We start from the raw sequence: 144,179 nt of genomic DNA, 5'->3' as shown, positions 1-144,179 counted from the left end.
CTTTGGTCAATGAGATACTTCCAAGTGGTACAGAAGCAGAGTCGTGCTTGCACATAGGGGTTTGTCCTATTGGGGCACTTGCCCTGAGCCATCATATGAAGTTAGCCTATTCAATTGCACAGAACCCATGGAGAGAGAAAGAGAGAGAGGGGGAGAGGGAGGGAGAGAAAAGCCCTATCAAACCTTCACTATTCCAACTGAGGCTCCAGACAGCCATCTTGGACATTCCAGTCCCAGCAGATGCTATGTGGACCAGAAGAACCACCCAACAGAACTCAGCCAACCCATAAAACCCTAAGAAACAATAAAGTATTGTCTTAAGCCACTATATTTTGTTGTGGTTTGCTATATAGCAGCTGATAACTGAGGTAAAGTTCATTCAATAAATGTCATCTACTTTTTCAAGTGGTCATCATTATTGATAGATTTTATTTCCTCCAAAATAATTAAGACAGGGGGGTGCCTGGGTGGCTCAGTGGGTTAAGCTGCTGCCTTCAGCTCGGGTCATGATCTCGGGGTCCTGGGATCGAGTCCCACATCCGGCTCTCTGCTCAGCAGGGAGCCTGCTTCCTCCTCTCTCTCTCTGCCTGCCTCTCTGCCTACTTGTGATCTCCCTCTGTCAAATAAATAAATAAAATCTTTTAAAAAAATAATAATTAAGACAGGGAAAGTTGTGTTCCTCAATAACTCATTCACTCAACAAAAATGTGCTGTTTTGACTACAGGCAAAACAACAAGGATGTGTTCCCCATTAAAAAAGAAAAATGGTATCCTGCTCCCACTGCCCCCCAAGCATGTCTTCATAGGACTTCTTCTTCTTCTTTCTTTAAAAGGCTTTTTAAAAAGATTTAATTATTATTATTATTTTTTTTTTTGGAGAGAGAGAGAGCCAATGAGTGTGAGTGGGGGAAAGAGTGGAAGAGAATCTTCAAGCCAACTCCCTACTGAGTGCAGAACTCAATAATCGCAGGCCCCCGAGATTGTGACCTGAGCCGAAATCAAGCGTCGGATGCTTAACCGACTGAGCCAACCAGGCACCCCATGGAATTTTTTAACTCCTAAATTTGCAAAATAAAAAATACAAAATTCTGATCCTCTTAGAATTATTATTTATTGCATGGCCACACTATTTATCCATTTTTTAACCTTTTAAAAATGCATGAGGGAATTAGTGCAGAACCAGACTTTATTTTTCATATATTCACTGACTCTTCTTGATAGGAAGTTGAAAAATATTCAACCCTACATCAAAACCATAGACTCTCAAGGATAAAAGGGCCTTTGAAAGGTCAGCCAGTCCGCTCTACTCTAGGTAGACTTTCATCTCAGCTTCCCGGAGAGCTGCCAAGGCTCCTGTTTTTAAAGTTCTGCAAGCTACATTCCCTGGGTAGCAGCCACAAAGCCCTTCATGCACAGCATTGGTATTTCCAAGGGAAATCATGCTGCAGTATTAACTTTGCCTCCCTCTTCAGGCTCCTGCATTATGGGCTGCTGTAATTTAGGGTCATGTTTGTAGGCATGAAGTGTCATTTGGTTGAAAATCATCCACTCTTTGCTGGTGTTACACACAGCTTAAAACAAAATTGTGCAGTTCAGGGAGAACTGCCCGCCCTCCCCATGCTTTGCCTTTGACCAGGACCTCTAGGCCTTCGTCTCCTAAATGCTGTTCTGACTTCAGTTGTTTCCAGGACAAATGAGATTCAGCCTGGCGTTATTTCTCCTTCTCCAGTTGCATCTTAAGCATCTTATATATAAATATATATATAATATATATAATATATATATATGTGTGTGTGTGTGTGTACACACACACACACACACACACACACACTAACATGTATGAATCACCCAATTATGGAATCGAATGCTTAGGACTCTGTTAGTTTAATAGTGAAATCAGAGAGCTAGGAAGTGGAGTTTATTTCAACTCCCCACTTTTATCTGCCCTGGTCATCTTAAGATATGAATGTGGGAGGGAATGGGGGGCATTTGGCATGGAGACAAACATTCATGAAGGAGCTCAAATTTAGAATTTGGACACTGTTTGCAAAGAGGTCCTACATGCAGTCATGGATGCAGGTGTTTCTTATCCAACTCCTAACTCGTGTCCCATGATTGGACCATACCACCTCCCGGTGGTATTAATTAAATTATTTTTATTAATTAAATTAATTCAGGTGCTATGGATTAATTAAAAGTGAGCAAACTCTTGTGGTCACCTGTGACTAGCACAGTTCTATGATGTGTGTTTTGAATTAGAATTAGAATTTGTTAATATAAATATTAAAACATACCACAATTTGGGAACCCTGTTTCAACCATTCTTTCATATAATAACAGCTCGGCATATATGGAGTCTTTATCATAGACTGGGCATTCAGCAGGAAAGTTTACAGCAATCTGGTGAAGGAGGAACTACCCCCACCCCAATTTACATGTGTGGAAACTGAGGCACAGGCACATGAAGAAATAGGTACAGGTTGCCCAGGTGATTATGTAGACAGCTGGGATTTGAGCCCAGGTAGTGTGACTTCAGAGTTAACATGTTCAATTCCCCAATCTGCTGTCTCAGTTTCAAAAGTCTCTACACATGGGGAAGATACCTTGCTACTCCAAGATGTGCTGGACCTACAGAGATAGAAAAGAAGGTGGGTGGACAGGCATGGGATGATGCCAGAAAGTATGAAGCAGGGTGACCTGTGTGGCCGCTGAAACAAAGCCCCAGCAGCAGCAGAGGTAGATGAGGCCGCCTTGGTGGCATCTGCCCAGCCCAGGCTGGTCTTCCCAGGAACTTCCTCACTGTGCTCCTTCCCTACCCCTTCCTCCCTGTTGTTCCCAGCTTCATCCCCATCTCTTCCTGCCCATGCCACACTAGCTGCCGCACTAGTGGACAGCACTTCCATGGGGTCATGGAGACGACGTCACTGGTTAGAATGCTGGTGAGCCTGGGCCGTGCCATAGGCCTGATCACTGCCATGTGAATCAGGAAATTCCACAGGCACCGAGGTTGCGAGCTTTGTAGTGGCCTATCAAATGGTAGAGGCCTACCAAAAATCACAATGGGCAATGGAAAAACAAATCATAAAATAAAACTAAGCATCTAATTAAAGGTCTGCAAACCATAATAGCCCATCACCTAGCCAACCGCAAGTCAGCTCACATGTAAATAATAATGAATGTGGAATGGGGTGGCTTCCACATGATTTAATATGTCTGCCATGATCTTAAGCTGGTATCGAGCAAGTCATTGCTCTTGTCTTCTCTTGCAGAGTCTCCCTCCCTTTATAGAATGTCAACCAGAGAGGGCCCTCTTTCTCTCTCAGCCTTCTCTTTAGTTAGCCAGCACCCCCTCATCTCCTCCCAAGGCATGTCTGTGACCTTTGGTAGCTCTTTACAGCGCCACATGGAACCCTATATTTTGCACACAGCCAACGACGTTTAGCTTTGTTTATGGTATTTGATGCTGTAAATGAAAATACATATGGTTCTTTATAAAGCAAGAAAAAAAGTTTCTGAGGATGTTGGCCATGGGGAAGGGATTGCGTGTGTCAGAGAAACTGCATAGAAAGGAGGGTCACAGGTGGGCACCATGGACCCTGAAAAGGGCAGTGAGATGGAGGGGGGACCTTTCAAAGATGTGTGCAAGCTCCCCAGCGTGAACTCCCTCTTCTGGTCCCACAAATTGAAGTAATATTCTAAGACTCACAATCTTTGTGCAATTGGATTTCTTGCGGAAATCAGTGAGGAGATCAGTTGGGGGGACTGTGGTGGGAGACAGGCTTCTCTCTCAGCATCACCAAAACCAACACTGCCTCCACCTGCTCCCACCTGCATGTCTAACACCCCATCCTGGTTCCAGTAAGCCCCTAAAGGGTCTCCTGCTTCCGTACCATCTTCTCCCCACAATACAGAAACAGTGGTGGTGTACAATCATAAAGCAAATCCCTTCACAGCCCCACTAAGAATAAACACTCATCTCTCTCTCTTGGTTTTTATGAAGCCCTTATAATCCAGCTCCTGTTCCTCCCTCATCACAGCCCTTCTCTTCCAGGTATAGCTGACCCCACTGCAGTGGCCTCCCTGACCTTTCTACAATGTGTCAAGGTCAAGCCCAGCCTCAAACATGGCCCTGGTGGCTCCACTGGCCCAGAAACCCTCCTGCAGATCTTCAGGCCACCAACCAGCCATTCAGGTCCCAGTCAGTGGTCACCTTTTCAGGGAGGCCTTCCCTGACCCCCCGGGGAAATTAAATATCCCCCTTACCCGCACATCACAGGACCTCACACTACCCTGTTTCATTTTCTTCATCAAACTTTTTGCTCTCTGAAACCATCTTTTCACGCACATTATTCTCTTACTTTTGCTTGTTTGTGTGTCTGCCTCCTGCCACAGTACCCTACCTGATAGATCCCCCACCTGCTAGAACGTAAGTTCCACCAGGACAGGAATTTGCCTTGCCTTTGGTTTTCACCAAACTGAAGGCCTTAGTGTGTTGCGATCATTTATAATAATGCCCAGGAGGTAGCAGCTGGTCAGTAAATAGTTGTTGAAAGCATGAACGAAAAAACAAATAGACGGACTTGCACTGACACGGCCCACAGGAGTGAAGAAGTCATGGGGATACTTTGAGGTTCTTGGGTTGGGGGTGAACTAATTTTGACTAAGTCTCTAAGGGGTCTTCAAGCCACATCTGGTTTATGTATGTATTTAATTGTACCTTACCTCATTGCAAAAGAATGTGCGGTCATTTTCAAAGATACATATAGCACAATAAAATCTTTAAAAAGGAAAAAGTGGATATGGAGAGGAAATATGCGTTGAAAAAAATAAGATAACATGAGAGCAAGATTGGCAATTAAAATACATACCACAGAGTTCTTTCTTCCTTGCCGGAAGTGGACTTGACTTTGAACTTTTAATAGTGAGGGACAGCTCATCTACACTAAAGTCCTGAAAAAAGAGAAGAGAGAATGGCTTTTACTTTACTTTTTACCTGTTGGCCATGAATCAAAACAACCATGCTAATATTAAATGTGTTTCCAATTAAGTTTACTAATCTTAGTTATAGCAGTAAATATGAGTTGTTATCAGTCAATATTTATTGAACATCTGTACCCAAAGGGCTGATGCAGTCCAACAGACTCACACGCGTTTCTCATGCTGCCCTAGTAACCTGACAGGATCCTGACCAGTCAGACATTTACATGCAGCACAGCCCGCAGGAAGGATGGTTGACAAGGCCGTGGGCGATGCAGGTCTAACAGGGCTTCCTTCTAATCAGTACAAAATTCTTACTTGCATTTAATTAATAGGCTCTTTAATAATATTGAGGATCATTTTCTTCATACAGCCTGCCTTCTCAACCCACTTCTCCAGAATAAAGCCCCTCAATGGGTTTAATTTTTTTTCCCAAAATTTACATGTTTTCCCCCAATTTGCTCATCTGTGCTTCTCTCTTTAGAAACTTTCTATGTCTCCTCCCCCTCTTTCTCCCACTTCCTCCCTGCCCTCCTCTTCTTCTCTCTCCCCACTTCCTCCCCCACAAACAGTTTTGAAAGGCAGTTGTAGAAAGTATCAAAAGCCATTAGAAATTCTATGGGCCATGGAATACTGGCCAAGTTGCTTAATATTTTTGTACCTCAGTTGCCCGTTTGCAAAATTAGGGCTGATAACTGCACCTATCTCCCAGGGTGGTATGAGCATTAAATGCGTTTCTTCATGTGCGTGTTAGAACCACGCTGGCAAGCTGCAGGAAAGCATCAGCTATCATTACAATTACATGCCATTCCTTTTTAAAATGATCTCCTCTCTTTTTCCTGTGTTCCTCAACAGAGACTATTTTTTCCTGTTGTTTTGTATCCCCATGTCTCTGAAAGTCACCAGAATTCGCATCCCCTCTTCTTTACTTAGAGAATTCTCACACATCCTTCAAAATCTTAGATGTGGGGGAGCCTGGGTGGCTCAATAGATAAAGACTCTGCCTTTTGGGCACCTGGGTGGCTCAGTGGGTTAAGCCGCTGCCTTTGGCTCAGATCATGATCTCAGGGACCTGGGATCAAATCCCACATCAGGCTCTCTGCTCAGCGGGAAGCCTGCTTCCCTTTCTCTCTCTCTCTGCCTGCCTCTCTGCCTACTTGTGATCTCTGTCTGTCAAATAAATAAATAAAATCTTAAAACAACAACTAATCGTAGATGTGTCCTTCTGCAGAAAAACTTTCTGAACTGGCACACCCAGCTCCTCCTGTGGGCTTCTCTGACAACCTGTGCAACTTCCTTTATCACAGCATTTAATACACTGTGGGTTATTATCTGTTTGCTTGCCTCTCTCCATAAGGATTGTCAGGACAAGGGCTGGAACTTGAATCTTTATGTCTTCAATGTCTAGCACGTTGCTTGCTACATAGTGGTTGTTCAGTTCAAGACTGGTTGAACTAGAATAAGTACAAAACTAATCCCATGGGGGAAAACATGGCGGCATCATATTTCTTATATATTCCGTACATAAGCAATCTGGTATCATGCTTGCTACAGACTAAAAGACTAAAAGAAACTTATTTTTACTACTTATCATTTCAAGAATTAACACACCTTTGTAGGAGACAGAGCTTTTTCTCCCTTGCGAAACATAGTTCAGGAAAGCAGCATAAAGTACTGGGCACCAGGTTTGAACTCCTCTTCTGTGCTTCCTGGTTGTGAGATCTGGGCTAAAGTAGCTCATCTCCCTGGACTTCAGAGTCTGCACCAATTAAATGGGCATTGTAACACTCGCCTCTCTCATTTCTTGTGAAGATCAGATGGGATAGTATCTGTGAATACACTTTTTAAAATAGCATATCGTCCCTCTGTAGATGGAAGATAGTATGTAATTTGGGGAGAAAGCTTGGTGTCTAGCTTTAGGCACCTATCCAACTAAGGGGTGGGAAACTATTCTGGCTGTGAGGTTAACTGGAGATAATATTCTTTTTTAAAAAGAATTTTATTATATTTTAAGTAGGCTCCACATCCAATGTGGGGCTCGAACTCAAGACTCTGAGACTAAATGTCACATGGTCTACTGACGAAGTCAGTCAGGTGCTCCAGCAATATTCCTTTGGCATCAAGATTTAACTGTAAGGTAATTTGCACCTCTACATTTTCAGTTACCCCATTTCATTAGCTATTAAGAGACTTTCGTTATAGTTTCTGTAAATGACACTGCTTTGGGAGGCAGAGTAGTAGTGCAAGCCAAATCCATAGTCTTCACAGGGTGTGTTGCGTGTTCCCTGGGCAGAGGATGACTATGTAATTTCACCAAAGAAAAGTGGGGGCAAGGCTGGACAGTCTGGGCAAAGCCAGCGCACCCCCTACAAACACGGGGCTGCGTGAATTATGATTATTTTTACATGGCAGTTGAACCATGATACCTCACACACATAATGATTCGTTGGCTAGAAGATGTCTACATGCCAGTCCTTTAATTTTTCTTTGCTGCTTTCTAATTTTACTGTGATGATAACAAACGGAACCGTGGCACTTCTATCAGAAACCAGAGCATGTCCGTGAATAACTAACAGACTGCATACAGTTTTCCCAGTGAATTTTCAAAGCCAAACGTGGGCTGGCTTTTGTATATAAATTGCCAGTGCGCCTTTTCCATTCCGGTGGGAGCTCTCTGAAGGGAACGTTCCAGCTGTGATGAATAACAGTCCCTCCAAAGAAGCTGGCATGAGGCACGCATTTCATCCCACTGAGTGGAACACTGCGCCTGTCGCCAAATGTGCCGGGTCTCCCACCATTAAATAAATATATACATATGTCGCTTGGCATTGTTCCCAAGTCCTAGGCTCTGTAGAAACCAAGCATTTTATTACTATTAATAATGCTATAGTTATAATAGACGCAAAGCCACGGAGTGGGAGCTTTGTCCTTAATATCTTTGATTCAATTTCCCAATGTCCGTCACTTAATTTTACTTACAGCATCCCTTAACTCCTCATTTACCACTCTAACAGATAGCAGTATTCTTTCCAATATAAACTGGCTCTATGCAGCTGATATTTTGATTAATGCATTTATAAATATAATAAGATAATAACATCTACTTCACAGACCAGGATAATAGTAAACATTTATTTTGTGGCAGGTATTTTTCTAATTATTGTTGGCCCTGGTTTACAGGTGAGGAAACAACTTTAGAGAGGTGCGGTGACTTCTCTCACACCGCATTGCTGAGATTTGAACTCTGACCCCTATGTTCTGATGCTTGTCTATGGAAGTGAAGCATAAAAGCACTGTTCAATAAGTCTTACTTTCTTTTTTTCCAGGAAGGGATAGACTCATAACTATTCTTGTGTATAGAAAAGTTGATTAGAGAGAACACTCGTTAGTGATGTCTCAATTATTGTGAAGATACTTTCTTTTTTTTCGAAATGACATCGAAAAAATTAACTCAGGTTAATAGTTAGACAAGAGACCATGGAGGCAAATATCCAGTTTTCTGTTTCTCTTCCAACTTGTAAAAGCTGTTTATTCTTATTTTAAGACAATATCAACTGGTCCTTGGATTATTCCTATAGACTTCAATCCGTCCTTCTGACTCGACTCTCCCCACCCAACCACTAACCTGAAGAAACTTAATGAAACTGCAATTTGGTGGCCTGGCTCCCAACTGCATACCCATCTCATTTCCTCCCCACCCCCAACCCCTGCCCCCCTAGCTACAGTGGAATTGCCAATGGAATCAAATCCCAAATCTGCGTGTCAGCGCTCTCAACAGCTCACGGGTTCATCCTAATGATCCGACTTACTTCTTACAATGAATCAACATTTAATCTTACTTTCAATCTAGAGTGACGCCCCTGTCATTCAGACACACACTGCTTGTTCCTGATTCCGCATCTTTGACTATGCACTGTGGAATGCTCACCGCCCCCATGTGAAGAAGATTCAAGACTCATTTCTTCCCCAACGCCAACTACTGTAGCCTATCCTCATGTGGCTTTCCCCCTCCCCCTCCTTCCTACTCCATCTATAGTTAGTAACTGTTGAGCTATCAACTATTCCTTAATTGCTAAACAGGTGAAGTGTCTGGCCACCAAATACATTGTCAGCTCCTTAGGGACAAGTCTCCTCTCATGTTTTCTTTTGTATCCTCTAAAATAATGCTGAAGTAACATTAGGTCTCCATATGCACTCTTTGGGTAATGAAGATTGGAAGTAGTCAAACTTGGATTTAAAATCTCTAGTTTCTAATTTGTAATGTACTCATTGACTTTATAATTTTATTTAAATAATGTTCTAAATCAATCTAAATATCCAAGAGTAAATGTTGAGTTCCATAAGGAATGCTATATCCATACAGTGGAATATTATATAGTCATCTTAAATAGTGCTCTGGAAGAAACATTATGATATCAAATGCTTTGTTATGTATTGGTAAACTTTAAAAATGCTATAAAAAGTACATACAGAATAATCCCAATTTGGGATGAAAACTCCAAAATCAACAGGACATTGAAAAGTACTAATCTTAAAGGAAAAGACTGATAAATTGCACTGTATAAATAGCTTTTATTCATCAAAAGATACCTTTAAAATTGAGAGGCAAAGTGGGGGGGTTGGGAGTTATGGAAGGAAAAAAATGAAACAAGATGGGATCAGGAGGGAGACAAACTGTAAGAGACTCTTAATCTCACAAAACAAACTGAGGGTTGCTGGGGGAGGAGGGTAGGGAAAGGGTGGTTGGGTTATGGACATTGGGGGAGGGTATGTGCTATGGTGAGTGCTGTGAAGTGTGTAAACCTGGCGATTCACAGACCTGTACCCCTGGGGCTAATAATACATTATAAGTTAATAAAAAAAATTTTTTTTAAAAAGATACCTTTAACAGAGTATAAAGGCAAACCTGACAGAGGACTCATAAGAGAACTCGTATAGATTAAGAAAAAAAAAAAAAAAAGAAAAGAAAAAAAAAGAAAACACCATTTAAAAGAGGCAAAAGATTTAACAGGCAAAAAGAAGATATCTAAATGATTGATAACCAAATGAAAAGGCATCAAATATCATCAATCATCAGAGAAATTAAAATAAAAGCCATAATGAGATATCAGTACACACTCCCCCAGTTGGCTAAAAAACAAAACAAAACACCCCCACAAAACTGATAATATCAAGTGTTAGCAGGGGTATGGAACAACTAGAACTCTCAAACATTATTCAGGGGAATGTCAGTTGGAACCTCAGTTTGGGAATTCTTTTTTTTTTTTTTTTTAAAGATTTTTTATTTATTTGTTAGAGAGAGAGAGAGAGATACAGAGCGCAAGCACAGGCAGACAGAGTGGCAGGCTAGAGGCAGAGGGAGAAGCAGGCTCTCTGCCGAGCAAGGAGCCCGATGTGGGACTCGATCCCAGGACGCTGGGATCATGACCTGAGCCGAAGGCAGCCGTTTAACCAACTGAGCCACCCAGGCGTCCCGGGAATTCTTTTTTATGTTTTTTTTTGTTTGTTTGTTTTCTGGAGAACTTCCAGAGACCTATGACCACTCCAATCTGACACTGATGCTGACTTCGGACTCCCCTTCTCCCTCTTTCTGGGACTTCCTATCACCATTCTCTTACGTCCCCTGCTTCTTTTATTCAGTGATTTCTCTTACTGCTTTGCATCAGAGCAGTTCTTTTTTTTTTTTTTTTAAGATTTTATTTATTTATTTGACAGATGGAGATCACAAGTAGGCAGAGAGGCAGGCAGAGTGAGAGAGGAGGGGAGAGCAGATAGCCCGATGTTCGGGGCTCAATCCCAGGACCCTGGGACCATGACCTGAGCCAAAGGCAGAGGTTTTAACCTACGGAGCCACCAGGTGCCGATTCAGTGACTTCCTATTTCTTAGTTCATTTCCTATTTCTGCTGGTATATGTATTTTTTTTATATACTTTCCTAAGGAAGTGTGGATAAAAGTTAAGTATTTGAGTCTTCTTAGAATGTTGATGGCAGGGTGCCTAGGTGGCTCAGTTGATTAAGTGACTGCCTTCGGGTCAGGTCATGATCCTGGAGTCCTGGGATCGAGTCCTGCATTGGGCTCCCTGCTTCACAGGGAGTCTGCTTCTCCCTCTGACCCTCCCGCTTCTCATACTCTCTCTCTCTCTCAAATAAATACATAAATAAAAATGAAGTTTCATCCCTTCAAAAAAAAAAAAAAAAAAAAGAATGTTGTTGGCATTTCATTGTCTCCCAGTATCTAACATTGCTGTTGATAAACCTGGAGCCATTTTCATTCTTGTTCTACTGAATGTGAACTTGAGAGAAATAATTACTGGAAGCTTGAAGATGTTTTCTTAATCCTGGTGCTAAAATTTTTTAATGATTTGCTTTGCTTTGTTTCCCCACCCCATCACTATGATTGACTTCCTGGAGTCCATCCCTTTTCTTTAAAAAAAAAATTTTTTTTAAAGATTCTAGTTATTGATTTGACAGAGAGAGAAAGAGAGAGCGCACAAGCAGGCAGAGCACCAATAAGAGGGAGAGGGAGAATCAGGCTCCCCCAAGAGCAGAGAGCCCTGATGCGATGCAGAACTCGAACCCAGGACCGTGGGATCATGACCTGAGCCAAAGGTAGATGGTTAACCCACTGAGCCACCCAGGTGTCCCCATTCCTTTTTATATAAAACCCATATCCATCAGTTCTGAATAATTTCTGTATAATTTTCTCCTTTCTCCACCACACACCCCTTGTTTTCCCTTTCTGGATTAGAGGTGGCTGTTGGACCTTCAGGGCCATTTCTTATCTTTTTCTCTTCTTGCTCGTTTCTTTCTGTTCTACTTGTAGTAGGTTTCTGTGATGTTACCATCCCATCCTTCACTGAAATTTTCACTTGGGCTATTATATATTTTATTTATATGAGCTCTTTCTTGTTATTTGATCGTATCCTTTTCCCCAGGTTTGATTTGTTTTAATGGACAGAGTAGCTTTTCTTTTCTCCCGAGGGTTATTTGTTCTAATTGTTTCAACTTTTTTTTTTCTCCTGCTCTCTTCATTACCTTTCACTGAGCTACATTCCTTACTCTGTATATTTCATATTGGAGGCTTTCTCAATTTCGGTGATCCTTGGCTTCTGTTCATATTTTAGAGGGAGGAATTAAAAAGTGTGAAAACTCTGGGTGTGTGAGCAGCGTGTGTCACCTAGTAGGCTACCCTGTAAAAGAAAAAAAGGAAATTTTTTTTTTTTAAAGATTTTATTTATTTATTTGACAGAGAGAGATCACAAGTAGGCAGAGAGGCAGGCAGAGAGAGAGAGAGAGGAGGAAGCAGGCTCCCTGCTGAGCAGAGAGCCCGATATGGGACTCGATCCCAGGATCCTGAGATCATGACCTGAGCCGAAGGCAGCGGCTTAACCCACTGAGCCACCCAGGCGCCCCAAAAAAGGAAATTTTGATAGAAATAATGTTGCAAAATGATTTCCAAAAAAAAAAAAAAAAAAGTAACCCATTCAATGCCAGAGATTCATGTAATGAAAACTGTGCTTATGAAAGAGTGATTGGGTAGATGCAGAAGGAAATTATTAAATTCTAGAATCCAGTTAAACTGCATTGTAGAGAGAAAGTTGAAGTAATCAGTAAAGCAGCTCCACAGCTTATAACAAAGTACAATAGCTCTCCTGGTTCTAAATAGGCAAACAGAGCTCCTTTTAAAGCACTTACTTAGAAAATGAATCTGATGGGTATTTAAAAACTTACTGGTGCCTGATGGATAATTTTGAAAAAAAATAATTTAGAGACAACCCCTTAATATAATGTGTACTTCCTTAGGGTTTCCTTTTCTTCTTCCTTTTAACCTTCTTATGAAATTTACATTTAAAAGCACTTTCCCTGCTTAAGAGTTCTGTGGGTTTTTGGTTTTTTCCCTTTTCACCCCATGGTTTTATTTCAGCAGTAATTAAAATTGCAGTAAGCCAGAAAGAGGTGAATGAGAAAAAATATTCCTCGAGGCTGCTTTTCCTGTCTTGTTAGCAGAAATTCTTCAAAACAAAATATTCTTAAAAGTTTTCCAGGAGATACAGGATTCACTGAGATACTCAAGGGAAATGAAACTTGGACATGCCATCAAAGCCTCATTAATTCATTTTCACGTATTTGCCATTAAATCATTTTGTCATAATAGCCTCATTAATTCATCATCCCTGTTTTTTCTCCTTTTTCTGTTCGCTTATCATTACTTACTGGCGACCTCAATACGTAAAAGCACCTTTATTCTTTTTTGTTTGCCAGCTCCCCCGTCTGATTTATTTGGGGGAAGGAAGTAGGATGTCAAGAATGGTGACCGCCTGGCTTCATGCAGGTGCTTGGACGATGGCTCACTGATTAATGAGCGGCTCATGTTGAGGGAACTGGCTGGTTTTTTACAGCCTGTCTTGCTCCCCAGTGAGGTAATGGCAGAAAGTTTTCACTTGCCTAAAGACGATTCCATGTAGGTTGTATCAGAAAGGAGCTGAGGGTGGCGATTTAACTTGTAAGATATAATTTGAAATACAGAGAAAGTGCAGCCAGAAGACAAACGGACTGGCATGGGGAATTGCCAGCTGACGGCCAAGTCATCCGCTTCATAGAGTGCCCTGGTGCTCACTCTTAGCTGTACATCGGAATCTCTGGCGGAGCTTTCAAACAGAGACCCCAAAGCCAGCTCCATTCCAGGCCAACTGAAACGGAATCTCTAGGAGTAGGGCCTGGGAATCTGCATATTTTAAAGTTCCCCCGCTGATTCCAGTTCACTGTGAAGGTTGAGGAAAACTCACATCATGGGATAAGAGGCATTAAACGGCTAACAGGAATAATTATGCTCTCTCTGACGTCTCCAGTCTGGCTCAGATGCCCTGTGGGAGAAGGTGCAAAGATGGGAGGCAGAGGCGTCAGGAGATTTTCTCACCTATTTGAGAGACAAGATAGGCACAAGTGAAGATAACTGAGGGCAGCATAAAGCTAAATATAAATCAGGTGGGTGCTCGACCTACAGGTACTCTAGAAAGACAAGACATCGTGGCTAGAGATCATCAAGTCTTCACAGGGAAAGTGCTGAGTTTGAGCTTTGTGGGGAGCAGGGGAGGACATTCACCCCAGGTGAGACCAAAAGTACGGGAAAGAATGTACTCGAGGGGGTGAGAAACAGAATTCAAGTGAAGCATCCAGGTCACTAAGGAGGACCACGAAGAGAAATAGGAACACCTGTTATGGGGAGTTTGCAGGGTTAAGGGGGGAGAGGCAGGAGCAAACTGGTGTTTAATGCAAGAGAACCTGATGCTCTTGTCAGGAGCCCAGGTGAGGGTTCAGGGGTTCAGAAACCAGGGTCACCAGAACCAGGGCAGGAGGTCAAAAGTTGCCCAGACCCAACATTGGAGAGAGGAGCTCTGCCTCCACCCAGGCATCCCCAGGCTCTTGGCTTGTGTGCAAATCAGGAAGTTGACGTGGCCCTCTGAATGCTGCAAATATTTTGTAACCTCTTAAAAATATAGCATTCAGGTTTTTTCTTGTTATGAGGTAAAAATATTACACAGTATTATTTTTCAGCAGAAGGCACCTTAGTCTGCTCACCCTGTACCTGACCCCCAGAGATAGAAGGAGCCATTTTAGCACCTGGGGCAAACAGCAGGAGATGTTCTCCTCCAAATCAATTTTATAATTCATGATATGGCTCACAGATGGGCATTATTAACAGAGCATACCATCTGGCAGTTTCCCACTTTCAACCATTACTCTTGCTAAATAGATGTTAAGCTTTCAAAATCATTATTTACAATTTTCATGTCCTCTAAAGCTCAGTGCCTTCGGTTCAGCCCCTTTCCCATGCTTGACCCCTGGGCCATCTCTAGGCCTGCCAGGGAGGGGGTGCGACTCAGGCACAGGGTAAGGGTACGTTCGTCGGGCACAAGCTGGACTGAAAACAGTTAAGAATTTAATGGCTTACCTCTTAAGCTCACGACAGAATGTAGAAGTATTAAGGTTTATGGCATCCAAGAGACCACACCGAAATTGTGCAAACTCACGGTGGGATGTGGTGAGTCTCCTTAAGGGAACCAGCGATGACAGGAGATCCACGGAATCAAAGAAACCAAGTGGTGTAGATGTGATTTGAATTTAGTGTGTGTGACTCCAAAGTTCAAAGTGTCTTCCCACCATATTCTACCCTGACAACCCAGACACCATGTGCATTGCAAAAAGGCATCAGGTCTGGACCTTGTCCCCCAGGAATGTTCACCTTAACTGCATCAACAGTGCTGGAAGAGAAGATAAACAACAATGCCCTTGTTAAGCGTCAGATTAAAGCCAAACGTGAAAAAGGGACATTAGGTGCGAAAGTAGACTCATTCTCCAGTAATTCTCTTTGGAAACTTACTGTGTGAGATGATTTAAGATTGAATTTCTACTCCTATAATGCATTTTTAAAAAACCCTTTATTTGTTTGTCAGAAAGAGAAAGGAGGAGAGAATACAAGGAGGGAGAGCCACAGGCAGAGGGAGAAGCAGGCTTCCCACTGAGCAAGGAACCTGATGTGGGGCTCGACCCGAGGACCCTAGGAACATGACTGGGGCTGAAAACAGATGCTCAACTGCCTGAGTCACCCAGGTGTCCTCCTAAAGTGTATTTTTTTAATATTTGCATTTTTGAACACATATTATAGACATGTAGCAAAATATTTAAATGACGTAGAAGGAAGCACGGTGAATAGTAAGTTTCCTCACTTTCTCAGTCAGGATCCTGGCAGAAAGCAAAATGCACCTCTAGAATGTCCGGATTCAGGGACTCTAAGGAAGGGACCACTTACAGAGGTCAGGGGAGGGTTCAGGGGATAAACGAGGACTTGAGGGCCTGGGGAACTAGCAACAGCTGAAGAAGAAAAGAATGTCACTGGGATCCTGGGAGAGCTGGAGCTAGCTGTGGACAGAGCAGCTGTTCCACAGCCGGACACTGAAGTGGGGAGAGCATGTGGCAGAAAGGTCAGGCTTCCTCCTCACCCACCCTCAGATCTCCTCCTGCTGCCTCCCACTGGCCAAATCCAGGAGGATGTCAACCCCGGAAGGAAACGGGGTGATGGAGGCCATGGAGGACAGACGCTTTGCAGGGAACAGAGCAGAGAAAGGGAAATGATCTGGGGTGGTGTTGGAGTTAGGGAGAGACCCAGGAAACAGCATAGCACCCCAGACCCTCAGTCCCGAGGCAACAATTATTAGCATTTTTTCAGGTAACCATCCAAAAATAGTCTATGCATATACAAGCTTTAAGTGTATATGTCCACCCATTTTCTATGCAAATAGTGGTAAACTCTTCCCCTGCCTCCTCCACACCCCTGCCCTTGCTTTTTAGACACTCAACAGTCTATCTCGGATTTGGCTCCTTCTAGCATTTATGGAGCTACCTTGTTATTGGAGACCAGAGGTTCTAAAAGCATGGTCCCCAGAGAGGAGCATCTGTATCACCTGGGAACTTGTTAGAAAGGCAAACAAGGGGCACGTAGGTGGCTCAGTCCTTAAGTGTGTGTGTGCCTTCCCCTCAGGTCATGATCCCAGAGTCCTGGGGTGGAAGCTTGCTTCTCCCTCTCCCGCTCCTCCTGTTTGTGTCCCTCTCTCGCTGTCTCTTTCTCTCTGTCAAATAAGTAAGTAAGTAAATAAATAAATAAAATAATCTTTTGGGGGGAGTGGTGAGGGAAGGCAAACAAGTTAGAAACCCTGGGAATGAAACCCAGAAATGTGTGTCTTAACAAGGTCTCTGGATCATTTGACGCCCACCAGAGTTCAAGAGCCAGAGTTCCAGAATGAGGCCGGGCCCCCACGTGATCAAGGCTGTGGCTATTCACGGGTCGATGTACCTCAGGAACAGGTGAAGAGAGAACATGGTGAGGCTATCTTGTTTGCGTCTGCCCACTGTACCTACCAGTTAGAAAAACAAAAAACAGTATATATAGTATATATTGATGCATATCTGATATCAGCTCTCAGTGCAAATTGGAATCCTGAAAGAGCAAAGGAAAGACTCCCTCACTTCCTCCAGACACATCTCCCTTTCTCTCTTTTTGTGTATTAGTTCTTTGGACACAGATACTGTGTTTTAATATGTTTGCTTGAGTGTGTGAAGTAATGCAAGCTAAATATAACTATGAAGACTCATAGTCACCACAGGCTTGAGATTGGCATTTGCTTGAAACCCACGACGGTGAGGCTTACAACTGTCCCAGTCCCTCAGGGCAGGGACTCCCTCAGGAGGGCAATGGCGGGCGTTGCTCTGCCATTGTTTCACTTGGCTCGAGTACCCACTACAGAGAAGGCCGCTGCCTTCTATGCCACACAGAAGATGGGCACCTTGTCCTCTGGAACCTTGCCAAACAGCCTGAGGCGTGGGAAGCACTTACCCGCTTTGTGACCCTAGGACCCTCTCTGTGCCTTGGTTCCCCCACCTACAAAATGGTTCCCCAGCAAACAGAAATGGCAGAGCTGCGGCTTGCATGGCTCTAGGGAGCATCACTCAGGCAGAAGACCACGGAGTAGCGCTCCCTGGAGGGAGAGGGCTGAATGAATGATTAAGGAGAAATCCCCTTCTGGCACCTGCTGCTGGGCTCAATGGTTCTGCTGGGTGGCCACGAGCCATGGGAGAGAGTGCACTGTGAGTCAGACAGTCTGGGATTGAATCCAGGCTCCCTTCCTTCCTAAAAATTCTGTGACTTGGACAAGTCATTCGCCTGGAGCAGTGGCTGGCATCTTAATAGCATGCAATAAATATTTGTTGAAAGAATAAATGCACATTTATGAGTCTCAGTTTCTTACTCTGTATAATGGGAACAAGAATATAATTTACTTCGTAGGGTTAAATTAGTATTAATTGAGAAACATATTTCAGAAGCTTTGGCACGATGAAAGGAACTAAATATGTGGCAATTACAATACATAGGTACCAGGAGATAACCTGAATACACTGCAATGTTTTTGGACCTGGGGTGGCATGTCTGAATCAGACGCCGGGCATGGAGTCAGTTTAGGAGCAGAACTCAGTCTCTAGAAGGATTGGACAAAAGCAAGGGACAGGTAGCCAGGACAAGACCCCTGGGTATAGTTTAGATTCTCATTGGAGCTTTTAGAAATTTATAATTAAGTCGAATCCCTAGGTCACAGGTCTTGAGCATGGATATTTTAAAAACGGAGCCCAGGTGATTCTAAGGTATAATGAGAAGCGAGAACACTGATTAATGGATGCCTATTACCTCCTAGTGTTATGCTAGATGTTAGACGAATATTATTTCCTTCCACAGCAACTCAACATGTTAGATATTTTGTCTCCAGTTCACACGTGAGAAAATCAAGGATCAGGGGCTAAAAAAACATCTAGAAGTTCACAAACCCGTGTGATGGAGACCTAACTAACCTAGGCCATCTGACTTTGAAGCCAGTGCTCTTTTCCTGTGTTTTACCACATTCCCGAAGGATCCTCAAAGGAAAAAGTCCAGAGCGCACTATATTCTTTCGGACTTGTCTCCCGAGGGGCTGAGGCTAGGCCTGTGGTGGGCTCAGTGGCTTCCCTGGTGCGAGTAGGGCTCCTCGGGGTCGAACAGTATATGCCTGTGTTTTCTCATAAGGTAACGAGCCATTTTTCATCAGGAAAGTACGGGAGTTGTTTCACTTTCCAAAGAAGTGATATTTCTTGGTCGAATGGCCAGGAAATTCCTGAAAGTGTCAGAGATGGAGTTTCTAAGTCTATTTCTAGCTAAGAAAGATTGGTTGTATGGCCGTGATCGACAGCTTCCGAAGTGGACCAAATCCAAAATGCTTACAAAATATCAGAATTTGACCCTTTAGGTCAAAAATTTAAAGAAATTTAAAACAAAGTTTCCTAAACTAAGGACTGGGCTCCCAAGTAGGGCTCAAAATGCAATAGTGTATATTAGAAACAGAAGACTTCAGAGCCAGACAGAACCTGCATTCGAGTCCTAGAATGTTCTGCACACTCCCCATCTGTATCATCCCTTTGAGCCTCAGTTTCTTCCTTAATAAAATGGGAATAGGTGATATTTCTCTCATAGAATTATTGTGAGGATTAAAAGAAAGATGCATAAACAGTAGAGTAGTGCATAGTATATGTCATTATTGTTTTTATGATTAATGATATGGTCTGACTTCCTCAAGCACCTGGATCCCCCTCTACTAGACAGAACTTGGAGTTTGAAGATCAACAATCATGTTGAGAACGAGAGACCAGAGTTAGGGTGTATCAGATGTTTCTTCTATTGGTGGTTTCATGGGGAAGTGAGAGCTGGGAAAATGCTGACAGATCATGAGAAATTAATTTAGAATAACTTATACCTTTATCGAATGTATGCTCCTTGTGCAAGATGAGTGAGCTAATAACACCTCTTCCTTCTTCCTCCAAATTTGGAGCCAATTAAAAGGTAGATGCACAAATGGAGACCCAAGTGGTGCTTTGCTACTGATGGAGGTGGCTCAGAGGACACAGCTTAAGCGTGGGGCACAGGGATCCCAATACTCACCTAGTTTCAGACTCCGCACAGCTTCTTTGGAGGAGGCACCCCACTTCCCTAAGCTCCTGTGGGAAATTGTGGAAGCAGCCTCCCCTTGGAACTGGGAGATAACCCTGGTTCAGCTGAGAATGTCCCGCTCCTTCTCTTAAATGTGCCATTCTGGTAAGACTGCTTCCCCTGGAGGAGAGATTGAGGGGACAGAAAGAAGTCCTGGGAAGGAGACTCAGGCTTCTTTTTTTTTTTCCTCTCTCCTCCTGGTAAATGGAGTGGTTAATCCATTCCTTCTACGGAGGATGGGGGGAGCAAGTCTCCCCTTTGTTAACACTTCTTATCTTAGATCTGCACACTTTATGCTTGTCTGAAACTGTTGGAATGCTTTATCAAAAGAGACTGAAAGAGAATTTTATTCTCTTCATTGCTTTCTACTGATCTTAGATAGGAGAATTTTATTGGGAAAGACTATGCTCACACACTGGAGAGAAATATTTAGCTACTATAGTGGATGTATTTGTTATCTATCATTGCATAACAAATTGCCACAATATGATGACTTAAGACAACACTAAAGATTTATTGTCTTACATAGTGTCTGCTGGTCAAGAATTCAGCAATGGGGTTCCTGGGTGGCTCAGTCGTTAAGCATTTGCCTTCGGCTCAGGTTGTGTTCCCAGGATCCTGGGATGGAGCCCCACATCGGGCTCTTTGCTCAGCAGGGAATCTGCTTCTTCTCTCCCACTTGCCCTGCTTGTGTTCTCTCTCTTGCTGTGTCTCTCTCTCTGTCAAATAAATAAATAAAATTAAAAAAAAAAAAGAATTCAGCAATGGTTTAGCTGGGTGGTTCTGTCTGAAAATCTCTTCAGAGGTTGGAGTTAAAATACTGTCTGGGGCTGTGGGGCTGCAGTCATTTGAAGCTTGACAGCAGCCGGAGGACCCACTTCTGAGAGGACGCACTCCCGGGACAGCAGGTGGGAGGCCTCATTTCTGCTGTGTGGACCTCTCCTTAGAGTCCTCATGACACAGCAGCTGGATTCCCCGAGAGTGAGTGATCCGAGAGAGAGCGTAGCAGAAGCTGCAGTGTCTTTTGTGACCTACCCCTGGAAGTCACACTTGAGTACTTTTTCTACAATATCTTCTTGGTTATACAGGCCAGCCTTCTCCTCCCTCCCTCCTCCCCCCCCCCTTTCTCCCTTTCTTTCTCTTTCTTTCTTTCTTTCTTGATCTTAATTATTTGTTTGAGAGAGTGAGCTAGAGAGCATGAACAGAGAGGCAGAGGGGCAGGGTGAAGCTGACTCACCGCTGAGCAGGCAGCCAGCCTAAGGGGCTGGAGGATGGATCCAGGACCCTGGGATCATGACCTGAGCTGAAGACAGATGCTTAACAGACAGAGCCACCCAGGCACCCCAAGTCAGCCTTTTTTGAGTGTGAGTGAGCCTCACAGGTGCATAAAGATGGAGGTCGGGGATAATTGGGACCATCTTGGAGGCTGGCTACCACAGTGAGGGATTTGCTGAAGACTGAACTTTGTCGTCTTCACTTCTTGCAGGAGAACAGTCAGTGAATCCCACTGGTGCTCTTCGAGAGGTATCAAAGCCACCTCTCACTGTCACCCTGAGCTAAAGGATGGTTCGTCAGCCTTTCAAGAATATAGGCTGAGCAAAGAAGATGCCAGGCAGATGGGGACACCCTTTAATATACAGTTGTGGCAGCGCTCGCTTTCCGTGTGTTGGGGGGTACGGCACTTTACTCTTTGATGTTATTTTCTGAGCTCTTACTTTATGTAGCTGTTAGAGTTCACATACAGGCGCATATTTGCTCCTTGCAACAGCCTGCAAGGTAACAGCCTGCAAGGTGGGACCTGTTTCTATTTCCATTTTCTAGATGGTGAAACTTAGGCTCAGAGAAGGGAAGTGACTTGCCTGTGAATGATGGGGCTGAGATGTGATCTCCAACCAGTTACCCTTTAGATCAGTGCTTCTCCAACGAAGGCACATCCAAATCACCTGGGGGCATGCAGTTGAAAATGCAGCTTTTGTTTCAGTAGGTTCAGGCCAGGGCTGGGATTCTGCGTTTCTAACAAGACCCCAGGCAATACCGCTGCTGCTGAGGCCGGGCCTCATTTGAGGAAGGAGGCTTTCGAACTCCTCTGGGCCACTCTAGTAAGGGGTGCGGATACCCCAGCACAGCACCAGGCACAGTTAGTTGTCAGACAAATGGCAAAGCTTCTCTTCGGAGAAGAGCTGGAGCCCACGACCCAGTCTGTCCTGCAAACACGTTATACTCGCGAAGGGGGAGGCAGAGAGGCAATAGGCTGGAAGGCTTCTGTCATTCACCTGGAAAAACAGTGAGGATTGGTTTGAGGGAATCGAGCAGGGGAGCCGGGAGTCCCCACCATGCCCTTTCTGAGACCTCTTCCTTGATGTGGGGCCACACTTTCCTGAAGTCCTGAAGGCTATCTGTTTTGGAGACCAGGCAAGAAGCTGTGTTTCCCAGCCTTACCACACACAACTTTCTCAGTGAAGGCTTCCAAGTTGGGAAAGGGGATGGGGGTGCTGAGTTCTGTGTGTGGATACGGGGGCACAGAATAGGCACCCGCAGCTAGGCTGGGGAGCTCTGGTTCTCCCCCTGCTTGTTTGTCCCCTACAACTGTGCAAGGGCAGAAAGCCTCTAAATATATGTAGTATTTCCCAGAGAGACAAGATAATGAGTATTTTTCTTAGCTCATCCATAAAGTCAACATATAATACAATCTTAATTGCATTTAGGAGCATTGATTCAACTGAGTGTAACTAGTAATTTCAGAGAATGCCCAATAATACTAATGTTACAGCACAGTTGGAACGCTTTGCTCCAAAAGCTCTGAGTCGTCCTGAGTCTGGCTTTGGGGACAATGCCGGCACTTTGCTCTGAGAGCAAATCTTCATTCACGTGGACTCTGTGTCCAGCCTTCACTGCTCTTTGGTTTTCTAAGGCTAGAATGTACTAGCCTTAGAAAGAATTTACTTTCTTTCATCTTCAGATCCCTCAGTCACCCACCAAGGTGATTTCTGAAAGTTCTGCATAGGAACTTGAGAATTATGTGCGAATCGCTCTCCATTTCGTGGTTGGCCCCCTTCCCCTCACTCGCACAAAGCCCAGACCTAAAGACAGAAGTGAAGGAGAACATGGCTTTGACCTCCCTCATGCCTTCCCAGCAAGCGCAGAGAAGGAAAACAGCAGTGCTTCCAAGCGTCTCCTAATCTCACTAGAGGTGAAACTGCTTCTCCCCTCACACTGCAAGGAAAACGTGTGAGGCTCTCAGTCTTCATGGCTGGACACCAGAATCTGAAACATTTTGAGGAAACTGAGTAAGATTGAGTAAGACTGGAGAACTGAGTCAGAAATGCCCAGCAGCAAACACGAAAATGCACGCACGTGCACCGTGAACCATGGTCCTGACGAACTGAAAGCTTTACAGCAGAAGGTTACAAACCTTTCTGATTGTGGCGTCCTAAAACTTGTATAATTATCCATTCAGAAACTGCACAAGCACTGTTCTGCTCATCTAGACACCAGAAAGCGTGCATATGACAGGAATGATAACGAAGAAGAGCTTAGGTCATCCCCAGTGAGAGTTCTGCTCTTCCCCCCACCCCATCCCCACCCCAGTACCTCCTCTTGGGTGAACTCCAGGAGTGTCTGGGAGAAATTAGAAATTAGAGCTGGTGAGACAGAGCCCTGCCTGGGCCTTGCCACTGTATCAGCTGTATAACCTTGGGGAAAGTTTGGAACTTTCTACACCTTAGGTTGTTTCTCTGTAAAATGCAGGAACAATAGTTCCTACTCTGCGGTTGTGAGAAAAAGACATGGCAACAAGAGCATGTCACACAGGCCTGGCCCACAGAACAGGTGTATTACGTGACAGTTATGATTGTCCAGTGACTTGAGACTCCCAGTTCAGGAAAATTATCAGACCTTCGGAGATAAGGCAAGAGGAAGGATGACTATGTTTCTTTCAAAGTCATATTGGAGAACTGTCTATCCAGCACTCCTGCGTCAAGGTCCCATGACCCTGGAAGGAAGGAACTCTGGCTCACAGTGGACCCTTGATTAGGGCCCCGCTTCCTAAACATTTGATGTTAACTAATTAAGTTCCATGTAATTTTTGTCTAATAGAAATGCAAATCATTTTTGTTCAGTGGAATGGATATCCATGGAGGCTCTAGTTGTATTACTTTGGGGGTTTTGGCATTTAATTTAGCAATTTGATTCTAGCATCCTGTCTTTTCCTGATCATGTATACATCAGTCTTGTGCATTCCAGCTTTCCCATCCTGCTAGTTCCCTCATTAATCCATTAAATAAATCTCTGACACAGGTACACTCTATCATTGGGTAGGAGACTAATGCTTTAGCTTTTTGGAAAATTATATTGACAATAATTAATTCATCTTTTTGCTTTGGTTGCCAGAGCTGGGTTCTTTTGACTGCAACCAAAATAATATTAACTAAAAGTGCTATATTTGTATTTTCATAGTTACACTGTCTTTTTGAATCCAACTTACCCATCAAGATCTTAGCTACCAGGTATCTCAATCTACCCTAGAATCTTCTCAAGTAAAACAATTCCCAAATTTACTTGAATATTAAACCCTTACCTTCCTTTTTAAGGCAGTTAGCATTTTATTTTTCCTCTATTTAATTCACAAAATGGTTAAAAAAAAAAAGCCAACAAATTAACATGCAATTGCTTTTAAGTGGTAGGACTTCGATAAATTTTTTTCCTGTCTCCTACATTGCTATTGTCAATATTCTCTAAAGCAATGATTTGCTATACCTATAATGGAAAGATTTAAAAAACAAAACAAGACAAACTAAACTTCACTTAAAAAAAAGCACCCTCTCTGTGCATGGCATGGGGTAGGACTCAGCAGGGAACACAGTGTTCTGTACTTCCAGGCTCCTGCCTTTGACAGAACAGAGGTGCAAGCAAAGCTATGAGAAAGGACAGAGTGCAAGTGCAGATGGAGAGAGAACATATGGTGCCTGTGAGAAAAGGGCGGGGGAAAGGTGGGGGGAATGAACCATGTTGGAGGACTGGCACTTGATGACCCTATGGAACACCAATGGCTAGTATTTACTGCACATTTGTTGCATGCCAAGCATCCATGCATCTCATTTAAGCCTTCACTTTTAAAATTGTGTAAAAAAAATAAGATTCACCAACGTAACCATTTTTAAGTGTACAGCTGAGTAGTGTGAAGTATATTCATTGTTGTGAAACAGATATATATATATATATATATATATATATATATTTTATTGTTATGAAACAGATCTCCAGAACTTTTGCATCTTGCAAGTCTGAAACTCTATAGCCATTAAATAATTCCTCCTTTCCCATTTCCCCCAGGTCCTAGCAGCCATCGTTGTCCCTTCCTTCCTCTCTCTCTCTCTGTCTCTCTCTCTCTTTCCTTTCTTTCCAGATTTTATTTATTTATTTGACACAGAGAGTGAGAGAGCACAAGTAGGGGAAACAGCTGGCAGAGGGACAGGGAGAAGCAGGCTCCCCACCAAGCAAGGAGCCTGACACAGGACCCTGAGATTCCAGGACCCTGAGATCATGACCTGAGCCAAAGGCTGATGCTTATCTGACTGAGCCAGGTGCCCCCATTCTGCTTTGTTTCTATGCGTCTGACTACTTTAGATACTTCATATAAGAGGAATTATATAGCATATAAGTATTTTTGTGACTGGTTTATTTCACTTAGCATAATATCCCTAAGGTTTATCCACGTTGTAGTTCACGACAGAATTTCCTTCCAGTAAGGCTGAGTAATATTCCATGTTATGTATATGCCACATTTGTTTACATGTTTATTTGTTGATGGATTTTTGAGTTGCTTCTACGTCTCGGCTATTTTAAATACTACTGCTAAGAACAGGGGTGTGCAAATATCTCTTTGAGACTCTGGTTTCAATTCTTTTGGATATCTATCCAGAAGTAGGATTGCTAAATCAGACAGTATTATTTTTAAGTAATACCCAGGGAATCAAAAAAGAAATTTACCTTTTCCCTAGTATGGTTCAGAGTTCTCCCTAGTGCAGTTCTCGGTAGAGGACTTACACCAAGAAAAGAGTAAAGCCCGGTGAAGAACCAAGTTCATTTATGCTAAAAGACAAAAATTTGGGCTTTATTCTGAGGTCTTATTTTAGTTCCTTTTTTTCCTCTTTGGAGGAGCTGCTCTTTTAAAATCATTAATCTGGGATTTATTTATTTGAGAGTGCGGGTTGGGAATAGAAGGAGAGGTAGAGAGAGAATCTTAAATAGGCTCCACAAAGGGCTTGATCCCTTGAGATCATATCTGAGCCAAAATAAAGAGTCAGACACTCAACCACTGAGCCACTCAGGTGCCCCTAAAATCATTAATCTTTAAAATGATACTCTCCCATTTATCTGCACACCCACTCCCCACCAATTTCTTGTATTAAAAAAACCCAAGTCTTCAATATTTCATAAGTATAATAATGCCAGACAGAGTGTAAGATTTCTTAATGAATTTTCCAATATGGTCACCCCAACCATGTATTGATCTATAATGTCATATAGCGTTGTGTGCTGTCATTATTTTATAGATGAGGAGATTGAGGCTTAGGGAAGTTCTGCATCTTACCCAAAGTCATAGCGCTTGTGAGTGATGGCACCAGAGCTTAAAACCACATGGCCCATGTCTTGAGCACCTGCTCCCCTGCACAACCCCGTATCTAGCCTCAGCTCTGCTCCTATGTTGTAAGCGATCCTAAAAATGAATTCCCAGAAGACATATCATCAGGATGGGGAGGTGGATGTTTAAGTTGTTGGGATTTCCTTCTGTCTGGTTCTTCAGAGAGGCACATTCAGATGTCTGGGAGTCAATTGGTGTTGAAATAAGAACAAGCCCCTTGATATCCATATGGAGATTTGCTATTCTGCCTACAGTTTAAATTAACCTTATTGATGGATTTCCTGCCAAGCTTAGTTCATTTATTATGCATGTTCCTTTTGGTAGGTGGAAGAAAAAAATATGTGAGAATTATCCTCTAAATAAAGCAATATATATAAACCAGACTCATAAATTTTCTAAAGTTTATTTTTGTTTGCCAAGCTCCTCTGTACTTTTGGGGGATAAATGTGTTTATTTAATACAAAGAAAAGCAATATCTTAAAATAAGGATATTTTCGTAGTAACAGCCAGGAGTGGATCTTTTTTTCCCTTTCATTTGTCATTGTCAGCTGAACACATTCCAAGCCAGCAGCCAGCGGTTGAAATTTATGGCATCAAGATAGGTAAGGCAATTCACGATTTCGTCCTGATCTTAAAGAAATTTCAGCCTCTGATTTTACCTCTCCTAGACTTTAAAATGTGGCATAAGATGAATGTATTACTATAGTTGGGACTGCAGGGCTACAAATCAGGATCAGAATCCTTGGAGGTGACCGGGAGAATGAGCACTCTTTGGGTTGTTCTCATCTTGGGATGAAAAAATATAGCTCAAGGAAGGGGGAAACTAAGAAAACGTGCTTCCATTTAGTCTTTTTTGACATTACCTATAATGACCAGACAATGCAGTTTTTCTGGAATATTCTTGGCTTTTAATGATCTAGAGAAGATAGTGAAAAATGGAATTTTTTGCATTAGTGGTACACATAAATTGCTACTTTGTAATATTACCCTCTAAAAGTATTTACTCGCCATACTAAGTCTAAACCAAGTTTGAGTTGAGAGGATGGAGAATGGTTTTCAAAACAATTCAAAGTTTAGCTCTAAATAGATTGGAACTCTAGAACTCTAAGTCTGGACTCAGAAAAATGATGACCCAGTTGATCAGTTATATATGTGTGCTTGTTCAGAGAATTTCCAATGGAATCTATAATTCCAACATTTTCAGACCCCATGTTTCCTTTTGTAACAAATTTTTAAAAAGATTTTATTTATTTACTTGAGAGAGAGAGAAAGAGAGCACAAGTAGGGGGAGAGGCAAGGGGAGAAGGAGAAGCAGACAGGGAGGCAGATTACTGGGCTCAATCCCAGAACCCTGGGGTCATTACCTGAGTCAAATGCAGATGCTTAATCAACTGAGCCAGATAGGCATTCCTATAACAAAAAACTTTTTTGAAGAGTTTATTGTTTAGTGATCTCTATACCCAACGTGGGGCTCAAACTCACAACCCTCAGATCAAGAGTTGCATGCTCTACTGACTGAGTCAGCCAGGCATCCCTATCATAAATTTAGGAACATCCTTTCTACTGTTCTGAAATGAAATTTATATATGACTCATTAAAAAAAAATATATATATATACACACACATATATATATATATAAACACCCTGTTATAAAAGGAGAACTGAAAGGAAAATAATTTCCAATAAGATGTATCTCAATTTGCAAATACCCAGACAAGATTACCATTAAAAGACAGTTTATAAAAACAAACAAGTAAAATCTTGACTCTCATCCAGATAGAAAAAGGAGCATATGCATATATTTTAATTAAGTCATAACGAGGAACCAGGCAAATATAACCTGTTCAGGGGAGAAACTAAAAATGAACAGAACATATTTATAAATCAGAAGTAATGAAATGAATGTATACAATAGAGGCAAAAGTAGTTTCTTCAATAGTGGAAGAGAGGCCAATTGTACCTTTATTAGACCAGACAGAATGTCCATGTCTACAGACAAAAATCCTTCTGCATTGTTATCAGTTATCTACCCTTTTCCTGAGTTGTAGAATAGCTACCATAAAATCAGAACCAGATAAACCAGAGGGGGGCACTGTAGGCAGTGCCTGGCTTTCCAATGAAGTACAAATTTTTGCTTATGCATCCTTAATGGATTAATCAGACATATGTCCTATAAGTAAAAACAAACAAACAAACAAACAAACAAAAAACAAAAACCCTAAATCAGGCATCTACCAGGGAGAATAACTCAGTTGGCAAAATTGTCAGCCCAAGTCCATCAAACAGTGGTGCCTTCAGGCACCACTCTGAAATGGAGTTCTGAAATGGTAAATTTCTGGACAGAGAAAGTATAAGCTTCCCTCAATGTACACAATACCTGAATAAGATTTTGTATGTATAACGGATTTGGGTTCTGGGTTTAAGTTATTATAAGTATGTTTTTCACCTATATGAATATCTGACAGGCTATTCAAAAGTTGTGGGGGATAAAACAGATCTGTTAATGGTAGGGGATTTTCCTGCATATTGCAGGTAATCCAACACCCTGGCCCTACTCCCTAAATGCAATGTTGCCCTCTAATCTTTATGACAACAGGGGGAAAAAAAAAGTCCCACAAGTTATCAACACACTCCGTAGGTATGGTATTGCCCAGATGAGAAACACTGTCGTAGCTGAAATATGCCCTGGGACCGACTGTTTCATCTCTACCTCCAGGAACCCCATTTGCTTAGCCAGGCAGCGAAGGCACCTGCTATTCAGGTGCCTTACTTGAACAGGGTTAGGTCAAAACCTATTTTTAATTTAAAAATTTTAATTTACCATACAGTTTGACTCCCCCTGTGATTTCATCTTGTTTTAAACCCTAAGAGACTCTTAATCCTTGGAAACCAACTGAGGCTTGCTAGAAGGGAGGTGGGTGGAGGGTGATGGACATTGGGGAGGGCATGTGATGTAATGGGCGCTGGGTATTTGATGAATCACTGGCCTCTACCTCTGAAACCAATAATATATTATATGTTAATTAATTGAATTTAAATTTTTAAAAAATGAAAAAAGCAAAGATTTTAGTTCAATTCATCTTCTCTGAATCCCTCTCTTTCAAGTTTAACTACCCAATAAGTTAAGAGATAAGGGAGGCCTCTCACTGAAAGCGAACGCCCACCTCCCCACCCCAGTCTATCTTCCCAAAGAGCTCCTGACTGGAGACCTGTGGTAGGGGTGGTGTGGGATAGGGGGACCCACAGAAAGTGGCACAGTCAGATGGCCAGGTTGAGCCCAGAATAATGAGGTGGTCCAGGAAGAGTGGGATTGTGCGCACTTGCTGTGACTCGAGGGATAGCCGCCACTCAGACTCAGCCCGGTGTTTTCAGATCTTCTGATTTTACTTTAAAAAGAAACAGGCAATCTGAGGTTTTTACATGCAATCATTCAGGTTTTAAATGTTGGCTCATGTATCTGTACAGGACACGCACACATATGTGCATACCACATGCTTACAGCGTTCATACGTATGGCCCCTTGCAGTTAGAGCCAGGAGTAGCAGCAACTACACCTTAGGTATTGAAGAGGTCCATCCCTTCAATTAAAATGAAACTGGGTATTATTACTACCCCCACTGCAGATCTGAGGGAAAGAGGACTTGGAGAAGTGACATGATTTGCCTAAAGTCACATGGCAGGGATTTGAATCAGAACAACTTTGCCCCTGATACCGAATTGCCATTCAGTCTATGAAGAGACCACAGGATGTTGTGCCCTTCATCTTTTTTTTTCCCCCTCATCCTGAATTCACTATTTTAAGTTTTTATTCTAATTCCATCACCTGGTACTCATCAGGTCAAGTGCACTCCTTGACCCCCATCACCTATTTCACTCAGGCCCCCTCTCATCCCCTCCTCTCTGGTAATGATCAGTTTGTTCTGTATAGTTACGTGTCTGTTTCTTGGTTTGTCTCTCTCGCTTTGTGCGTTTGTTTTGTTTCAATTCCACATGAGTGAAATCATATGGTATTTGTCTTTCTCTGACTTATTTCCCTTAAATTACACTCTCTAGCTCCATCTATGTTGTTGCAAATGGCAAAATTTCATTCTTTTTTATGGCCAGATAATGTTCCATTATCTATCTCTCTCTCTATCTATCTTCTTTATTTATTCATCAAACAATGGACACTTGGGCTGCTCTGTATCTTGACTATTGTAAATAATGCTGTTATAAACAGTGCGGGGCATGTATCCCTTTGAATTAGTGTTTTTGTCCCTTTTGGGTAAATACTAGGTAGTGTGATTGCTGGGTTGTGGGGTCGCTTTATCTTTAAATTTTTGAGGAATCTCCACACTATTTTCCATAGTGGCTGCAGCAGTCTGCATTCCACTAACAGTGCAAGAGGATTGCCCTTTCTCCACTCCACTCCTCCCTACATCTGTTGTTCCTTTTGTTGTTGATTTTAGCCATTCTGACAGGAGTGAGGAGATAACTCATTGTAGTTTTTTTGGATTTCCCTGATGTGAGTGATGTCGAACATCTTTTCATGTGTCTGTTAGCGGTTGGTATGTCTTCTTTGGAGAAATGCCTGTTATGTCTTCTGCCTATTTTTTAATTGGATTATTTGGTTTTGGGGTGTTGATTTATGTAAGTTCTTTATATGTTTTGGATATTAACCATTTATTAGACAGATATTTCATTTGCAAATATTTTCTCCCATTCTGTAGGTTGCCTTGTAGTTTTATTAATTGTATGTTCTCATCTTTAATGACTCATCAAAACAAGAAACAAGAACCATTTCTGCTGAAAACAGCATTTATGCATTTATTTAAGTAAAATCAACGTTTCTTCAAGTTTCTTGATCTATCTTCCTGTCAGCAGCACAGAGAGGTCTCTGGAGAAGGAGGGGTACCTGAGTTGTGATAGTGTTTGCAGTGAGCGGGGTTTGTCAGTTGCTGTGGTAGCCTACCATCCATAAAAACCGAGGCTGAGAATGACAGAATCCCTGGGGATTGCTTGCAAAAAAATGTTAAAGCTTTAATTGAAAAGATCTTCAACACAGGCCACAAATAACTTCCTCATTGTGAATTCCTGTCTTGCCCCCAGATGCCCTGGGGCCTAGCCAAATGCTAGGGCCAGGTCACTCTGATAGACTTAAGCCATATGCCACCCGCAGGGCCTTTGATGATGCTGGAGTCCTGCACAGCCCCCAGTGGGGAGGGACGCACTTGGAGCAATGTCATCTGTCAAGGGCTAACCTCTCTTTTGTGAATGCCTGCAAATTAAATCTGCCTTATGGAAAGTGGGGATGTTTAATATTTTAAATGTCGTGATTGAAATGCTCATATAATAAAGAAGGTGGGGCTTGGCCACCTAAATGGGGCATCTGTTGTAACAAAGCAGCAGGCATCTCATCAGACACTTTTCAGGAGCTTCCTGAAAATCCGATGAGTTTCCTTTTCTTTGTTTGTTTGTGTATTCCTTCCTCTGGTCACTGCCCTAACTCAGATCAGGGTGTGACCCGAGGCTTTTTCAAGCCTGTAGAGCATATTTACTTCTGGAAGGTGTCCCCTGGCTTCCTCAGATAGCCAGAGGGGATCATAGACAAAAGTGGTTAAGAATTCCTTACAGAAGCTTTTCTAACAAGCATCCTACCCCTTTAAACAGATTTTTCTTATATCCATAATGCGTGCTCATTAAAGACAAGATAGGGAGAACAAAGATAAAACCAAAACAAAATTCTTACTGATCTGACTTAAAAAAAAAAAATGTGCATATGATTCATGGTAAGTTGCTGGGGAAGGCAGCAGTATCAATGAAGTGTTCTCTGAAGCCAAGACAGGTGAGAGCCAGCCCCCAAATTCGCTACCTTCTCGTATTCTTCTAGAGTCTGGCTCAAGAGGATCATTCAGTTGCCTAATCTCCCTGAGGCTAAAATTTCTTCTGTTGACAGATAAGACTAGCAAAAGAGTTATCTGTAGTTAGAATAATAGTAAATAGTTGAACAATTACCCGTCAATATATGCTGGAGTTTAAAATCCAAAGCAATTTAGGTCTGTTCTTTCTCTGTGTGTTGCAAATCACGCACCCTTATGTGGAGCCCTTAGTGTACTTAGGAAGGGAGACAGAGAATACAAATGCAGGAATGAAATGCAGGGAAGCACAAATTGTGTAAATGAAATCTAGACTGTTTCTGGGAACATAATTTCATGAATAAAGATGATCTAGCATCTCTGAACTATGTATTTTAAGATTAATATTTCTCAATAGTACTTGTCAAAGTGAGTGGCAGTAGAATCCATAATAGGTACTTTATTGAATTATATTTAGTCTAAATATAAATGTAAAAAGGCACCATGAATTCTTACATCAAATTATGTCACCTAAAAGTTAATTAATTGTACCACGATTCAGAAAAAGTATTCTTTTTAATTTGGCAAATATTGGTTTGTGTTTCTAACAATTCAATCATTTTTTAACTGATAAACTTTATTTTTTTAGAGCAGTTTTAGGTTCACAGCAAAACTGAGCAGAAGGTACAGAGAGTTCCCACACACTCCCTGTCCCCACACATGTACAGCCTCCCCCACGATCAATATCCCACATGGGGACCCAGTTGTTGCAATCAGGGAACCTACACTGACACATGATTATCATCCAAAGTCCACAGTTTACATCAGGCTTCATTCTCAGTGCTGTGCCTTCTATGGGCTCTTTTTTTTTTTTTTTTTTTTTTTTTTGCTTTTATTGATTTGAGAGAAAGAGAGAGGAGAGCCCAGAAATAGAGTGAGAGGGAGAAGCAGACTTCCTGCTGAGCAGAGAGCCCCATGTGGAGCTCCATTCCAGAACCCTGAGATCATGACTTGAGCCAAAGACAGATGTTTTAAAAGAATGAGACACCCAGGCGCCCCCCATGCTATGGGTTTTGATGACTATCTAATGACATATACCTATTTCTGTCATTGTAGTATCATACTGAGTAGTTTCACTGCCCTAAAAATACTCTGTGCTCCACCTCTACATCCCTCCCTCCCCCCACAACCCCTGGTAACCGTTAGTTTTTTACTGTCTACATAATTTTGCCTTTACTGGAACGTCATATGGTTGGAATCCTATAGCTTGTAGCCTTTTCAGATCAGCTTCTTTCACTCAGTAATATGCTTTTGAGATTCCTCCATGTTGTTTCATGGCTTGATAGTTCATTTCATTTTAGTGCAGAATACCATCCCATCACCGGGATGTACTGTAGTTTACTAATCCATTCAACTACTGAAGGATGTTTCAGTTGCTTCCAAGTTTTGGCAATTATGAATAAAGTCGCTATAGACATCGTTGTGCAGGCTTTTGTGTGACATAATTTTTCAATTCATTTAGATGAATACCAAGCTCCTTACATGTTGGGTTGGAAATGGGAATTCCTCAAGGCATTATTTTTTAAAGTTCTAGAAAACCAAAGTACTATGGTCACAAGTTTCGGTGGTTATGTTGTTCAGCCTCTTCATCTCAAATTGAAATCAGTAATAGAGTAGTCCACTTTGAGGAAACATTTTTTCTTTTTCTTTTCTGAGCTTCTTTTTTTTAGCATTCCCCAAATAATTATTTATCAAGCAAGAGCAGAAAACACAGTTTTCCCTCTGGTTTCTGGAATCGAGAATCTACTTAGCTAATTTAACAGCTCATTTTTCAAGTAAAAAATGACAAAGAATCAGTAAGTAGTATTTCTACATTTCCATATCATTTCCATTTATGCTTATTTCAAATCCAGGTCCATCAACCCAGAATATGAAATCACCCCCCCCAAATTTTCATCAGTTATTTTCTGTCCCTACCCTCTGCAGGAGAAATAAACTCCCCCTTCTTAGAAGATAAAAATCTAATCTGTTGAGAATCAGGTGACAGGTTCTGTACCAATGCGTGACGAGTATATTGATGATGTCAGTCATACACTCATCTCCCACGTTGTATTATTTGTTTATTGCTTGTCTTTTCTTTGAGACAGTCAGCTCCCCCAAGGACAGCAACAAGGCCCATTTGATTTCTCTGTGGCACACAGCCAATATTTCAATATGCATTTGTTGATTTTATCATTGGTAGGTCAGATATCATGATAATCAACCCTGTTTACTCAGCAATGACTAAGCACTTCCTAGGCACAAAGGGGAATGTTGATTATTTGGGGTATATGAAGATGAGTAGAATTCATTCCCCATCTTCAAAAAGCTTACCCCGCTGTCAATCCTTATAGTATGCTGTTGTTGTAAAGCCCATGGTCCATGGAAGGCTATGACTTCCCACATCTCTTCATGAAAAAGTGTTCCTTAGCCTTGCAGCAGCTCAGCATCTTAGGGGCAGGATGGACGTGTTGGAAGATTATCTCCAGAACAACTCACAACCAATGAGGGTGGCAGGTCTTTGCTCTGCAGTAGGACATTTCTGAGCCTATGCCACCCAGACCCTCAGTAGATCTCCGATGGGGTGAAGCCCCAGTTGCTCATAGGAGTAACCTGTTCATTAAAACACACTTTATTGGCTTTTCTCCTTTCTTGGTCTTACTTCCTACTCACTCACAGTGCTTCCTAGGATCTCTTTCCAAATCAATTCTTACATACATTTGTATGTATGTACCCTTACTCTGGGTCTGATTTTAGAAGATGCCTGAGCACTAGAGTGATAAGTAACAGAGGCACATTCAAAGTGTTATGAGAATGCAGCCGAGGGAGGGTTAATTCTGGCTAGGAGAAGACTTGCATCTTTTGAATAGGCTCTTGGTGGGGGCTGTGAGTGTACCTGTAGGAAAAACTGCTTCCCACTGAGAAAAGAGAGGCATGGAAATGCGGAAGCATAAAAAGTGCTCAAGGAACTGTAGGCAATTGAGTCTGGAGAGTATGTGGGTAGAGGAGCATCTCGGAATTTCCTAGAAAGTAATCCAGAGCCTCTCACATTCCAGCAAGGAAGCAGGTCTTTCTTGTAACTTTAATCTGAAACTTCAGCTCCAGCCACTCACGCTTCTTCGACTGGTCCTCTGAAATGTCTAGACATTCTCCTTTTGGTAGGAATATCCAATGTAGAAACAAACGTGGCTACACGTGACCTGTAAAAGCAGCCATATGATAACCACTGACCAGCCCACTGTCTTTTGCAAACATGGATCTTTCTTTCTGCCTGTCAATTTTAATTCGTGTTTTCTGAGTTCCCATGACATTGATATTTTGCTCTTTCTGAGAGCGTATAGTCTAAACACAGTGTTTGTGCCTCAACCCAGAGAAATTTACTGCCTTCTGTTAGACGCTAATCTTGAACTAAAAAAAAAAAAAAAAAAAAGGAATTCTGTGTCATGGAGTCAAGGAAAATGACCCAACCTAACTCTACTTTGGAATCCACATTGTTAGTTTCTAAGCAAGTACAGCCTGTGTGTACGTTCCTGCTCATTCTCTCGTCTCATGTCCTGAAAATGGTTTCCTTCTAATAAAATGTTCTGACAAGTCATTCTGTCTTCCAGTACTCACTCAATTATAGCCTCTCACCATGATCAGCAACTGCGAAATTGGTTATAAACCCAAAATAGGAGCTGAAAACCAAAAAATAGAGGTGTGGCAGCAGGATGGAGCGGAATAATTTGGTCATTTTCCCAGCAGAGGAAAGCCAGTTTAAGAAAGACAAAATGAGTGCTTCTGCAAAAGGTATACAAGATTGGAAAATAACAGAGAAATTAAAGAAGTTATTAAAGCTCACAAGAGAATTTGGTGAGAGAACACTACTCATTTCAGCTCAGTAGGAGCCAGTTTGCATTATTATGTTTTGCTCTATACTTAGCTTTGAAGAAAGCCACAAATTACAATGGTTAAATAGAGCTTTTGAAAATAGAAAATAGCTACATTGCAAGTACAGAACAGCACTGGGCTAGAACACCCTCCAGACCATCCCCAAACCGGGATGACTGTAGAGCACTTCCGAAACTCCTCCCTCCCTCTCCCACCCCCAGGAGTTTCAGTCCTGTCCTTCGTGAATCCCCATTACTATAATAATATTTGTGTAATAAATACAGCTTTGTTTTGTTTTGAAACTAGGATCTTCAACCAAAGGTTGGGATGGAAAGAAAGCTGCCCGGGTAATTTGACCAGGTTGAATACTTGGGGAAGAGACTGAATTAAGACATATCCGGATCCAGAAAGGAATGATGATCATCACATTTGTTGCAGTCTTTGTATGTCAAAGGCACTGCTCTATAGACATAGTACATGTGTTACATAATTTATCCTCATCACAACCTTAAGAGATAGATACTGTTCCTAACCCTTGTTAGAGATGAGGACACTGGGACAAAGAAAGACTAAATAACTTGCCCAAGGTCACATGCTGTCAGGTGGCAAAACCAGGATTCGGTCTGGTGATCTGGCTTCTGAGCCTGCATTCTTTTTCTTTTTTCTTTTCCTTTTTTTAAACATATAATGTATTATTTGTTTCAGGGGCACAGGTATGTGATTCATCAGTCTTACACAATTCACAGCGCTCACCATAGCACATACTCTCCCCAGTGTCCATCACCCAGCTACCCCATCACCCACCTACCCACCTCCCCTCCAGCAACTCTCAGTTTGTTTCCTGAGATTAAGAGTCTCTTATGGTTTGCCTCCCTCTCTGGTTTCATCTTGTTTCATTTTTCCTTCCCTTCCCCTATGATCCTCTGTCTTGTTTCTTGAATTTATCATATCATATGATAATCATATGATAATTCACTTTCTCCGATTGACTTATTTCACTTAGCATAATACCATCTAGTTCCATCCATGTCATTGCAAGTGGCAAGATTTCATTTTTAATGGCTGCATAATATTCCATGGTGTGTGTGTGTGTGTGTGTGTGTGTGTGTGTGTGTGTGTTATATCACATCTTCTTTATCCATTCATCTGTGGTTGGACATCTAGGCTTTTTCCATAGTTTGGCTATTGTGGACATTGCTGCTATAAACATTCAGGTGCACATGCCCCTTCAGATCACTACATTTTTATCTTTGGGGTAAATACCCAGTAGTGCAATTATTGGGCCATAGAGTAGCTCTATATACAATTTTTGAGGAACTTCCATACTGTTTTCCAGAGGGGCTGCACCAGCTTGCATTACCACCAACAGCATAGGAGGGCTCCCCTTTCCCTGCATCCTCACCAACACCTGTTGTTTCCTGACTTGTCAATTTTAGCTATGCCCACTGGTGGGAGGTGGTATCTCATTGTGGTTTTGATTTGTATTTCCCTGATACCAAGTGATGTGGAGCATTGTTTCATGTGTCTTTTGGCCATTTGGATGTCTTCTTTACAGAAATTTCTGTTCATGTCTTCTGCCCATTTCTTGATTGGATTATTTATTCTTTGGGTGTTGAGTTTGATAAATTCTTTACAGATTTTGGATACTAGCCCTTTATCTGATATGTCATTTGCAAATATCTTTTCATCTGCTGGTTGTCTTTTGGTTTTGTTGACTGTTTCCTTGGCTGTGCAAAAGCTTTTTATCTTGATGAAGTCCCAAAAGTTCATTTTTGCCCTTGCTTCCCTTGCCTTTGGTGATGTTTCTAGGAGGAAGATGCTGCGGCTGAGGTCGAAGAGGTTGCTGCCTGTGTTCTGCTCAAGGATTTTGATTGATTCCTGTCTGACATTGAGGTCTTTTATCCATTTTGAGTATATTTGTGTTTGTATGTGTGTGGGAGGTGTAAGGAAATGGTCCAGTTTCATTCTTCTGCATGTGGCTGTCCAGTTTTCCCAACACCTTTTATTGAAGAGACTGTCTTTTTAAAATTGGACATTCTTTCCTGCTTTGTTGAAGATTAGTTAACCATAGACTTGAGGGTACATTTCTGGGCTCTCTATTCTGTTCCCTTGATCCATGTGTCTGTTTTTGTGCCAGTACCATATTGTCTTGATGACGACAGGTTTATAATAGAGCTTGAAGTCTGGAATTGTGATGCCACCAACTTTGGTTTTCTTTTTCAACATTCCTCTGGCTATTTAGGGGTCTTTTCTGGTTCCATACAAATTTTAGGATTATTTGTTCCATTTTGAAAAATGTTGGTGGCATTTTAAGAGATTGCATTAAATGTGTATATCGCTCTAGGTATGAGCCTGTGTTCTTGATAACCACACTGTAATGCCTCAGAGGTCACACTGTGGAGTGAATATTTGTGTCCCCCCCAATTTATATGTTCAAAGTCCTAACTCCCAGTGTTTGGAGGTGGGACCTTTGAAATGTAATTCAATTTGATGAGGTCATGTGGATAGAGCCCCATGATGGAATTACTACCCTTATAAAAAGAGAAGACACTAGAACTTTCTCTCCTTACCATGTGAGAGTACGCTGAGAAGGCAACCATTTGCCAGCCAAGAAGAGTGCCATCACCAGGAACTGAATCTGCTGGCTTCTTGGTTTTGGACTTCCCAGCAGCCAGACCATGAGAAAATAAATTTCTGTTGTTTAAACCAGCTAGTCTTTGGTATTTTGGAATAGCAGCCCAAGAAAACTATGACAGACTACTAAGCTGGCACAATCAAGCTGTTACCTAGGAGGTCAGGGAATGGTAGACAGAAGAGCTTCCACTAAGACCCAGGGATTTATTTTAAGTGCTTCCTTATGAGGGTCTTGCTTACTGTAGAATGGGATTGAGTTATATGGTTCACTCAAAGGTAATCCAGGGTATGTACAAGTCCCAGAATCAGATTTCTGTTGTAAGCTAGGTACCTTCCTGCTTATCAATGGCCACCTCATTTCTGAGTGAAGCAGCTGTTATGAGCCAAATATGCAGGAATCTGGATCTGGTTAGTGGTATTGAATTAGAAGGAGGAACAAGGCTGTTCATTCCCCTCTCATTCCCTGGGATATGGTACAAATCAAGATCTGTGCTAAATTTGAAGAGATTAGTATTTGAGGGGCCCCAGCTTGTCCCTCTCAGTCTTTCATAGAGTTTAAGTCCCAACTGGTTTGACTCTAATTCAGTTCTTTTTATTGCATATTTAATGGTATAAATGCATAATGGTATAAGTGCATGTAAATTGCATACTTAATGGTATAAATGCAGTATCTCTCAATTACATGAAACTCATACTGTTACCAAATTTTTGCCACAAAGAACAGTGCTACATACTATCCCTAGGAATATATGCTCTTATGTATGAATAATTTTACTTGTACAGAATAAATTACAAAAAGTGGGATTTTAAGGAAAAAGTATTTTTAATTTGAGAGATGTTATCAGGTTTGCATTCTAAATAGGCATTAACAGGGGTGGCTGAGTGGCTCAGTCAGTTAAGTGTCTGCCTTTGCTCAGATCAGGGTTTCAGGATCCTGGGATCGAGCCCCAGCCTGATGTTGGGCTCGTGCTCATCGGGGAGTCTGCTTGTTCTCCTTCCTCTCCCTTTGCCCCTCCCCCACCCCACCCCCATTTGTGTGTGTGCACATGTGCTCTCTCTCTCTCTCTCAAATAAATAAATAAATAAATAGAATCTTTAAAATATAAATAAATTTAAAAATAAATAGGTGCTAACAAATCACTCTCCACTGGTACTGTAGGGCATATTAGTCTGTCCTTCTTAATCATCTTCCTAAGTTTAGGATGTTCTTCCCAGGGAGAAGCCAGATTCTCACTTTCCCAGCACCCCTTGCAGTCTGCGTGTAAACCTGTGACCTAGGCCCTGCCAGTCAGGTACCACAAAGTGAAGTCACTTCACACTGATGAGACAAGGACACAGGCGCTGTACAGAATCCAGTCTGGTGCAGCGTCTGCCGATACTTCCAGCTTCTAAACATAGCTGTGGCAGTCATACTTTGTTCTGGGAACTTTGCAGCTCTAAAACAGGGATATCTTGTCAACCCATCAGTAGTAGGAATTGATCTGTTCTTAAAGGCTCACTTCAGTCTATCCCATTGCTTCTACTCCAGCTGAAGCCATAGTGACCCTTTCTTGGGTCAGCAGCAACAAACTCCCACCTGGTCTCCCAGGCCCTAGAGTAATTAGAATCCATTTTCCATCCTGTAGCCTGGATGATCTTTCTAGAACTCAAATTGGATCATATCACCCCTGTGCGTTCAAAAGCTTTCAATTTCTCCGCTCTGCCTTAGGCTAAAGTTTCTGTTCCTTAGCCTGGTCCATAAAACCCTCCAAGAGCTGCCCCCGACTTCCCTTCCCAGGCACACCTCCCTCTTCCCTTCTCACCACACACTCCAGTCATGCTGCCCACTTCTCGGGTCCTTCGTTGTCCCATGCCTTTTCCTACTTCTGGGCTTTTGCAGGCCCTCTAACCTCTGCTCTTTCCCCTTTTCTTCCTGTCTAACTTCTGGCTCTGCAGTTGTCCGCTTAGGTGGTGCTTCCCCTGACTGCCCGGGACTAGATTGTGTTCCCACAATACACTGTTTGTGTTTAGTAGGTAATGAAGAAAAATTTGATGAATTAATAAATAAACAGATAAGACAGATATTCATATCACTCATTTACTCATGAGGTAACTAAGGTTTGGAAAGTCTATTTTCACTCATTTACTCATGAGGTAACTAAGGTTTGGAAAGTCTATTTTCATAAAGCTGTAAGGCTAGTGAACAGTAGACCTGGGACCAAAACACAGATCTTCTGACTCTTGACATATTTTCAACTATCCCTCGTTGGCCCCTTCAAATGCAATTTATCACTCTTCTAGGCTTAATAAATACCATTATGATGTGCAAACACTGTGAGGCAGGTTTGTCAACCTCAGCACTATTGACATTTTGGGCTGGGTAGTTCTTTGTCGTAGGCTGTTCTGTGCATTGAAAGATGTTTAGCAGTCTCCCTGACCTCTACCCACTAGATTTTAGTAGTATTCTCCTCCTTTCAGTTGTCTCCAGACATTGTCAAATGTCCCATGGGGGGGGGGGCAAAATAGCCTGCCATTAAGGACCAGTGCTCTGGGGCGCCTGGGTGGCCCAGTGGGTTAAGCCTCTGCTTTCGGCTCAGGTCATGATCTCAGGGTCCTGGGATCGAGCCCCGCCATCGGGCTCTCTGCTCAGCAGGGAGCCTGCTTCCTCCTCTCTCTCTGCCTGGCTCTCTGCCTACTTGTGATCTCTCCCTCTGTCACATAAATAAATAAAATCTTAAAAAAAAAAAAAAAAGAACCAGTGCTCTAAGGAAACCATGTATGCTTTGTTGAATCTCTACAGCTCTGGGTTGAGAATATGAGTCTCAGCATAAGGGCGCCTGGGTGTCTCAGTCAGTTAAGCATCTGCTTTCAGCTCAGCTCATGATCCCAGGGTCCTGGGATGGAGCCCTGCAAAGAGCCCTGCATCACATTGGGCTCTTTGCTCAATGGGAATTCTGCTTCTGCCTCTCCATTTGCCCTTCCCCCTGCTGGGCTCTCTCTCTCCTTCTCTCAAATAAATTAAAAAATAATAAGTCTCAGCATAGGTATACCTCAGAAAAATGGAAAAATGGAAGGCAAGAGCAGACCTATGTCTAAATATTGACGTTGCACCATTTAAGCCACAGGTCTTAACCTCACCGAGCCTCAGTTTTCTTATCTACAATACAGGGATGATAAGGCTCAAAACTGTAGAGAGGATCAGAGAGAATGTTCATAAAGAACTCAATAAATTACATTAATGTAATGAAGCAACTGCTTTCTTTTGAACAATAACTAGTGGATTAACTCACTAAAACAGGCATAAAGAAAAACAGGACTAAAGAGAGGAGCTTGGAAATTCAGGAGAAATGGAATGGGTTTGATGAAAAAGGATTTTGAATTCTGAGAGGCCAAAATGAGCCCCACATTTCAGGAATGAAAACAAGTATGACATTTGAACTGGCAAGCTTATGGGTGTGCTGCCTCTTATTTATTACCTCCTTATTTCATGGTTTTGTGAAGAAAAGAGAAAAGAAAAAGCCATGCCTAAGGATCAGGTACCATTTTAAAAAATGATTGCATACCCCGTGGGAGTGGAGGACAGGGGGCATGGATTTCAACATTGCTCAAAACTGGAATCAGGTGAATTAGCAACTGCTCACACTCTTCATATCCCTTATGAATTTTAATGCAATTTTAATATTTGATATATTGTGTTTGTTTACAAGATTCCTTCAATTTTGAATAGCAAATCCAGAAAAAGATTTTCTTGTAAGTATCTACCATTTTTGCTGACTCCCTACCTTGACATAATAGAGCTGCTCCAGAAAGTGTTTCGAGGAAATTCTACAGGGTGTCCTTGCCTGAGGGTTCAAAGGAGTGAGCTAAAGGGACAATGACAATCCTGTCAGGAGTAGCAGAGCTCAACAGCAATCACTCCTCTAGCTCCCCAGAACTTATGTTCTCTCTTCCAGTCCCTCAGTCCCCTCTCTTCCTTCTCCCTCCCTGGAACATTCTCCCCTCTGTCCCTAGGGAGATGCTCCATCCAACCTAAGATCTTTTGCCACAGAGCTATCTCCTCTTACTTAGGTCTGAGGATATCTACCTCCTGAACCCTATACATGAAAATACAAGGAAATAACATCAACCAAAAGACATGCATTTAAATGCCCACCCGAACATCCATCACAATGGAATGGATGAATTGTGTAAATTCATACCGTTGAATACTACATAGCAAGGAGTATGAACAAAAGGCAACTTAGTGCAAAAACACAGATGAATCCATTGTTAAATGAAAGGAGAAAGCACAAAAAAGTACATTTGGTACTCTTCAATGAAGTCAAGAGCAGCAAACTAATCTCTGCTTTTATTTTTTTTATTTTTTAGTTTTTAAAGATTTTTATTTATTTATTTGACAGAGATACAGTGAGAGAAGGAACACAAGCAACGGGAGTAGGAGAGGAAGAAGCAGGCTTCTCACTGAACAGGAAGCCTGATGTGGGGTTCCAGCCCAGGACCCTGGGATCATGATCTGAGCAGATGCTTAACAACTGAACCACCCAGGCGCCCCTAATCTCTGCTTTTAGAAGTTAGACTAGTGGGATGCTTGGGTGGCTCAGCTGGTTAACTGCCTTTGGCTCAGGTCCCAGGATCCTGAGATCAAGTCCCCACATTGGGCTCCTTGCTCAGCAGGGAGCCTGCTTCCCTCTGCCTGCAGCTCCCCATGCTTGTGCACACTCTCTCTCTCTCTCTCTCTCTGTGTGTGTGTGTGTGTGTGTGTGTCCAAACAAATAAATAAATAAAATCTTGAAAAAAAAAAAAGTTACACTGGTCACGGAGTAGTGAAAAGAAGGGTTTCTGAATGCTGGTTACACGAGTGTGTTTTTGTGCAAATTCAGCATCTCCTCATTTATGGCTTGTGCATTTTTTCATATGTGGATTACACTTCAATCAGACATTCACTAAATAAAGCAAACATAAAAACAAAAATTTCCAACACTCGTATTTCTTTGAAAATCCTTTCTTTCATGGTAGTATTCTTTCATGAATATGACTATCTCTCTCAGATTATAGCCTTGTGATAAAAAAACTGCTTTGATAACACTTTTCAGAAACTGAAGCAGTAATAAAAGACCTGAGTTCTAGGTTCTGCTTAATTTTCCTGTTGACTTCTGCAAACTAAGCACAGAATGTTACTGCTATGAGAAATCACGGGAACGTCAAGTGACTTGAATTTCTCCCTTCTCCATAGTAGGGGAAGTTGAAGTCTAGAAAAGTGAAGTGACTTGCTCATGGCCACATGTTCTTTAGTAATAAAATGGGTATTAAAAAAAAAATCTCAAGGGTGCCTGGGTAGCTCAGTTGGTTACTCATCTACCTTTGGCTCAGGTCTTGATCCTGGGAACCTGGGATCAAAAACCCCCTCCCACCCTACCCCCATGCTCCCTGATCAGTGGGGATTCTGCTTCTCTCTCTGCCAGCACCTCCACCCCAGCTCATGCTCTTTTTCAAAAATAAAATCTTAACAAAAAAATCTAAAAAAAAATATGACAATGGGAGTTCACAGTACCCCCCCGCCCCAATCCCCATGATTTCACTTTCTATTTAAGAATAAAAATACTGCTGGAAGGGAGAAGGAACTGGATTGGTTGTTCTATAAATATAGAACTTTAATTAACTGACACCACTTAGGTAAGCGGTAACTCCTATGACTCCTAAGCAAAATTCCCTTTTAATCAACACCTGTAAGTTTCTCCTTGAGACTCCAAACAACAGATGTAATAGGAGAGAGTACAGGTTATGCTGCAATAACAAACAGCCCCCATACCTTGATGGCTTAAAACAACAAAGTTTTATAATTATGCTGCATGCCCATCAAATGTCAGCAGGAGTTTTGTTCTACCTCCTTATGATCCTTTCCCTGGGACCCACTGAAGAAGCCACTCTCTGGATCCTGGCTGGTCACCGTGGCTATGGGGAAATAGAATGTGGTAAAGCATGCAGCAGCTCTTAAAGCTCTGTCTAAAAGTGACATAGGTACTTCCAGATCCATCTCCACCAGAGCAAGTCTTGTGAGCACTCCTGACCTCCCATGGGCAAGGAGGTACGATCCCACCATGAATCCAGAAGCCAGGAGAGCAGGAATATATGGGAACAGCTCTAATGACTATCTAAAAAAATAAATAAATAAAAATAAAAAGTGAAACATCCACCGTGGGAGTCCCATATTTCCTCCTGAGTTTTACCATAATCACTATGACCTACCTACACTTTTTAAAGATATGATAGAGTGAAAATAAACTCTGGAGAAAGGAAAACATAGACATGAAAGGCAGCATTGGCAGGTGTAAATAAAACTCTTTCAACTATAATTGAAAGGATTTTTATGAAAGGCATGAAGTGGTTTCCTCTGCCTTTCTGCAAGTAGTTTAGTGGGCTGAATGATCAATATTCTTCTAAAGTGCCCAGAAACCATTTTGACCAAAGGCAACTAAATAAATTAATTGCCCTCCAGGATTGTAACATTGAACCCTTTAAATGAAGGCAGCTTTCATGGATGCAAACAAAATGTGTCCCTTGTGGTCACTGTAAGCTTTTAAGTAAGAAAGGAAAAAATCCATTTTGTTGGGGTTACAATCTCTGATGCTAAATTAAAAAGAAAAGAACATTAAATTAAAAAGAAAATGATTTTATAGGTAATAATTTGTTTTGGATGACTTTCTCCCTTTTTTTCTCTGCACACAAACATAACCATAAAAATCATTAATTGCTGATAAATTAAGGGGAGAATGTGTCAGGCCTCACCCTTCAGCACCATTCACTTTCTGTACTAAATTTCAAGGGATATTATCTTTGGTTGGTAGCAAATAAATATTTTATTTTCAAGAATCTAGTTAAAACATGCATTTGAATGGACACTGGTCAAAAAGCAAGGTTGGGTATAAGTAACAGTCTATGAAAATACACACGCAACACAACTTGGCTAGTTAGCAGCTGGCAATGCAATGGGTTCTCTCTGGAATTAAGTATCATGTTTATGTGCTATCACACTTCAAATGGTGCCAGATTCAGAGACTTGCTTTACAACTTGAAGTAATGTTATATAATATATCCTTCTGGGGCCTCTGTAACAGGAATACTGTTGATGTTCTACAGTCATATTTGTTAGTTTCAATGTCCAAGTGTTTGTAGGTATTATATGTAAGACCATATACAGACTTATGGTTGCATCAAGGAATACACATGATTTAGGTTCTGAATTACCCTACAGCTTTATAAATTCTTTGAGAAAAAAGGTCAGGTAAAAAATTTTTTCAATGTGGAATGTAAATGTGGAAAAAGGGAAATTCATATATGATTTGGGAATATTCACTCAAGTTTTAGTGTTAATGGCTTGTAATAAAGACACAAAGTTTGAGAACCATACCAGGGATGTGGGTTCCTGGAATAGGGGTCCAGGTGCAGATGGTGGTTTAGTGAGGGTAGGCAAAAATTGGGCCAGGAGATGGTGAGAAGAGTGGCGGTGGTCAGAATGGCAAGGAAAGGAAACAGTCGTGCCTGCTAGGTCAGATGCAGTCTAGATATATGAAAGCTCTCCAGAAACAAAAACAAAAACAAAAACAACAACCCTGACATCATCTGAAGGGATTTTATCTTTCCCATCTAAGGTTAACTTGCTTGTTATGATCTAAATAGGAGTTTAGTCCTTCTGGAACTGAATGTCAGCCTCTTTCTCCAAAGAGGACTTTAGCTGGAGATCAAGGTCTTACCTTCTGGCCTGACTTTGACCTCCAAGGAGGAATCTGTACTTGCATTTATTAAATCAGTGCCAGACCTTGGTACATATAAGTACTTGATAAATATTTGTTGAAAAATGAATGTTGAATAAAAAACATGAGCAGAATGGGAAGTGAGGCAAATGGTGGTGGTATGTTCTCTTCAAAAAATCATTTATTCCTGGTCCAGCACCAGGGCCATTACAGAAACCTCCTTAGCGAAGAAGGCACCTTTCAGGGTTGCAGAAATTTTATTCAATCCCGTGCCTGGGTTTCTTCCACGTTGTGGACCTTCACTGGCACTTCACCTTTAGCTGGAACATGTGAACTCAAAGCACCTTTGTTAACATTCATTTATGCTACAAGGCAGTTGAATTAAAAATGTCAACTGTCATGACACAGAAGGAAAACCAAAGGTACAAGTGTAATTTCATGAGGAAATGTGGAAATAGAAGATAAGCCACATCCTAAATGACATTGATCTCACTGGTGTTGAGTGAAGAGTGAAGTACTTAATATTGCAAATGTCATGAGCAACAGAAAAGCACTCATGTATAAATATATGACCTTTCATGTGAACTTGACAATGATTACATGTTGAAATTGTAATAATTCTGGTCTTTCACTGACTATACTTACTTTCAAACACCTAGCTAAAATCTGGAGCATATGGATATCTGAAGTTTAAAGCCGAACACATTTAGGTTAGTATTTTATATCACCAAGAATATAATTACAAAATGGACACTGATTTTTAAAAAACAGTTCTTGAACATGTCAAATCTCAATGTACACTTCTTTTCAAAGTACACAGTCAAGACCCCACAATCTAACCTTCCCAACTTGCATTTGTAACTATCCTTGCAAAGTTATCAGGAGAACACTGCTTGGGAAAGAGTATTTTCACAAAGTGTTGTGTTCACCCCTAATAAAGCTCTTGCCCTCCTTGCTCTCTGGCCAACAGTACACAACTTTATGTTCTTCTTGACTGGACTGACAGTAGACACAAACATAAAACAAGATATTTCTGGAATGGGACAGCCTGGCAAAGGCACCAAACCAAATTCCTGTTGCCCCCAAATTTCCGGTTTCAAAAGGATTTTCCAAAGTCCTCAGCAGTTCTTCTCATCTTGGCTGTCTATTAGAAGAGTCTGTGAAGTTTAAAAAAAAATACATATTTCCAGAAGCCCATGAGAGAACATCTTTGCAGGGTGAGGCCCAGGTACTTCCCTTCTCAAAACTCCTATGTGATTCTAATTCAGTGCTGTGGTCTGAATGTTTGTGTTCCCCTGAAACAAATACGTTGAAATCCTAATGCCCAGTGTGATAATATAGGGAGGTGGGGACTTCAGGAGGCAATTAGGCCATGAAGGTGGAACCCTCATGAATGAGATTAACATCCCTATGGGAGGTTCCCTTGCCCTTTCTCCCATGTGAGGATGTAACAGTGAAGTCTGTGACTAGAAGGGGGTCCCCACCTGGCCAAGCCTGCACCCTGATCTTGGATTTCCAGCCTTTAGAACTGGGAGAAATATATTTCTGTTGTTTATAAGCCACCCAATCCGTGGTATTTTGTTACAACAGCCCAGCGGACTAAGACATCCAGCATGGCTTGAGAACCCATCAGACTATAATCACAGCAACTGAGCAGTTGATGTTGTCCCTTTGACTTATTTAGAAGGTCCAAATATCTGTTAGCCAGGAAGTAATAGCTTAGTGATATTTCTCAAACTTCTCATTTTACCACCTTCATAATTTTTGCCACATTCATGTATCATGTTCCATCCTTTAATTAAAACTTTTTACTAAATTAAATAACACTTAAAACTGAAACATAAGGAATAAAAACAAAGTTCTTATTACAACTGTAATAATGAACTCAGTCCCCCTTGCCATTAATAGAAGGAAACAAACAAACAAAAAAAGGCAAAAACAAACACCCCACACATTATTCAAATCAAGTGAAACACTGTGGCTTGCCCAGAGGCATCCAGAGGCCTGCTCTCTTTTTGTTAACAAGGGAATGGAACGAGTCTTGCTTTAACTGGTCAGCATAGTCAGTCCCCTAACCAGGCCTAAGGCTCAAGGCTACTCTTGGCCATTGGAATTGTTCAGAAAAGGCCTTGTGAGTCAATCTGATGAAATAGGGCAGGGTGGGGGTGGTGAATCTTTCCTAGAGGTTTTTGGGGGGAAAAAAAGATTTTGTCTTTTGGGAGCCCCTAGAAGAGAATGCATCTCTTCCTTTGGATGTTGACTGGGGCTAATACTGGGGGCAAATTGCAAGGCTGGAAGTGGCCAGCTGAGCACACCAGCCAGAGCTCTTCCCCTCTCCTTCTCTAGGCTAGTTTGGTGACTGAGAACATTTTGAGTTGGGTTTTCTGTTAGCTACCCATCAAATCCCAATACAGGGAAAGAAGCAAGCATTCAAAAAATACCAGCACTCAACAGAGACTTTCTTCTTGATATAATCTGGAGGACTGAAAGAGAAGTGGAAGGGGAGTAATATCCTTCTTGACTCAAGGCCGTTGAATGCCGTGTCCATCTATCAGGCAAAATCACCTTAGGGGCACACAAGCCTCATTTGAGGAATATTGGTCTTAGGTTGGGAGACAGGGTAGCCTGATAGAGACAAAGCCGCAGGGGCTGTGACTACCATATGTTTACTTCTTGATAACTTTTCTCAATAAGAAAAGCCACAGTGCACATTGCCAGCTGCACTTGAACTCCCACAGGAATCTGAAAATGTGGACTGGGAATGGGGGAGAGAATAAGTTAACCTACATAGTGTCTGCACCTCTGGCATTATGCATTATGAACATCTCCTAAGTCACCAGAACTCAAAAGTGTAGCCCATGGACCAGCAGCATCCATGGCCTCCCCTAGGAGCTTGTCAAAAATGTGGAGTCCCAGGCCCTACCCAGACCAACTAAATTAGAACGTGTATTTTAACCAGATGCCCTTTGATACGTGCACAATAAACGTTGAGAAGAATTGCACTTGGAGCCCGGATCCAGTGCTTGGGGCCTGGTCATGCAGCTTAGACCACAAACAGCTGATGGGTGCAGAGTCTGGACTCGGAGATCCGCTTCCCCCTGTGGAATGCCGGCTGCACACTTTCAGCCAAGACTGAAAGTGTCTGCTGTGTTTCCCTTCAGCTTCTCTGCAACCGATAGGTCACCTGCACAAAAGAACCAGTTTCCCCAAATCCTTGGGTTTCACTTAATACTAGCGTATCTCCGTCCATCGCTGGCGCTCTCACCTTAGAGCTGTAGAGGTCATAGATACGGGAGCAATGAACACCTTTGGGGTTTTCTCCTTTGCTATTACATTTCCTGCATCCTATGTATCAATTCATTCATCAACTCAAACACAGATTAAATGCCTTCTTTGTGTCATTTGTAAGCCATAGCTCCTAGATTTTTTTAATCAAAGCTACGGTGACGATGAATAATGCCCTAAGGCCTTTTATAATCAGCAAATTCTGAGCTGTCCTGAGGAAATAGACCAGAGCTCTCCTGCCTCTATCAAGTTTTAGAAATTAACTATTAATATAACTGTCAAGAGTCAGGTAAGTTACATACCAAGGGACAGCTAAAGGTTAAATCAGTGCGGGCAAATAAAAAAGAAGAAGAAAGTGGTAACGTCTTCCTGCTAGGTGGGTCCTCTGTCCTTCATTTTGCACATGTTATTTGGGAATGATCTACATAGTACCTGAGTGACGTTGAATCTAACTTTCTGCATCTGTAAGATGGAGACCGTGGTTCTGAGGAGTCCATGTCAGAAGACAGAGAAAGCAGCTGGCTGCAAAGCTCCATACAGTGAGGGCCCAAGAGAGATAGAAGCAGGGAACATAGACCCAGAACTTCTACCCTTCCCACCCAATGGAAGTCTAAGTTTGACCCATTGGTAAGAAACGAAGAATTGGACAGAAGGGACTAAGGTTTAGGTGCTTATGACTGCTGGAGCCCAAGTTTCTGGGGAAGAGCTAGGAGCATATAGCAGGTGAGACCTTGAGGAGAGGCTGCCCATGAAAGATAAAAGGGGGAAGATGGGGTGGGGGGAGCTCAGACTACAATGCAAATCTCATTTATTTATTTATTTATTTGAGAGAAAGAAAGAGAGATCCATGGGAGAGAGGGAAAGGGGCAAGCAGATTTCCCACCAAGTGTGGAGCCTGAGGCGGGACGTGATCTCACCACCCTGAGATGAACTAAGTCGAAATCAAGAGTCAGTCACTTACCTGACTGTGCCACGCGGGAACCCCTATAATGCAAATCTGACAAAGTCTCTTCCAGCCCAAACAGGGCTCTGTTTGGAAGCATCCCAATGTTGGGCAGAAATGGCAAGACTGGAGTATCCCGCTACGTGCTCAGTTTTGGACAAGGCCCTGCGTCAGAAATGTGGGGCCTAGTAGCTAAAACCATTCTTGCATCTGAATACCAAGTTTCTTCCTTAAAGGGAGATCCAACCTGTACAGCTCCATGGCTGGACAAGATAGGATCATGGAAAACCTCCAGATAAGTTTAGAAGGATCCCACAGCAGAAGATGCACCATTGCCTGTCTTCCTCAGAGAGGCCATGACTATGACCATGACTGTGGCCCTTGAATATTGGAAAGGTAATGTGTGGGGAAGTGTTGGACCAGATGAACCTGGGGGTAGCTTCACAGCACCCTACCCACCCTGTCTGGTCCCGGGGAAAGAGTTAAGCGGTCCTGAGATCCCAGCATGGGGGGCAAAAGAGCCAATAAGGGTGGAAAGACTTGGAGAGACTTTGTGGTCAGACTAGGAGAAGGCAGAGTATGTGGACCAAGTGCCCCAGGCCACAGGAAGGAGGTGCAGCAGGGACAGAGTGATGCCTGAGAGCTGGGGGACCAGTCACATCTCAGGGGAGGTCACCGAGGCCAGCAGACAACTGTGGACCAGAACTGCACCTCCCAGGGGCCTTCACCTGGCTCAGTGGGAACCACGGGAGGAACAAGAATCCCAAATTGATGGAGAAGTTACTAAGAACAAATGGAATTTTAAATTGGAGGAACTAACTAACTTTGAAACAGTGGGATTATTTTCTACTTAGGAGACACAAGGGCATGGGGGCTATTTAAGTTCAATTCTCTAAAGAAATTCACAAACTGCATTTCTGAGTTTTGTAGTCTATTGAAGTTCATCTCTGCCACACATAGGTCCTTTAATCATGTCACTTTGGGGAATCTATTCTTAAAAGAAAAAATACTATGCAGAGATATGTTTTATTTCCATTTTTTAAAAAAAGATTTTATGATTTATCTGACAGAGAGCAAGTACACAAGCAGAGGGACTGGCAGGCAGAGGGAGAAGCAAGCTCCCTGCCAAGCAAGGACCCCGATGAGGGACTCCATCCCAAGATTATGGGATAATGACCTTAGCTGAAGGCAGACGCTTAACTGATTGAGCCACCATTTCCATAGTGTTATTAATATATTATTTTATTAATAAAGATAATTTTATTAATTAATAATTTAATAAGACAATTTACTAAAATAATAAAAATTAATTTATTAATTTATTATTATTATTATTATTTCCATATTATTTCTAGTAATGAAGTGATTTAAAGTAGAAGTATTTGGTAAATTACAGTATGTTTATTTGATGGCGTGTTAGACTAATTACAATGACATTATTGTTAATATGTAATAAATAGCATATAACCATTTTTCTGTTAAATTGGTCAGTGGAACAAACAGAAAGAAATATTCTATGGTGGTTTTCAAACCTTTTCATCACAGCCCACAGTAAACAGTTCATTTGACATCTCGACCCAGGATGCCCAGATGTATTTTTATCACTGACATGAAGGTTGCCTGAAACAATGCTTGCCTACCCTGCATGCCATGCATTTTGGCATTTTATATGCTCCTCCATCCTGTCTTTTTCAAGGCCAGGCTCACTACATGGGTTTCCTGGCCACTGATAACTCATGCCCCTGCTGAGACTGAGCATGACTCCACTGACAGAAAACACCAAACGACAAAAGTGTATGTCTAGGAAACGTGCCTGGGGAGCTGTGCCAAATATCAACAAGACCAACTCCCGGGGATTCATGTCTATGCCCCAATTGGTTCCTAATAAACATAATTATTTTCGCTAACGGAATTGATAGCACCAGAGCAATTGCTAAATTGTTCCTGAGGCTTCCCTTCTCCAGGCTAAATAATCCCAGTTTCTGGCTGTGGGGCGAATTCACTGTAGACCGCCCGATAAACTCTAACACAGGAGCCCCAAAGCAGGGCTGGTGTCCAGAGCTAGAGGAAGTCGCGAAGCCGAAGCCCCACACAGAACCCCTCTGCAGCTCTGCGCCTCATGACTCACGGCCTCCACGCGGCCGCTGCTGAATTATGTGCATTCTAATGAGGAGACTGATGTCACAGTTCGCCTATCCTTGACCTCTCCTCCCCTTTTTGACCTCTCTCCGACACAATTTTATTGAGTCCCTGTTTTGTTCCAAATACTATTCTAAAAGCTACTTTTGAAAAGATCTTTTTTTGTATTTTCCTTTTCCTCTAATTAGCATGTATTTTTTTTCATAGTCAGAGAAAAACACATATTGTTTTGAAAGACTTGAAGACCTAGGTTTTGTCTTTAAGATGCCCACAGCTTAGGAAGGAGCAGTCATGTAAACAAATATGTCAGTGCGAGACTTCGCTGCGTCGCTTACCTGCCCCAGCCTGAAAGCGGTGGCTCTAAGAGCTCTTTTTTTTTTTTTTTTTTTTTTAAGATTTATTTATTTATTTGAGAGAATGAGGGAAAGAACATGCAGGGGGAGGGGTAGAGGAAGAGGGAAAATCTTGGAGCAGATTCTCTGTTGAACGGGGCTGGATCCCAGGGCCCTGAGATCATGATCTGAGCTGAAATCAAGAGTCGGCCGCTTAACACACTGAGCCACCCAGGCGCCACTACTCCAAGCAGCTTTTAACTGATGGGGCATAAGGTGTTTGTCTCTCCCCTTTCCCAGAACAGCACAGAATTTGTCTGACTCCCATCTCTGCCCCCTTAAGCCTTCACTTCCATTTGTTGGTTGAGAGAAATTAGAGAGAGAGCAAGAACAGAGAGAGAAAGAGGGGAGGGGGAGGAAAGACAAAAGAGAGAGGGAAAAAGGGAGGGAATGGGAGGAGGACAGAGGGAATCTGCATGGTATCTAGTCCGGGGTGGCCCACAGGTGCTTGGATCTAAGGTGGATCAGGTCCGTACATTGGCCATAAACATTTGACTGAGTCCAGTATTGGGGGACATGCTGTGATGCTCAGAATACCTTGTAGCTCTGCACCCTTCTGAGCTTCAACAGTACTCACCCAAGCCTGGTTGATCCACTGGTTTGGTTTATTGCCCATGCTGTCACGGATGGCCTGGCCTGTGACCTCCATGGGAATGAGACAGCCAGCTCCATATTTGTCTGGCATCAAGGCTGGAGCCAGATCTTTCTGATTACTTTCAGGTTTTCCAAGTTAATGAGTAATGTTCTCATGGTAGCTGCTACTCAGGACATTAACTTCTGATTCTGGTATTTCCCCAAAGAGTTGGCAGACAGCAAGCTGGATAAATCACCAGAGAATACAGCACAGCACTCCTTAGGTCTGAGCTTCAGGGGCCACTGGGCATGGAGAACAACTTGATTTATCACCGTCTTGTTGAAGGAAGTGTCTATTTGTTTTTCCATCTTGGGTAGCCTGTCAAAATTTAATATAATGCTGGGGGCGCCTAGAGTCAGTCAGGGGTGTTTTCCCTCAGCAATTCCATGACCTCCTGAACTCTTGTCTCCTGCTCTAATCAGAAAAATTTCCCCTCAGCATATTCTTTTAATAATCCTTTGGACACAGTTGTGGAGGATTCTGACATGCCAGCTACCCTGGACCTGCCAGCCCTAGTTTCCCTCAGCACCTGTCTTCCTTCGGGGCCCCTGTTCTGCTGAAAGGCACTCTGCTGATAGCAGAGGGGCTGAGTCAGCTAACAGGAGGTGTTGGGGAGGTCTGGGAGGTGTGTTTCCAGTTCTGAAAAGCCCACAGAAAAACATCCCTCTCCAGTGCCTCTTTTGTTTGCACCTCATGATAAATGTTCCTTTGGCAGTTTATAAACAGACTGCTAAAATGTCACCTTTTTAGAAGTGTGAGTCGCTTGTTGGAGAGGGATGCTGGGAGTCAGGAGGCCCAGGTGCCGTGGCCTCCTTGGCCTGATTGGGTGATTTGACTATGAGCAGGTTGTTTGTCTGCTGAGTTGGTTTCCCAGTTTGGAAAATTTCAAGATGCCATCCTTCACGCAGATTTAAAAAAAAAAAAAGTGACATCAGTGATCCTCTGAAAGTCGAACATGGGGCTTCTGTGTGCCTTTCGGTCTTCACGAATGCCTCTCAGTCCTGTCTGTGAATAGCATGGAAGATGAAAGAACAGGAAGCAAAGAGAGTCTTAGAACAAGAGAAGGCAGCTGGTCTAAAGTGGGAGCAACCCCCCCTTCTATCCCCAGCCCCCTCTTATAGGAGCAATAAGCTCTAGCTCATGGAATGAAGCAGTCTGATAAAACTGGGCATTTACCAGCCAAAACAACCAGCAACAACCAGCTTCAACCAGCCTGCAGAGCGAGAAGGAATTAGGTCATCTTGATAATGCATTTGGGATCCCGAGAAGCTAATGTATTGTGAGGCGAAGGAACACATTATTTGAATTCATGCTTGTTCAATTAATGTAGAAATTAGTTGTAATTGGGTTCAGTCCCATCCACCCCAGAGAGCAGATGGAGTCCATTCTGCTTTGCTCATCCATCACACATGGATGAAATTCCATCTGAATTCCAGAGATTCCCAAGAGGCTCATAAAATTATATCTTAGTCGCTATACAGAACACATTGGAAATCAGGAAAATAAAAGTCTTAATTGGTAAAGTGAGGAAGAATGCTGGATGCTTCAGGAAAGGAAAATGCTCACAACTTTATAGCTAGTGGGGCTGGTCCTTCAGATAGAAGCTGTCTCCATTCAATGGCCTCTAAGGCCTATGCCATTCAGGCCCAGAGTTTTCTCAGCTGAATGGTATAATTTTTTTTAAAGACTTTATTTATTTATTTGAGAGAGAGCAAGAGAGCACAAGCAGGATGAGGGGGGTGCAGAGGGAGAGGGAGGGAGAATCCCAAGCAGACGCCGTGCTGAGCATGGAACCAGACATAAGGCCTAATCTCACAACCCCTGAGATCACGACCAGAGAAAAATCAAGAGTCAGTCACATAACCAACTGAGGCACCCAGGTACCCCCAAATGGTATAATTCTTAATAGCAAAAAACCTGCTTTACATTTGAATGGTTCAAATAAACCAATTTTTGACCTCAAGCTCAGATTCTTATCACAACCCTTTTCTTCCCTTTAACAATAAAAGGTTTAAGAACTGTACCATCTGATACAGTAGCCCCTGGCCACCTTAAGCTCTAGAAATGTACTAGTCCCAACAGACATGTGCTGGAGGAGTACAATACACACTGTGTTTCAAAGACTTAGCACATTACCAAAAATGTGAAGTATCTCAATGATTTTTTTGCCATTGATTACATACTGAAACGATAATTTTGGGGATATAGTGATTTAAGTAAAGTATATTATTAGAATTAATTGTTTCTTTTTATCCTTTTTAATGAGTCTGCTTGAAAATTTCAAGTTACATAGGTGTATTTCTAACAGACAGCACTGTGTTAGTGGTTTCATTTCAAGTGTGAAAAGAATCTCCAACTTTCTTTCCCACACACACCTTCAAAAATCTTCTTTTGGTCTAATTTTAAAGTCTTTTTTATGAGACACCAAACTTTTTTGTTGTTGTTGCCACAATTAGGAACAATTTTCAAAATCCAATAATTTTTTTTAAATGGACAATGACTACTCAAGTAGCTTTGTACCTGGAAAGCCAGGCAAGAAACATGGATCAAAGGGATAGTCTCAGATGTTTTCAGGTGAAACATTACATTTTCTTCACCCCAACCTTGCACAAAATGGAGGTTTGTATGAGCCCCACTACACAGATTTGCCACAAGTAAGTCATTGCCTAAGAGTCAGGTTATCTAAGTTTTACATATCAGTGGGGCTGGATTCCTATTAGACATAAAAATACTGTAGACAAAAGGAACATCAGAATTAGCAAAGACACTTTAAAAGTGGAGGCAGTGGGAAGGACATGGACTCCATCATGTCAGTGTCCAGCCACTCAGAGCCATCTCTCTCTAAAGATATAGTGTCAGATCTCAAGAAAGGTCAGATTACAAAATTTCTGCCATATAAATTCATTTTAAAACTTTTGTTAAAAAAATTTATTTATTTGAGAAGTAATAAATAAAAAAATTTATTTATTGAGAAGGCAAAGGGAGAAGCAGATACCCTACTGAGCAGGGAGCCTGGCATGGGGCTCGATCCAGGACCCTGAGATCATGACCTGAGCCAAAACCAAGTCGGATGCTTAACTGACTGAACCACCAGGTACCCCAAAGTTCACTTTAATGTTCTTTATATATTAGACATAATTGATTAATAGGTTTGCAATGACACTAACTCTGCAATTCTAATTTGTTGATATTCTTCAACATTAACATCATTCCTTATAATGAGCTACACTAAGGTACAAATAACTGATAGTGGATCTTCCTTCCCTGATATCATCTATTTTAATAAATGGAATTCTTTCTCAGGCCCCTTATTCTTTTTTCCCTTGTCTACTAAATACAGGTAAATCCCAGTTATAGCAGATATATATTTATATGTAACTTTCTTTTATATATCTGCTCTATCTGGAGTTATTGCCTCTTTTTTTTTCCATCTGTTCACTGGCTTGTTCTTCCCACACCTTGAATAGCTCTATAAAACACTTAAGAGTATAATCTTCCATTTTGTCAAAACTGTTACATAGTTCATCCAGTCCATTTTTCTTCCAGGGATAGTTCTTTAAGTGTTTTTTCCTTCAGGATGCCCTGTTTCCTGGATCCTATGTCTTCTATTCTTGGTGTAGTCTCATTTTAATGAAACATTTCCTCCAGTAGCTTCTGAAAAACATCAGAAATAAATTTTTTGAAATTCAACATGTCTGAAATATCTTTATCCTCATATTAGAATGCTTCGAGTTGAAAATAATTTTCCATCATATTTTTGAACTTGTTTTATTGTCTTTTAGTTTTAAATGTTGTGGCTGAGAAGTTTGATGCCATTTTAATTTCTAATTCTTATGTATGATATGTTTTGTCTCTAAAAGATTCTGAACTCCCTGTTTAACATTGGAGATCTTAAATTTTGTGATGGACCTGATACATATCTTTGTTCTTTCATTTCTTAGATCCTTTCAATCTGAAAGCTCATGTTCTGAAGAAATGTCTATATTACTAGGTTTTAATATGGAATATTTTAATATATAATATTAAATTTAATAATTTTCCTTTAATATAAAATTTCCTTTTCCATTATTTTTTTCTCTCTCTCTTTCTGGTTCCAAAGTTTAACTTTGTTTTTTGGTCACCTTTTTTTCTATTGTTTTTCTAAGGAATTTTTATCATTCCCTTTCACAGTGGAGGCTGTTCTTAAAAGATCTTGAATATCATAATTCAGCTTAAGCTACTCAGTGTGTTTGGATGGAGTCTATTGGTGTGGACTTTACTGTAGGGCAATTGCATGACAATCTGGCTTTTTCAGAAGACTGTCAAACATCAATTTTTGGGTATCTTTGTTCTGCGGTTGTTCAGTTTCTCGAGAGGATCCTCTGATCCCCTGCTTGGGGGTCTTTAGGAAGCACATTTGTCTGTCTAATTTTGGACATGTTATGTTTGAGGTGCCCATGAGACATGCAGGTGGAGATGTTGAGCAGGTGGGGATCTATTGGATGTATGGGTTTGGGGCTCAGAAGAGAGCATTAGGCTGAGACATCTAATGGGGCTGGTGTGGGTAAATAGATAGTAAATGACAGGGCTGACGTTACCTATGGAAGGAATGTAATGTGAGGAAGAGGTCCTGGGCAGAATTTCTGAAGAGTCACAAAACATCAGGGTGAGAGAAAGAGAAAGCATGTGGCTAGGGAGATTGGAAAGGAGAGGTTAGAAAGGTGGAAAGAAAAGAGTATGAGAGTATGGCTTCATGGAAACCAGAAGTCTCCTGACCCAAGTGTTTTTTCCTAAAATGAGGTTAGAGCCCCCCTCATATGCTCTTCTCCAGGTTGCACTTTATATCATGTACTATAGTAAGCATTTACATAATTGATTCATTTGTTCACTGAATAAATATCTAATGAGCACCTACTATGTGCCAGAATTGTTTCAGGATACAGATACAGCAGGTACAAGACAGACAGGGTCCCTGTTTCCATGAAGTTTATCTTCTAGTGGGGATTAACAGGTAGGGCTAATAAGGAAGGAGGTAGAGCAAGAGAGAGGTCAAGTGTGGCAAATGCTTCTGGGAAGTCAGTGACAATGAGGACCGAAGAGCATCCAATGGATTTTTCCACATGGAGCTCACTGGAGACACTAGTATGGTGGGAACAGAAACCAGACCAGAGAGGGCTAAGGAACAAATGATGTACCAATCGAGAGAGGAAACACAGATGACTTTGGTGGGAAGAATGAGCAAAGGGGGTGGGAATAGAACAGCACCTGTAATATCTTCATATAGGAAAAAAAATTCAGTTAAGAATGATTGGAACATGTTTAACAGGTGATTGAAAGGATCAAATTGCTAGAATAAGATTGAAAAGCTAGCAGAGAACAAGGGCAGATACTGAGTAGCTTGAGGTTTCTTAGAAGAGGGGTAGAGAAAGGTACCGGAATGCATCTGGGGAGATTTGCCATGGATAGCAGAAGGGACTTGCTCCAAGGGTGGAGGCTGAACATGGGATGTTTAAATGAGTGAATTTAAAGATTTGTGAGCAGCAGTGGGTTTAGTATAGGGGAAACTCGCTGGAAATGACGTTCGGGAAGTACATGGCAGAGGAACCGATGGCCATCCTGGGTGATGTTTCTGTTGCCAGGAGGACGGAGTAGATGGAAGGCAGAGGAAGGCTGGGTCAATGTTCTCAGTGCAAAGCCTTTAGGTGATGGCCTGGCTCATGGGCTCCACCCAGGGACTGAAAGTCGGGGAGAGGTGGATCCCTAAACAAAGTCTCAGCCACAGTCCTAAGAAGGCATACCGTGTGCAGGGAGGCAAACCTCAAATGCTGGCTATGGGTCATGGACAATAGTCCCCAGTAGATGCTCCATATGGAATCAGCCTGCCGCATGGGACCAGCTCCAGAGTTGAGGCTGGGGACTTCTGTTGTTCCCTTCTATCTTAAAGCCCCAGTTTATGCACGGTCCTGCAAAGTTCAATTTAAACCCAGAAGCCTAGAAGTTGTGTCAATAGTGGCTTCTGTTGTTAGACAAAACAGTGTTTGGGGCAGGTAAGGCTTGTATTCCCTTAAGCTCCAGGTGGAGAGACATAGCATTTTTATTTAGAGCAGCACTGGTCAATAGTGCTGTAGCATATACCAAAATCATCTGGAGAGCTTGTGAAAAAAAAAAAAAAATGATTGTTAGGTCCTACTCTTGGAATTTCTGATTCAGAGGGGTTGGGGTGGGGTTTGGAAAATTTGCATTGCTAACAAGCTCACAGGTGCTGGTGATGCTGCTGGCCCAAGGACTACACTTTGAGAACCACGGATTCAGAGCACTGTTACAAATTCTGATAGCACATTGGAATCACCTGGGGAATTTTAACACTCACATGGTCTGGGGTAAGACGTGAACATCAGGAATTGTCCAAGCTCTGCTGGTGATTTGACAATGAGGACTGAGAGTCTTTGGTTTAGAGAATTGGCCCCACTTGAGAAAAGCACATTGAACAATTGATTTCTTCTGCTCTTGGAGCAGCCGTGGTTATTTACTTCATCTGTTCGGACAGTCAGTTTCTAAGAGATGGTTCATTATATACCTTATGCCCATGAGAGTTGTGAAATAGTCCCGTATTTGACTTTGTGTTGCTGCTGTTTTTACCCAGATCATCACAGAGTGTGATTTTTAATCCAGAAGGAATTATGGCATTTGTTTATCTGAAAAGACCCATTTTGATCAATTTGCAATTTAAGGGGATATTTGGAAATGTGGTATAGTTCATTTCTTTAATGGAAATGACTTGGCTCATTAAGCCCCACCAATAGGTTTCCACTTGAAAAGCTTTATAACTTCCTGGTCAGGCCTGGGCAGGGTACGTACTTGAATGTGGAACCCACAAAACTTGCTTCTAGGCTGTCTACATTAGGAACTAATAGAAACCAGGATAGGGGCGCCTGGGTGGCTCAGTGGGCTAAAGCCTCTTGCCTTCCGCCCAGGTCATGATCCCAGGGTCCTGGGATCAAGCCCCGCATGGGGCTCTCTGTTCAGCTCTCTGTTCAGGCTCTCTGCCTACTTGTGATCTCTGTCTGTCAAATAAATAAAATCTTCAAAAGAAAAAAAAAACAGGATAAAAGTACTATGTGGTGCTTTTGGTACTCAGCAAGTCATCATTTACTCCTTACTTCTCAGTTGATCTATACTTTGCTAATTATCTCCACTGTTGACTAGTTTAAAGCTCCTTCTCTAGGATCCATGATTCTAGTTTGTAGTTTTAGCCAAGTTATAATGAAGTCCTTCTATTATTCCTATGACCAAATTAAGTTAACAAATTTTAAGGGCAATCCCCAGATTTCACAAGTTAAAAAAAAAAAAAAAGCCTACAGTGTAACATAATAAAACCTGTTTGGGGGTGCCTGGGAGGCTCAGTTGATTAGGCATCTGCCTTCAGCTCAGGTCATGATCTGGTGTCCTAGAATTGAGCCCAGCCAGTCTCCTCTCTGGCTCCTGGCTCTGCGGGGAGTCTGCTTAGTCCGTTTCTCCTTCTTCCTTTGTCCCTCCCCCACATTGTGCTTGTGTAGGCACCCTTATTTCTCTCTTTCTCAAATAAATAAATAAATAAAATCTTTTAAAAAAAAAAAAAGCCTGTTTGTGGTGCTGTTTAAGAGTATGGATTTGGGGGGCATCTGGGAGGGTCAGTGGGTTGAGCCTCTGTCTTTGACCTTCTGAGGTCATGGTCTCAGGATTCTGGAATTGAGCTCTGTGTCAGGCTCTCTACTCAGCAGGGAGCCTGCTTCCCACCCACCCCCCTCTCTGCCTGCTTCTCTGCCTACTTGTGATCTCTGTCAAATGAATAAATAAAATCTTTTAAAAGAGTATGGATTTTGGAGTCTGAATGCTAGATTCAATTTCCTAAAAACTAAAGCACTTTACATAACTTATAAATTACATAACTTCCCTGAGTTTTCATTTCTTTATCTGTAAAATGGGAATATTAAATCACCTGGCAATAACTACTTCACAAGTTGTATCAAAAGACACAATGTGTGAATGCTTTCTGTAAACTGTTAAATAAAATACAAATGTTAATGATTTCTACCACAGGTACAGGGTTTACAACATGTGAAATTTTGGAATGAATTTTTAGGGATAATTGAGGTTTCTGTGCAAATGTTTTTATTTCAATGAAAGTGGAAACATTTTCCTCATGTTTAGCAATCCTGGGACCAGGCCAAATAACTTACCTACTTGCTCCAGAAAATACTTGTTCCCAGAGAGTAAGACTGAGGTTAAGATGACTTACCAAAAGTAACAGCTTGCTCAGTAAGCTCAACTTCAAGACTCTCTCCTCCCAGCCTGACAACCCAAAGCCATTGAGGTGTAATAGTCCCAGTCTCCTGCCTTCCAAGTCTTGCCTTCAAGTCATCCATCCCAGGCCCTAAAGTCCTATGAACATCCTCCCTTGACTTTCACTTTTTGAGACACATCCTGGAGTGTCAAGGTGGTTCTCTTCCAATACAATACAGACAAAAATCTTAGTTTTTCTTAATTAACAGGTTTTCCCGATGGTCTTTTAAGGAGCCGATGCAATTCTATTGAAAAATCTTTCCAACTTTCTTCATCTAAGTAGGGATGGCTGCCCATGAAGAACATAAGGGAATCTTATCTATTTCCAGATATTATTCAGTGCCTTAATTGATCTCTGAGTACTGATTTTTTATCCAAACGCATAGCCCACTAAACAATTTAAACCTCTGGATAGTTGAGCCTTGATGAGTGGAAATAAAGTGGAATAGTCTTCAAAACTGGCTACCTACCTTAGAATCTTTGGGGGTGGAGCCCAAGAACAGGGTAGGTTCCATGGGAGCCTCTGATTTAATGTTAATTAATTAGGGTTCATTAATTAGGTATTGGTTAGGTTCTCAAAACTCCACAGGCATCACAGTCTCCTGAGGAGCTTAGTAAGAATGCAGTTTCCTGAGCCTCATGTCCAGAGATTCTAATTCATAGACATTGGGTGGGAGCCCAGCATCCATATGTTAATCAAGCATCTGGAGTCTTCTACTGACCAATTTTGGGAAGGGTAGATTGATGTGGAAGAAGTAAGATTCTCACAACTGCAGGAAACTGATTATGATTAAAATCTTTAAATAATATCTAATAATGAGGTACCATTTCCTGAGATAATACTTTTTAAATTCTGAGCTTTAGTTTCCTCATTTGCAAAATGGAATTGCTACCATAAGAGATGTCCTATTTTTGTCTTTGTCAGTACCTTGACTGAAATCTGCATAGTGAAAGAACAATTGGCAATTTGGTTAAGATCCTGTTTTGAATTCTATTGTTAATGTTGCTAAGCTCCTTTAAATTTAATGTGTTGCCTTAAATAGAATATTCATTCTCTTGGAATAAGTCCAATTATATGTAAGTGTTTTAAATATATTTGATTTGTGCTCATCTTGGAATTTGAGCTTAATCAATATTGTCATATGATCACAAATATAATCAGTACAAAAATCTTAACAAGTAAACAGCTGAGGTCCTAAAAGTGCCAGGTACTATAGGACAGGAGTTGACGAGACGTGACAGGTACATATAATTATAAAACAAGACCAACTATAATAAATAAACAAGAAAGTTCTGGGTCCAAAGGATAAAAACAAATCTATGAGAAGGTGGCACTTTTAAACAGTGAAATTTATAGAATTTATATTATATCTGAGAATTATATCTCAACACATCTGTTATTAAAAAATACATATTTAGCAGCAGTCCCACTTTTGGGTATATATCCAAAATAATCAAAATCAAAATAAAGAGATATTTTCATTCCTGTGTTCATTGTAGCACTATTCACAATAACCAAGATATATAAATTACCCACATGTGTATCAACAAATAAGTGGATAAAGAAAAGGTATAATTCACACAATGGAATATTATTTAGCCTTTAAAAAGAAGGAAATGCTGTCATATATGACAACACCGATGAATCTGGAGGATATAGAGGATATAAGGCTAAGTGATAAGCCAGAAGGACAAATGACTCCCCTTATATGAGGGATCTAAAATAATGAAACTCATAGAAGCGGAGAACAGGATGGTAGTTGCCTGGAGCTGGTTGCAGGAGGCAGAGGGAAATGGGAGTTATTTAGTAAAAAGTCTTAGATATATGAGATGAATAAGGAGTAGAGATCTGCTGTACAACTTGGTGCCTCTAGTTAAAAATACTGAATCGTGTACTTAAAAATGTATTGACACTAGATCTCATGTTAAGTGTTCTTACAACAATAAGAGGCACAAGAAAACTTTTGGAAATGATGGACATGTCTATTACCTTGACTACAATGATGGATTCATGAGTATCACATTATGTCCAAACCCATGAAGTTATATACATTAAATATGTGCATTTTTTACACATCAATTATGATGTGGGAAACAAAGGCAAAAGAAAAAAAAGTGAATTTTCTTACTACTTATACCCCACTGGCAAGTCCTTGAAAAGGCAGAGTGAACTTCCTCTAAGAACTCAGCTTCTTTGATGTTGATCCTTTGCTGAAGGCAAAAGGCAATCTTAGGGGCTCCTGGGTGGCTCAGTCGTTAAGCACCCACTCTTGGATTTGGCTCAGGTCATGATCTCGTTGGGGAGCCCTGCATGGGGCTCTGTCCTCAGTGTGGAGTCTGCTTCTAATTCTCTCTCCCTCTCCCTCCTGCTCTCTCTCTCAAACAAATAAAAAATCTTTAAAAAAAAAAAAAAGGCAATTTTTTGTTAACATTGTCCCAACCTCCAGGATTCTACTTATCTCTACCCCTCAAGATACATACTAGAAGTCTTCCAAGCATATGGCCCATTGATATACACCTGAAGGGTCTCATGAGTAAGGTTTTACTAGACAGTAATAAGTGACCTTTTCCTAACAATGGCTAGCCCCCTCAAGATCCTGCAAACCTTGTTTCCAAAATTTGCTAGAGACTTGCACCATCCCTAAGCCTCTCCCAGCTTGAAAGTGAATAATGTGCCACTCCTCATGACCCCAGTGCTGCTCTTTCTGCCCACAGGTCCTGTCCCCATGCTTTAATAAAATCACTTTTTTGCACCAAAGTCATCTCAAGAATTCTTTCCTGTTTGCTCTGAACCCCAATATTTTCACATCAGATTATACCTCATAGAGCTGTAAAAAATGCATATTTGGAAATGTAAAATTAAGATAAACCTTTTTCTTCTCTATATAAAAGTAGTATCAAGACAGTCAATTCAGGAATGATGTGGTATTCCACAAGGTCAGGGAACCATGCTCTGTCATCTTCAGCATGTGGCTTCCCTCTATGATTCCAAATGGCTATTTGGGTTTCAGTGACCACGCTGGCATCTTAGGCAGCAGAAAGAAGTAAGGGAAGGATGAAAAGCATGGTCTTCCTCTACAATACTTCCTGGAAGTTGTGCATGTCACTTCTTATATCTCCTTGGCAGAAGTAAGTCATGTGACCATATCCAATTAAAGGGAGGCTGGAGGACGTAGTCCTTACTCAGAGCAGCCTGAAGTCTGGTACTAGCATTCAGTAGGAAAAGAATATTTCTTATTAATGAGGAGAGAGAGGACAAATTAGTAGGCTCTGATACATGAACATTCTGTAGATGGTCTTGAATACCACGTTAGCATAGTTTGTTCTTAATTCATCAAGCAACTTGGAGACAATAGATTATTTTGAGGCAAAATGTGACATTATTTAGAAATGTAATTTCTGGCAGTGATATGTAGGATGGTTTGAAATGAGGAGAAACCAGAAGCAGGGAGACCAAATAGGTGATCATAATATACGAAGCAAGAGATACTATGGACAGAGTTTAGGCAGGCAGCAGGAGGACTGAGAGGAGACACTCAGTTGAAAGAATACAAGGGCTCCAGTAGATAGGAACTGAGTAAAATGGGCTCCCACCTTCCCAGCAAGAAGGTGGGGTGTGTAGGGGGGGTCTTCTGCATGCCTATTCTTTTGGGAGGATAGCTACTTGGGCCCCTGGAGGGGTACAGCTCAAACTCTGAACACCACTGGGACTAACTGAGAGTAAAATAACACACCTTCTGGCATCTCCTACAGCAGGAGATAAAAATCATTATCAATATCTCACATTTTACAGATCACCAAATACCCTGTTAAGTAGGTATATAATCACTTCTACCTCAGGCCTCAAGATGGGTAATCATTATATAACAGAGCCAGTATTTGAAAATGCTCCAACAGTACATAAAAATTAGCATTTATGTACTGTTTTGTAGTTTGCAAAAAGTTTCTAAACCACTCAATCATTCCCTTAAATGAGATACCCATTCAATAGCTGAGAAGACTGAGAAATAGCCATGTTGAGTAAGAGCCTATGGGCTGTGATGGGAAGGGATGACACCGAGGTCTTAATTGAGATCTTCTTGTCTCCTAATCCAAAGGTCGCCTTTCTTTGCTGCTTGAATGAGCAGAAAATGGCCATTTCTGGACGTGTTTGTGTGTAATGTGTGCTGTGCATTTGGTTATTGGAAAAAATGGAGAATGCTCCGAATAACCTGAGAATCGTGATTATCTTGTCATCATCAAAAATTTCTCCTGGGTGAAAGGGCCAGTGTTCCCTGTGATAGGAATGGTTTCTCCAACCAGGACATTGAGACTGGGTAGTATTTCCAGCCTTCCTAAATTACTTGTACATATTCCCTTGGTTGGTGTGGCAACGTGCTTCTCTTGTCACTCCTGATTTATGCAGGCCTTTCATGGTGTTCATTGAACTTACTGAGACTTCTGGGTTGGCTCATGGCCCATCCACATCTCCTTAAACCCTTCCTACCTCAAGTCAACAAAGATATAAAGCATGCTTTTAGCCTACTTAAGAGAATTAAATGCCTGCTAACCCAGAATAAATTACATCTGGTTAGGAAAGAAAATAGGAAGTATACTGTAGTTATTGATAACACGAGGAGTTTGGGACCAGCCCAAACATCTCATCATCACTAGGGCTTTATGTGCCCTATTTATTTATCATCACGAGCAAATAATGATAGATCTATTCAATGAAATGTTATTTACTCATTGAAAAATGGTAGCAAAAAGACTTTAGCCACACATACAAAAATACATTATATAACAAGGGAGGGGAGAAAGCAGTTAAATGTGCCCCACAGTTTTTATTATGTGAAGGAAATCTAAATATGCCACCCCAAAATATGCCAACTTGGCATAAAAATTGCTTTGAGCTGATAACAATTAAGAAGCAACAAATACAGAAAGAGCTTTCTGGCTTCCCCCATCTGCCTAAAAGCAGGATATAAATCTTCCTTTGTGAAGGTGTCCCCCTCCCTGCTCCTGGACCAGAAGAGCAGTCATTATCATTGGAGACAGAAAGTTGGCCCTGCGATGGGTCTGCACAAACAAATCATACTGAAGTAACCCTTATCTTCCAGTAGTTTCCTCCATTTATTTACCTTCCCACAATTTACCACCCCCCTGAGCACGAATCCTTTTTCTTTCGTCTTGCACTTCTCCACAAATTTCTCATCCTTTATTAAGACGGTATATAAGCCCCAGATTCTGACAACTCCTTTGAGTGACTCATTACTGAGTCTGCCAGTGTATGTGCACATTGGATACATAAATAAGCTCTGGGGTTTTTCTTCTCCTGTTCACCTGTTCTTTGTCAGTTTAATTTGCAGGGCCCCAGAGCTAACCTAAGAGGATAGAGGAGAAAGTTCTTCTTCCTCTACACATGTTAAATAAAAAGGAAAATGGCAGGAAGAAAATATACCACCATGCTAATATTGGTTATGTAGTGTAGTACATTCAAACAGGAAAAAAAATCTTAAAGCAGTATTGCAGTATTTTGTAAGGACTGAAAATTACCTGAACATAGCATCTGAATGGTTACAAACAAATTTGGCTCAGGAGTTAATCAACAATAATACCTTGAGGGGTACTTTGATTTAGGCCTTCATAAAGAGAATAGAACTCAATGAGAGTGAGTAAACCCATGCTATGAGGCAAGAGATACACGACAACACAGTTAACAAAAGCATGACGAAGAGGCAGGCTCTGGAGTCAGACTGTTATTGGCAAGGGTTTGGGCAAGTTGCTTAAACTTTCTATGCCTCAGTTTCTTCTTCTTTGAAGTGGGGGTAACAGTAACTGCTTGGTGGCGTGGTTGAGGATGAAATAATACTGCCTATATACAGTAAGCACTCAATAAATGTTACTAGAGCCATTCTGAAAATGATTCTTTTCTTGCTAAAAAAATGTTCATAATCATCAGCTATGTGTAGCAAATGAATGACTTTATCAAATGTTTTGCAACTTTATTGGCCCTTCCAACTGTTTGATTACCGAAAACATCTCCCTGGGCCCTGGAAGTTTCTCTCTGGTCTGGGAGCTCTGTGGTCTCCTTTTTGGGTCGAGAAATAACTTCATATATGAAGTCCAAAATAAAATGATTTCCACAAGTGGTCGGAAATACAGATGCCATGATATGTCCTGAGAAATGCTGTCATATGTCCCGTTTCCCATTTGGCAGCACACAAGGGAGGGTCACAGTCTCCAACATGCAGCCCCCCTTATATTAGGCATGAATAGTGGGTAAAATGGAAGTGGCATGGGTGAGTCAGCTGTAGGAGGCAGAAAATGTCATTATGAGGATGACAGACTAGAAGCGATGTTTTGCCACAAATTAGCTTTGTGACCCTGGGCAAATGGATTCCCTCTGAAAGGAGAGGAGGAAAGAGGGAGCATAGCTGGATAGATTCCAACATGAAAATTCTATGTCTATGCACCTCTCCCAGGGACCACTTCCTCTGAAATGACAGAGGAAACAATGCAGGTCCTCATAGGCCTCTACTGACTCACAAGATCCCAAGCAGATTACAGTGGGCCCTCCACCCTTCTTCACCAGTAAAGTCTGACTCAAGCTGAATTTAGGTTGAGTTGAGGATAGAGGTTCTGAGCCCACTTAGGCGGGCTCTGGGTTTCCTGGCTGTCATCATTGCCATGGCCTATTGCTTCCTCGTCTTTGGAATTCCCTCATGCTGTATAGTCTGCTTCTCTTTTCTCCCAACACCCTTCTGAATCAGGCTGATCTCTTCCTTTCCTTCACAGAAGTTCAGTTTACTTCTGGCTTGAACTTGGAGCTTTGGTGATGAAAGGAAGGAGATTGTATTTCTTCTAGTCAGAGCTATATTTTCAGGGCAGAGCTGCCTAGACCCACTAGAAATAAAAACAAGAGGAGATATGAGGTAATGGGCAAATCCCACCTGGCTGTCTCCTGGTTGGAGAAGAGCCCAGTGAGAATTTAGTCTCTGGCAGGTTAAGCTCAAAGTCTTACGGGGTGGATGCCATGTACTGGTGTCTTATTAGCTGATGGGTTGCAGGGAGAGCTTTTTTCTGGGTGCTGGGTAGAACTGCCTCCAACCCTTACTCTACACCCATGACTTCATGACTCCCCGAGGTCTAGAAGAGCCTTGATCTTTGATACATACAACGCTGAAACCAGAGGGTCCCTAAAAGCTGTTCGGTAGTGCGATACCACAGCCCTATTTGGTGTGGCCCTGAAAAGCTATAACATACATGGCTGGTGCAGAACAACATTCTGGAGGACTTCCAGGTGGATTAGGAACCTTTTCATTTTTACACAACATGAGTAATGTTGTGTGACCACTACATACACAGACACAGACTCAAGCTCAAAGCAGGTGACTAAAGAATGAATGACCTGTTTGCCAAGGCATTTGAAATATTCACTCCAAGATGGCAAACTGCAGTAAGTACAAGTCTTATGATCTGGTAATAATAGCTGTGGGTAGGCAGTATTTACTGCACTCTTATGAAATGTCAGGTGCTTAATAAGGATTATATCATTTCATGGTTGCTATATGTTTATCAGAATGGGGTCACTTTTCTCCACATTGTATGGATGGGAAAATAGAGGCTTAGAAGACTGAAATAACTCTTCCAAACTCATAAAGCCACTAAGTGGTGAAAACAGAATTTAAATATAAGCAGTCAATCCGTGGAACTTGTGTAGCCATCAGAAAAACTGATCTACTTCCACACATGTGGTCTCTCTCCCCAGAATATGGTCAACACTGTTTATTCTGTAATGAATTTCATTCGCTGTAGGTTAAGAACTAGGATTTTAGAGAGTTACTGCCTGGGTTTGAATTTCATTTCTACCCTCTATTTATTGTTGTAATCTTGACTTGGCTTAACCTCTGTGCCTTAGTTTCCTCATCTGGGGATAATAATAGTACGAAGTTCATGGCCTATTGCAAGGATTAAGTGAGACAACACAAATAAATTCCTAAAAACATAGTAAGTGCTAGTCCTTCTTATCATATGTTAGTTATTATTAGTGACACGCATTTATTGATTGCCTACTATATGGCAGGTACTAGGTTCTTACATACAGACAGAAGAGAGGAACAGTATTTTGTGGTTAAAAAGATAAGTTATGGGGAGTGGAAGACAGATATTTAAAGCAATTGCGACACAAAGTATTGAGATCCATCATGTAACACTAAGAAAGAAGTGAAGAGGAGGAGAGAAAGCTGTAGGGAAAGGTTTGGGGCTAGACTCATAGGAATGAGTCTAAGGAATCCTATGTGTTAAGAGGTTAGGACTTCATCCTCTATACGCAATCAAGGGGTTGGGACTTTTTTCTTTTCCTTTCTTTTTCCCTTTCTTTTCTTTATTTTGGGGGAGTGCATTTTATTTTTTTATTTTTTTATTTTTTTTAAGATTTTATTTATTTATTTAACAGAGAGAGATCACAAGCAGGCAGAAAGGCAGGCAGAGAGAGAGGAGGAAGCAGGCTCCCTGCTGAGCAGAGAGCCAGATGCGGGGCTTGATCCCAGAACCCTGGGATCATGACCTGAGCCGAAGGCAGCGGCTTAACCCACTGAGCCACCCAGGCGCCCCGGGGGAGTGCATTTTAAAAAGAGGGAGTAGCACCATCATTTAAGGGCTTTACTCCCCTCTGTTTGAGCCCCATTTAACCAGAGGTGAGTGTAAGCAAAGAACTAACAGAAGAATAAAAGTTCTTATGAAACTTTTTGGCCAGATTTTTAAAAAATTATGTTTGGAAGCTGATCTGTAGATTTTATAGAAGAAGATTCATTGTACAAAAAAAGGACTTCAAGTCATTTTATATCCTGATCCCATATGCATCGTGCAAGTGACTCTCATTGACTTAATACACTTGGCACCTTCCAGCATGTATAAAACATGGTGTATAAATAGTAGCATAGCCCTCTTGACGAGGGCAAAGATGACACTGTATTCTCTTAAGAATATGAGGTAACCTATAAAGCAGTTTTCTCACTGTGTCTGCCAGAAATTTTGAGCTGGGGGCATAATCCCCAGGGAACAGCAATAATTTTAAGAGTCCTAGCTAGGGTTGGCTGGTTTTTACGGCAGTAAACTCAACCTGTTCCACTGGTTTCAGTCTGCATGGCTGATTAAATGACCAGCATAGCTAGCCAGCTCCAACACAGAGACACAAAGGAAGTGGAAAAACCCAGGCTATTAATGAAATAGCCAAGGGTGAGTGTAAAAATTTAGCATACAATGTTCATTTCTTCTTAGAGTTGATGATAGTAGTAAGAATGCCCAACAATTGGTGAAATGCTTAAAAAATACAGTATACCTGTAACACTCATTCACAATTGCATAGTTATGGAAAATGATATGGAAAGGGCGACTGAGTGGCTCAGTCATTAAGCATCTACCTTCAGCTCAGGTCATGATCCCTGCACTCTGGGATAGAGCCCTATATTGGGCTCCCTGCTCACCAGGGAGCCTGTTTCTCCCTCTCCAGCTCCCTCTTGCTTGTGTTCCCTCTCTCTCTCTCTCTCTGTCATAAATAAATAAAATCTTAAAAAGAAAAACAAGGATAATGATATGAAAGAGAACCCAATGACAACTCAAGCAGGTTATACTCTACCACCATGTCTAATAAAAAAAAGTTTCTAAGTTGATGTGTAAAATAAAATCTTTTTTTTAAAAGAAAAGACTCACATTTTAATAGTTATTATTTCTAAGTGGAGGATTACAGTTAATTTTTATTTTACTCTTTTGCTTATATGTACTAGATAATTTTTCTGTAACTGAACATCTATTAATTTTGTATCCAAAGTTATTTTTAATTAAAAAATTTTAAATGTAACTGGTGGGAATCCAGAGACATTTGACAACAGGATACAGAGAACATTCAAGGGCCAGATTGTGATGCTTAGCACTGGTTATGGATATAAGAAGAAAATGAGGTATGTGCAGCCCAGTGGCTTCCAGAAATTCCTGTTCCACAACACCATGGAGCTATAAGTGCTGCTGATGTGCAACAGACTTTACTATGCAGAGATTGCTGAAAAAATGGTTTCCTCCAAGAACCACAAAGTCATTGAGGAAAGAACTGCCCAGCTGGTTATCATAGTCACCAGTTCCACTGTGAGGCTGCACAGCAAAGTAAACGAATAGGCAGCTCATAGGCATGTTTTATTTGTGGTAAATAAAGCCATGAAAACTCTACCATCTGGCATTTTCCTCCTTTAGAGCAGAAACAGAAAAAAAAAAAAAAATGGAATGAGGGGCGCCTGGGTGGCTCAGTGGGTTAAGCCGCTGCCTTCAGCTCAGGTCATGATCTCAGGGTCCTGGGATCGAGTCCCACATCAGGCTCTCTGCTCAGCAGGGAGCTTGCTTCCTCCTCTCTCTCTCTCTCTCTCTCTGCCTGCCTCTCTGCCTACTTGTGATCTCTGTCAAATAATAAAAAAAAAATGGAATGAAAACAAATTTGTAGGTGTTTCATACATGTAGCCCATTTTGTCCTCATGATAATCCTATGAGATAATTGTAGTTGAAACCATTGGTGTTCTACCAAATCTGTGTGTTTCACAGCATTTCCCAGCCTACCTTTGCAGTTAGGTTGGTCACACCACAGACTTCTGACAGATTGAATACAGGCAAAAGGTAGGTGCCTCCTTTCAGCCTGGTCATGTAAGATCCCGATGTCCTTTTTGCTTTCTCTTCTTCATCTACAAAACTGCAAGCAATTGACTCCAAGTTGTGCCCAGTGAAAGGAGCCCACATGGTCAGAGAGAGCTGCCAGGGACAGCCATCCATCTGTACCTTCCTGTGAAACAAGAAAAAAACTTTGACTCCCTTAAGTCACTGAATCTTTGGATTTGTTTGTTACAACAGCATAGCTCGTCCTACTTTAACTAATATGGATTAATACTATTGTTATCCCATTTTATAGGCAAATCAACCAAGGCTCAGAGAGATAAATTAATTTTTGAAAAATTGCAGGGCTATACAGGGTAGAACTAGGATCCAAACTAACACCTATTACACTCCAAAGCTATACAGAGGACAACCTCCATAGAGTTATACTTTTTCTCTCAACTACCCCAGGTTGGAAGGCAACAATGCTTCCAACATATGTGGATTTTTAGAGTGAATATCAGGTTTGCTGTTGGGAGTATACATTAAAGCTTGAGGTACATAAAAATTACTAGGGATGCTGGTTAAAAACAATTACAGTTCCAGGACCCAATTCTCATAGACTCAGATTCAGTAGCTCAGAGGAAGGAACATGGAATCTGCATTTTTTAACAAGTACTAAAGAGGAAATCTGATGCCCAAAGGCAGGGCTTTTGAGGTAGCTGACCTCAGTGGTAGACAAGTCCCATCTTTCTGGTTTTCAGCCAATGACTCCCTCTAATGGAGAATTCTGGAAACATTCCTCCTCTTTCCGGGTTAAGGTATCAGAGAGAGTCCACCACCACCCTCCATGAAGCTGATAAAGACAATTATACACCTTCCAAGATCCCAGGTGCATGACCTGGACTTGACTCTCAGCCACACCTTGGAAACAAAGTTAGTGAAGGAAAGGAAAACTGAGATGAGCTATATGATAAAGCTTGTAAGACTCATGTTAAGGTTTCAGAATCATTCTAGATATATAGATCCAAGCCCAGTTCTCTACTGCCTTTCAGTTTCTGTGAGTTACCCAAAAACTTTTAAATAAATGACATTTAAGCTTAAATCCATGAGAATGTGTAGCTTGCTGTTGCTTACTAGTAAGAGCAATGAAACTTGCCACTCAAAAGAGTTATTATTGAGAATTGTGGCGGCTAGGTCACGGTGATTCTATTGAAACTGTAGCTAAAAGTGGTACAGTCTGAGCCATCTAAAAGTAATTTCAAAATATCTGACAAATTTACTACTCAAGCACAAAGCAAAGCAATACTAGTCTAGGGCAAATTTGTAAACATAATTTACTAGTCTAGGGCAAATTACAAACATAATTTGTAAGCTACCTTTTCTTCTCCATCCACTTGCTTCACACCTTGCAAACTTCCCCACTACTCAGCAAACTCCTTTCCCAGGATGCTAATGAGATTCTCACATTCTTCCACCTTTCCCTTTTGCCTTTCAGTTCCACAGACAAGCCTCCTGAAGAACCTCTCTGGCAAAGGCAGATCTCTCCCAGCAGGCACTAGAATGATTAAAGCTGGACGGGTTAAGGCAGAACCCACTGCAATGAACTTGGGAGAGGAAGGCTGAGAATTCTCATATATTGGTGCTTTTTTGTTGCCATATATCCCGCAAATGAGTGAGGCCACCTTGCCCATTCTACTGCTAGGCTTCTCGGTGCCTAGAACTGGCAGTGGTCATGGGAATTTGTGCAGGGAAACCCAGAGTCTCCAGACAAGTCTTGTTGTGCAGCTTAGGAGAGGCCAAGAAACAGGTAGGTAGAATACACCACAGACTAGAATACACCACAGACTAACAGCCTGCACTGTAGGAAATCATAACGTGGGCAACAAACCCCAGGCCATATACCCACCCATGCAAGAAGCAGAATTTTCTTTGTTATTTTTTAACTGTACTCATACTTCAGCTTTCATCCTACCTGCTGCTAGAAACTTAACATTCGTTCAGAGTTCCTCCTTCTCTGTGAGACTGGGTCTAAGTTCCAGGAGGCTAATACTGTGTCACGGCACTGGGAAGGGACAGCTACTAGGCTGACATCTGCTTAGATGTGTATTCCCTCCCCTTGGTCCACACGTGTATGTTTATCTCATCCCCATTTCTGACCTCTGGGGCTCTCGAAGTGTGGCTCTTTTTGCTTCTCTCAGTCCACTCTTGGGCCCACTTTTTAGTGCATCTTCCTTTTCTGTTTGGGAGCATGAGCAATTCTATGGGGCTCTTGCAGGTTCATCAACCCAGACACCCCACCTAACCATTTTCTTTCATTGCTCCTGCTTCCTGCCCAGTGCTGGATAAACGGGGGAGGCTTATCACCACTTGGATTCCACTTGGGCAATAAGAATACACACCTTCTGCACTTGGATCCCTCAGATCTGTATGGGGTTTCCAGCATTCCCCCAACAACAGACCCCAGGGAAGACAGGCACAGATCACCTCTTCAGGAACCCAGCTTTTTATACTCCCTTCTAGTCCTCTTCTCCTGGCAACCCAGGGGATTTGGGAAAGCTAGTTTGGAGGGTGGAAAAAACTGGCTCTGAGTCATTATTTATTCTTCTGGAATCTTTTGTCCTATGCCCTGTGCTCTTTCTGGTCCCTGCTGTGGGTTAGGCTTTTGGAAGTACAAAGGCTTCTTTTCCTCTCCCTATGTCATTCCTGCCCCGAGGCAAAGTGCATTGAGCTTGAGTGGGAGGAAGGGCCATGGGAAAATCCTGGGGCTGGGTGGGGCCCCTGTGGTTAATATCTTAAAATATTATTCCACCACAGGGGTCTGATATGTAATGTTTGGCAAGGGCTGTTTTTGGCTTTTTTATGAATGTCTAAGTATATCACGCTCCTACTCAGTCTCCCTGTTAGGTGGTGATTAGATTATAAGACCCTGCTCGCATACAGTCAATTAATTGATTCCTTTGATCATGTCTTTTTATTTAAAGAGTGGACATTATTATATTTTCCTGTACTATACAAGTGCACCTTTTGTGTGCATTTGGGATTAGTTGCTATAAAATGAAGTACAGCATTTTCCTCTTCTTGACATTTACATAAACGGAATTGTACACTGTACTTTCTTGTGTCTGGGTTCTCTTGCTCAGCTTAATATTTGTGAGATTCACTTATGTGGTTTTGTGTATTTTAAAAACTTATTGCATAGGACTCCATTGAATGAATAGGCCATGACTTATTGACCCATTCTCTTACTGATGGATATTTGGGTTGTTGCCAATTTTGGTTATCATTAAAGAAGCTGCTAAGAACATTCTGGCACATGTCAGTTGGTAGCATAGGCTTCACTCCTCTTGGGATATACCTAGAATGGGATTGTTGAGTCATAAGACAGTTGTGTGTTTACCTTTAATGTCTAATGCCAAATGGCTTTTTAGGAGTTGTACAAATCCCTACTCTCACCAGCAATGTATTAGAATTCCAGTTGCTTGACATCCTAATTAATAATGATTTGTATCATCAGACTTCTAATTCAGCCACTCTGTTGGATGGAATGGGTTACATCATTGTGTTTTAATTTGCATTTCTCTGAGGAGTAATGTTGTTGAGCACCTTTTCATATGCTTATTAGCTATTTGCATATCCTCCTTTGTGAAGTGTCTGTTCAAGTCTTTTGCCCATTTTGTATTTGGCTGTTTGTGTTTTTCTTATTGATTTATACGAATCTTTTATACATTTAGATACAAGTCTTTTGTTGGATATGTACATTTCAGATATTTTCTCCTAGGCTATAGCTTATCTTTTCTCTCCCCTACAAGTGTCTGACTTTTGGCAGGCAGAAGTTCTTAATTTTAACTATGCCAGATTTATCAGTTTCTTATGTTAGCAATTTCTGTGTCTTATTTAGTAAATCTTTCCCCTTAGTCCAAGTTCATGAAAATATTTTACATTTCTTCTAGAAGCTTTATTGTTTCACCCTTCACATATAGGTCTATTATCAATCTTAGATTAATAATTTGTGTTTGATGTCAGGTAAGAGACAATGTTTATTTTTTTATACATGGATATACAATTGCTGTAACACCACTATTAAAAGGGTGCTTGACTGGCTCAAGTTGGTGGAGTGTGTGACTCTTGAACATGGGGTTTTCAGTTAGAGCGCCACTTTGAGTATAGAGATTACTTAAAAATAAAATCTTTTAAAAAAAGATGATCCATTTGCCATTGTGTTAATTTGCACATCAAAGAATTGTATATATTTGGGTATACTTCTGGATTCTGTAGTTTATTTTAAACTTATTTTCAACTTATTTGCCTATCTTCAGGTCAATATCACATTTATTTCATAATACCTTGCTATTTCACAATAACAAGGTATTCTATAAATATCTTTATAAATTAAGGAAGCTCCCTTCTAATCCTAGGTTGCTAGGAGATTATATCAAGAATGATTATTGAATTTTGTCAAATGCTGTGTGTGTTTTGAGGTGATCTATGATTCTCCTTTTTAGTTTATTTGGTGAATTACATTGATTTCTGAGTATTAAATTATTCTTGCAACTACTTGGTCATATGTATGTCTATTTATCACTGGATTCAATTTATTAATATTATTTTGTTCAGGATTTTAGTATTTGTAATCTTAAAACATAATGGCCTATAACATTCCTTTCTTACAATATCCCTAGCAGTTTTTGGTATCAGGGTTATGCTGGTCTTATAAAACTAGTTTGGAATTATTTCTTCTTTCTCCTCTAAAAGTATATTAATTCTTTCTTGAATGTTCAGAAAAAAAATAATCAACAAAGCCATCTGGGTTGGGCTTGTAGGGATTTGTGGAGGAGAAGGGAGATTTTTAATTATAGATTCAATTCCTTTAATCAATGTAGGACAACTTATTTTTCCTATTTCTTTTGTATCAGTTTAAGTAATTTATGTTTCAATTTCAACTATAATATTAAATTTGTCAATTTCAACTATAATATTACATTTTTAGCATAAAGTTACATAGGTATATTACCCTTTTAAATTTTTTAAATATTTAGGATCTATAGTTATGTCATCTTTTTTATTCCTGATATTGCTAACTTATGTATTTGCTTCTTGATCCCATGCTAGGGGTTTATCAATTTTACTGATCACTTCAAAGAATACATTTTTAGTTTCTGTTTCATTAATTTCTGCTCTTGTCCTTTTTTTTTTGCTTCATTTGTTTTTCTTTGCCTACTTTCTTACAAAAGAAGCTCAGATCATTAATTGTCAACTTTTTCCTTTTAAAGTTAAAATTTTCCCTCCAGGCACTGCTTTGGCTGTGTTCCACAAATTTTGATGTGTCATATTGTTATTTCTTTGATTTATTATTTTTATATTTTGACTAGGTGATGCAAGCACATGAAAACACACATATAAATGCATACACAGTGGAAAGTAAGATTCTATCTGTATCACTTAGAATCTGGCAAGAAACAAAAATTTCTCCAACTCATTCATACAACGGTATTTTAATAAGAAATTATTATGGAAGTGTCACTAGGACAGAGGGCTCAAACAAGGAATGCTAAATCACTGCTGACTCATCATCAATAGGATGTCATTATCACCTCTAGATCTGATAGAGTAATGTGAGGAAATAGTTCATAGAAGCTAGTAATAGTTAGAACCATGGGGATAGGGCCTTCTTAGGGGTGTGCAGTTATGTAGGGGTGACGAGACTCCAGAACCACTTCATCAAGCAGGAAGCGAGTGGAATGACAAATATCCTGGCCACTCTTCTCTTGGGCATCCATCTTCTGCTGCTGCTGCTTTGTAGCTGAATCCAATCCAGTCTTTAGCAGGTAATCCCCAGGACAGAGAATAGGTCAAAGAAGGGGTGGGGAATGAGGGGGTGAGGAAACAAAGAATAACAAGCACAAGAGGATGTTCTTAGGGTGGAACATGAGGGTGACCCTATGACCTGATTCCATCCTGACTTAGCTAGGTTTGGTGCATGATGGGTGATTGTAAGGAAAGGCACTCTGGTAATTGGAAAGACCTGGACTCCATTCCAAAGAAAAGTAGGATTTGGAGGATCACAGAAGAAATTGCCAAGACAGTACATTGTACACTGCTAAACTCTATCCCCAGTGTGGAATGTATGTCATGGTGGTACACAAAATAGCGCTAGGACTTGGTATTATAGAATGCTGAATCACATGCTGAGAAATGTATTCCCTTTGAAATTACTCTTCAATCCTGGTTAAATCAGGAAGAAAGTTTTTCCACTTGAAAGTTTTGACAACTCTTTAATAAAAACAGGCCCAGGGTGCCTGGGTGGCTCAGTCAGTTAAGTATCTGCCTTTGGCTCAGGTCATGATCTCAGGGTCCTGGGATGGAGCCCCACATCGCGCTCCTTGTTCAGTGGGGAGCCTGCTTCTCCCTCTTCCTGCTGCTCCCCCTGCTTGTTTTCTCTAATAAATAAATAAAGTCTTAAAAAATAAATAAAACAAAACACATGAGAAAGCAGGCCCAGGTTCAGAGATTTTGTTAAGCACCAGTATCAAGATAGAAGTTAATAAAATTGTTTGGTTTTCATGGCACTTATTTTGAAGTTACTTTCAGTTTATGGTAAATAATACTGATTTTCCATTTATGGTAATGATATAAGGTTTCTTCTGAAAAAATATATATTTAGGTAAAAACCAATCTGTTTCAAAAAAATAAGTAAACCATAACACAGGAGGTAATCAGCTGTGGCAAACATACAGAAAGGATACTTGAAGACTAAGTTGGGATGAGATTGCTTTAAATGTAGATATATTACCAAAACTGAGACAGCACATAGTGAAGGGTAGGGTTCTCCAAGAGGGGGAAAAGAAGCACAAACCTCTATGGAGGCAGAGTGCTACCTCCTGCATGGAGGGTTTTCTTAAGACATGCTCCCCACTTCTCTGTCCCTACAAAATTATTATCAACTTTATTAATACACAATTCACACACTGTGAAACCCACCCATTTAACATGTAAAATTCAGTAGTTTTTATTTTCAGAGTTGTGCAATCTAATTTTAGAACATTCCCATCATCCCAAAAAGGAACACTATACCCAGTAGCAGTCACTCCCCACTATCCCTCTTCCTAGCTCTTGGCAACCATTAATCTATTTTCTGTCTATTGATTTGCCTGTTTTGGGTATTTCATATAAATGGGATCATACAACGAGTAACCTTTTGTGACTGGCTTTCAGTTAGCATAATGTTTTCAAGGTTTATCCATATTGTGGCATGTTATCAGTGTTTTCATTTTCATTGCTAAATAATATTCCTGCAACGGACTGAATATTTATACTCCTCCCCCAAATTCATATGTTGAAACCCTAACCCTCATTATGATGGTGTTAAAAGATGGAGACTTCACGTAATTAGGTAATGAGGATAAAGTCCTCATAAGTGGAATTAGTGCCCTCATAAAAGAACCTCAGAGAACTTCCTTGCCCCTTCTGCCATGTGAGGACAGTGAGAAGTTAGTTGTCTGTGAATCATGATCCCCAGATACTCAAATCCACCAATGCCTCGATCTTGGACTTCTTAGCCTCCAAAACTGTGGGAAACAAACGTTTACTGTTTAAGCCACCAATTCTATGGTATTTTGTGACAGTCACCTGAATGAACTAAGACAATTCCCTTGTGTGACTATTCCACATTTTCTAACCATTCATTGGTTGATGGACATTTGGGTTGTTTCCACTTTTTGGCTATTATGAATAATGCAGCTATGAACATTTGTACAGGCTTATTTGTGGACATATGCTTTCATTTCTCTTTAGTATATACCTAGTTGTAGAATTGCTGGGTTGTGTGGTAAACCTGATGTTTAAAATTTTGAGGAACTGACAGACTGTTTTACAAAGTGGCTACATCATTTTACATTATCATTACCAATGTAGAGAGTTACAACTTCTTCACATTCTTGCCAACACCTGATATTTTTTTAAAAATTATTATATAGCCATTCTACTGGAATGAAGAAGTGTCTCACTGTGGTTTTTATTTGTGTTTCCCTAATAATTACTAATGTTGAGCATCTTTTAATTTTATTATTGAGCTGTAAGAGTTCTTTATACATTCTGGGTACAAGGCTTTCCCATTCCTCCCCCTCCAAAGGATAGCCCTCACCAGCTAACTTAGCAATTACAAGAGATAGCAAGAAGCAGATGTAAATGCTAACCCACTAAAGAGTTACCTTGCCTTGTAGGAGGCAGCCTACCAAGTGGGGTAGCCTGGGCAAGTGTGTTCTCCAGAAGCATTCTGAGGTCTATGCAAGTGTTTGGAAAGGAATTTGATGTAAGCCTCAGATATCCACACCAGCAAGACTTTAAGAGACGACATCAACCAGGAAGATTTTGAATCCAAAGGTGTTTTTTATCGCCAATTGCTGCTGTAAATATTCTGCATATCTTTGCTGTTCATTGCTGTTCAAAGTGTGGACCTTAGACCAACAGCATTTACATCTCCTAGGAACTTGTTAAAATTACAGACTCTCATGCCCCACCCCAGACCTACTGAATCAGAATCATTTTAATAAGAATTACAGTGATCTGTACGTGCTTTATAGTTTGGGAATTGCTGCTATAGGACACTTAAAATAGATTCTAAAACTGCATTGCAGAAAGCCTGCCTGGGTACCTGTGCCAGATGGAGCTGGCTGGTACCTGAGACTGGATTGAGGAAAAACAATTATGCATGCAGATTTTTCTCCAGTATCCCTACACCAACCCCCTCAATTCCAATTCTTTCCTTTTATATTTGGGGTCCTCCTTTTTCTAATTACTTTTTTAGATTAACCAGTGCTTTCTCTTTATTTTACCTCTCTTCTATAGCACAAGCTCTGAGCAACACTCCAAATGGCATCACACTACAGAGAACAGAATTAAAGGTGTCTACAATTTATAATTTCCCTCCAATTAAGAAATGAGAAGAACTAAGCCTTTTGGAGAAAACTCAATAGACTGGGATGCCCAGGGATTTTTCAAGGTCCTGAAATGATATCAGAGATCATCTTTATTACTTATATCCTATATTTTACATTGTGCTAAAAAGAATTGAAGAACTGAAATAAGTGTAACAAAATATGAAAAAGCCCCCATGAGTAGGGTTTATGTGCCAAATCTATACCATATTGAAGAATGTCTTGCTAGAAATAGGTTGTAAATTTGGTTCTGAGCTTCCTAGCGGCCAATGAGAAGGGTAAAATACTGTGACTCACATGTTCTGTATGTAAGATAAAAAATCAATCAGCTGTTTTAGTCGCCTGGCCATTCTTGGTGCTGATGTGTAAGAGAATTTTCTTTTTCAGTCCGGAAATTTCCAGGTAAGAGTGGACACATCCAAACACATGGACACTCAGTGAGTTGATGTCCTCTTAGGAAAAGGACTCTAATGTGAGCACCTTGGATCAGCACAAGAAATAAACCAAAGAGAGTAACTCTGGCAGGACTTGGGACTGGGGGCCACTCTGACATACCAACAAGCAGTCAACTGAGGCAGAAAGGTTTATGTCATCAATAAATTGTACCTTGTAGGTGGTCACCTGGATAGGGACACTCTAGTGAACTACTTTTTTTTTCTTTCTCTTTTCTCCTTCCTCAGATATGATCCTACTGTAGAAAATCTTAAGGAGCCTTATCTTTAGTCCAGACAACAGAGTCAAAAGATTTATTCTCTTTTACCTAAGAGGAAAAACTGCCTTTGCTTTCTTAGCTTAAATCCTCTGAGAACATTGGGAATGACAGGGACCTTGGAAATGATCTAGGCTATACTCCAAATATCAACAAGCCAGAGAGCCATGGAAACTGGCTGTTTCCAAGGGACAGTCATTGCACATTTTGCCAATGGAACAGTGCTGATGCGACTCATGATACTAGCAGCTGGCTGCCAAGTGGTTATGATAAAAGGGAGCAAGCTAGTTGAAAGCATGTGGGAGGTGGAAGAGAGGGCACAATGTGACTCATAGGCAAGAGGAGTTCGTTGATATAATGGAAAGAGTGCTAGGCTAGCATCCGCTGTGTGACCTTGGGCATGTCCTTAACCTCCCTGGATTTTTCTCACCTATGATAAATAATCAAAGTAATTAACACCTACAGGGTCCTTAGTACTTTACATGAACCATTCATGTTGAATTTCCATAATAATGCATAAGCTAGATCCTACTATTTCCTCTATTTTCCAAATGGGGAAACTGAGATACACACACCCAGGGATCACTCAGTTGAACCCAGACCATCTGAATCCAGAGTCTGAGCTGTGTCATCTGGGGTGTCAGATTAGATGAATGCTAAAGACTCTACCTCTGCAATTAACTTCCTTTCTCACTAAGATAATAATAGCTTTGTGAAGATTATGAAGTAACACAGATGAAGTGCTTAGCACAGTGTCTGGATCATAAGTGCTCAATAGATGTCAGCTGTTACTATTGTTCATAATTTCACTTTTACTATTGCCATTTTATGGAACAAATCACTTCTGTCACCTCCTCAACAGCTGCCTCAGGGCACAGTTAGCCCAACTGAACCGATTAATAAGTTCGAACAGTGGATCAATTCAGCCATGAAATCAAGCAAGCCTGAATTGATGCCAAAGTAAATTGCCTAGTTAAATCGTCTGAAGCAGTGCTCCCCAATAGAACTTTCTGTGCTGGTGGAAATGCTCTTCATCTGTGCTAATATGTTAGGCACTAGCAACATGTGCCTACAGAGCACTGGAAATGCGGTTAGTGTGAGTGAGGGACTAAGTATCTCATTTAATTTCACTTTGAATTTTTATCTTGCTGCATGTATCTAGCGGCTACCATACTGGACAGCTCAGGCAAATGCCAATCTGGCAGCCAAGAACCCTTGGTGAGAGGACACTAAAGCATCAGGCACAAGAAAGAAAGTTGGGAGTCCCTCTGACCACAGCTGTTTTGTTACAGGTGCCTTAAAGAATGGTGGGTATTTGAATGGTCCTGATTTGGAGTACTTCCTCCACATAGTCCATAAAGTTGTGTATTCTAGGGGTGGGAGGCAGGAGGATGAGAAGAAAGAAGGCAACTGCACTTCCATCGCCAGGATGTCCCTAAGGGATTCTGGGTAGAATCAGATTCCTTATTGTTGTTAAAAATTATTTTTAGGGGGTGGGTGTTTTATACCTGTGCTATGTGACAGCACCATGACATGCCATTTTTCAAATGCTTGGTTTCACTACATGAAGAAACTCAAAAGTGATTTAAGGTCATGGCTTCAATATTTAATTAGGGAAAGATGATCACAATGGAGGCTCGAAAAATTGAAGACTTGGAAGGGGGCTGTCTTGCATGCATGTCCATTACAAACTGGCATTTTAGGGAAGCCATGCATACAACCCCAGGACACAAGTGCCTCGCTTTTTAGGCTCACCGACTTTGGATCAAGAGAGGAGGAGCAATCAGGCAGATGGTGACAGCACCTCCCTCAGCTCTTACCCTGGTCCTTCAGGATCTTGGCTTTTTTTTTTTTTAGTGGAAGAATTTCTTGATGATATGAAGAGATCAATAAGCTTATTTTGATCTAAGTATGCAAGCATGAGACTAGTGCCCTGGTACAAATTTCTATGCCTTGTATTATGTTCTGGTTCTAAAAATCTTTCAGCAATGAAGAATCCCTCTTCTACTTACTCCTCCCTACCACCAGGATTGGTTGGGTGACTAATTCAATGGCTGCCAAAATTTGCAGACAACGAAATTGAAATCTAATGAGGCTTGCTTGTGTTAAACCAATTTTTAAATGATAGTAATTAAGAGAGTTTTCATATAGGAAAGGCTTTGTTTAGATGGCAACATTAAAAGCTAAGACCAGAAGAAACACAAGGGTCTTATGCACAAAGGATTCTCTTTATGTTGTTTTGTAATCAGGCTGGTCAGTGTTTGAGCGGTGAATGCTAACACAGTGGCCCGCCCTGGCGTGTGCTCCACTTTACCGCTGTCCTAGTGAGTCTACCTCGGAGAATGTCTTGTACCAGGGCTGCTGCCTCTCAGGCTGTCTGCAAACAGACACCAGGCCATCTGCCCTCTTGCCTTCCACCCAAACACAGCTGCTGGGCTCCATCCCAGCTCCAGCCATCTGGAGGAGGAATAAAGGCCCCTCTCCTCACCCTCCTCCTGGCTGCCAAGAGGAGACTGGGGAATCTTGGCACTCTCTTAGCCCCAGTGAGGCAAGGAGAATGGAAGAAGCCGCCAGATCTTCTTCCAGTGACAGGCAGCTCCTTCTCTCTGGTTGTTGGGGTCAATGAAACCCTTTATTCATTCCCCAAACATGTATTGAGCTCTTGCACATGTCAAGCCCTGGACCGGACCAGTGTCTGAGGACTGGATGGGGGAAGACACAACTCCTGGGCTGTAGAAGCTCAGACTCTGGTGAGGGTGATGGACATGTGCACAGTTAAGTTCATTGTGGGCAGAAGCAAAGAATGGTAGGGGCCCAGCAGAGGGATATTTGACCCAGTGTGAGAGGATCAGAGAAGTCTTCCCACAGAAGGTGACACTGGGCCTGACATCTCAAAATGAGTCTGCAGTAGGTGCTAGCAAATCAGAATGTCAAAAGGCTGGCCCAGGTGGAAAGAGTATGGAGCCCTGCCTGGTGGGGTAAGGAGAATGAAGGGGGTAGGGTTCATGAAGGGAGGGGCTGGACAGAGACAGCCGGACTCTGGTGGGCCTCAATGCCCATCAGAGAATGCAAGGTAGGCAGTGGAGGGCTGGGTGACAGTCAATGTGGGAAGATGTTCAGGTGGTGGGAAAGAGGACAGCTCTAAGGCATTAAGACTAATTAAGAGCAGTCTCCATATATCCAGAAGAGAAATAATTGGGGCTAAATGAAGTAACGGTGAAAAGGAAATTGGAGGGAGATATCTTTACTAAAAATGTCTAAACCCTTCAAACTGGTTCCCAAATAATTTTGAAGTTCACAGGAAGCTCTGCAATGGAGGAACTTGAAACTACTCTGCAATGTGCCTGGACCTTTTCAAGGACAGGAAGAACTTAACTGCACAGGGCTTGCTAGTGCCTAATGACCCCAGGAGCCACCTGGCAACCACGGATGGCAAGAAATGGCATGCCAGGCTACTCTCAGAAAGGCTATTGACCAAGAGATACCTGAAGAAATGGCTCAAATCCCAACTATAGCATTCACCTATGATCCTCGTTCCAGTTCAGTCCCCAAAGCCACGACCAGAGGAGACCGGACGTAAGGCAGGTGGTTTGGCTAGTTGCAGTCATCTCTCGGGGGCTTTTGGCCTGATTGGGAGAACTTTCGGGCAATGTAGGGCAGCTCAAGGAAGAGAGGCAGGTCAGCCGCCACCACTTTCTCCTCTTGGCCTCTCTAGAAGGCCAGATGCTGCCCACCAGGCCCTGCAGGTCAGAGGCCACCGGGCCGTTTGCTTTCTTCTCCCTAATTAAAGGGAAAGGAGGTAAAGGTGCTTTCTGTTCCAATGCCCTTCATTCCTGGACTCCTGAAAGTGTGTGGAGTCCATCATTTCAAAAGCACTCATGAAAAAATCAGGAGCCAAAAAGGAGGGTTTGAGACTGGCTCCTCTTTGAAAGGCCAGGATGAAAAGCTACTGACAATCTGAATTAAAGATAGAAAAGGAAGCAACAGATACCACAGCCCCATCCCTGAGACCCAAGCAATAGTGTCCACGTGGGTCGAGAACCTAAGGCCCAGCTCAGTGCTTAAAACCTCAGTTTCTAACCATAAAAAAAAAAAAAAATACTTACAAAGCACTTTATTATTTTCAGATTTTTCCATTTTTGAAAATGTGAGGCATGGAGAACTGCAGTAGGTCATAAATCTAGTAGGTAGATTAAAACATCCTGTAAGTCTTGGAAAACGTGTATACCATTATTTTTCTTTCTCAGTGATGAATCTTAGTTTCTATTCTGAGGAATTCTTCTTTACTTTTAACACATAAAATTTAAAAATTACAACAGCTAAAAATAACCCTGGGTGGATCTTCTATCCTTTTCTCTAGTTTCTCAGGCCCTTGTATCCTTGCTGCTTTCCTCTAAGAAGGGTTTGGTAGGTTTTTAAAAAATGTATATTTCCTATTGCTTTAATTCTTGCATTGTAGAGCATCTTCTGTTATTAATGTTACCCTAAATGAGATAGTATAAGAACAGTAGATAAGCTTGCTAATTCAGTTGATTCATAATTTCTTACATTAAAAAAAAAAAACAAACCAACAAGTCAGCAGCTTTAGAAGACATGATAGATTAATGCCATACCTTTCAAAACAGATGGCTGAAGAGCCCAAGGATTACCACTTAGTGCCTTTGTTGGGAAAGTTTTTCCCCCCTCCTGGTGTCTTTTCCATATTTTAAGAAAGTAAAAGATTTCAAGCATCAATCTCATTTCTAAAATTCACGCTGTGAATCCTTAGCACGTGGATTCCCAGAGCACTGAGCTTTGTAATTCTCTTCACTTCCCTGGGCCTTGAGGTTTGCCCTCTTAGCTCCCGAATGCCTGCACTCTGAAATCTGCCTTCCCCCTTGCTGCGGGCTCTGTTATTACGGTCTTTGAATCACATGCTTTCAGTCAGAGAAGCCTCGCGACACAGTTTGCCCTCCAAGATCCTGCATACTTTTGTTGGACCAGAAGGGCAAGTCACATGACTTCCTTCACTTGTCTGGAAATTGCTCAGTCAAAAGATTTCTCAGCAATTCTTTCACTTCATTTATTCCAGATCCTTCAAATCCTACTTTGTTCTCATGCTCAGAATTTCAGCAGATGGTCTTCTAAAGGGAAAAACATGTTGTGGTGTTCAATTCCCCTCTCTTATATCCCTCACCTCTCCTTAAAGACTTTTTTTACAAGACACCTTCTTCTAAGCATACACACAAACATATATATGTATTTTTTTTCTTTTGAAGTAGTGATCCACACAACCACAATTTCTTATTTTTTTCTCACTTCCAAGACAAAATCTGCAGGCAATATCATTTTGCACCTTCAGACAAATGATGAGGTTTTCATTATAAATCCGTTTTTTTTAAAGCCACAGAAGATGTTTTAGCAATTCCAAAATCAAGTTTTCTAGGAACAAAATAGAGAAGCACACAGTCCTATCTTAGGGGAAGGGGACTCCTTCAAGAGGATGCGATGGAGCATCCACATGCTTCGGATGAGAAATTGACTGTCTGGAAGTGGCGGCCCAAGGTCACGCCATAAGCCCTGGCAGAGTCAGGGCCAGCGCAGAGCGGACAGCTGCCTTCCAGACCAGAGTCATCACCAAATCAGTTTCTTCAACTGTAAAGTACAAAGGATAATACAACTGTAAAGTGATGTAGCCGACCTGCAAGAGGATGTTGAAAGGTAAATGAGTTAATATGTGTAGGCGCTTAGCTCCTGGTGCAGAGTTCATATTCCATAAATGTTAGATTGACATTGTAGGGAAAGGATGCCCTATATTCTCATCGTATAGATTTTGTCAAAATGATCTCATTTCTGTATTCTATGGAGTTTCTATTAGAAATGTGGAGGCTAGGATTTGGCCCAAAATGATGATGCTGATAAATAAATTCACCAATGTAAAATACAATACTAATAATTTAACAGTAAAATAAAATATCTCAGTATTAAAATGTTTTATAAGGGGGATGGCATCACTAAGGGCATAGTGCAATTCTTCATAATCTGTTCTCTTTTTACTACATGTATCAATATTAAGGGTTTTTTGGGGTTTTGTTTTTTTAAAGATTTTATTTATTTATTTGACAAGTAGGCAAAGTAGGCAGAGAGAGGAAGGGAAGCAGTCTCCCTGCCGAGCAGAGAGCCTGATGCGAGGCTTGATCCCAGGACCCTGGGATCATGACCTGAGCTGAAGGCAGAGGCTTTAACCCACTGAGCCACCCAAGCACCCCGAAGGCAGAGGCTTTAACCCACTGAGCCACCCAGTGCCCCTCAACTTTAAGTTTTATGATGATTTTCTCCCAAAAATATATACTATATTTTAAAACATCAACATCTTCTACTTTCATTCCTCAGTACTTCTTTTCCTTTCTTCTCGTCCATCTTTATTATTATTCACTGAGAAACAAACGTAGGGCCTTCTAGACTTACAAAATGTATCCAGAAGTAGCAGTCTGTCCTTTCTATAATCTAATAAGGCTACTTATTCATCAAACAGGAGCTCTGTTTTTAGTTATATATTTGCATCCTTATCCCTCTGATATTTTCATTCTTAAGAGGGAGTAGACAGGGGATGGTGGTGAAGAATCTTCAAAGACAAATGGCTTAAAATAAAAAGGCTTTAAAATGTCAGTGTGTCAATACACTTACAACGTAATGTTCATGGATATAAATAGAAAGAGGAGAGGGATGAAAATAACTAAGTTATTTGCCAAATGGTTGAAAATGTGGTATACATTTAGAGTCGCCTTTCAAATGTCAAATTTGTAAGAATATTTTTAAATGTACGGCTATTTTATATATTCATAATAATTTACATAGATCCTTAAGAACAGATTAATTCTGGGGTAAGTCTGGACCTGACTCAAATCTGCACTGTGTACCTTGTGTGTTTATTTTTCTGTAGGCCACTTCTTCTGAATAAAACAAAACAAAAAATCCACATACACTCACTGATGGACACACATACACACACGGGTAGTTCCAGCATGACATTTTAGCAGGAACCAGTCTTTATTTTAGACAATTTTTATGTTTGGTTTATTCAAGACTGGTTCTCTTGGCCACCCTCAGAGGAAGGTTAAGTATGCAGTGTATTCAGCAGTGCCTTTGGGATGAACATTTGTGAAAAGGGGAAAAGAAAGCAAAGGAAGAATGAGACCCACTGACTGACTGCCTAAGAGACTCAGCCAACACTACAGAGATCTCTGGAGTGAAAATCGCCCTTTCAGGTGTCCCACATGAAGTTAAAGGCTGGGCTTTTCTACTGCCTTCTCAGTCAGTCACTGGATATGGGCTGCCCCAAGAAAGGCCTGTTCCCAGGAGAGACTACTCTCTGCAACTGGGGCAAATCCTAAAAAGGCTGACAGCTGAATGCTGTTGGCCAGCTCAGCGGCCCTCCCAGCAGCACTGGCAACCAGTCCTTCAAGAGACATCTGGGCGACCCATTAGTGAGACCACCCTGGATCTGGTCATGGTCTCACCATGCACTTGGGCAGCATCACTTGGGGTTTCAATTTTATTTCCTAGAAAAGGGCTGACTGGATTAGATCATCTCTAGGATTTCTTGGAACTCTAAAATTTTAAATTAAAAAAAAATCAAACTGAATTTTCATACCCTGACTTCTACCTTGCCTCAGCCAATGTAGAAAATAGTTCTATGTAATATATACAATGAAAGAATATAAACATGCATACAAGTAGATGGAAACTTGCCTTGTTCCTTTGGTCACAACAGGAGTTTGGCAGGAAAGTACAAGCAAGGGGAAAAGTGGGAGGGATTAGATAAGAACTCCACTTCTTGGGCAGCGCTAAAGAGCTATCAAGGGGCCATACACTGTGGGTCTCTAGAATATAGAATTCAAAAATAAGGTTGTTTTCTGAAACCTTTAGCTCGCTCTACCCAACAGTGATAAGATCATGTTCTCTCTTTCTCTTTCTCAAATTATGGTGATTAGACCCAATTGTTGCAACATTAAGGGGGAAAAAGTACCCTTCTCATCTCTTCCTTTATCAGCCAGCCCACAGGATCTTCCACCTCCTCCCCAGCTAGATTTTTCAAGACTCGTGTGGGCATCTGCAGCATGGAAACCAGATGGCAGTTTTCTTGAATCTGCCTGTTCTACTTTAGCAGCCTCTCTGCAAAAAGCTCCCCAAATGAGTATGCTGCAGGTAGGGTCAGCATGAGAAAACTGGATTCGGGTCATCTGAGAACATGGGATCCCCCCTCAACACCAAGAAGACGATGAGAAGATAGTCTAAAGACAAACTCAGTAAAATATGCAATGTGGGGAAACATGTCCAAGAAATAGTCTTTCTTCTTACTTGAATTGTAGGAACATTCCCCCATTTGTAGGAAGGGGCTGATTGGCAGGGGGAATTTTGGATGTCTGGTGTGGAACTAAACATTTTCTAGACTTTGGGGCAGATCTTTGTCTCATGGTGAGAAAGTCTCAGGATGGATCAACTTGGTTGCTGGGTTTTGGCTGCTAAGAGAAAATGGTTAGGGCAGCATGGCTGGTGGAGGAAAGGGGAAATGTTATAGGATTCTGAGGTGAAAAAAGATGGAGGGCTCTGTAGGTTCTCAAACACCAGTGGGCAGGTTGAGATCAAGCTGGCTGCTTCAGAATCACTTAAGAAACTTGTTAAAAATAGAGATTTCTGAAACCCACCCCAAAAAGTTTTGATATCATTACAAATTTCCCTGTTTGATTCTGATATACAGATAGGTTTAGGAACTATGGGGGTGGTTGGAATGTAAATACTTAAATCATTGGAATTCATCTATTATTCAAATATATGGTCATTAAGCATCTTCTATGAAAAATTTGCTTAGTTAAGTTCTATGGAGTTTATAAATATGTAAAAGACTTAGGCTGCCTCACCTGCCTTTGAAAATGAGCAGAGGACAAGAAAGTTATGCAGGTAAGTGACAGACAGGGATGTTCTCAGATATCAACTTATAGTCCCGTGGGATGGAGAGAATAGAATGGAACTATGATGCCAGGGGGAAATAAGCAGATGTTTTAAACTGAGTAAGAAAAGAAGAAGGAGACAGCTTGGCAGATTTCCCAGGAATGGTCCCTAGTTCAGATGCCCAAAAGTTGGAGAAGACAGATACTAATATAAACCCAAGTTTGTGGAAAAAATTCAATGAAAGCACATATAGAGTGCTAAGCACAGTCTGTGGTAATCAGCAGTAAATGGTAGATATTAATAACTGTAGGAGATTTAAAGAGCTATGGGCAAATACCTTGTTCAAAAATATCTTCCTCTCTGCCTGTCACGGTGCCTATAATTCCTTTACTGAGTTTTGAAATCTTATTAGAAAATACTTTTATTGAGGAAGCTATTTTGAAAGTCTTATACCTTAAGCTTTTAATAGTCTAGAAAGAAGGCAAAGAAAATCAGGGGACAGTGGCCACATGGGAGGACAGAAGTCAGGAAGGGCTTGAGGTGGTGTCAGAAGCTAACTTTCATACATATGACATCATTGCTATAGATACTGCTTCCCTGAGAGTGAGTCAGCAGTCTAAGGCAAGCTATAAAGCTTGTGTGATCATCGAGAGCCTGGGCCCGCTGCACCTAATGGCTCCTTTTTCCTCTTAGCAGCTGGCAGATGGGGAAAGAGCCTGAAGAGAAAGGTCCTATTTCTTAACTACTCGGGTCTTAAAACACACACACACACACACACACACACACCCCTCTTTGGGCTCACATTCCTTTGGCGACAATCAGTCACTTCACCCATCTAGACAGTGGTAGGTGGGGGAGGATGAGAAGTGTAGCCCCTGGCTGGGCAGAAGACCTCGGGACTCTTAGAGTCCTGAGGGATCCTGGGAATGTGACAGCACATTCATGAAGTGGAATCAGAAACAAAGAGACACAGGCTTGGCCAGCAAGAGAAAAGCTAAAGTCCAGAAACAGGCCAAAGTATAGGTGCCCCCCAAACAAGTGAACCTTTTCAGGGAGAAGAAATGTATTAAGTTAGGTACCAAACGGAGAGAAGAGAAGGGAAAGCATTTGGGGGAAGTTTATAAGGGATTAAGAGGAGTGGCCTGGGCTGAAAAGATGAGAAATCATGCTAGAAGAAAGTAGGAAGGCCCAGGGGAAGAAAGAAATCCCCAGATGGAAATTTGGACTTTAAAGACATGTGATACACATGGTTAGTTGATCACCACAGATTCACGATCCCCCTGGCCAGCCAGAGACCACATCTCCCACCCCTTACATGCAGGTGGGCTGTTGATTGCTTCTCACCAATGGAATGTGAGCAGAAGATTTTTTTTAAAAGTCAAGGGAGCCAGTGGGCCACGAGAACACATGTATCTCCAGATAATCGCTTTCTCCATTTGCCTGCTTCTAAGAAGATGAAGAGGAAGAAGGAACCACAAAGGAAAGAGGTCTGGGCCTCTGAATGATCACATGGAAGGCCATAAGACCTGCATTAGGTTGCAACAGAAATTAGAAAGAAACTTTATTGTTTTGGGTCTCTGAGAGTTCAGGGTTTGTGTATTTCAGCAGCCTGCTTTACTTAGTACATATAAAATACATATGAAAGGTCAGAGGAGGCCTGTGGGGAACAGAGGCAATTCAAGAATCAAGGTGATGACTCCTCTGAACTAGAACTTAAGATACAGCATCTTAGGCAGCCACCAAGGCCAAGTAAAGGAAACTTCCCTCCCCCTCCACTTCTACACTAGGCTTCAGGCTCCAGACTTTGGGGGGGATTGATTTCTCTTTCTTAAGCCCTCCATCTGTCATCTCTAAACCACTTTGATTCTAGACAAAAATGTAGAATAGGAAGGACACTAGGTGTTTTTACCCTAGCTTTTTTGTGAGGAGAAGGGGCAGAGTAACAGAATCAGATAAACAGGAGAAAATCAGTTGTGAAGAAGAGGGCAATGCTACCATAAGAGAACATCATAGTATCTCTGACCTCCAGGTGTGTTAATGGAGGTGGTTTTTAATCAGGCTAATCTTCCATGGGCTTAAGGTGCGTAAAAACTGGGCTGTGAACTCAGTTTGGGAGGAAGACCTGGCGAACGGTTTGGTTGAGTTACTCTGCAGGGACGTTTAAGGATGGGAGTTGAGGAAAGGAAGAAATGTAGAGAGAAGTGACGGCAAAGTCCCGAGATGCCAGAAGAGTTGGCAAGGTGAGAGCATTAGAGATGTGATGGGGAGGAAGATGAATCTGCCACATCCGTGAAACATGCGTGTTCAGTGTTAAACTATCTGGTCACTTCCACATAAGTCTTTGTTTCTTCCATTATCACTGAAGGCTTTCTACCTTCTCTGGGAGGTTTTCCAGGAGCACACTAGGAAGGGCTAGAATTCTACAATCTGACAAACAGTGAAATAGGGACGTCATTGTGCAGGTTGGGCAAAGAGCTATGTACAGAGCTGATCTGGGTGGAGCCTGGAATCCATGAACATCCATGAACATCCATGCCACAGTCATTGAGCACCAATATGTGCTGGGCACTACTCTAGGACCTGAGGACAATGGCTTGAGCCAAACAGAGAAGGTCTCTGGGAACTCACAGTCTAGTGGAATGGTGGACAATAAATAACTGAACAAATAACTAAAAGAGAAAACAAATTGAGGGGAGGTGATGTGAATGGAGGACCTACTTGAGAATGGGTGGTGGTCCTGCAGAGGCCATATGGAAGCTGAGACTTCCATAAGGAATTTGCAAACACCTTGGAGGGTGGAAGTCTAGTCTCCCAGGAGCAGAGCCACCCCAGTACATGTAGCTACTCGTTTCTACTGCTAATTCTTTCCCTCCTCGCCTTACTGATGTAATGTTCTTTTTCAATGGACAATAAACTTGCATTGAACCCTTTTTTGTCTGCTATGGAGAGAGACTTGCTATTCAAAAGGATGAAATCAAGGTTGCCGCTGAAGAAGGTCCCAAAGGAAAACGGAGTGATCCATGGTATTTGAAATGATTTGATCTCACCCTGGTCTAGAGGCAGAAGAATAAAGATGCTTGGCAGACCGCTTAAGCTCCTTAGCTGTCCTGAGGGAAGATGCACTCCACCCTCCCCCAGAGTAAAGATGTCTATGTTGGCGGAAGCTGACATCCTGGTAAAGCCTGAGGTGCCAGGGGCCCCCTAGCTCTGGGTTTCCGAGAAACTGCTGAACCCAAGCTGGCTCCCGCCCGCCCGCACCAGCTGAGAGGGAACGAAAAGAAGGAGCTCCATCTAGTGTTGTCACAGAACAAGACCCAATGCACCCTGAACGTCATTTATCAGGTGAACAAACACACCTTGTCCGGTATCAAGAAAGATGATCTAAAAAGCTGGAACTGCTGGGGGAGTTCAGCACAAAGTAGAAGTGGGGTTCACCTTTGTCTAGGAAGGCAGACTCAGTGGTCTTAAGCTCTTGCTCGTCCATGACAACGCATAAAATATCTCCTCCTGGAATGGCAGACCCCAGCCCCACGCAGAGGTTCATTTATTGTTATAAAATCAGGGCCTGGGCCCTTGACAACATCCAGAGGACCCTGGGGAGACATATACACTGGGTCCTGCACATTGGTGACTTTTTTGGGAGCTTTTTACACATTTTTGCACTTGATGGGTCATGGGGTTCACATAGCTTCAGCCTTACTGAATAATGGCAGACTGTTTTCCTAAGAGGGATATGATGATTTATGCTCACTGACACTCTATGAGGGTTCCTTTTAGTCCTTGTTGTCTCCAAAACTTGGTTTTGTCAGCCATATTCATTTTTGTCATCCTGATGGCTATGGTCCTGATACTTTGTGGTGTTTTAATTTGCATTTTCCTAGTTAGTAGTCAAGTCAAGCACTTCCCATTAGTTTCTTGGCTATTTAGATTTCCTTCTTTATGAATTACCTATTGGTCATTTTCCCATGATCTTTTTCTTAATTCTTAAAGTATTTGTTCATTACATATGCCAGTTAAGAGGTCTTTATCAGCACATGTCTCATGCCTTCTTTCTTCATTTTCTTTTCCTGGCATCCCCGGATGAACACTCAAATGGAATTCAATGTATAAATCCTTTCTTTTTAAATATAAGTCCTTTCTTTTATGGCTTGTGTTTTCTGTGTCCTATTTTAAAACCATTTCCCTATCTTGAGGACAAGAAGACATTGTCCTATATTATCTTTCAAAACTTTATTAAAGTTTTGTTTCCTGTATTGAAGTCTGCACTCTCCTGAAAATGAAATTTTGTTGGTAGAAGGTAGCATTCATGTTTTTTAATTTTCTTCCATGTGGATTTCCAATTCTAGATCTGTTTATTGGAAAGAATGTCCTCTTCCCACTGTTCTGCAGTACCACTCTGATCTTAAATCAGGTGTCAGTTTCTGTGTTTTGAAATGTTCTATTCTGTTCCACTGTCCCAGTTGCTGTAAGTTTATAATGTGTCTTTATATCCTAGAGAGCTAGTCATCTCACCTTGTTCTTCAAGTGTCTTGGCCATTCTTTTTTTTTTTTTTTTTTTAAGATTTTATTTATTTATTTAACGGAGAGAGAGAGCACAAGCAGGGGGAACAGCAGGTAGAGCAGGCAGAGGGAGAAGCAGGCTCCCCACTGAGTGAGGAGCCCAATGCAGGACTCGATCCTAGGACCCTAGGATCATGACCTCAGCCAAAGGCAGTCACTTAACTGACTGAGCCACCCGGCATCCCATGTCTTGGCCATTCTTAAACCTTCGTACCTTCTGAATGAAATCTATAATCCCAGGGTTGCATTAAATCTGTAGGCTATTGGAAGAGACTTGACACCTTTATAATATCAAGTATGCAGTCAATAAACATGGCTATTTATATAGGTCTTATTTAGTTGTTCTCAATAATACTTTGTAACTTTCCATATAGGCATCTTGGACTTCTTTTATTGGACTTATTTCTAAGTATTCGATTTTTTAGGCTTTTGTAATTTTTTAAATAGACTTTGTTAGAGCAGTTTTAGCTTCACAGCAAGATTGAGCAGTAAACAGGGTTCTCATATATGCTCTACCCCTGCATGGACATATCTTCCCCATTATTAACACAACTTACTAAAGCATCACATTTGTTACAACCAATGAACACACAACAAATCATCACAACCCAAAGTCCATAATGTACATTAATGTTCACTTTTGCTGTTGAAAATTGCATGGATTTTGACAAATATATAATGACATGTATCTGTATCCAGCACTATAATATCACACAGAGTAGCTTCAGTGCCCTAAAAATACTTGCGCTCCACCTGTTCATCCCTCTCTCCACCCTAACCCCCAACAACCATTGGTGCTTTTACTATAGCCATAGTTTTTCTTTTTCCAGATAGTCGGAATCATACAACTTTTTCAGATGGGCTTCCTTCACTTAGTAATATACATTTAAAACTCCTCTATTTATCTTTCCATGGCTTGGCTGAAGGACATTTTGGTTTCTTCTAAGTTTTGACAATTTTGAATAAAGCTGCTATAAACATCCCTGTGCAGGTTTTTGTGTAGACATAAGCTTTCAGTTCCTTTGGGTAAATAACAAGGAGTGTGATTGCTAGATTCTATAATAAGAGTATGTTTAGTTTTGTAAGAAACTGCCAAATTGTTTTCCAAAGTGGCTGTGCCATTTTGCATTTCCACCAGCAATGAATTAGGGTTCCTGTTGCTCCACATCCTTGACGGCATTCAGTGTTGTCAGTGTTCCAGATGTCAGCCATTCAAATCGGTAGGTGTCTGGTGGCATTTCATTCTTTTTCTAATTTGCAATTCCCTAATGACATATGATATTGAGCATCTTTTCATATACTTTTTTCCATCTGTATCTCTTTTTTGGTGAGGTATCTTCTCAGGTCTTTTACCCATTTTTAAAACGACTGTTCATTTTCTTATTGTTGAGTTTTAAGAGTTCTTGGTACATTTTAGATAACAGCAATTTATCAGATATGTCTTTTGTAGCCCTTTATCAAATATTTTTTATCCCCATCTATGACTTGTCTTCTCATTTTTTTTTTTTTGGATAGGACCTTTGGCAGGGCAACAATTTTTAATTTTAATTAAACCTAAGTCATTTATGAATCATGACTTTAGTATTATATCTAAAAAATCATTATCAAACCCAAGATCATGCAGATTTCTCCCACGTTATCTTCTAGAAGTTTTATTGTTTTACATTTTATATTCATGTCCGTAATCCATTTTGAGTTATTTTTTTTTTATTTTTTTAAGATTTTATTTATTGGTCGCTTGGGTGGCTCTGAGCTCATGACCTGAGCCAAAGGCAAAGAATTTAACCCACTGAACCACCCAGATACCCCCTCCTTTTTTCATTACATAATGACCCTCTTTATCACTGATAACTTTCCTTGCCTTGAAGTTTGCTGTGTTTTGACATAAAACTCACAAAAATGTGGAGGGCCCCTAGGACTGGGCTTTTAACTCTAAGACATATTCACACTGGGTCTCTAGCACCTTATCAATTACAGTTAAGGTTTTCCTGCCCCACTACTCATTCTCAGGGAGGTTTCTGCTCATGGGTTTCTGCTTCAGTAAATTGTGATTCTCTGTATTTGCCTGTCTAATTTAGGGGGCAGTGGTTTGCCCTCTTACCTCAATTCTCTTGACAAATGTAAGAGGAGTTGATTTTTCAATTTGTTCAGTTTTTTACTTGTTTTGGAATAGAGCAATGATTTCCAAGCGCCTTACAAGCTGGACTGGAAATGGGTAGTCCCATTATATTTGAAAGCAATTTAATAATCTTTGCTTTTTAATTCAAAGATTTATTCTATTTATAGTTACTATATTTGACAGATATATTTGGATTTTATCTCTGTTACTCTGTATTAATTTTTCACATATAGTCCCTTTCCTTGACTTCATTCAGATTGACTGAGTGTTCTCAGCAATCTTTCTAAGTAAGATTCTCCCTCTCTCTTTTGGCCAGATGTATATTAATGTATTTTTATGTATTTATCCTACTTGGGATTAATTTGGATTCTTGATTCTGTGGATTGACATCCTCCATCAATTTTGGAAATTCTCAGCCATTTTCCTTTCAAAAATTGCTCTTGTCCAACTTTTTTCTTCCTCTCCAACTCTAAATAAGATCTGTGTTCTTTTATCTTTTTTTTCTTTTTAAGATTTTATTTATTTTTTTGACAGCCAGAGATCTCAAGTAGGCAGAGAAGCAGGCAGAGAGAGAGGAAAGGAAACAGGCTCCCTGCCAAGCAGAGAGCCTGATGCCTGGCTCGATCCCAAGACCCCGAGATCATGACTGAACTGAAGGCAGAGGCTTTAACCCACTGAGCCACCCAGGTGCCCCTGCGTTCTTTTATCTTTACTACATTCTTTCATACCTCTTTGCTTCATTCTGCATATTTTCTTCTAAACTATTTCCAGTTCACTAATTTTTCTTCAGCTGTGAATAATGAACTATTAAGCCCATCCATTGCATTTTTTAAAAAAGATTTTATTTATTTATTTGACAGAGAGAGATCACAAGTAAGCAGAGAGGCAGGCAGAGAGAGAGGGTGAAGTAGACTCCCTGTTGAGCAAAGAGCCTGATGTGAGGCTCCATCCCAGGACCCTGAGACCATGACCTGAGCTGAAGGCTTAACCCACCAAACCACCCAGCTACCCCCATCCATTGCATTTTTAATTTCACTGTTTCTTTTTTTCAGTTCTAGAATTTCTGTTTTTTTTTTTAATTGGCTATCAAAGTTTTCAGTTCCTTCACCAGATAATCCGTTTTGTCTTTTGTCTTCTTGAATGTATACTGCAGTTATTTTAATACTTGTTTCTGATAACTCCAATATCTGCAGTTTCCATACATCATTTTCTACCAGAAGTCGCTATTTCTACTGATTATAGTTTGTGTTGTTTTATCTTCTTGTGTGCTCAGTTATCTTTGTGTGCCAGGCATTATATTAGAAAATTTTTTTCTTGAAATTATTTCGAAGCCAAGGTGATACTATATTTCTCCAGAGTGCATTTGGCTTGACTTTGTCAAGAATCTGGAGTCCCTAGCATTGTTGGATTACTTGTGTGAGGTCTGTAAGAGGACTGTGAGAGACTTTTTTCTAGGTTCGCTCCTTAGTTCCAGGGGATAGCTCGGGGTCCCAGACCAAAATGGGACTCACCAAAGCCCTACCTTGACAGATCATTTACTCTTTTATCTCTCTGACTCTAAAACTAACAAGAGTACTGATTGGCCTTTTGGCATTTCAACAGCCTCTTCTAAATCAACAAAAATTTCAAGGCATAAGCATCACCTTTATGAGTTTTCATTTTCTTCCCACTCTTGACCTACTACACTCTCTCATGTTTTTAGACATATCTACTTATATATAATTTTTTCCATTTTTTACTCGTTTTTCTCAGTGAATGGGTTTGTCTCATTTATCTAGCTCCCCATTTCCAGATGTTGGAAATTTAGAGTTTGAAATTTTTGGTTTTAAAAATTAATCAGTTTGGGTTGCCTGGGTGGCTCGGTGGGTTAAAGCCTCTGCCTTCAGCTCAGGTCATGATTCAGGGTCCTGGAATTGAGCCCCACATTGGGCTTTCTGCTCAGCTCCCCCCCCCCCCACTCTGTCTGCCTCTCTGCCTACTTGTGATTTCTGTCAAATAAATAAATAAAATCTTAAAAAAATTAATTGACTTAACTAATTTTAAGGGGAGAGAAGCTTAGAAAAAGAAATACTAAAACTTCATTTAAGTACAAAAACAAGAATGTCAATAGAAAATGTACGTTTAAAGAAATGCCCTAAAATAAATAATTTGCCTTAGGCATAACATATTAAATAGAAACATTATTAACTTTTTCCTCACCACAAATATGATGTTTGATCCACTTAGGTATTACCACAATCAGACAGAGTAGGATGCCAGAAGACCAGTTCTGGTTTAACTAGACTGACATTGTCCGGCCCTGGGTTTTAAGGTCTCAGGATCTATAGGTAGATCTGAATAGACTACTTTCCATTATTCACCCTAATCTTACTCAATTCATATGTTAGAGCAAAATGTTCAGGGTATTTTTCTCTTATTTAGAAAGCACTTAGCTAAGGTGTGTTTAAAGAAAATCTATTTATGATAACTGTATAGTCTTATTTTTCCCAACCACTGACTAATCCACATGTACAGTATTTATCATTCTAATGAGAAAATAGTTTTTTATCAATAATTTCATATAGAACACTAATATTTTATTGAAATAAAAGTGGATTTTCATGCTTTTTTTATATGTATAGCTAATGCACATAGATGAAAAAAAATAACTGAGAAAATAAGGAGAATTGGCTTGAAGTCTATATATTTTGAGGGTTATGCTTCAGATTTAAGAAATACATTATAGTACAGAGAAAATCTTTATTATGTCCACTGAGAATTTAGGATTCTGTATCTCCATGCTAATAAAATTTCTGAAGGAATATTTTATACCTGGTAACACTACGGACCATGTTCCTATCTAGTGTACTCTCTGGATTTAAATCTATATTAATAATAATGAAAATAAAAGTGGAGGTACGCACAATTTAAATTTAGATTAAATAAAATCTATATTTTGGGATCAACAAAACTTCTACAACTAATAAGTGAGTTGAGCAAGTTAGTGGAATACAAAATCCACATGCAAAAATCAACTGTATATCTATATATGTCAATGATTATATGGAAATTAAAATTAAAAACAAATTGTAACCACTGAAAACAGAGTAAAATAATTAGGCATAACTCTAATAAACCATGTGCTGGACTCATATGCTGAAATAAAAAATATTTATGAAAGAAATTAAAGACCTTAAAAAAATAGAAGGATATACCATGTTCACAGATCGAAAGACTCAACATGATAAAGACAGCAGTTCTCTCCAAATTGAGCTACAGTTTTAGTCCCATTCCTATCAAAATCCAACAAGAATTTTTGCAGATATGGGAATAGTTACTCTAAATTTTATATGGAGAAGCAAAGGAACCAGAATAGCAAATAATTTTGAAAAAGAAGAATAAAATTTACTAAATCCCCCTACTTGATGTTTAGACTTAATATATAGCTGTAGCTACCAGGACAGTGTGGAATGGCCAAAGCAATATGGACATAGACCAGTGGAAAAGAAAAGATAACTCAGAAATAGAGCCTGTACACAAGTATGGCCAACTGACTTCCAAAAGCATTTCAAAGGAGGAAAGATATACTTTTCAATAAATGATGCTAGAACAGTTGAACATGCGTAAGCAAAACTAATGAACTTTAACCTAAACCCTCATACTGTCTATAAAAATTATCTCAAAATAGATCATAGATTCAAATACAAAACCATGAAACATTTAGAAGAAAACAAAACATCTTTAGGATCTTTAGATCTTGATCTTTAGATCAAGAGGTTTTAGACATGATACCAAAAGTATGATCCATCAAAGAAAAAAACTGGTCAACAGAACTTCATGGAAATTATGAATTTTGCTCTGTGACTCTGCTAGGAAAATGAATGGACTGGATATAGATTGGGAGAAAATATTTGCAAACCACATATCTGACAGAAGATATATCTGGAATACATATATATTTAAAAACTCAACAGTAAAACAAAACAAAAAGCAAGTAATCCCATTAGAAAATGGTCAAAAGACAAGAACAGACATTTCACCAAAAGGGATTTCAGTGGAATTGTCCTGAGTAAAAAAAATCCCATCTCAATAGTCCACTTAAGCAGGGTGCCTGTGGCTTAGTGGGTTAAAGCCTCTGCCTTCAGCTCAGGTCATGATCCTGGGGTCCTGGGATTGAGCCCCACATCAGGCTCTCTGCTCAGTGGGGGAGCCTGATTCCTCCTCTCTCCCTCTGCCTGCCTCTTGGCTTACCTGTGATTTTTGTCTGTCAAATAAATAAACAAAATCTAAAAAAAAAAAATAGTCCACTTATGCAACATTTCAAAATGAGAAAATTTATGGAGATGGTGAACAGATAGACGGTTGCCAAGCATTAAAGGATCAGGGGAGAGGAGACTGGATATGACCGTGAATGAGGAATTTTTGTGGTGATGAAGTAGTTATTGACTGTGGCAGTGGGTACATGAATGTACACTGTTGGGTCCCCCAATAATGGGTCCGTGATTAAAGGAGCGAGACTGATACAAAGTGAAGGTGAAGCAAAGCTTTATTTTGCGCCAAGCATTGAGAATCAAACCGACTGGCCGGGGGTACATCTCTTAGAGAGAGTGCGACCCCTCCCTGCCTCACAGACTAACTTTTATAGAGCAACCATGTGGTTGGGCCTGGCCACACACAGGTGGTGAATGAGACTGTAACACACAGAGAAAGCTGCACAGTCATGCTAGGTCACACATAAGTGACCAACTGAATTACAATTTACCCTATAATAGACATTTGAACTAGCCTATCACCTTGGTCAGAATTGGTGCCCAAAAGGCAGGGGCGGCGGGGGGGTGGGGGGGGACACTCCTTGGTAGCTAGGGAGATAGTATGCGTGCTCTACTGATCAGCACGGGAGTTTTGACCTGCTCCCTTTCCGACCTGGGCCGGTTCACCCCTCCTTAGGCAACCTGGTGGTCCCCCGCTCCCGGGAGGTCACCATATTGATGCCGAACTTAGTGCGGACACCCGATCGGCATAGCGCACTACAGCCCAGAACTCCTGGGCTCAAGCGATCCTCCTGCCTCAGCCTCCCGAGTAGCTGGGACTACAGGCGCGCGCCACCGCGCCCGGCAGTATGCGTGCTCTACTGATTGGATGTCTCCACCTGACCCAACTCATCCCTGCATTGGGCTGCTATCTCCACCTGACCTGACCCACCCTTGTATTTGGGCTTTGTTACAAAGCCCAAAACCTGGGACTGGTTTCTCAGACTTGTTTTTAAATAAGTTCCCCTGGCGGGGGCCAGGGTCAATTTAAATTTTACTGCATAAACAACAAAATGGCTGTTCAACCAAGGTGGGGCCGCTCTGGCTAAATAGGCCCTTACATACACATGTGATAAAATTGCATAGAATGTGCACACATGCACACACACACACACACACACACACACACACAGACAAATAATGTGTATAAAATTGGTGAAATCTGTAGAAGTTCTGTGAATTGTACCAATATCGGTTTCCTTGTTCTGATACTGTGCTATCCTTGTTAGCTGTTGTCACTATCACTGGGGAACGCTGGGAGAAGGGTACATAGGATCTGTCTCTACTACGTCTACAACTTCCTATGAATTTATAATTACTTCAATATGAGAAAACTTTTAAAATACTACATTTTTGCCACTGGTCTTGCTCTCCTTTATTCAAAATCTTTACAGAAGATGCCAAGAAGTAGCCAGTTGGGGTGATTTATTTTTCTACTATCTATTCTCCATGACTTATGGCAAGGACCCAGACTTGAAATATATACAAAGTCACCTAGCAGAGGAAGAAGGTGAAAAAAATCAAAAATATGGGCCAGGGCCGGAAAGTATTATGTGCAGTCATTACTGAAAGAGATGCCTTTCTCAAGGCTGTCGGGAGCCAGTACAGGAGGCCTACTATAAGAGCTGTAAGGGACTGAATATGATTGGCTGTTCATTTAGGTCCACTCACGCGGGAGGTGCATGAGCACTGTGGTGATTGGCTAGGCAGGCTAAGCTGCCGGTGTATATATGCTTGAATGTACTTGTAGAGCGGGCCCGCTGGGAGCCAGGCCTCCCGCGCCGCGCCGGCCGGAGGGGGCCGCAGCCCGGACCATGGTGGCGGGCGCCGAGGGGCGGCGCACGGCCGGTGGCGGCGGTGGCGGCACCCGAGCGGGGCGGCGGGAGCTGCGTGCTGTGCTGTGCCAGAGGGGGAAGAAGATAAAAAGAAGCCATTAAAGAAGTTTGCCTCCACGCGTGTCTCCATGTCGTTCTTGCTGGTGAGAGCGACAAGTGGTGCCGAAACCCGGGAACTCGTGCAGAAGAGACGCGCGGAGTTAGGCAACGATCAGGTAAAGAGTGCACCTATTTCTGTCTAGTGACAGGGAAAGTTCCTAGGATAAGGACGAGAGTAAAGCTTTCCGGGATGGGAAACGAGATGGCCACATATAAAATGCTGGGGCGGCTTTCTGATATCCTTAAAGCAATTGGTACTCCTTTAAAAAATAAAACAGCTCGTTTGTTTTTGAGAGAAGTGGGACAAACGGCTCCCTGGTTTTTGGAAAGGAGCAGAGGAGGGAAATCGCCCAAAAGCCAAAAGGTGAGCAAGATGCAAAAGGAACTTGCAAAAAAGGAGGAAAAGCTAAAGAAGGCTATGGCGCAGCTCAAAATGCAGGGGGGAAGTTATGGCGCAGCTGAAATTAAAAGCGGAAGAAGGAGCTATGGCGCAGTTACAAACAAAGGAAGTGGTAGATAACTTAGATCTTATGCCCATGCGCCCAGCCCCAACAGCGCCACCCTATGAGGGGCCTCCTCCGTATAAACCTTGCTGCACCAAGGCCTGCTATTGTGCGAGCTGCACCGCACGAGTGTCTGCCATAGTAGCCTCTCAGGAGTTTGGGTGGGAACAGGATTCTCATTCAGTCCTAAAATCCCCACTTACTCTAACTCCACCTTTTTGGGCTATAATTATACTTACCAAGACCCGGCGCAAGGCGCGTCAGCTCACCTTCTAGATAGGTGGCTGCTCTGCAACGCTGCACAGGCATGTACAGGCTTGGAAAGCCTTCACTTTATTAATGGGTCTACATGGCGTAACTGTACGTACAACTATCACGTAGGCTCTCGATTTGAAACAAATGTTACTTGCAATTGCACCTCAGCTAAGCACATAAGTTACTCACCAATGCCTGTCTGTGTTAGAGCTCCCTTTCTCTTCATAGTTTTTAATGCTTCTACTATTAACAAGTCATCTAGTCTCTCTTGTGAGTCCCAGAATTGTCTGCTATCAGAATGTTGGAACGCCACGGTGGGAGACTCGGCAGTAATAGCCAAGATACCGACGTATATCCTGATGCCAGTACAGGTGAACCCCGACAACCTGCCGGTGCTGCTTTGACATAAACGAGACTTTGGAATAACAGCAGCCATTATTGCAGCTATTGCAGCATCCGCCGCCGCTGCTACTGCTGCTGCAGTAGCGTTGACAACCTCGGTACAGACAGCAGCTGCGCTCCACAACGTCACAGGAATGGTCGCTGAAGCATTGGCTACACAAGAACAAATTAACGGGCATTTGCATGCTGGGATCCTTATTGTAAATCAAAGGGTTGATCTTGTACAGGAACAACTTGATATCCTAGAGTCAATTGTGTCGATAGGATGCATACATAATATGGCCGGACTTTGTATCACTCCTATAGCTCATAACAACTTATCCTTAGCAGCTAACCTCTCTAGACAGTTAAGAAATATGCTTAATGGTACCTGGAACCATCAATTTCAAAATTTAACTAGGCAATTACGAGCTCAAATTATATCCATAAATTCTACCAAAGTAACTATTGCACCTGTTAGTGAGTGGAAAAAAATGTTACAGCAATCTGTTTCGTTCCTCAAATAGTGGGCCGGACTTGGTGCCATGGCTGTTCTCTTAATCACAGCTAACATACTAATGTTACGTTGGGTGTGTGGCCGTGTCCGTCGCAATCAATGACAATAACACCTCATGGTTCAAGCCATGATGGTTCTTGAAGCTGGTACCTCCCCCCAGATATGGCTAAGTATGCTAGATCGGTAGTCAAAGACAGGTAAGACTGATCCCACACCATAGCAACCTAAGACAGGGGCTCTTCGACCAGGGAGAGTACCCGATGACGGGTAAGCATGTGTGCTGAGGATTGGCAACCTAAGACAGGCACGATCTCAGCCATTATAAATAAATAAAAAAGGGGGAGATGTCGGGAGCCAGTACAGGAGGCCTACTATAAGAGCTGTAAGGGACTGAATATGATTGGCTGTTCATTTAGGTCCACTCACGCGGGAGGTGCATGAGCACTGTGGTGATTGGCTAGGCGGGCTAAGCTGCCGGTGTATATATGCTTGAATGTACTTGTAGAGCGGGCCCACTGGGAGCCAGGCCTCGCTGCGCCTCGCCTGCCGGAGGGGGCCGCAGCCCGGACCATGGCGGCGGGCGCCGAGGGGCGGCGCGCGGCCGGCGGCGGCGGTGGCGGCACCCGAGCGGGGCGGCGGGAGCTGCGTGCTGTGCTGCGCCAGAGGGGGAAGAAGATAAAAAGAAGCCATTAAAGAAGTTTGCCTCCACGCGTGTCTCCGTGTCGTTCTTGCTGGCGAGAGCGACACAAGGCGTTTATTTTTTTAATGACCTTCGATTAACAGGAGTCAGGGCAGCAAGCCGGTTTTAAAGAGAGGTGTTTGCAAATGAATGGGCAGGAGGGGAGACCTTGGAGGCAAAAAAGAAGAGTGAAGAGATTTAGGAGAGAAGAATTCCCTCAAAAGACAAGGTGAGTGGAGAAGACTGTAAATTCAAAAATAAAAATGATCCAGAGAGCCAGCACTTGATAAAATTATGAGCATTTTTACTTCTTAGCCACTAGCCAGAGCTAGTCTTTGTTGTGGTTTCCATGAACCTCTGAATTGCATGAGAGAGGTGAGAGAGAGCTCAGTAGAATCCAGAATTACTTGACAATGGGTATTTACCAAATAAATCTTAAAGGGAAAATATCCTGTTTCAGCAATGTTAATTGCTGCCTCATTGTCTTGTCTTTTGTTACCAAGTGAGCAAAATGCAAATTGTTTGTTCGTAATTGTTCTATGGTTCTGTGGTGTTCTATCAATATTTGCAGCATCTACAAAGGGATAATTGGATACAGACAAAAGTAAAGAAAACTCAGACTTCCAAAATTCAGACTTTTGCAACAGACAGACTAGGTTAGAATTTCAGCCCCACTACTCACCAGTACAAAGACTCAACATCCCTGAACCTCAGCCTTTTCAGAGGAGACAGTAACACCTTCCAGGACTACTATGAGGATTAGAGATGATGTGGAGAAGCTTCTAGCACAGTGTGTGGCACACTGTTGGCATGTTAGTCATTGGCAAATGTTCGATTATTATGTTATTATTAGTAGTAATGATTCTTCGAATTACACTATTCACTATAAAGTGTCATTTTGCACACGTTGCATCTTTCTTGAGCCAATCCAAAGAAGAGTTACTGATGAATCACAAAGGCCTCTGTATGAAGCAGTCTTAACCTTATAAGGCTGTCTCCTGGGAGGGATCCCAAGGATAGAGTTACAGGGAGGTCATAGGTTTATTTCCCCAAATTATAAACCTTACATAATAGTGCTCTGTACTAATATAGTAGAAAGCATACACTGTAGATCTTTTTTTTTCTCTTCCACAAACCCAAATAACATATCCATAACATAATCATAAATTAACAGATTGACCTGGAAAACCTCAGGAAGTCAAAGCCAAAATTATACATTTTTGTCCCTCAGAAAGAAACCCAGGTTTTTCTACCTCTTGACAATGATTCTTTGCTTGACCAAACTTAAGCCAGGATCCTGAAGCTTTTCTTAGGCCCAATGGCACACTTACTTACAAAATCCACTTTCAGCAAGAACCCTGCTAAGTCAGTGTTCCAAGGATCCCCCATGCTCCACATCTGATCCTCTGAACCTCTACTCAGGTTCCTCAGCCTCCACATTCTCTGGGTGATGTCTGGTCACCTTGGCCTATCTGCAGCAAGAATCCTGTTAGGTCAGTTTAGCCACTGCTTCCCCAGTGTTTCCTCTAATGTCCACCCACTCACTCCTGCTCTGTTCCTTGGCAATAAATTCCCACTTGCCCATGCTATAGTCAGAATTGACTGCAAATCTTTGAGGTGGAAATGAATAAATTCGCCAAAAGAAGTAATTATGGTTGTTCTCCCACCACCAAGTTCAATGTTACACTTCTAGGCACTCATCTTGCAGTCATGAAGGGTCCACTTGTTGTAACTGAACCCTAAGTGACTCCCTGTGAGATTCTTTCTTATTAAGACTTCTTCGATTCCCCTGTGGTTCAGAACCCAATGAATTCTGGAATATTTGGCCGTCCTGAATCACCTGTCATGTTCCAATGACAATGGAAACATTTTCTATTACAACCTTAAAAGGAGAACAGCAGGGTATGTTTGGAAAGAACAAGTTCTCAGGGAAAACCAGAGAAATCAAATTATCTGGGAAGATTTAATTTTCATAAAAATATTACCTTTACCCCAAGTTTTCTCTGAGGTCTGCTCTATGAATGAACTAAGTCTCTGGAAGAAAAGTTCAGTGGAATTTGACAACAGAAAAGCACGTTATTTTTAAGAATTAAAGGAAGAAATCATGACTCCAGCTCTTCTCATAATCCTAATTAGTGATTGCTTAGACCCATAAAACTTTACAATGGGAGAGAGACCTCAGAGATTATAAAATCCACTCCCATAGTTTTCCTGATGATGTAACTACAGCCTGGAGGTGTTGCTGGCCTTTCTCAGGGTCACATAGATCCTTAGCACTGAGCTGAAGATGAAAACCCAGGATACCTCATCTGTGGGCCAGGCTCTTTATACTACCATAGCAGCCACTTTAGGTCACTATATGAATCAGGGCTCTTCAGAGAAACAGAGCCAATAAGGACATAACCAGGTAGAAAGAGGTTTAGTGTGAGGGTTGGCTCACATGATTATGGAGACTAAGGAGACCAATGATCTATGGTCTGCAAGCTGGAGCCTCAAGAAAGCTGGTGGTGTCCTTCCAGCCCAAATCCGAAGTCCTAAGAACCAGGATAACCAATGGTATAAGTCACAGTCCATGTCTAAAGGACCCCAAATCAGAACACCGAGGTACAATAGAAGAAGATGGCAGAAGGCAGAAGAAGATGGATGTCTCAGCTCAAGCAGAGAGATTTGTCCTTCCTCCATCCTTTTTGTTCTGTTCAGGCCCTCAACAGATGGGATAACGCCCAGGCTCATTGATGAGGGTGATCTTTACTCAGTCTACTGATTCAAATGCAAATTTCTTCCAGAAACACCCTCATAGGCATACCCAGAAATAATGTTCTATCAGCTATCTAATATCCCTTAGCCTATTCGAGCTGACACATAAAATTAACCATCGCAGTTATTGTGTATTTTCAAATATGTCTTCTATCTCCTCTTATGTGTCCAATAAGAACCTCAAACAAAGGTGGCTTTGTTGGTGGTGTTTATTACATTCCAGAGCCTAGACTAGTTCCTGACACCTCGTGGACAATCTGTATTCCCTACAGAAATCACAGGGAGTATTAGGCCTACTCCCACAGCTGTGTCTATCTATTCTAGGCCTGTAGATCACGTTCAGGCAATCTTATAGTTCATTGCAACCATGGAGGATGAAAGATGGCCACAAATTCTTAGATAATACTCCAGTTGGGTGGTAGGTCTAAGTCCCCTTGCTCAAGAATCTAGATAAGCTCTGTAACTGCTTTGACCAATATAATACGGTGAAAGTGAAACAGGGCCCATTTCCAGGGCCAGTTTTGAGAAACTAGAAACTTCTGTTTGAGCTCTTTCTCTCCAGGGGCCCTGAGCCACCATGGGATGTCTAAGCTGTTGTGGTGGAAAAGCCATGTGTATGTGCTGCAGTTAAGAGACCCCACTGAGCCCTGCTTCAGGGGCTCCCTGCCAAGGCACCAGACAAGTGGGTGGAGCTGTCTTGGAGCCTCTAGACTAGACCAGCCGCCAGCTGAGTACCACCCAGTGACCACAGTTGATGCCATATGGATCAGAATAATTGCTCAGCCGACACTGCCTGGATTCCTGACTCACAAAGCCAGGAAAGAGAGTAATTGGAATAATTGCTGGTTTAAGCTCTAAGTTTTGGACTGGTCTGTCATGCAATAATAGATAACCAGAATAGGCTCCCACCAAAACCCCTTTCTGTGCCCTCATGGAGGGTCTCAATAAAGAATATGTTTGGCTGCAAATAAGAGAAAACCCTGTTCAGTGGCTTGAAGAGATAACAGAAGTCCAGAGCCAGGTGTCCTGGAATGGGACAACTTCTCCAGGCTACCCTTGTGGGCTGGGCTCTACCTTCCTGCTTCCTCCAGGATGACTATAATCTCTCCAACCACTGCAGCAGCACTGAAGACAATAAAAAGAGGTAAGGGCAGAGCAATGAGAGGACAAAGGCCTAGGAGACTGCCAGGCAAATCTGCTTCTTCCCCAAAGCTTTTATGGAGATTTCATTCAGTGACTTTCCTGTGCATTTCTTTGGCAACATTTGGATCACAGGGGGTACCTCCAGCCATCAAGGGAGTCTGAGAAGGTTTTAGCACAGCACATTGTCGCCCTCATCATAACCAGAGTTAGCAGAGAGAATGGGTAATAGAGAAGCAGTGAGCATATTTCCCAAGGATTCTTTTTGTCCTGGAGCCTCAAGCAGGGAAGAAGCTGCTTTTGTTTCAGGTCCTGAATTCCTAGAGAGAAATGGCTTAGAGCACAAGTCTTTTCAGAAAGGTAGGTGATGGAAGCTGAACTTTCAGAGCAAGTTCACTTGTTTCTGCTTAAATTCATTTAAACGTTTATCAGGATGGCTTAGGGAAGCCTGTGATTTCTTTTAGTTGGGGAGCGACTCCCCTCCCCCACTGAGCACCCTTTGAAACTGACCCTGTCTTCTCAGGCAACGAAGCACCAGCCTCCTCAGCTACTCTGGGGAATGGTTTGAAATTTGCTCTTCACAAAATATAAAAGGCCTTAATAACTGGGTCAACCCATACCAATCATTTCTGTACATCTTTGCATGACAAATGCACAAAGATGCAAATTCGCTTTCAGCGGCACCCATATACACAAAAACTCATTACAAAAAAATGGAGGCTTGTCATGTTTGGAACAAGAATTAAAAAAAAAAAAAAAAAACCAACCAAGCTCATCTGAAATCCAAATACCTCACAAGCACTTGAACGTGTAACATGGCCTAAATGTTAATGAAGCAATTCGGCTCACTCAGCAGGATGAGCAACAAAAGAAAGTCTTTTCAAGACACAGCTGTCAACAATTACACTTGGTGGGGTGGAGCTGGCTGATATTCAGCATCTTAAAACTCATGGAAATGTGGAGCCTATTTGACCAAAACCATTCCAGACTCCAGGGAAGACAGTAAACCCTTATTTATTTGGCAGGCCCGAGCATAGGATATTCTGGGGAGCTGGGCATCCCCACCCAGCTCAGACATAAATGACAGATTTTTGGAAAGACTCAGAACGATACAGAAAGCACTTATGAATGATAGAGGCTCCAACCTACCCTTCCTTTGAGGTGGTGATTCAGATGGCATTTCGGGATCTGGCAAGGCCTCGATTTTATATTTCAGAATTAAAAAAAAAAATTGGAACTGATCATTTTTATAAACTGAAATTCACTTTACAGTATTGGGGTTACTTACAAGAGAAAGCCCCCATTGTGGCTGGGAGTGCTCCTTTGAGAACTACTGCCCTTACCCCAACAGACTCACACACACGGGCACCTAGTGAATGCGTTTGTACCACAGATAATTGGGCTGAGAGTAATCTCTGACCAAAGGAAGATACTCAGATTCTCTTTCCTGGCAACTGGGAAGTCAGAATTTAAGGAAAGTCCTGCAGCCTCTACCAGTTGCCTTGAGCCAAGGGTTTGAGAATTTGGGACCTAAGGAATAGCCGTGTTCTGCCTTGTGCATAGGGATACAAAGTGCCGGGGTGGGGGGGGGGGGAAGTAGGAGGTACTTATGCTGAATGAAGAAAGACTAGAAACCATGTAGCCCCAGAAGGAGACCCCACACCCCCCAGAGTGGTGGCCTGGGTTCCTAATAGCTGCAGTTCCTGAGTCTTGCCCCCCGCTCCCCTGAGGCCTGACTGAACAGCTTCCCTTCCACTTCCTCCCCTCTCTCCCTCCATTTTGTGGCAGGTCTTTCTGCCACATTGGTCTAAGACTTACTATTTGTTTAACTGTGAAAGATTTCTAACGTCCACAAAAGAAAGCATAATTAAAACCAAAAACACACATAATCCCATCACCCAGATTTAACAATTGTCAAGATTTTGCTGCATTTATTGCATTTTTTTTCTTTTCTGAAGTATTTTAAAACAGATCTCAAACGTCACGTTATTTCACCCCCACCTACTTCAGTGTGTTTCCCAGAAATATATGTAATTCCAAGACTTTTGTGCTGTGAAATCAGAGGACGGATAGTGAAGGATGGAGTTGAGCAAAACTGAGGAGTGGGGAGAACCGTGGGGAAGGGTAACGGGGGGAGGAAAGTGGGCGAGGGGTGGGCAGAGGAGGTGGAAAGGACTTGTCAAAAGCAGTGTCCTGGAGAGCTGCTGGGCTGGGGCTCAGGAAGAGGGTGTGGGTGAGCTAGCTGAGAGGCTGGGGGAGACTCTGAGGTTTATTAAAACGAAGAGACAAGGGGGTCCTAGAAAGCTCATAAAGGATTGTATTTGATTACTCTTACATTCCTTCAAAAAACTTGAAGACTGAATTTTAAAAAGCTAATTTTTAAATATTTAAATATTAAAAATATGACTCTATTCTCAGTGTGAATCATGTGTGACTTGGCTCCACCAAGGTACATTAAGTGTGTTGGGAGAAATGGAACACATGAATTTCCCTCAATATTGTAGGCATCTTTTAAGAGTGTTTTTCTTAAGATTCGCTCACAATGGGCCAGGCACTGCTTTCAGTACTTCACGTGAACTGGTTTAAATTCACAGTAACTCTATGAGGTAGGGGCTATGGCTATTATTATCCTCATATTACAGATGAGGATATCATGGCTGAGAGACTTTTAAATGTCTTGTCCAATGTCACAGGTTGTGGGGCAGAACCAGGTTATCGAACCCTGGTGTATTCTTTCCAAAGCGAGGCTCTCAACCGCTCCTCCACACTAAGGATTAGGAGACTGTGAGCCCCCAGTCGTGGGTGGGATGCCCATCTGATAGGCACAGAACATTCCATGACTCTGTGCTGTCAGAAATGCCACCACTACCAGTGCGCTCTCCTTTCTCTGGGACCCTGCGGGTCCTGCGGGGGTTTCTGTGTTTATAAATTCCTGTAAGAACAAACTCCCCCTGAGAAGGCAGAACCAGTGAGGTGAAGTCACTGCTCACGAACATCTGATGAGCTGGAAAGGAATAGTCTTAGTCTGTTCGGGTTGCCACAACAAATTACCATACACTGGATGGCTTATAAACAACAGAAATTTATTTCTTATGATTCTGGGGGCTGAAAGTCCGAGATCAGGGTGCCAGCACAGTTGGGTTCTGGTGAGAGCCCGGTTTTGGGTTGCAGACAGTCTACTTCTTGCTGTATCCACACATGGAGGAGAGAGAGCAGGCTAGCTCTGGGGGGCCTCTTAAATAAGGGCATGACTTCTCTCGATGAGGGCTCCAACCCCAGGTCTAAGTACCTCTCAAAGGCCCCACTTCTCAGCACCATCATATTGTGGATTACGATTTCAACATACGAATTTTAGGGGGACACGGTCTACAGCAGGAATGAAGTGATTAGGAGGAGGAACTCTGGATTCAGGGGACCCTGGTCTCAAGTCCTGTGTCTCCCCTTTCTAGGTCTGGGACCTTGGGCAAATTGCTTAATTTCTCCAGACCTCAATCTTCTCAAAGCAGTAATTACATGATTACAAAGAGTAGAGAAAGCAGAGGATAGGGAAGAAGGACATGGTTTATAAACCCTAAGAGGGGAAATAACATGGAAAGGCAACCATGTCAAAAATAAGGTTCACATGTTGGGCTGGTGATGTTGGCCTTTTGTTCTGCCTATTTCAAAGCCTTCAGTCTAGGTCAGAGTTTCTAAAGAGTGTCCCTGACATTGACGCCTCCTCTTTGAACTAGACTTTGTGGGTGGATGGTACCTGTTGACTAGCGGAGGTGTGGCCTAGTGGGCTCATGCATGGAGCCAGAACCATCTACTAACAGAACATCTTACTGCCCACTAAGAATTGTCAAGAATTCACACTGCCCTGCTCCTCGTGGTCCAACATTGTAAAACACCGCCAGACCTTCTGCACTGCACACAGAGTGGCCAACCACTAAGGAGGGGTTCTGGGTGCCAACTGGAACCACCCAGAGCAAACTGGCATAAACTGGCCATCCTACCCACACAGCTCCAGGGCCGGGGCTCCTCATGAAGGCGCCTGTGTGAATGATGCCCCCTTGCGTGAGGCACAGTGTGTGTTAACTACACACCAGTCCCCAAAGAGGTTATTTAAAAAAACCTTTCAGGTTACATTATTATGGACAGTTTGTACTCTCAATGGTTAACTCCAAGTACCTCCAGAAATGAGAAGAGGGTGAAGAAGTAAATAAAGTTATTTGGGATCTACTTGGAGAAAAGGTCAATCTTTTTTGGCTCTAAAAATAAATAACAAAATGACCTGGTCTCCATTTGAACCATGAGACCAATTTTTCTCCCAAACCATTTATTCTCTCAACATTTTCGCACATATGGAAAAGGAAAATGGGACAAAACAACTATACACACTCCACTTAGTTTTTTGTTTTTGTTTTTAAGAATTATGTATTTATTTATTTGACACAGAAATCACAAGTAGGCAGAGAGGCAGGCAGGGGCAGGGGGAAGCAGGCTCCCTCTGAGCAGAGAGCTTGATCAGGGCTCCATCCCACCATCCTGGGACCATGACCTATGCCATCCGGGTGCCCTCACTCCACCTAGTTTTTAACAATTGTTAGCATATTGCCATATTTGCACGTTCATCCCAACCCCCCTCTTTCTATATAGACAGATATGTAGTGTGTATGTGTGCTACATATCCTCCTAAATGTCCTTCAATACACAGGACAGGCCCCACAACAAAACATTACCTAGTCCAAAGTGTCAGTGGTGCTGAGGTTGAGAAACTTTGCTTTATATGAATCTGTCCAGAGTCCAGTAGAACCATTATATTTTAAGGTCAGAACACATTCTAGAATGCAATTCTTTGCTACTCATTTTCATGACTGTTACACTCCTGCTTCATATCAAGCCTTATGTTGAATAACCTTCCTCTATGAGGAATGGTCTGATCACCTTCTTCCTCATCTTATACATAGGCCATTATTCTTTGGACCCAAGTGAATCCTTCATTTTTAAAAATTCCATTCCATTAAAAAATTTCCATTCCAATGGAAAAATTCCATTCCAATTTAAAAATTGCTTATTTCATTCAGTGGGAACTGTCTTTCCCCAAAGGATAGAAGTTGTCCTCCTTGCTTTGAATAAACTATAAATAACTAGGTAAACAACTCTATGTTACTATTGTTAAAATTATTGGTAGAAAATCATTGACCAGAAAAGGGCCAAGGTTGGGTGTTTGGTGGCACATCAAAAATAACAAGTTGGACACAGAAATTAATCACTACATTGTATGTGCTATGATGTTCAAACAGAAATGACTTAGGAAAACTGTCATCCAAATGGTCACACCTCACTGGGGATGATATCTGCTATGGACTACATTGTAACCCCCCCACCCCGTGCCTCCATTCATAAGCTGAAGTCCTAACCCCCAATTTGATGATATTCGGAGATGAAGCCTTTGGAAGGTGCTATGGTCTGAATGTCTGTGTCCTCCAACTTCATATGTTGAAATCCTAACCCCCAAGGTAATAGTGTTAGGAGGTAGAGCCTTTGGGAGGCATTAGGTGACAAGGGCAGAGCCCTCATAAATGGGATCTGTGTCCTTATAGAAGAGGTCTGACGGTGCTCCTTGCTCCTTCCACCATGTGAGGACATAAGAAGAAGTGGGACATCTGTAGCCCAAGAAAGGGCCTTCACCACAACCTGACCATGCTGGCACCGTGATCTTGGCCTTCCAGCATCTAGAACTGTGAGAAATTTCTGTTATTTATAAGCTACTCAGTTTATGGCATTTTTGTTATAGCAGCTGGAACATGCTAGTATGGGAAGTAAACAGGTTTAGATGAGCTCTTGAGGGTAGGGTCCTCATGAAAGGATTAATGCCTTTATAAGAAGAGACCAGAATGTCTTGCACTCTGCCACCCCTTCCCTCATCCCCCTGCTCTGTGAGGATATGAATAAGGTGTTGGCCAGGAAGAGGGTCCTCACCAAGAACCAAATCTGCCAGTACCTTGATCCTGGACTTCACAGCCTCCAGAACTATGACAAATAAATGTCTATTATTTAAGTCACCCCATGTATAGTACTGTGTCACAGCAGCCGAGCTAAGACACCATCCTTGACGCTCTGGAAATATTTTACTATTTTTATGCCATTTGTAATCTGATAACCCCATCAAAAGGTACAACCCAAGATTTCTTCACAAGGCATTTCCCACTGCTCTGAATTTTAGGAAAGGTTCTCTCTGCTGGAGCTGCTTTGCCTATGTGTTTTTATCTCATAAACATAACTATTAATTATAAGACATACCATTATTTAAGTTACTAAGAGATAAAAAGCCCAATGTCATAATGGTAAGAGATATACAAGGCACGTCTAGTTTTAAAGATGCTGAAATGTAAGAAATGTATGCTTTGTAACTGAGGACCATATGGCCCTGAGTGTAAGGTGTGACTCTAAGAAGAGAGGAAAGAATCAAGCATTTCTGGACCATGATACTGGTCCTAAAGCTGAAAGTTCCTGTCTTACTCCGGATTCCTTTTTCAAGGTCCACATTTAGAAAGTAGCTCTTTCCTCAGTGGGGCTGAACGGAGTGGAGAGCCATTTGCTCTCCCCATCTGCTAGGGAAAAGATTGTTGCTCAGCAATAAAAGTCCTGCCCGATGGGGTGTCAGTAAGGTGCTCTTTTTTGCTGTCTGAGCAAAAAGATGTGATGATATCGGTCTTCATTGAACCAGGGAATTTTGCAAAATAGGGCCCTTCTCACTCCTGGCTTGAAGCAGAAATGTTCCCTTGTAGGTAGACTACAGAAGAACAGTTCTGGAAATTCAAGAAAGGAGAGGACTCATGGTGAATGAGAACCAGCACAGGACTCAGATATATTGCTTACTTTCCAAAACAAGTCCACGCCAGAGCCGAGAGCGGACATAGCATTCATCCCCAGATTCTTGGGGGAAGGCAGGCACTCACAATAAAAGCCAGCATCTAGATGCACAGGACAACAGAGGCTCTCCGCGCTTGTGGCAAGAGCACATCCCGACAGTGGATTCTCTCTGGTGGTACTGGAGAAGCAGTAACACCTCGTTAAAAACCAACTCATGATTCTGAGGCTATGAGGCGCCGAGGGAACCTGCCTGCTTGCTGGAGAGCTTTTCTATTCTGTCTCGCTGCCAAGGCCCTGGGCAGCTGGGAGTCCCAGGAGGAAAGCCTCCCCACCATGACTGGTTGGGGTGCTGGGCTCTGAGGCTGGAAGTCTGTGATTTGTGAACATTTCTCCTTCCGAGTTTCTCACAGAAGGATCTGACTGGTGCTGTTTTCCGGGGTCCAGACTGGACCCAAGGACCTTCCTTCTGCACGTTCAGGCTTGTCTGGTGGGGTGGGGAAGGCCCCCCAGCCTGCCTGTGGCAAGTGGGGCAGTCAGAGTTCCCAGGTGATGGTGCTCTCTTGGGGTACCTTTTGCTTCTTGGCTGGGAAGCATGCTACACCTCCTCACGGCCCCCTTTGCGGCAGCAGAAATGGGCATCAGCGTTCCCCGTAAACCAAGCCAGGCATCTTGTTAACTAGCTGGAGTGACCTTGTCACCAACAACATTTGCAGTCGTGGGCAAGTGGCTCCATTTGCTTCCTGTGCTTCCAGAACGCTGGCACACCCTGCTGGGTCTCACAGCTTGGCCTCCACACGCTTCTCTGCTGGGAAGCTGTGCGCAGAGCAAGGCAGGGGTTGGGGAGGGCACTCTGCAGTGGTTTTATTCTTGGTCATCATCACTGGAAGGTTTTTGTATTTTTAATTTCAATATTGTCATCTCGCCAAACAAACAAATCCCCTTACCAGAAGCATTTGAAATGTTTAACGGCATCCCTTTCTTCAGGGTGACAACCCCAAAGGCCAGTCCAACAGGACATGGGACATGAACACCACAAAGCAGTAACAGCACTTGAATGTTACACTGATGCCCTAGCAGCACCCTCCCCTGGGGCTCATTTTGGAAATTTATGGGGGAGTTTATGATTTCACCATGACTTGGGAAGGGGGTTCCCAACCTGTAGAGCATGGGCTCTCACCTTGAACAATAATTTTTTTAAAAAAGATTTTATTTGTCAGAGAGAGACAGAGACCACACAAGCAGAAGGAACAGCAGGCTCCCCAGTGAGCTGGGTGCCCGATAAGCCCAATGCAGGACTCAATCCCAGAACCCTGGGATCGTGACCTGAGCCGAAGGCAGATGCTTAACTGAGCCACCCAGGTGTCCCTCATACAAGAATTTTTCTGTATCCCGAATAAATTATAAATGTCCCGCTGGATGGTTGGGTAAATAAGAGATGTGTTCATAAGTTATATGTGTAAAAAACCTAACCTGAATTACAAGGTACTTTTTGTGAAGTTTTAATATACACTGACATTTTGGGGAACTGCCACTAGTGTACAAATGGACAGAAGATTGTACTCTGTTTTGTACAAAATTCTACCAGCGATTGTTCACTGTTTTGGAAAAATGTGGTCAGTCTGATTTGTACCTGTGACATTCTCTGTGGTTCTATACACAGGGTGCAAATATCTGGCTCTTTCATATGTCTTCTTCAGTGATTAGGATTGGGCACTCACCTGTTGAAATACATGTATTATTCTCCTTTTAGAAAACCTTCCTTATACTTCTTATAATAGATTAAGACACTATACTGAAATTTTATTATGTTTTATAAACAGACTATATTATCTATGAATTTTATTTCAAGATGGAGAAGGTATTACTTTTCCAGTGTGGTATTATAAATTACCACAGATTTAGTGGTTTAAAAACACATTTATTCTCTCCAGTTTCTGTGGGCAAGGGTCCAGAGGTCCTCTGTCAGGACCCCTCACAAAGCTGAAACTGAGGGAGGTGTTTGCTAGTTGTGTCCTCATCTGGAGGGTCAACTAGGACAAGATCTGCTCCAGGTTCACTTGGTTGTTGGTAAAATTAAACTCCCCGTGGTTGTAGGGCTGAGGTCCTGGTTTCCCTTGCAGGCCATGGGCCGGGACTGCCCTTAGAGTCTAGAGCTTTCTGCAAGTTCTTGCCAGGTACTTCCTTCCACAGACCCTCCAACAGTGTGGTAGTTTGAGAGAATGTAATATTTCACTGTCTTTTAAAGATCAGGTTCACTTGAGATAATCTCCTTTATTAACTCACAGTGGATGGATTAGTGTAACCTAATCATGGGAGGGACATTCCATCCCATCACCCCCTCGGCCTGCCCACATTCTAAGGGAGGGGATTCAACAATGTGTGTACCTAGCCAGGTAGGTACTCGGGGGGACTCCCAGATATCTCTATCTCCTAGAACTGAGGAACCACTGCATGCCATGAAAGGGAGTTTTTCATGTACATTTATCTTATGGAAGCCTCCAAATCACCTCTGGAGGCAGGTATAATTTTTGTGGCAACTCTCCCCATAGCCATAGTCAATGTGAATTACCACTTGGGCTGACTTAAAAATGTTTAGGGCCGGGGCACCTGGGTGGCTCAGTGGGTTAAGCCGCTGTCTTCGGCTCAAGTCATGATCTCAGGGTCCTGGGATCGAGTCCCGCATCGGGCTCTCCGCTCGGTGGGGAGCCTGCTTCCCTCTCTCTCTCTCCCTGCCTGCTTGTGATCTTTCTTTGTCAAAAAAAAAAAAAAAAAAAGAAAAAAGAAAAAAAAATGTTTAGGGCCCCAGCATAGCAGGATGGAAAAAGAAAGAAAAGGAAAACTTAAGCTCCAATGAACTTAACTGGAATTTGCAAAACCTAAAATTTTAGAGGAAATTCTAAAGCCAGAGGCACACAGATAGGCCACCCCCGCTCCCCAGCTTGATTTCTGACACAAAGAAACCATGAGGTAGTAATTGTTTGTTATCTTAGCTACTAAATTGTGGGGTAATTTGTTATTTAGGGAGGGCTACAAATATATGAGCGATACAAAGCAACAGCTGATTAATATTAGAAGAGGCCCACTTACCAAGCTGATTTCATGCCGACTCACTCACAGAGGAAGCATTAGAACAGTACTTCAGAAATGCAGAATTCTTGACCTATGGATGAAAGAGGACTATGTATAAGGATAGGAAGAGGTAAGTTATTTTAACGTGAGCAGTCTAATATCCAAATGAGTGTCACTCCTTTCAAAATAGTCACCTTGAGTGACTGTACATTTACTCTAATGACAATTGTTCCAACCACATCGGGAACAATTCTCAGATACTCCACTTTGAATAGTCAAGAAGTTGCTGGTCACACCTCAAAAGTAACAGATACCCAAAGACGGAAACTCCAGAACTTCTTTCTGTGACTGTGGCTAACCCTGGTGAGCTCCTACAGAGCTTGGCCCCAGGTGCAAAGTCAGTTGAGGGCACTCTGATACTGACAGAGCCATGACCTGAGATTTCCTTCTGCTAAACCAGCAGGGAGAGGTCATGGCTCTGTCAGTATCGGAGGCCAGATTGGTACCAGAGCTCAAGATTCCTTGAATTCAATGTAGAAGAGAATTCCCCCACAGTGGTTTGTAGCGGGGGGCTCTGGATGGGTTACTAGAGTGTCCTAAACCCCGATTTTCTTAGGCCTCCAGGCTTGAGAGGCTGGGGCATCATTGGCGATTTCAGTGTTGGTTGCCATGCACAGTGGAGCTGAAGGCAAGTGAAGGAGGCACCCTCCCCCTAGGCATCTACACCCTGGCAGAGAGCAGCAGTGCCTGTACCGATGAGGGAGCCAAGAAACAAGAATGAAGCCCAAGAGGTGGCCAGCGGAGGAGAATAAGGAGACAAAAAGTCCCAGCTTCTAGTCTTCATAGGTCCTACTATCTGTCTTTATATCCCTGGAATACTTTGGGCCATTTGCAGCAAGGGAAGCCCCCTAATGACATATGTCCTCTGCAAATGAAATATTTGCTCTAAAAACCTTCCATTGAATTCATAATCTACTGGAAATGCCAACATTCTCTTTCCCAACGAAGGAAGATGAACAGTGGGGTCTCTTTTGTTAGAATTTCCCATGTTGTAAATTTTTGGACGGCTGTAAAGCCGGTCTTAGAAATTTTATCACCTTCTATAGCAAACAAAATCCTTGATGGTGACTGTCAAAACTCTGAAGAGGTTATGATTAAAACGTCTTGAGGAATTGTTGTAAGGAGACATTTTAGGCATCAAAATCCAATTAAAAAATTCTGTTGATGAAAGCAAACTCAAGCTTCTCATTAAAAGTGTTAAAAGATTTTATTTGAAAGTTTCATACACATTCAATACTTATGTAATATAATATGATGCCTCCAGATCCTCTTTAGTTCTAGTTTTTTTTTTTTTTTTAAAGATTTTACTTATTTATTTGACAGACAGAGATCACAAGTAGGCAGACAGGCAGAGAGAGAGGAAGGGAAGCAGGCTCCCTGATGAACAGAGAGCCCGACGTGGGGCTCGATCCCAGGACCCTGGAACCATGACCCGAGCCAAAGGCAGAGGTATCAACCCACTGAGCCACCCAGGCGCCCCAAGTTCTAGTTTTTTTTAATACGGAAAAGTGGCCCTCTTTATGCATTTGTGATATAAAGATGGTTGGGAAGCACTGGGACAGTAGGAGCCCACTTCTGGGCTCACACCAGCTCAGACCCACCTTCAGAGGAGTGGAAGGGGAGCAGAGGCTGCTCTCCAACCCCAGCCTTCTCTCAGCTGTGTAAGAACCAGGGAGAGGCTAAGAGAGCATGCCACAAAGATAACCTCCTCTCACATCACAGAGCTATAACCCCAACACCAAGGCTGGATTCTGTTTATTCCTCCCTCCTCATCATGGAATGGTAGCCCCTAATGGAGGTGGTGAGTCTTTATCCTTTGGAGGTGGATTAATTTCCAGAAAAGCTTTGGGTCACCGGAGGCTAAATTCACTTGCATTAAACACTTTGTAAGATGGCTAATAATATTTGGAGTCCCAAAGAGCCATGACACAAGTCAATTTTTAAAAAATTTTCCCTAAATGGACTCCAAGGGTAATTTCCTAAGCCAAATGCTTTGATGCCTGCAATAATCATATTGGTTCCTGTGGTTTGCAGGAAGAGTGTCAATTAGATAAAAAAGGTCTAAGATGTTTAATTAAAAATCATTGTCACTGCTTTATGGCTATGCCTCTTAGGATATGCAAAACAGATTCTCTAAATAGAGGCTTCCAAGAGGCAGCTGAAATAGCTTTACTATTGTTTCTAATGAATTCCTAACAATTGAATGGCATCAAACACTTGGAGTTTTATCTTCGTAAAAAAAGTGGAAATGGGAACAGCTTCAGTTAAGAGTCACTGCAATTGGGGTGCCTGGGTGGCTCAGTGGGTTAAAGCCTCTGCCTTCTGCTCAGTTCATGATCCCAGGGTCCTGGGATCCAGCCCCACATCGGGCTCTCTGCTTATCGGGGGGCCTGCTTCCTTTGTTCTCTCTCTCTCTGCCTGCCTCTCTACTTGTGATCTCTGTCAAATAAAATCTTAAAAAAAAAAAATCACTGCAAAACACTGATACTATCTGGTATTAATTTATTTCTATTAATTTCAGGCTAAAGGTAGTGTGTTCAGAAGGCAATTAGAATTCATAAAAGAATGAAGGAAGGAAAAAGAGACCATGGAGATGAGTACAGATGTGGAAGTGGAGGGGCAGTGCCTCATAACAAAACAAAAATCCAAGAATGACACTGATGTTTCCTAGAACTCCAGAGCAACTTTGGGACTTTTCCAACATTTTTCTCACTGCTTGTTCTGTTTCCCATTTATTTTAAATATGTTTCTTTATATGCTGTCAATTTAGAAAATAATGTATGCTTCTTTAGACAAAAAAAAAAATCAGAATAGTGCAAAGTAAAAGATGAAAGTCCCCCAACAATTTATTCTTCACATAAAACATGATTAAATTTTGACACGCTCCCCCTCTGTTTAATTCTACAGTTGTTTTCCCTCATGTTCTCTCTGTTCTGCTCCCCACTAGGCCTCCCCCTTCTCTCACTTTGGCTTTCTGTCCAGATTCCTTTTGTGGGTTCAGTCCAGCCTCTGGGGGTTCATTCCTGCTGCGGGTGGCTCTTTTAAGCCCAACTCCCTACACCACTGGCTCCCTCTTGTGGCTCTAGAGGGTCACTGCATACCGCTGAGCTGCCAGCAACTTCCAGAGAGGCTTTGACCCTGGGAGAGCAGTTCCACCCTAACCGCCTCCCCCAAGGTAGCTGAACAATTCCGCAAGTTGTCAGGAGTCCGTCAAGATTCTGTCTTCTAACTTTAAAGGCATTCCCAGAGAGCAGTTTGGGTCTCCCAATGAATGTGAGGGCTCTTCTTAGGATTTCTGAGAATCATGACCCCTTCATGATTTCTCATGTTCTTCTATGAGGGTTTCCAAGAGGCATCAAAAGAACACACCTGAACTGTGTTAATTCAAATTTGCTGAAAGTAGGGGCACCTGGGCAGCTCAGTTGGTTAATTAAGCATCTGCCTTCAGCTCAGGTCATGATTTTGGGGTCCTGGGATGGAGCTTTGGTCTCCTGGCCCAGTGGCAGGGATGGCCTGTTTCTCCCTCTCCCCCTGCTTGTGTTCTCTGTGTCAGATAAATAAGTCTTTTAAAAAAAATTTGCTGAGAGTAGAACTTAAATATTCTCATATAAAGATAAGCATATGTAAATATGTAAGGTGATGGATGTGTTCATTAACTAGATGGAATGCTTCACAATGTATACCCATACCAAGTATTTTACAGTTTAATATGTCAGTTATCCATGAATACAGCTGGGGGAGAGGAAGCAAAGTCTGCAGGGTTGAAGTTCGCGTGTGTGTCAGAGTGTGTGAGGGTATGTGTGAGAGAAGTGTGTGCATGTGTGTTGGATGCAAATGTAGCTGGGAGGAGAAAAAGGAGTGACAAAAACTTCTGCATCTCTTTACAGGTCTTGGGGGAGGGGAGGGATTTTAAAATTCATTTACTGTGCACCTGGGTGGCTCAGTCAGTTAAGCATCTGCCTTCGGTGGGGCTGGGATCAAGTCTCAAAGCAGACTCCCTGCTCCGTGGGAAGTCTGCTTCTCCCTCTGGCCCTCACCCTGCTCGTTCTCCCTCCGTCTCGCTCTCAAATAAATAAAACTTAAAAAAAATTTTTTTAAAAATTCATTTGCTTTACCTACAGATATCAAGCAATCAAAATATACCAGCACTGGGGACACCAAAAGTAACCAGATATGATCCCGCTACCAAGGCTCTCTTTTACAGTTAATGGGAGACAGTTTATAGGAAACACTGGCCTAGGAGCAAGCACTGAATGGCACAGAATCAGAAGATGTGATGTTGAGCCTCTCCTCCACCACTATGCAGCTTTGTGATCTTCGAAATAATGCAGGAGTTGGAAGAAAGGCGAACAGGGACAGCCCTGCCCAAAGAGGGAACCACCCTTAAAAAGATTTACACCATGGGGAAAGGAGCCCTCCACCCTTTCCCAAGCCGCAGTAGAGGACAAAAACCTGACTGGATGACAGGCACAGGAAGGGTTAATCAGGTTAAAATAGACGACAACAAGCCCATAAAACCCCCTTGACTCAGAAACTCCGGTGACAACCCTCTCAGTTCCCCTCCCTCCTCGGGAGCTTTGTGTTATCGCTCAATAAACTTTGCTGCCAACCACTCTGTCTGGTCATCTACCTCTTTATTCTTCAAAGTAGTGTGAGCAAAAACCTCAGGCATTAAAGTAAAAGAAATCCTGTAACAGAAATAGTCACTTGACCTCATTGAGTCTCAAGTTTTCTTCATCTGTGAAATGAGGACAAAAATACCCCCTCATTTGTCTTCATTGCCTTGTTGTGAGGGTCAGCTGAACTTGTGAATGTGCTCTGAAAACCCCACACCAATGCAGCTAGACGCTGTTATTCTCAGTATAATTTGGCCCTTCCAAAAGCTGTATTTTTTTCTAAAATACCTTCCTGCAATTTGTGCCTGGAAATTCTGACCCACAGAGTCACTCTTAAGGGGTTTTCCTAACTGGGCAAGGCATTGTTACCTGGAGGGCCCAGCGGTTATCTGCAGTAGCTCGTCTATCCCACGAATCCACCCACGGATTACGTCTACCCGCATTCCAGTGGAGAGGCTCAGTGGGAACTGGGGACTTACCCCACACAGCAGGGCCGGGTTCTAGCTCTTTAACTGGAACTCCCGACCACTGTGTTATCTACCTACTGGCTCCAGCATGGAGATCACCCAGACTATACCTGAGACTATGTCTCTTTCCCCAGTAGCTTCCAACCACCATCCCCATTTGGGCTGGGTCATATCGTTTTGGTACTGCTACCACTATCATAGTGGGGATAATCCTTAGCTCAGTTCTGATACAAATTTGTGGCTGAGGCTGACATGCCCAGCCAGTATCTCCTTGGCGCTCACCTCTAAATACCAACAGCTGTTTTTGTAAACACCTGCTTTTTCTTTGCTGAGGGCTGTTTTGGGATGCCAATGAATCAGCACCTCCAGATGCAGCCCCCAGGCAAAGTCAGAAGAGGTGTGGATAAATACATCAAGTTTCTCATCCCTTGGGCACTGGATAACTGAGGAATATTCTAGAGTGTTTCCCAGTGGGATTAAATCCCAGTATCTCCCAGAGGGCTCTTGCTTGATACACACCCTTATTGGCTTCCTGCCCTTCCCTGTCTCTACGAGTGCTTCCTGGGAACCCCTCACAAATCCACTACTTACACCCAAATCCTTGTGTCCGAGTCTGATTCAGGAAAACACAACCTAGGACAGTTGGTACTGGAAGTTAAACTTGGAATGGCATTGTGGAATCAGACCATTAAGCAGCCCAATGGCAACAAGGGCCCATTGTGAGTCTTATCTGGGGCTTTGAAAGATTCTAGAAGTTTCTCTCTTTAGCTTGTGAATAAGTTGGGTAAGACTCACTTGCAGTGCCGAAATGGAGTCTGCTGGAAGGAGATGCATCCAGTTATGCAATGGCTTTGGCACTGGCATATCAGAGATTCAGTGGCAAAAGATTATAGAGCTGGTTAATTGTTGAAGAAAACAAGCTCAGATCAGCCAACCATCAACTTGGAACATAGCGAGAAAGCCAGAAGACTTTGGGGCGCCTGGGTGGCTCAGTCGGTTAAGTGTCTGACTCTTGGTTTGGCTCAGATCATGATCTCAGGGTTGTGAGATAGAGCCCCATGTCAGGCTCTGAGCTCAGTGAGGAGTTTGCTAAAAGTTTCTCCCTCTCTCAAATAAATAAATCTTTAAAAAAAAAAAAAAAAAAAAAGCCAGAAGGCTTCGCAGGCAACATTTTAAGAACTCTCCTCCACTGCAGCTGGAGGGTCAGTCAAAAAGAAAACCAGGTTCAGGACTGGATTTTCAGGCTGTTGCAGTAACAAGAGAGTTGAAGTCACAGCCTTGGCCAGATCTCCCATAAGGAAGTGAGGGCCCTGATAAGAGTGGGACTCTGAGATGGGACATCTGGGGTGATGTGCCCCAGAAGCTCTAGGCTGTCACAGCAGCCCTCTCCCAGTAACAGAGCGACCACCTACCACCTGGAGATTAGACCAAGGCCTCCCCGCCGCCAGATACCTTGCTCGACAGTGTTTGCTTGCCTCGAGATTTGCTCCTCCGACTCCTATTTGCAGCTTTATCAATAATTACGGTCCTGTCTTAGTAAGGCTTGGAAAGGGAGTAATATCCCCGCTACGGGAAGGAGACCTGGCCCGAGTTCTAAACGACTCCCAGGTGAGTTCCGCCAGCTGTTCTATAGAACCCTCCTGCTTCTACACGGAGGAACTGAACCATCTTGTCCCTTCATGTTAGTGGCTTGAAACTGGCCATGGTGGAATTCTGTCCCAACTAAAAATCAGTAAACGCCACGTACTGAAGTCAGAATTTTTTCTTCTCCTCCCCTCGTGCCACTTCCCCTCCGCTCCCGCGTTTTCCGCCGTCTTCATAGAGAGCTGGCCTGCCACCAGCATACCACCGTGAGACACGGAGCCTGGAGGCAAGCCCCAAGTGACAAATGTTGTGCAGCCAAGGTACCTTCTATTGGCTCTTAGGGTAGGACGGCTTCCCTCACAGAACAGAATCAGGAGGCGGCCAGGAGTCGGTACCCTGCGCAAGTCAGATTTAAAACAAGATCCGGCTCCAAAAAGCACCAATGAGCTGCCTGGACTGCCGCCCATATCGGCCAATCAGGATTAAGCTCTTCCAACCAATCAGGATAAGGTCTTTCCAACCAATCAGGATGAAGCACTACTTTTCTTTCCTTTATTAACATATTTGACCCAGGAGACCGGGAACCCGAGTGGGCACTTTCTCTGTATAAAGAAAGCCTTACTCCTCTTTTTTCTTTCTTTTCTTTTCTTATTTGTCTTTTCTTTCTTTCTTCTTCTTTTTTTTTTTTTAGGAGACAATCCTAACTAATTATTTTCTATTGTTTGTGTGTGTGTGGTTGTCCTGTGGATTGTCCTGTGTTTTTTGGCTGGGTCTTAGCTTGTTTTTGTTGCAACCCACACTGAGAAACTGGGTGAGGACTGCCATTCTTCATTGTGGCAGCTGACACCAGCCTTTGTCCATTTGCGCTTGATCTTTTCTGTTAGGTAGGCTAGGAAGTTCCCGTACTGGCTCCCCTGACTTGACTCCCACGTGCACCGTGGTCTAGCAGTCATTAACAAAGGCCTCTGGAGGGTTGTCTCTCTGCCTTGCTTGCCATTATGGCAATAACTTCCACCTTGCCTCTGATGGGCAAATGCCTCCCTGCTCCCCCCCCCCCCCATACAATGCCTAGAGCCCAAGTTTAACGTTATATATCCTTCAGTCAGTCTTGGTCTACAGAAGGCGGCCACTGCTGAACTGTTCAGGGGTGTTGGTGTAAGCCCTCCCAGCTAATGGTTCTTTATCTGTTGGAGAAAGTGTCTACCATGTCTTCCCCAGGATGTGAGTCCTGATTCATGAGAGTGAGTCAAATAAAAAAGTTTTGCCTTATTTTTCTGTGGCCCAACGGTGACTCAATACTCTGAAGATGAATTTCCATACTTGTTTTCCTGGTCCCTCAGTGTATGAACAGGATGCCTATATCGATCAGCTAGCAGAACTGACCCGGGAGTCCATTAGAAATGCAGAATCTCAGGCTCCTCCCAAACACCGAATCAGAATGGATTTTTAATGAGCTCCCAGGTGATTCATCTTTATATGAAAGGATGAGAAGCCCTGTTTCAGAGCTTTCCAGAGACCCCAGCAGAAAAGAGTCTTCAGTTTCTTAGGCTTGAGTAAAAGAGCTAATTTTCTCCGACTCCATCATCACCAACCCCCTTGTCATCATCAGTGACTGTCAGCGTTATCACCTCGAGCAGGATCGATGAGGCGGACACTTCATCGTGGACCAGCACATATGGAGCAGACAATGCCTTGTCCTAGCTGACCCCGTTTCTACAAGTATATTTATAAAGTAAACCATTTATTTTTTCCCTATCTGACAGGATTCTGTAACTTATTTGCTTTCACTTAGAGTTTTAAATCACCTTCTCTGGCAATTCCCACTTTCCCCAACTCCTCCACCCTCGACTGCTTCTCATCTGCCCAACATGCCAGGTTCCTTCCTCACCCTGCCCCTCCACCTTTGTGCACTTACTAGAAGACTTCTGCTGTTGTCAGAACTGCCAAAGACAACAATGCTTCAACTGGCAGGAAACAGTCTTCACACTCAGGATTTCCTATTATGTGCAGCCTTTTCCAGAAACACAATTGCATCTAAAAATAGAAACTGCCTGGATTTACCTTCATCTCAACACAATGACTCCGCGGCCACTGTGACTGGCCTTGAATGAGGGCCAAACACTTTGAAACACAGAGACACTCTAGCAATGGAGGTGAAGGAAGCCACTTCCAGGGACTTCCAAGTGAGGGTAGGCAGCTGTTTACTTATTCCCCATTCTTTGTTATTTTGCTCGGTTTTGCCAGTAAAGCTGGGGTAGGAGGAAGGAAAGAGAGGAAGACAGGGGGCCATGGACCGAAAGGAAGGAATTCAGGGGAAAGGGCTAAGGAAGAACAGGAGGTGGGAGTGACAACTGTGGGGCCGAGGAGGTGATGCATGAGGAAAGGAAAAGTGGCAGGTGTGTTGTTGAGGAAGAAAAGTGAACTGGAGAAGGAAGAGAGGAAAAGGACCACAATAGGATTTTCAGCAGTCTCCACGCAGCTGGAATGGCCAGAGCTTCACAGCTGGCTTATGGTTTCCTGAGAGTGGAGAATGAAGAGAGCCGTATTTAATGTCCGTGCCAAGTTTGGTGTTGTTTATTTTCTTCTTTACAATCCCCAGAGTAGCATAACCTCCTCTGAGGAAGAGATGTTCTCACCTCTATCCTCATTCCCTTCTGTCGGACACGTGTGTTGGGGATGGAGAGGGACAGGGGATGGAGGAGGTCAAACAGTGTCTTGAAAGCTAGAGAGGTGTCTGTCCCGTCAACCTGAGACCAGAGAAAATAAGCTGTTGCTAAATACGGTTCTCAGACTCCTGTTTGAGAAGACACCACAGCCTAGGAAGTAAGCCCTCAGTTGGATATTGGAGGAGGTGATCCTGGCAGAGAATTTCTAGTGATGATTCTGGGAGAACATTTTTCATGACCTGAAAATTCAGAAGCAAAAGCAAATGGAGAACTGGTGAGAAGTCAGGAGACAAGTGCATTGGAGGGTACCTGGAGAGAAATAAGCAGAAGGCTGGGAGTTTTCCAGGGCTGGCAGGCTCTCCTGACTCAGAGTTAAGCAGAGCTAAGGGTAGGCCCAGCTCTGCCCTTTCCCACTGGGGGGACTGGAAGCACTCTCATCCTTTCTCTAAGCCTCAGGGGCCCCATCTGTGAAACCTGGACGAGGACACCCACTTCCTAAGGTGTTTGTGATGATTCTGGGGTTTGTGAATGAAAAGTTCCACTTCCTGTTTGTTCTATTTGGGGGATTACAGATAGAGTCAGGATTTAGGAGGTGTTAACAAAAGAGCTTTGACCTGAAGTCAGACATTGGACCAGAGAAAGAAGGAGATGCAAGGGAGCAAAAATTAGAGTTCATATTCAGATCTGGTGAATGAAGAGAGAATATTGGAACCCTAAGGACTCAGACTTTGTGACACAGGGAGAAATAGTGGCAGTGGAGAAAGAGCCAGTTTCTTGTATATACTGTGCCTCAGGACAACCAAAGAGATGTAGAAAGTGTCTCCCTCTAGGAGTGTTCCGGCTAATAAATGAAGATAGCGAGAATTAAAAATGTAACCATTTTGCAACCTCTAATGAAATAAAGGGCCTAGGACCTGATCATTGTGTCAGTTATCAATTTATTGCCTCTCAGCCCCCTACCACCCTTCAGTACCTGCTCCGTAATAATGGATTGGACTCTTGAAGCAGTTTTTTTGAACAATGAGTGCAATGTTAAGCTTTGTCAGTAGAGGGCGGAGGAGGGACACTGCTGGAGAATGGGGTTTTTTCTCGGTCGGTCTGCGTAAAGGTATTGTTTTTCTTGGTCCAACCGCGTGGCCTCTCAAGGGTGCTTGCTCTGCCCCAGCCACGTGCTTAGGCCGTGCAGTCCCTCAGAGACCTCAGAGTCCTAGCCTGGGCCCAGCGATCACCTTGACTCGGCACTGCGCTCTCCAGGCCTCACCTGGGCAGTGGAGCCCCAGCTCCTCCTCTGCACTGTTCAGCATCAGCTGACTTGTGCCTGAGGACACTGTTCCCAACTTGAACGCTGCGCGCAGGCCTTCCACCCTTAGCAGCCGCCAGCTCCCACCGTTGCCAGCATCCGTGGAGTCTTTCTGGCTTGCCTGGCGACTGTGGACTAGCTCTGGCCAAGAAGCCCAATGAACTCAACTGCCTTCATTTGCTGTGCACAACCAGACCTGCTCCAACTAAGGGGCAGCCTCAGTCTTTGGAGAACCCTCTCTCCAAGCTCATTTCTCCATGAGTATTCTCCCTTAGATATTGGATACCATACATCATCCTTCTTTACAGTTATTCTCCTATCACAGTTAATCATTCTTTATATGATTAAATATAAGGGAATGCCTACTACTAACCTCACAAAGACACAGCAGGAGTCATGGGGTCTTGCTGGAAACACAACACACCTATAAGATATTCTTGTCAAAACATCAATCTTGAATCTAAGCAAGACTTCGACACAAGTATTCAAGAAACTCACAGGACACAGAGACATGTCCAATGATATCATCAGATGCAATCAGCAAAATCCAGGCTATGGGAAACTCCAAAGAAAAAGAACCAGAATTCTCCAACAAATGAGAGAAAGAATCTGTAAATTAAAAGAGACTTAGAAGGCCTATTAGCCAATTAAAATTCATTGACCTTCTTTGAATCTGGATTCAAACAAGCTGTTAAAAAAGATTTATGAGCCAATGGAGGAAATTTACTGGATACTTGATGATGTTGAGGTAATTATTTTTAAAACTACAAGAGCTAATGAAGGAAATATGAACACTGAATGTTTGATGATATTAAGGAAATAATTTTTCTTTTTGGATATGATATTACTGTGGATATTTTAAGAGCTTTGATCTTTTAGGTTTACTTACTAAAATATTAACAGATGGTTTGGTATGATGTTGGGGATTTGCTTCAGAAGAATCCATGCATGGGGTAGAAATGGATAGGAGAATATACTGGCCCTGAGTCTACAGTATCAGAACTGGGTGATGAGTACACGAGCTGATTAAAAACCTTTTTCAACTCCTACAGATTGATAAGAAAAAAGGCAACCTAAGTGAAAAATAAGCAAGGGGTATAAATAGGCAATCCATGAAAGAAATATAAACAGCCAAATGAACATGTAAATGTGCTCAGCCTTGCTGGTAATAAAGAAAATGCAAATATAAAACAACAATGGAAGATCAATGAGATGGGGAAATGGGTATTCCCATTCGTATTACCATACAGAAGGACAAGTGGGCAGAATTTTTCAGATGTAAAACGTGCATTTCTATAAACCCAATGCTTTTGCTTATGGTCAGACATATGGGTAAGAATATTTGTTTATTGCCATATTTTTTTTTTGAAATAGCAACACCCTAGAAGCAAACTAAATATCCATCAATGAAGAAGTGGTTGACAAAAAGGAGTAGCTAAAACATGATGTGATATATCCACACAAGGGACTCTGTAGCCATTTTAAAAGGCTTCATGAGCTGACATAATAAAGCACTCTAAGACATATTGTTTAGTGCAAAAAAAGCATGTTACAGAGTAATGTGTTCCAACTGATCCCATTTCTGTAAATAAAACTAAATACACCTTGTGGGTGGGGGGACACCTACAACATGTCCCCTTAAAAATGGAATGTTGTAAATGTTTACATTTCCATGTAAATATTTACTTGTATTCATATGACTTTGTATATACACATACTCTGCTTTGTTGATTTTTCATAATACTTTCACGGTGTTTATGTCATTTACTTTTCTTTTACTTTGTAAGAATTTACTAAATTTGGCAAGAAATAAGTCGTGATGAACTGAACATAAGTGATCCCTCCAGGATATGGTGGGAGATCCAAGGCAGGGAAGTGAGAGCTTGGTGGGGCTATGCCCACAGCCAGGCCCTGGCCCACCCTGCCCCACCCACCTTACCTGCCTGGTCCAGTTAACACATAGATAATCAGACAAGTTTTAAGATAGAGAAAGCTCAAACAAGTTTTTACTATTTAAAAGGTTTCCTCAAATGTGTCTTGTCATAGGACTTCCAGGCCAGTGAGTTCAATTCCTGATTTTTAAGGATGCTGAGGAGCTGAGGCCCAGGGAAGCTAAGGGAGTTACCCAAGGCCTCCGGACTATTTGGCATTTTAAAAAGTTCTCTTGCACAGTACTAAGAGGGCAACCAGGAAAGCATTCCCAGGAAAGCTCTGAACGTTTGGGAACAATGAGGAAGTAACTAGGGGATTATATGTTCAGGACAAGCATTCAGAATTCCAGCAAATTTGCTGACAGCCATTATGAGTGACCGGCATCCCAGGGTAAATCACCAGGATCAGGAGAATGAATCATCCCAGGCTTTGTTCTTTGTAGGACAGCACATTTTTCTCCCGCTCCCTCTGTTCTACATCACGGGATTGTTTCCATCAGGGTCACTGGGCTGAAGGACCCACTAAATCTGGCCTCAGTCCTATCTTGGCAAGCGGCCATGACCAGGGTGATGGAGGAGTGTTTACATATGTCAGATCCCAGGAACATTTTCTCTGTTCTGTCTGATAAAGCCCAGAGTCAGATAGGCAGTGGTGAAGAGCACTGGACCAAGAGCCGGCTCACCTGCGGGTGGCTTTTGTTCTGCCCTGAATCCAGCTGTGTGAGCCTGAACTGGTCATTTAAGGCTTTCAAAGCAGGCACAATAAACAGGTTAGATGTGACTCCCCAGGTCTCATGCCCCAGGAACCTGCTTTGGGATGAAAGTAGCTTCCAGCCTGAAGATCTGTTTTCAAAATCTGTTCTCTCAAGCAGAGTGAGAAAGAAGTGCAAGTTTATAGCCATGACCAGTATAGAGCCAAGGCCAGATGTAAGGAAGAGAAAGAATCAAGGTGGACATCACTACCCTATCCAGGTAGAGCAAGTAGACTCACCCTGGGAGCCAGCTGTTTGTAGCGGAGGCCTGGAGCACTATGTTGAGAAGAATCTAAAGGAAAGCTGAGCTCAGGGAAGAGAGTTCCCTGACCCATGAATGATGTCAGCCATGGTTGAGGAGGGTGAGGGCACACCATGTTTTTGCTACCCTTGCTCCTAATTACTGTATTTATGTTCCTATAGCCAGGGACCCGGGGACCCAATATGAAGCAGGAAAATGCATGTGATGAAACCTTTTTAGAAAAAAATTTCAGGGGCACCTGGGTGGCTCAGTCAGTTAAGCATCTGCCTTTGGCTCATGTCATGATCCCAGGTTCCAGGATTGAACCTCGTATCAGGACTGCTGCTCAGTGGGGAGTCTGCTTTTCCCTCTACCCCTCACCGTGCTCTCATGTTCTTTCTCACTCTCTTTCTCTCAAAGAAATAAAATCTTAAAAAAAAAAAAAAGAAAAGAAAAAAATTCAGAAAGCTGGCTAATTTGGGGTATAATTAGCAGATAAGGGAGTGGGGAATCTAGATGCCTGGGCTCTGTTCCGTGGCCCATCACTAAGTAACTAAGAATCTTGGAGGAAATCAATGTGTTGGGATATCGATGTTGGGATCTGTATCTTCCGGCTCTGTTGTGGACTAAGATGTGATAAGGAAGGTGCTAAAAGGCCTTTGGAAGTGGAGATGGCTTGTAGACCAGCCCTGATGTTCCTTCAGCCACAGGAAGTATTTCTTAGGGGCAGTTTGGCCCAGTTTTGTCTTGTTTTAATTAATGCTGTAATTGTCCAACATAAGAAAAAACAAAGTGAATTATAAACATTTCTCTTATGATGTGTAAAAAAGGGCAGAAAAGAGAGACCAAAAGAAAATTATCTGGTTTGGGGGGGGGGGGCTTTGTTTTTGTTTTTTGTTCTTTGAGAGTAGCTGAGAGGGGCAGAGGAAGAGAGAGAATCTTTAGTAGGTTCCACGTCCAGTGCGGAGCCTATCACAGGGCTGGATCACACAACCCTGAGATCGTGACCTGAGCTGAAATCAAGAGTTGGATCCTCAACCAACTGAGCCACCCAGGAGCCCCCCAAATTACCTGTATTCCTATCATTCAAATCCAACATTTGATATCTTATATTCCCTTGATCTGAAGAGAAGTTGATATAAATGTCTTCTATGATAACTAACAGATTCACCTTTTTGGGCTCCTTTTCAGGAAACTGAACTGCAGATGAAGAGAGTGTTTTATTTAATATTAATTTAATTTAATAATATTAAATATTCATTAAATAATTATTTAACACAATTGGTAATAATAATTTCATGTTATTTTATCTTTTTTTTTTTTAAAGAGGGGGCTGAAAACAAAGGTGTTATGAGCCTGTTCTTTTTTTTTTTTCCAAAGATTTTATTTATTTATTTGACAGAGAGAGGGAGATCACAAGTAGGCAGAGAGGCAGGCAGAGACTGAAGGGGAAGCAGGCTCCCTGCCAAGCAGAAAGTCCAATGTGGGGCTCGATCCCAGGACCCTGAGACCATGACCTGAGCTGAAGGCAGTGGCTTAACCCACTAAACCACCCAAGCGTCCCTTATTTTATCATTATTATTATGAATGACTAACCAGGGCCAAATGAGGGTGACACTCTTTATGCCAGCATCACTTCTAACTTTGTGTATAAAATTGAGGCAAACCTGGTCCTTTTTGAAATTACATGTAAAAGTGAGTGAGGACTAGAAAGTAACAGATAAAAATAATAAACTACTTTTAAAATTTTTATTTGATGCTGCTAAGTTATCTTATTTGATAAAATAAAATGAAAATCACTTGCAAGGATGAAGGAATACCCTAGGATCGTTTTCCAAGGCAGGGTGAGGTATCTAGTACACAGTACTAGTTAAGCCTATTGGCTCTGACGTCAGACAGGCCGAAATCCTGGCTCCTCCCAAATAATAAGGATAATAGTGGGAGCCAAACTCTTATAATAAATCATTTAATATATATGTACATATATATCCTATTGTCTCTGTTTCTCTGGAGAGCTCTAATGCAACATGTCAAGTCCCTAGGACAATGTCTAGCACATACCAAGCACACAATAAATCTTGTTAAGATACATCATGTTGAATCAAACACGATGAGGTTAATTCTGTGTTGGGCTCCCTTAGAAGATCTTTGGTAGCAAGTATACAGAGCAGAAACTGTTGCTAGGACTGAGAAGAGGAGTACCCTTGCTGGCAAGAACTAAAAGCAACAACGAATGCCAGAAATTTCTCAAGTTCAGAAGCTATGCCACTGAAGTTGTGGTTCCAGCCTCTCCCTCTCTTATCTACACAGCACACCATTGCTAGAACGTTCTAAAGTGCCTTTTAAAATGCTACTAGCTAAGGGTGCTAGGGTAGCTCAGTTGGTTGAAATGCTACCAGCTCAGTGAGGGTGAACGCATTCATTGACCCCATGAGTATTTATTGAGGCACTGGGCCTGATCCTGGGGATAAAACAGTGAGTGAAATACCACATCCTTGTCCAGGGAGTGTAGAGCCTAGTGAGGGAGCCAGACACCCACACATACAGACACCTCTCCGGGCTTAAACTGATACAGCAACAAAAAATAACTTGGTGCTGTGAAGGGGATCACTGAGGAGACCCTAATTCAGAAAGATTTCCTGAAACTCCCACTACTTTGTACCCTCCTCACCCCAGGGCACCAGTCTGATTTAGGTTCGATGGATTTTTTTATTTTTTTATTTTTATTTTATTTTATTTTATTTTTTGTCTTATAGATACTAGAGGCAGTCAGTCACAAAAGGGAGGTCTCTGAGAGTGGAGGAACCTAAGGCTCCAGGACATGACACCATTTGTCCCAAATTACCCACCTCAGGCATGGAGGGACCTGGATTTGAACGCGAATCCCTCTTCTTCCTCCTTCTCGCTCCCCTCATTCTCTCCCTTTCTCCACCTCCCCCAGCATCACTGGGGGGGCACCCACTCAGCCTTTGCCCATGCTGTTCCTGGATGTTCCCCTTCTCGCTGCTGCTCAGCTAACCCCCTCTGTGTGGTCTAACCCTAAGTGCAATGGGAGAGGAAAGAAGGGGGGTGGCGGCACAAGCTGAAGGCGGTAAGGAATGCACGGGGGTCTATGTTGGACCTTGAAGGTTGTGTGGGATGTAGGATTTAGCTAAGAGAAATGTGGACAAAGAGGGCCTGGATTTGGGGAGCAGTGGAAGAGGTTATATGTGCTGTCAGTGACCAACACGAAGCCATTTGAGTGGTCTGGGAGAACTGTGGAAGGTGGGATATTAACGCAGCGATATTATCATGGAAAAAAACAGACAACATGCCTGCCCTCAAGGAATTCTCTATTAACTGGAAATGCATTAGAAAAAAAAAATCTCTTTAATAACTCCTCATGCCCTGGCACAATCCTGGGCACTGCATAGTTTCCAAAGTTCAATACCAGACTGACGGGCTAAAATTCTTTTGAACTCAGTAGAGAGCCGACTCCAAACCTTTCCATCTGCTGACTCCTTCTTTGTACACGAAGACCACATTTTCCATTTGCCTTAAAACAGCTTAACATTTTTGCTGCATTACTGAGGCCACTTTAATTTATCACTTTGTTTTAAAGAACCACACCATCCAAAAATAGCACAAAATTACTCATTCTGTTCGAGGGTAGATGGTACGTACTGTAACCTTCACAGGAGGCGTGTAATCTCTTATTGATCGGACCAGTGTGAATACAGTCCCGATTATCTGTGCATTCTAATGGTCTCAAATGGGAGCTGCTCAGTGTTTGTGAAGCAGGTTACTTGTCCCCCCCCCCACCCCCGCCCAGAGCCACTGAAGGATGGCTGAGCAGCCGCAGAAAGAAGCTGCACGACTGGGTTCTGAATTCCTCCCTTATCCAGGCCCAGGCAGGCTCAGATATTTTAGAAAGAGTTGACTTACCAAACTTTCTCTCCCCCAGCTCTTCATAATGTTATTTCGTGTCTTTATTTCTCAAACGTTTAGTTTTACATTGGATTTCATATTTTAAGCACAGAAGAAAATGGTTTAGGATTTCATTGGAGCCTGGGCAGATCATTTAAAGGGAGAATTTTTTGAAAAATAGGAGTCAGGGCTGGGCTTTCCAGAAATTTTGTTGGGGTTACTTGTGATTGTTCTTATTTTTATAGCAATTATAGTTTCCTCTCCCCACCACTTGCCTTGTGTCCTCCCTATCCTCCCTCACCCCCCGCCAGAACAAAAGAGGGCTCCTTTTGAGTGCTCTGTCATGAAAAATCACCATAATGGAATATATATGAGGATTAGGAATAGAAATGTCAGGCCTTATTAAGTCTCAGTAGTCAAACTCTTGTGTTTCCCATTAGGGCTCCAGTGTTTGAGATCTTCCAGAGAGGAAGAATTCTGCCTGTCCCATAGGAAACGCTGCCCCTCCCCCAGACTTAGCAGAACCTTGCCTGGGGTCAGTCCTTATTGGAAGCCTGCAGTGTTTTCCACTTTTGTTGACTTTTAGAAAATTCTATTTCAGAGGAGACCTTTGGGAGCTTCGTGTAATCAAATTCTGTCAAGGAGGGGAAAGTCTAGCTGTTAGTATATTATTAAATGCCCTGTATAACCACAGAATCTGGGCATTCATAATCTCTCTCCCCAAGGAGCTCAGAGAGCTTTGGAAACATTACTTTCTTTTATTCAACCTCACAAGGGACATGAAGATAAGGGGGGGGGGCAGGCTTTTTAAGCAATCCTCCCAGCATGCTCAGCTGTCTTAGTCCCATATTCCTTATTTCTATTCTGGGCTTCTATAACTCAGGAGAAATGCGGACCAAGGTAGAGCCACCAGAGAAATGAACGACGAAGGTAGAGCCACCAGAATGGGGGCAATCGTCAGTGTTTGGAGGCACTTTTGCACTTGGAGCAAAGCAATGATCTTGTTCTTGAGTGGACTTGTAAGTCCACTTGTGAGGGAGGAAAGGAGGTGCCTTCTTTACTGCCTGGGAATTAGCAGATGACTTCAGGAGCCCAGAAATGAGCCATTGGCCCAGGATATACCTTGCTCAAAAGGCAAGCTCCCCCACCTTCTGCTGCTAAGGAGAGCTTCTGACACATCTCCCTGGCCATCTTCCACTTTAGAGAATGATTGTGCTTATCAGCATAGACCCACCTTCCTGTGGGCTGCCAAGAAGTATCTGGGTTAGTGGGAGTTTCTAGCTGTAGGAGCCGCCAGCCCAGGATGTGAACTATGGTGACTCCGTATTGAACTTTGTGGTCAGAGTGACCACGCGCACTCTCTCAGGGGAAGAGTCCCTGATGTCAGACCAGTCTCTAGGCAAAAAGTAAACCAAGGGGCATCTCTTCCCTTCGGGCATCTAGATTCCTCTGGAGTATAGATGGAAATAGTTGGAAACCTTAACACACATTCACATCTCTTCCTCATCTACAACTTACTTTGCTCAGTCGGCTTTACAGAAAAGTCTGAATGAAATTATTCTTGGTAAGGTTCTGTTGCTTCTCCCAGGGGTATTTGCATCTGTAAAAGAGCCAAACTTGAGGTCAAAGAGTAAAACTAATATAGAGGAGGTATTAGAAAGTAAGGGAAGCATTTTAGCCATAGTACATCCCTCCCCTAGACAAAGATTCTCCCAGAAGCGTGGCAGATGCCTACTCTCCCTTCTCAAAGATGTGGGACAGGGGCACCTGGGTGGCTCAGTGGGTTAAAGCCTCTGCCTTCAGCTCAGGTCATGATCTCAGGGTCCTGGGATCAAACCCCGCATCGGGCTCTCTGCTTGGTAGGAAGCCTGCTTCCCTCTCTCTCTCTGCTTGCTTCTCTGCCTACTTGTGATCTCTGTCTGTCCAATAAATAAATAAAATCTTTTTAAAAAAAAAATGTGGGACATACAAGAGAGCAGCAAGGAGCGTGGAGATTAATCACGGCTTTACCAGCTGAGTGACTCAGCCCTGACCCCTCCCGCTTCTGGACATCGGTCTGCGTCTCTGAAGAATGAAGGACAGAAGGAAGACCCAGTCCACACCATTCCTTCCACCATCTCCTCTCCTCCTGCCTCTTCCTCCCCCTCACTGTTGGGGGCCCTGAACTGATAACAGCGCTTACTCCAGGCCAGCTGTGTAAGCCGAAGCGGGAAATCAGGGCCTATCGCGAGTCACCCCCAGAAGTTCTGTGTAGGTTGAATAGGGAGCAGCAATCTGGTGGAAGGGTGGAGCGGGCAGGCGCGTGCTCTACATAGTACGGTGCCCTCCCCACCTCCACCCAAGCCGCTCTTCGGCTCTAAGGCTTACCAGCTCTCATGCGTCCTTCGGCTCTAACACTTATCTTATCCCCAAGATACCATACAGCCTAGAGTTTTAGGATTCAAAATGTCAGCCTCAACTCTGGAATCTGACCTAGTGGCTACTTCAGACGGAACGTCTCTCCAGCCCTTCTGTGCTTTTTTTTTTTTTTTTTTTAAGATTTTACTTGTTTATTTGAGAAAGAGATCACAGGCAGGGGAGAGGCAGAGAGAAAGAGAGAGAGAGAGACTCCCCGCTGAGCAAGGAGCCCTATGCGGGGCTCTATCCAAGGACCCAGGGATCATAACCTGAGCCCAAGGCAGCCGCTTAACCATGTTGAGCCACCCAGGCTCCCCCTTCCGTGCTATCTGCCTTCCGTCTTTTCCTGCTCTGCCCTCCGACGTCAAACAGGCTGGAGAAAGGCAGGCCCCTTTCCGCCGCAGCTGTGAGCCCGCTGGGGCCTCCTGTCGTAAGAAGCTGGGAGCGTGGTGCCGGAAAGCCCTTCAGATCCCCGCAGGCCCGGCAGAGGCACGAGGCCGGGCAGGGTTGCAGCTGGAAAGGGAGTAACAACCGGTTCTATCAGAGCAACTTGCATGAGAGCCGACCGGCCGGGCATGAGCACCAACGCTAACACAAATTAAACAGAGTCACTGCAGAACCGGTATTGCTCTTTTTCAGTCCGTGGGAGCCTCCTGCCAAGATCAGAGCGATCACCATGGATGTGATGAGTGTGGGCAAGCCAGAAAAGGGACCGGCCCGCGCCGGCGACACGTGTTATTTTAACCTTCTGCAAGGCTATTCTTAGTCTGTACACCTTGTTCTATCTCAGATGCGATCCAGATGGTTCACAACCTAATGGTGTTGCTTCAACAGAGATTTGTAGGTAACCAGACCAAGCGTACACTACGTCAGGAGCTGCTCACCTGGGGGCCCTGTGGTTCAGGTCACCGGCGTGTCCCCGGGCAACGCGCTAATCAAGGTGCTGGAAGCTGAGGACACACGGTGAACTCCTTCTCTCCCCTCATGGGCCAGGTGCACAGGCAGGTAACTTTAAAGTGATCCCAGACGCAGAAAGAGCCAAAGGAGCCGGGAGGAGGGGCCGCTGACTTGGCGTGGCGGTGGGGGCGGGGCCTTGGAAGACAGATGTGAGGCGAGGCTTACCGGTTGAGAGGAGTTCCCCAGGTGAGAGGGAGGAAGGGAGGGCATTCCCAGCAGGGGGAGCTCTCCTGTTGTGCATTGCGTGGAACTCCCGTGGGGGTGGCAAAGGAAGCCAGCAAAGGGGAAGAAAAACGATTGCCTACTCTGCCTTATCTATTCTTCTCACCCGGCTCTGATTCCTGAAGAGAGAGAGGACACACTGAGGGATGGTTTTGAGCCGCTTAAAGGAGGTTGGATGATGTTGGAGTGCTGTTTCTAGTTAGGAAGAAAACCAACAAAAATCCAACCTGCAAACAGGAATGTCCATGCATAGGGAAATAGTGAAACAAATATGGTACACCCATCTATGTTATGGGCAGTCTGTAGTCATTAAAAAAAAAAAAAAAAGATCTACATGTGCAAACACAAAGAGATATCTGAGAAACACTGTTAATTTAAAAAAGCAAGTAAAAGAAAAATATGTATAATTATAATAGGTTCCCATTTATGTAGAGATATGTATTTTTTTGCATTTATGTATTTTCTGTGCATTTACACATACAAACACATAGAAGATACTATGTGATTACACATACAAACACTAGAAGATACTCAGCTTCTGGGGAGGGAGGTGGGTTAGAGGAAGGCAAAGAAAAAGAAACTTTAACTTTTATTTAATTCACTTCCATGTTATTTACATTCTTTTTAAAAAGATTTTATTTATTTATTTCACAGATAGAGATCACAAGTAGGTAGAGAGGCAGGCAGAGAGGAGGAAGCAGGCTCCCTGCTGAGCAGAGAGCCCGATGCGATGTGGGGCTCAATCCTAGAATCCCGGGATCATGACCTGAGCAGAGGCTTTAACCCACTGAGCCACCCAGGTGCCCCCATATTATTTACATTTTTACAAGAGCATGTATTACTTGGGTAATTTTTTTTTCCTCCCAGTGGGAGAAAAGGCACTGGATTGAAAGACAGAGATCCTCCAAGAAGTTGTAGAGAGTGGTCTTTGCTCCTTCCCTTCACTCCCCGCAATCATCTAAATTCAGGAGAAACTGAGATGCCCCAGAAGCTCCCCTCTCCCCTCCTGGCCATCAAAAATAATGCCAGCACAGAGAACCAGAGGAAAGTAGTATACTAGGAGTACTGGATTTGTTTGTGGGCTTCCCTATTGTTAGAAACAGATGGTTTATTTGATTTACTCTCGGGAGTTATTTTTCTGGTGGTAAGTAATTCAAGGGATCTTTTGTGATCACCTGTGAATAAATAAAACAGTGATATTGCAATTAAAATAAAATAAATTAAATTAATTAAAATAAATCATTAAAGTCAACTTTAATGCTGACATAAGGAATATAATCTAAATTCTAACGTGCATTTAAATTATAACGTTGTGTCAGAGGCTATTGGACCTAGGGATAATATTTTCTAAAATGTCTTCTCTTACCCAGTTCCCCACCCCACCCATCCATCCATGATTTCATTTGATCAACCACAAAACAGAAGTATCAAGCTCGAACAATGCTTCAATGATACCCTGTTAGAGCCTGTTCCACCAACACCACATGGGCTTGGGGGGGCGGTCATCTACCTCTTTAGAGTCTCCTATGTCAAATAAACTCCAATAAACCATGAGGGGTCCCTGATTACCTACAAGATTCCTTTCTCGGACTTCTGGTTCAAGTCTGATCTAGAAAGAGCTCCTGGCCTTCTTAACCCTCAACTTGCCAGGGATAGAAAATGACCATAAGTAATAGAACTTTATTCTGCCTCTAGGAATGAGAGGCTGTAGGGTTTGAGGGCTCTGCCCATTGTTTAGTTCTGGAGGAAAGGTCACTTAACCTGCTTAAGCCCCCATTTCCTCGCATCTGCACAGAGTCTAGGCCAGAGAATGTGTTTAAGTTGTATGTACCCCTGGCAGTGGGGGGCGGGAGCTGTGAGATTACAGAAGATTTTATTTTTGAGTAGAGCTTGGCTGTCACACCCCAAAGCAAAGCAGCCCACAGAAAACTATTTTCTTTTATATAAATATTCCCACAGTGAAAAACTAGAGGTAAGAATGTTTTCCCTCATAAGCTTATAGATCCCCAAGGCCAAAGCTGTCTAAGTCAGAGGTTTGTAACTGGGATCCTAGAACACAATTCAGAGGGCTCATGTTTAGTTAGAGCAGGGAATAAAAATCTGTCTTTATCTTTACTAACCTCTTTCAGAAATTTAGTAACTTTTCTCTTTTAACTGTGATCACAAACCACAGTAGTATTATCAGTCAGGACCTGTGATTTAGTCACCAATAGAAATCACAGATAATTTTATAGAACATGACAGTTGTCCCACATATCTCAATTTATTTGCTTTCATCTCTACTCCCAAATTATGGTAGCTATTCAACCTGCAATTAGACCTAGTTAGTTAATACTTAATAAAGAGGCACACATGTTATTATATCACAGATTTAAAAGAATATCCCAATAACTATATTTCAGGATAGTCAGATTTCTTTATAACCCAATGTGTATTTTTTTTTAAACTTTTATTTAAAGACCTGAGAGGGGTCCATTAACTTTGCTAGACTGCCAAAGGGATCTACGCCCAATAAAGGTTAAGAACCCCTGCTCTAAGTGGGGTTAGAGTGGGGTTTGTAAATGTTCCTAAAGGTCTGTGTCAATGTCACTTTATTTACACATTCCTGAGATTCAGCCTCTAGCTCATTGAGCTCTTCCTAACCAAATATGCTGAGGAAGAAGCTGCATCTGTGTAAACATCATCCAGCTAAAGTGTCAGGTTTCCTCCTCTTCTTCACAGTTGTTTGCAGCCAACAGCTAAAGGCATTAGAAGGATCAAATATCCTGTATGGCTGGATGAAGAGAGAGGAACTTCTATGGAATTACAACCCAGGCATTTTGGTTGAACCCTGTGAACTTG

General features: G+C 42.3%; 1 long non-coding RNA gene across 1 annotated transcript; it reads right to left on the bottom strand.

Moving 5' to 3' along the window:
• Window positions 1–56,696: 56,696 nt before the first annotated feature.
• On the bottom strand, window positions 56,697–141,176 carry LOC132010144 (uncharacterized). The gene is made up of 5 exons (XR_009402175.1): window positions 141,044–141,176; window positions 139,281–139,362; window positions 120,258–120,330; window positions 72,573–72,792; window positions 56,697–57,341 (listed from the first exon to the last, which is right to left on the bottom strand). It is a non-coding gene; the product is annotated as an uncharacterized LOC132010144 (long non-coding RNA).
• Between the last annotated feature and the right edge of the window lie 3,003 nt (window positions 141,177–144,179).

Source organism: Mustela nigripes, chromosome 2 (genome assembly GCF_022355385.1).
Source record: "Mustela nigripes isolate SB6536 chromosome 2, MUSNIG.SB6536, whole genome shotgun sequence".
Classification (NCBI taxonomy): Eukaryota; Metazoa; Chordata; class Mammalia; order Carnivora; family Mustelidae; genus Mustela; species Mustela nigripes.
This window is presented reverse-complemented; position numbering and strand designations above follow the sequence as displayed.